The sequence below is a fragment of the Dendrobates tinctorius genome, unplaced genomic scaffold, assembly GCF_039654945.1.
Source record: "Dendrobates tinctorius isolate UK_male_01 unplaced genomic scaffold, ASM3965494v1 ptg000116l, whole genome shotgun sequence".
In the NCBI taxonomy this organism is placed as follows: Eukaryota; Metazoa; Chordata; class Amphibia; order Anura; family Dendrobatidae; genus Dendrobates; species Dendrobates tinctorius.
In genome coordinates this window covers 23701969-23846147 of record NW_027361784.1, presented here as the reverse complement: position 1 = coordinate 23846147, position 144179 = coordinate 23701969, and the positions used below count along the sequence as shown (strand labels likewise).

The following is a 144179-nucleotide window of genomic DNA, read 5'->3' as shown; positions in this document are numbered from 1 at the left end:
AAGGGAGGCTATGGATCGGCTGGGTTTGCCGATTCCGGTACCCAAAGCTCTGACTGGGAGAATCATTGGAAGATCCGGGAAGGTAATGCAAGACCTTGTGAATATCTCCGGTGTGGTGAGGGTGAGGATCCCTCCTGATGATGAAGACCAGATATCCAGTGAAGTGGGTAGGATTCCCATCATGGTGGTTGGCTCCGTGAAGAGCCTGAGAGACTTTTGGATGCTCGTGGAGTATCAAGTGGGGTACCTGCAAGAAATTGAGCAGTTGAGGCTGGACCACCGGCGAATTAATAAAGAAGTACGGAATACCAGGTAACGGCCGCCTTCATCCCAAGATGTAAGGACTCGAAGAGTTCCGCCAAGTAGTGACAGGGCAGTTGGCCAAAGAATGTCAGCAAGTGGTAGTTCGACTGGCAGGATGACGTTGAGAGACATTAGTTCCTGTGAGATGCTGAATGGGTCAGACTTAGGCCAGACAGTAGGCCCGATTAAAACTGATGACCGTACCAACCGGGAGAGCCGGTCAGTGAGAGAAAGGTCAGGTGACGAAGCGCACTATAAGAGTGTAGTGACTAAACAGTGTCTGATGACGCAGACAAACCATGACTGGAGGGTCAAAGATAATGACCGGTATTATGACCGCTGGGAGCGGGGGAGGCCTAACGTAGAGATGAGGCCGTATGACAAATGGAGATGGTTCTCTCGACCCAGGGGGCAAGGTGTAGTGAGTGCCCGGTCTCGAGAGCCGGGGGTTATGCTGTGTGTTCAACCCCACAGGTTTGAACATAGGGGGGGAGGTATGTGGTGTAATGACCACTGTGTCCGCTAGGGGGTGCTGTGCGGATGACCTAGGAGAAAGGATGAATGGCAGGACCATGAAGGACCGTTATGTATCTCAAGGTGGGTGGCCTTGAGATGGAGACTGATGCATGTATTGACCAGCAGTGATACTGCTGAGGTGTCGTTTCTACGTGTAAGGGAGAAGTCTCCAGGTAACTAGAGAGATGGGCAGGCCTGGTTACCTACAAACCCACCAGGGAGTGTGTTTAAAGCACTGTTGTAAAGAGTGTGAAAATGCCTGAAGGACTTGTGATGAGGTCAGAGTCATGTGACCCAGTGGGCGTGGCTATGAATGATAAAATGTGGCCAGGGTGAGTCACAAGGGGTGAATGCTGGGACCTGGTTGGTCCAGTGTGGAAGGTCCCGCTGAGATGGAGCTTCCTGTCTGACAGCATGCGTGAAGTGGCTGTGAGTACTGGCGACGTGCGCCTGTTAGTTCCCTGGAGAGAATGGATGCATTCAGCATGGAGGAACAGCTGTGAGAGAACCCTGACAGGTGAGATAACTTTGAGGCTGAAGAGCCTGAGTACTGGACATTGAGTAACCTGTGAGACCACAGGCTTAACAGAGGGAAGCTCTGTAATGGACGCTATGCTGGTGATATGAACTTTATGTTATTGGTCACGGTTTATGCTGCATAATAAACCGCATGGAGTTATGGTTTTATGGAAAACCTGTGCCGGATCTGCTTTTTTGTAGCTGCTGAGCGAGTATCCCCTACTTAGATGACAGCACTACCTCACAGGGGGAAAACTACTTTTGAGGCACAGTGCAAAGCTCAGAATAGAAGAGGCTCCATATTGGAGTTCAGGTTTTGCTGGAATGGTTTGAGTAGAATTTAAATTTAGAATAAAAGTGATTCTATATTTCCAAAATTATACAGCTGATTTACATGATATGTCACAGAGTCCAAAAAGTTCTGTTTCTTTGCAGCTGGTAACGGTTCTGTTGCCCACAGCTCGGATTTTGTGCTGTAGAACACAAATTGCACAGTTGTTATTAACTATCAATGGCACAAGCTGTGGAGGAAGAGATTTACAACACAACATTGGGAGCATTGTGAGCTCAGCTCCCATTTTATGCTAGATCAGATGAAGATTTTTTTACCATCTTGACACTAAACCACCGACCACACAATAAAATGTGAGTAATCTGTTGCTTCTGCATTGGGGCATAGATTCCACCGGACTTGTGAAAGGTTCCTCCAGTATTTGGCACCAAAATTTCAATATCAGATCCTTACGTTCTGTAAGTTGCTCGGTTTGGTCTCCATGAATTGATCTTGTTTTTGCACCTCATACTGCAGATAATCGATCAAAATTGAGATATGGGAATTTGGCCACAAGTCATCACCTTAAACTCTTTGTCACACCATTCCTAAAAAAAATGTTTGCTGTGTGGCAGGAGGCACTGTCCTGCTAAAAGGGGGAATCTGCCATTAGGGAAAAATGCTGCCATGTAAGGTTGTACTAGGTCCGTACAATAGTCAGGTATGTGGTAAGCAAAATATTGCCCCATTACAATGCTTCCATCAGTTTGTCTTCTTCCCGTATTGCATTCTGGTGCCACCACTTCGCCCGGGCAAGCAATGCACACGCCGGCCACCCACATGATCAAACCTCCTTCTTCCATTCCTCTATGGTCTAGTTCTGATTTCTGATGCTCATTGTAATCTCTTTTGGCAGTGGACAGGAATAGAGATTAGTGGATTGTTTTCTGGGATTCCTGTCCAGCGCCCAGCTCTGTGATACCTGTCAGGTGGATGTGAGCTCTGTAAATCTTACCTTCCTGCATTGCCAGCTCAGCATTTGATCTGTCAAGGCCACTGCAACATTACCTGTGCGTTACACTGCTTCGATGACATCACAACAGCCCTGACAAATCAAACGTTGCGCTTGGGATGCCGAAGGTAAAAGATTTATGGAGCTCGCTAACAACTGACGGATATCACAGAGCAGAACGCTGAATAGGAATCCCAGGAATCAATCTACTCATCTCTAAACAGTCATCATGGTGGATGATTGGACAGAATAGTCTTCACTCCTCACACTCATCAGTGAGCATTGATATGCATATTACTAACCACTACATGTTGGGGATAGTAGTGATGGGTGAACCCATCGATGTTTGTGTCCAGTGAGCTAGGCCAAACATTGTAATGTAATGTCTGCAAAATATGTTTATAGTTGGAACCTTGCAGAATCTCCCCTTTCCTTCTGAGTTACATTGTACACTGTAAGCTTGTAGCAGTCCCTTCCCCCAAGTCTTATCAGCTTGGCCAGCATCTGAAACCTGAGATCGACCATTTCCTCTTGAAGTCTCCCCCCTCCTTGGCCATGCCAGGACAACAAGTCCTTTGTCTCTAGACATGTGCTGGGATCAATATGAGAAGTATTAAAACAAGTCATATTGCAAAAACCATACACAGCATGGATATAACAATCATATTTCTGTGATCTGCGCGGACCCGGCTTCGCTACAGTGCCTCTTGTGTAGTTCTAGGACCTCTAGAGACCAAGATATGGGTTGCTCCCAAATGGAATGTCCTAGCAAGTGCATTCTTGATGTTTTCTTGTTGGATTCGTTAAATCACAACCAATGATACCCTATATGTGTTTGTGTGGGCTCCCCTCGCTAAGATATGATCCTCATAAGTTTTGTAGCCAAATCATAACTTGAAGAGAGGGAGGTTGGACCTCTCCAGACCGCCCCTTTCATGAGGTCACAAACCCTAGTCTAAGGGATTCCCTCCCCAAACTCTGTCAGTTCAGCTACAGAGTCCGTGCTGACAAGACCCCCCAGATGAGTGGAGACGTGTGGCTCCGCCTTCTCCCAGCCACATGGTCTGCCTGATATCGACTGCACACATGTGAGTGTTACTTTCTGTCTTTTAATCCCTTTGCTTTATATTTGTAATTGTACATATGTAATGTCTCAACTTTATAGCAACTTTTATCTGTATAATCACTGCCCACATTTTGTAAATAAATCGTAAAATTATCAGTTTGTCTCCATGCTCTAAGAAACGAACTATGCGCCTCTTTTAGATAATCGCTACTGATTTCAGGGGTTTGGACCCTCTTAATTTAACACTGTGAATTACGAAAAGCGTGGATGGTGGCAGCGTGGTGTGTACGATTGATTAGGCTAGTTGGCAGGACAGAAGGGTCTTATATTGCTAAAGGGGGTCTGCGGCCACAGCATTGATAATTCCCTTACTGCGGTAGCCTAATTGTCCGTGCACAACAAGCAGCCCGTCCGGTGACTAATTATCCTAGGTGCAGTTCCCTGACTGACCTTAGGGTAAGGGGGGCGCCGGAGAGCTGCGAGTTCCAAAGTGGAACTGAGAAAGTGGGATATACATAAATCCCCGCAGTTCTTGGAAGGTTGTTATCAGTGGTGGGGCATCCAAAATACCCCCCTGCATTAAATTGTTAGAGCAAGGTTAGCTTGCTGCATTTTTTGTCACATGGTGCCAGTGGTGGGATAACTAAGATAAGCCCCCACTGTGCCTGTGATAGCCGTGTGCCGGCAGTGTCGCGTCCCTCCGTCTGCTGATACCCCCATGTCAGTGGTGGGATTGTGACATATTGGTGACACAGGGTCCGCTGTCCGTCACATTTTGGTGGCAGCGAGACCCCCGTTCGTCACATATTGGTGGCAGCGGTGGGCTGTTCGTCACAAACATCTAAAAAAAGTTTGGTTAAGATGAATGGGGGGTCCAAACATCTGTTGTTTGCCATGGTGTCATCTGCATGACAGCACAGCAAACATTACTGCTAGTCAGAAAGCTGCAGTTCCCACACTGTCAGATGACACTGTGAGCCAGCAGCTGTGACCGGCAGTAAAAATGTCACTTCTGGTCACACATTTTGGCTGATTAGACAGTACTACTGCCATCAGCCTATGCCTGCTATAACTGATAACAGCGAGAGCAGGCTTCGCTGATGTGAGTATTGTTAGGGCTGGCGGATCGCACCAAATTATAAAATAATAGTAGGTGCGTTCGCAGCTCGGGGTCCACCATGCAGAGATGGTACACTGCTGCTAAGTAAAGGCGGAAGTATAAAGCGGTGTGGGAAGGTCACACGTGGGTTAACGTCACCCAGTGTGAACAGCAGCGACTCTGTTAACTCACAGAGCCGCACTACCGCTGAACATAAACACCGGAGCCTGTTTAACTCACAGAGCCCGGCCAAAGAGCGCACAGAAAGCGGTCACAGAACCCTGCCCCAAGGACACGGGGTCAGAGTCCCTCTAGACCTTCTGAGCGCGCGGCGTCGCAACTGCGGATGCCGGTATAGACGCTGACTTCAGTGTGTAGAGCATGTGCACTGTGGCGTGCCGAGCCACTGGTGGAGACCAATGCCTGTCACTGACTCTGAGCTACCTACACCTAATCCTGGGCGCTTAACAGGCTAGGCTGCACAACACATGCGTACCAAGGGTAGGGGTTCTTAATGAGTCATTCAACAGAGACATTCATACATGCATATTACACAAACTCTTGATAGTTAGCTAATGCAGTCTATACTAGCTCATGGCCGAGGGGCCATGCGAACCTTTTATAGCCGCGTGCTTCTGGGACCTTCCTGGCCTTTCGGATGGACCAATCCTAGCTGGAGAAGGACCTGAGCATGTGACCTTCGATCTCCAATGGGAGATCACACCACTGGCATGCTCAGTGGACGGCAAGGAGAACTTAGTCCCTGGAGAGACTCGCTGCTGGCCAGCCTGCGTTGCTAAAGGTGGACCAGAGGTGGCAGCAGCAGCAAGCAAGCCCACCGTGCTGGTCTGAGCAGAGTGCTGGGAAAGGTGAGTATGCTGAGCAGGCTCCTCTGCGGCCAAAGGAGAATGGGAGACCGCCGAGTGCAAGGCTCGGGATTGCTGCTGTGCTGCGGCAGAACCCTGATGCCTCACAAGTATTCATGAGCTGACGCCTAAGCTATAAATAATTATGTGGGTTCTCTCATGCAACCCTCAGCTGTCAACTTTAGCATGGCTGATTATCTAGAATAGAGGAGTCCCATGCCGCTTTTTAAAAAAATTAGTTTATTTTTAATTAGTTTTGACAACCAGCCAAGCTAAAGCAAATAGCAGGGAGCTGCTATTCTCAGACTGGTATGGGCCAATTCTGGTGTTCTGCCCAGCTCTTCCCACTTGCCCTGGTGCAGTGGCAAGTGTGGTAATATTTGTGGGGTTGATGTCAGTTGTTTTATAGCCCCTGACATCAAGCCCACAGGTTAGTAATGGAGAGGCTTGAGAACTTTCTCATGCAGCCAGCAGTGGCATGAGGTCACCGAGGTTCATCAGCTTTGAACTCCTGTGAACGTTCTCATGGCAGCTCAGCGCTACACAATGCAGCAGCAATTGCGCTCCTGTCAGTGTGATCCAGATCACCCGGATCATCGTGGTACAGCATGGATTATCTTCACTTCAGACAGGTGAGGGATATGGTTGTTTGTTATTTTTCTTGTTCTCCTACCACAGATGGCTCAAACCACGCGCTGGCACTCACTATATATTGAGCGGTGACTGAAGCCACGCTGCCCAACTTCAGAACACTATTCCCCTGCAGATTATCTCCATATATGCAGAGTAATAGCATTTGGGGACAAGTCAGTTTCCCTTTAATAGATGAATGTTGCCCTCTGAGATGCCATCTTGAGAACGGAGACCTATTGTTGGCTGTTGTGGGGCGGCCGCTTGTCTTTCTCAAGTGAGCGGTTTGCTTTGCAATTTTCGGAGCTATGCAGATGAATAGAAATAGCTGCACATGCACATCTGCCACTCCACACATGCACAGTCGCCATTCTGCACATGCACAGCTGCCACTCCGCACATGCACAGCTGCCACTCCACACATGCACAGTTGCCACTCCGCACGTGCACAGCCACCACTCCGCACGTACACAGTTGCCACTCCGCACGTGCACAGCTGCCACTCCGCACGTGCACAGCTGCCACTCCGCACGTGCATAGCTGCCACTCCGCACATGCACATTTTCTGGTCCCGCATCTATCTTATAGGTTATCTGCCCCTATAGTTAGATATGTGTTCTATGTATTTCACTACAGGGCTGCTGTCAGTATACAGAAGCGATCTATGAGAGGCAGTGGGTACTGAAGTCCTAGAAATGTAAAAAATAATTTACGGATTTTATGTGTGTATTTGGAATATATGTTATCATTATGTCTTCTGTTCCGCATGATAATCTAATAATCTCTTGTTTTTCTTGGCTATGAGCCATAGATTTTGACGCACGGCACAAACCAATGGAGACTGCAAGTAATGAGAGGGATCGATGGTCACTGCTGGGGAGAGACATTTATCATCTTCGTAATATGGACTACTGTGCGAAAGTCACCAAAGATTGTATAACCCTCTGGCTGAAGGGGAAATAGTAGTCATATATATTCATACATAAATTATCCATCTATTATCTGTTATCTATTATCTATCTATCTATTGTCTGTTTATCTATCTATCTATTATCTATCTATTATCTATCTATCTATCTATCATCTATCTATTATCTGTTATTTATCTATTATCTGTTATCTATCAATCAATCTATCTATCTATCTATCTATTATGTGTTATCTATTATCTATCTATTTTCTATCTATCTATTATCTATCTATCATCTATCCATCTATCTATCATCTATCTATCTATTATAATACACATGATTGGAATACGAGGCTAGAAGGATACAACTTATTTGCAAGAAACAGACTTGATAAACGAGGAGGGGGTGTTGCATTGTATGTTAGAAACGCGTATATCTGCACAGAGATTGAGGCTTCAGAGACTGGGAGTTCTGTGGAGACTGTTTGGGTAAGAATACAAGGACAGAACAATGGAAAGGACACCATTGTAGGCATTTACTACAGGCCGCCTGGGCAAGATGAAGACATGGATGAACTCTTTATGCATCAAATGGCCAAGTTCTCCAAAAAATATGACATAGTTGTCATGGGAGATTTCAACTATCCAGACATTTGTTGGGAATCTCTCTCAGGCAAAACTAACAGGTCAAGGAAATTATTATCCTCTCTTGCTGACAACTTTATCTTCCAAAAGGTAGGGGAGAAAACAAGGGGAACTGCTACCTTGGATCTAATCCTTATAAACAGGGAGGAAATGGTTGAGGAGGTAAAAGTGGCTGGGACCCTAGGAGGTAGCGACCATGCTATTTTAGAATTTTGGATAACTAGAGGCGGAAGACCTGTGAAGACTGAGACATCAAGGTTAATACAAAAATGGTGGGGGGAACAAGAGGCGCAATAGTGCCCTATCACTAGTGACACTAGAAGTATGAGCGGTATAATACAGTTCCACTCACCTATTCCAGTTGTGTAACCCACAACTGGCTTGAGAGCATATCCCTGAGGAAGGTGCCAGGAAGGGCGCCGAAACGCGTAGGAGGAAATAAAGGCGTACACTGCTACAACATCTTGCATCCCAGGTGATTTGTGAATCTCGGCAGCGCAGACTGTAACACACCCTGCTTCCCACAACTTTCTGAGACGTCAAGGTTAGATTACAGAAAGGCAGATTTTAAGGGACTCAGAAAGAGAATTGGAGGGATCCAATGGCTGGATATCCTTAAAGACAAGGAAGGATGGGAAATCTTGAAAAATTAGATTCTCAAAGCACAATCGTTAACAATTCCGAAAACATGGAAGAATAAGAAGCATTTAAGGAAACCAGGATGGATGAACACAGAACTTAAGCACATGCTAAAACGGAAGAAAGAAATGTTTATAAAATGGAAAGAGGGAGGCATATCTAAAGAAGAATGTAATGCTGTCTGCAGAACCTGCAGGGCACGAATCAGATTATCTAAACCTGACAATGAATTGAGGCTTGCAAGAGACGTCAAAAGCAATAATAAAGGATTTTAGGGATATGTCAAAAGTAAAAGAAAAGTCAAAGATGCTATAGGATTTTAACAGGCTGAAAATGATGAAATGGTAAGACAGGATGTTGAGAAGGCCGAACTTTTAAATTCCTATTTTGCATCTGTTTTCTCTCAGAAAGGAAATGTAACATCAACTGTTCTTCACTCTCCTATTACTGGAATTGAAGAATCCAGGATATCTATAAACAGAAATATAGTGAGGAAACACTTAGCTAACCAAAATGAATTCAAGTCTCCAGGTCCAGATGAATTACACCCCAGGGTACTGAAGGAGATAGCAAATTTTTTAACCCCTCTCTATAATCTTTGAAAATTCTTGGAGAACAGGAGAAGTCCCAGAAGACTGGAGAAGAGCAAATGTTGTTCCTATCTTCAAAAAGAGGAAGAAGGTGGACCCAGGCAACTATAGGCCAGTGAGTCTGACTTCTATACCAGGAAAGATCTTTGAACAAATTATTAAACAACATGTATGTCAATACCTGGATAAGAATGAAGTGATTAAACAGAGTCAGCATGGGTTTGTAATAAGTCATGTCAGACTAACTTAATTTCCTTCTATGACAGAATCACTGATTGGGTGGATCAGGGAAATGCTGTAGATATAGTATATCTTGACTTAAGCAAAGCATTTGACAAAGTCTCTCATACAATCCTTATTGAAAAAATGACTAAGTATGGAATGGACAAGGCAACTGTTAGGTGGATTCATAACTGGCTTAGTGATCGGACCCAAAGAGTGGTCGTAAACGGCTGCACATCCAGTTGGAAGAATGTCTCGAGTGGGGTACCACAGGGCTCTGTCCTGGGCCATGTATTGTTCAACATCTTTATCAACGATTTAGATGAAGGAATTGAGGGTAAACTTATTAAATTTGCTGATGACACAGAGCTAGGAGGGAGAGCTAATACTAGAGAAGAGAGAAAAAGGATTCAAAAAGATATAAATAAACTGGAGCAGTGGGCAGCAACTAACAGAATGGTTTTTAACAGGGAAAATTGCAAAGTACTACATCTGGGCAATAAAAATGAAAAAAGTATATGCAGAATGGGAGGAATAGGGCTAAGCAACAGCACGTGTGAAAAAAACGGGTATACTAATAGATCACAGACTGAATGTGAGTCAACAGTGTGATGCAGCAGCAAAAAAGGCAAATGCAACACTTTAAAAAAGACATCAACAAACTGGAGCAAGTTCAGAAAAGAGCGACCAGAATGGTGACCGGTCTGCAAACCCTGTCTTATGAGGAAAGGTTGCAGGATTTGGGAATGTTTAGCTTGCAGAAGAGAAGACTGAGAGGAGACTTAATAGCTGTCTACAAATATCTCAAGGGCTGTCACATTGTAGAAGGATCATCTTTGTTCTCACTTGCACAAGGAAAGACTAGGAGCAATGGGATGAAACTGAATGGGAGGAGACACAGATTAGATATTAGAAAAAACTTTTTGACAGTTAGAGTGATCGATGAGTGGAACAGGTTGCCAGGAGAGGTGGCGAGTTCTCCTTCAATAGAAGTCTTCAAACAGAGGCTGGACAGCCATCTGTCTGGGATAATTTAGCGAATCCTGCTTTGAGCAGGAAGTTGGACCAGATGGCCCAGGAGGTCCCTTCCAACTGTACAATTCTATGATTCTATGATTATCTATCTATTTATCTATCTATCTATCTATCTATCTATCTATCTATCTATATCTATTATCTATCCATATATCTACTATATATATATATATATATCTAGTATCTATCTATCTATTATCTATTTATCCATTATCTATCTATCTATCTATCTATCTATCTATCTATCTATCTATCATCTTTCTATCTATCTCAATGTAATATAAAGAAGAAATATGCAGCACTCACCAATATAGCTGAAAAACTGTGCGTCTTTATTTCACATGAATTCCATCAATGGATATGTGGACATGCAGGATGTTAGAGAATGCTAGGGGAGGGAGGTGCCGGACAACGGCCGTTTCGCGATTACTCGCTTCTACGTGTCCAGGAGAGAGGTCGGTCTATCTATCTATCTATCTATCTATCTATCTATCTATTATATCTCTATCTGTTTATTATCTATCTATTATCTATCTATTATCTATTATCTATCTATCTTTCTATCTATAATCTATCTATCATCTATCTATATCATCTATCTATTATCTATCTATTATCTATCTATCATCTAGCTATCTATTATCTATCTATTTATTGTCTATCTGTCTGTCTATTATCTATCTATTATCTATCTATTAATCTATCTATCTATCTATCTATCGATCTCAGTGTTGTGCTCAGATACTGATGTATGTAATCCCAGCTACACTGCATCATTCTGACCCTCACCTGCACAGAATAAGATCGACGTCACTTTAAATAACTGAAGCCAAGTTTTAATAACCACACGGCCATTCACACAACGCAATTAGCATTAAAAATAAAATATAGGAACAAAATCCACTATACTCTATACAGAGCTGATACAAGGCAACACAGGTTACAACCCTCCCCGAAGACATGAGGTTCACGGAAAGCTGAAGGGAAGCCGTTCTGTTTATCATTAGTTCCTATAGATACAGTGACGTGATGTCATGGAGGAATCGCTCTTAGATCTGCTCTCTGCTTTACCCAGAAAAAACTGTTGATCCAATTTAGTGATTTTCCAAATTTAAACCTTACATGCTAAAGGCTATTACAAGTTGTTATTAATTATATTACATATACTTTTATCTGCATATATTTGAAATGTATTTCATACTGAAATTTCACGACTTGTCCTCCTAATTTTAGTGTTGAGGAGTTTATGTACAGTGCTCAAGAAAAATAAGTACACCCCCTTTGAAAGTAAGATTTTATTCAATATCTCATTAAACATAAGAACGATTTCCAAAATGTTGACAAGACTGAAATTCATAGAATATAACTTAACCCATAACATGAAGGTAAGGTTAATATGATTTTTCAAGCAGAAGATTGATAACATCAGAGACAGTTTTGGTCAACAACTCCCAGAGCCCCTCCTCCCGACTTCCCAGCTCTCCACCTCCAAAACCAACTTCTCCACCATTACAGAAGATCGACTCTCCACTCTACTCTCAAGATCACATCTCACCACCTGTGCACTTGACCCGATCCCTTCCCACTTCATCCCAAACCTCACCACAGTCTTCATCCCAACCCTAACCCATCTCTTCAACCTATCACTAACAACTGGTGTTTTCCCCTCAAGCTTTAAACATGCCTCCATCACACCTATCCTCAAAAAGCCCTCTCTTGACCCATTCTCTGTATCTAGCTATCGTCCTATATCACTTCTCCCCTATGCCTCCAAGCTACTGGAACAACACGTCTACCTTGAACTGTCCTCCCATCTCTCTTCTTGCTCCCTCTTCGACCGCTTACAATCTGGCTTCCGGTCACACCACTCCACTGAAACTGCCCTTACTAAGGTCACCAATGACCTCTTAACCGCAAAGAGCAAGCGACACTACTCTGTCCTCCTCCTCCTGGACCTGTCGGCTGCCTTTGACACAGTGGACCATTCCCTATTATTACAGACCCTCTCATCCCTTGGCATCACAGACTTGGCCCTATCCTGGATCTCATCATACCTAACAGACCGGACATTCAGCGTCTCCCACTCACACACTACCTCCTCACCTCGCCCCCTATCTGTCGGAGTCCCACAAGGTTCAGTCCTAGGACCCCTGCTCTTCTCCATTTACACCTTTGGCCTGGGAGAGCTCATAGAATCTCATGGTTTTCAGTATCATCTCTATGCTGATGACACACAGATTTACATCTCTGGACCAGATATCACCTCCCTACTAACCAGAATCCCTCAATGTCTGTCCACTATTTCATCCTTCTCCGCTAGATTTCTGAAACTTAACATGGACAAAACAGAATTCATCATCTTTCCCCCATCTCATGTGACCCAACGAACCTATCCATTATAGTAAAAGGCTGCCCACTCTCCCCAGTCCCACAAGCTCGCTGCCTCGGGGTAATCCTTGACGCTGATCTCTCCTTCAAACCACATATCCAAGCCCTTTCCACTCCCTGCTGACTTCAACTCAAAAATATTTCACGAATCCGTTCATTCCTCAACCAAAAATCTAAATGCAAAAACCCTAGTCCATGCCCTCATCATCTCTTGCCTTGACTACTGCAACCTCCTGCTCTGTGGCCTCCCCTCGAACACTCTCGCACCCCTCCAATCTATTCTAAACTCTGCTGCTCGACTAATCCACCTGTCCCCCCGCTATTCCCCAGCTTCTCCCCTCTGTCAATCCCTTCACTGGCTCCCCATTGCCCAGAGACTCCAGTACAAAACCCTAACCATGACATACAAAGCCATCCACAACCTGTCTCCTCCATACATCTGTGACCTCATCTCCCGGTACTTTCCTGCACAGAACCTCCGATCCTCACAAGATCTCCTTCTCTACTCCCCTCTTATCTCCTCTTCCCACAATCGCATACAAGATTTCTCTCGCGCATCACCCCTACTCTGGAACTCTCTACCACAACATATCAGACTCTCACCTACCATCGAAACCTTCAAAAAGAGCCTGAAGACCCACCTCTTCCGACAAGCCTATAACCTGCAGTAACCACCGATCGACCAAACCGCTGCATGACCAGCTCTACCCTCGCCTACTGTATTCTCACCCATCCCTTGTAGATTGTGAGCCTCCGCGGGCAGGGTCCTCTCTCCTCCTGTATCAGTTATGACTTGTATTGTTTAACATTATTGTACTTGTTTTTATTATGTATACCCCTCCTTACATGTAAAGCGCCATGGAATAAATGGTGCTATAACAATAAATAATAATAATAATAATAATATGATAACTTTCATTACAAAATCTTCAATTTTACTAAAAGTAATAGGCATCAAATTGAATAAACCCTCACATCAAAAACTAGTACATTTAGTATTTTGTATGACCCCCATGATTTGTTAGAACAGCACCAAGTCTTCTAGGAATGGAATGAACACATTTGTGACATATTGAAATATCCTTTTTTTCCCATTTTTTAGCGCCTGAATGTTGGATGGAGAGTGATGACATCTTGTCTTTTCAGAATTCCCCAAAGGTGTTCGCATACCTCCCAACTTTTGAAGAACAATTGACTGTAAGGTAAGAGACTATAACACCACAACAATGTTTCACCTTCTTTTTACTATCACCCCTATACTATATTTCTCCCTAACTCCTGCAATCCCTCCACCCAGTAAAGAACTTGTCATTTCCCCCTCCATCCTTCCCAGCCATCTCACCTCTTCGTCACAACTGTTCCTCCACATACAATCCTTTTTCTCCAGACTCACACGGCCACATCATGTCCTATCCTGCTCCCACCTTCTAATGCTCTGTCTACTACTCCTCATTGCTGGCTATCTATCCCAAAATCCTGGCCCTCCTCAACACATCCCCACACTCATTTCTAACATCCTGCCACGATCCTCTACACTTTTTTGCAACCATGACAACCTCATATCTATTCATCCAGCCCCCACTCCCACAGTCCCCCTACCTGGAGGACTATGGAATGCACGCTCTGTCTGCAACAAGCTGTCCTTTATCCATGACCTCTTTATCACCAACAAACTCTCCTTCCTTGCCATCACTGAAACCTGTCTCACTCCCTCTGACACAGCCTCTCCAGCTGCGCTTTCCTATGGCGGATTCCATCTCTCTCACACCCCTCGCCCCAGCAACAAACGTGGTGGAGGAGTTGGCTTGCTCCTCTCCGATACCTGCTCCTTTACCTCAATTCCTTTGCCACCCTCCGCTACTCTTCCCTCCTTCGAGGTGCACTCCGTCCACATCTATTCCCTCTCCAACCTCTAACTGGCTGTCATCTACCGCCCCCAGAACTAGCCATCTCCACCTTTCTCGACCACTTCACCACCTGGCTACTCCATTTCCTCTCTGCTGACATCCCCACCATCATCATGGGAGATTTCAACATCCCCATTGACACTTCCACCCCAGAAGCCTCTAAACTTCTATCGCTCACGGCTTCCCTTGGCCTCACTCAATGGTCCTCTGCGGCCACTCACAAAGATGGTCACACGCTGGACCTTATCTTCACCCATCTCTGTTCCCCCACTAATCTCAATAACTCACCCCTCCCCCTATCTGACCACAACCTACTGACATTCTCTTCCCTCTCCTCTCCTACTGCGCAACCCCCACTCCATAAAATCGCTCACCCTCGCAGGAATCTCAAACACCTCAATTTACAATCACTCTCTGTGTCCCTTCTCCCTCTTACAGGCATAGCTTCCCTTCATGACACAGATGCTGCTGCCACTTTTTATAACACCACAATAACAGCAACACTTGATTCGGCTGACCCTCTCACGCAGAGCAAAACTCGTACAATTAACAGGCAGCCCTGGCTCACCAGCCTGACCAAAGAACTGAGACGGGTTTCCAGGGCCGCTGAACGGAGATGGAAGAGAACCCATTCCACCAAGCACTTGAGCGCATACAAGCAGTCCCTTGCCAGCTATAAGTCCATGCTCTCTGCCGCTAAACAAACTTACTTCATATCTCTCATATCCTACCTGTCTTACAACCCTAAACAACTCTTCAACACTTTCAATTCTCTACTCCGTCCCACAGCACCTCCTCCCCCTCCTCTCATTTCTGCTGAAGACTTTGCCTCCTTCTTTAAGCAGAAGATTGACAAGATCAGACAAAACTTTGGCCCGCAGCCCCCAATGCCCCTCTTAGCCACTCAGCCCTGTTCTGCAAAAGCCAGCTTCTCCACCATGACAGAAGATCAGCTCTCCACCCTTCTGTCAAGATCACACCTCACCACTTGTGCCCTCGACCCACTCCCGTCTCACCTCATCCCTAACCTGGCCACAGTCTTCATCCCATCTCTAACACACCTCTTCAACCTTTCACTTACAAATGGTGTCTTTCCCTCATCCTTCAAACATGCCTCAATCACACCCATCCTCAAAAAGCCCTCCCTTGATCCATCCTCTGTGTCTAACTATCGCCCGATATCTCTTCTCCCTTACGCCTCAAAATTACTGGAACAGCATGTATATCTTGAACTGTCCTCCCACCTCTCCTCCTGTTCCCTCTTTGACCGGTTACAATCTGACTTCCGACCGCATCACTCAACTGAAACTGCCCTAACTAAAGTCTCTAGCGACTTACTAACCGCCAAGAGCAAGCAACACTACTCTGCCCTCCTTCTCCTGGACCTGTCCTCTGCCTTCGACACCGTAGACCATTCCCTCCTGCTACAGACTCTCTCATCTCTTGGCATCACAGACTTGGCCCTATCCTGGATCTAATCATACCTAACAGACAGAACATTTAGTGTCTCCCTCTCACACACCACCTCCTCACCTCGCCCCCTGTCTGTTGGTGTTCCTCAAGGCGCTGTCCTAGGACCCCTACTATTCTCCATCTACACCTTTGGCTTGGGACAGCTCATAGAATCCTACAGTTTGCAGTATCACCTCTATGCCGATGACACGCAGATCTACCTATCTGGACCCAACCTCGCCTACTTACTGACTGAAATCACACAATGTCTGTCTGCTATCTAGGCCTTCTTCTCTGCTCGCTTTATCAAACTGAACATAGACAAAACAGAATTCATCATCTTTCCCCCATCTCACTCTACCCCTCCACCAGACCTATCCATCAATGTCAATGGCTGCTTTCTTTTCCCAGTCAAGGACGCTTGGTGTCTTGGGGTGATCCTCGACTCTGCGCTCTCTTTCAAACCACATATCCAAGCCCTCGCCTCCTCCTGCTGCCTCAAACTCAAAAATATTTCCTGGATCCGCTCATTCCTCAACCATGAAGCCACAAAAACATTAGTGCATGCTCTTATCATCTCCCGCCTCGACTACTGCAACCTCCTAATCTCTGGCCTCCCCTCTAACACTCTGGCTCCACTCCAGTCCATTCTACACTCTGCTGCCCGACTAATCCACCTGTCCCCGCTATTCCACAGCCTCCCCCCTATGCCAGGCCCTTCACTGGCTTCCTATTGCCCAGAGGCTCCAATTCAAAACCCTAACCATGACATACAAAGCCATCCACAACCTGTCTCCTCCATACATCTGTGACATGGTCGCCAGGTAACTACCCGCACGCAACCTTCGATCATCTCAAGATATCCTTCTCCACTCCCCCTTATCTCTTCTTCCCACAACCGCATACAAGACTTCTCCCGTGCTTCCCCCATACTCTGGAACTCTCTGCCGCAACACATCAGACTCTCACCATCAGCGGAAACCTTCAAGAAGAACCTGAAAACCCACCTGTTCCGACAAGCCTACAGCCTGCAATGATCCTCCGTCTACTGAACCACTGCATGACCTGCTCTACCCTCTCGTACTGTATCCTCACCCATCCCTGTAGACTGTGAGCCCACGCGGGCAGAGTCCCCTCTCCTTATGTACTTGTGTGTCCCTTGTCTTACACATGTTTATTATACTTGTCTATATTTCCCCTTTTCACATGTAAAGCGCCATGGAATAAATGGCATTATATAAATGCATAATAATAATAATAACAAAAAGAGGGACAAACTAAGTGGCACGCTTAAAGCACTGCGGCACATTTTGACCATGCCCCTAGTACACCCCAATCCACTGCCATTTACCACTTCTTTCTTTCTACCCTGGCAGGAGGCAATGTCAGAGGGCCGGTGACAGTGAGGGACATTCAGAAGACACCTGAGACTCAGTGGTCTACTGCCAATGGCGGCAGACCACATATCTACTTTTAGACCCGTAATTCGGGGGGCTTAGTGTGGTATCAGCGTCGGCACCAGGCCCCCCCAGTGTATAACACTTTCAACTCTTTCGGCATACTGGATGCCAATACAGTTGAAAACAATGATGTGATGGGGGTGCCATGACACTTCCTCTCCCATCATTCGCCCTTTGCATCTGAGCTCTGTGATATCTTAGCCACAGAGAGTGAGATGACATCACTGCAGTGCGCCATCTGTGCCGAGCAGTGCAGAGGGTCTGAAGATGCTCTGCAGAGACCAGAGCAGCGGGGAAATGTGACTATTTATTTTGTGTGTATGAAGCACTATATGGGGCCCCTAATTCTGTATGGAGCACTATATGGGTCTCTTAATACTGTATTGGGCTCTATATGGTGGCCATAATACTATATAGGGCACTCTATGTAGCCCATAATACTGTATGGAGTACTATATGGGGCCACTTATACTGTTTGGAGGACTATGTGGTGCCCATAATACTGTATGGAGGACTTTATGGTGCCCATAATACTGTATGGAGGACTAAATGGTGCTCATAATACTGTATGGAAGACTATGTGGTACCCAAAATGGAGGACTGAGTGGTACCCATAATACTGTATGGAAGACTTTGAGTGGCCATTACATGGTATGGAGGGCTATGTGTGGCCCATTTTATTATTTAAATGGCTATGTGGGGGCCATTATACTATTTGGAAGGCTATGTGGAGGCCATAATACAATATTGAGGGCTATGTGGAGGCCATTATACTATATTGAGGGCTATGTGGGGGCAATTATACTGTTTGCTGGACTATATGGGGGCATTATACTATTTGCAGGTCTATGTGGGGGACATTATACTGTTTGCAGGGCTATGCCAGGGACCATTTTACTGTTTGGAGGGCTATGTAGGGGCTATTATAATGTTTGGAGGGCTATGTGGTGGCCATTAAATTGCATGTTATAAATTAAACAGTGGGACAGTGGCAAGTTTTTTGTGGGTTCCATAATACTGTGTAGAGAGGTGTGAGGAAGTCAGTATGCTTTTTGGAGGACTGAGAGGGGGTCAATATACTGCTTGGAGGACTAGTGGGGGCCATAATACAGTGTGGTTGGTTATATTGGGGCCATCATACTTCGTGGAGAGGTATGTAGGCCATTATACTGTATAGAAACCCAATATACTGTATGGAGGACTGTGTGGCGATCACAGTTGGGACATCATACTGTGTTGGGGTCACCATATTTTGCTGGTGGAGGGTTGAGGAGGAAGGGGGTACAGTAGGGTCATAATACAATGTGTGTGGAGGGTGCTGTGGAAGAATTCACTGTGGGGGTACCATACTGAGTTTCGGGGAGACACTATAGTAGGCATCTTACCTTATGGAGGCAATGAAAGGGCAATCTCGGGGCTTCATTAGGAGGAAAATTACTTTGTAAATGCTGCAAAGTTGTGATATATGTTTTTCTGTGATCCTGACGAATATTAAGGTTTTTGTTGGGGGGGCTGCAAATAGAACTTCTGCTATGGGGCTCCATGATTTATATGTACACTCCTGCTGAGACTGCTGGGTGTAAACCAAAATTCGAGACTGTCTGCTGGATCCAGGGGAGTGGGAACTAAAAATGAGTGGATTGATTCATGGGTCTCTGGTCCAGTGTGCAGGTCAGAGGCAGTTGGACTGGAGGTCATGAATCTCTTACTTTCCGGTGACTTCGGCATGACTTTTCATTAGCCAAGATTGACGCAACATCATCTGTGCATCCTGCTCATCTCTAGTTGGGACCTGTGGATTTATTTTTTGTTCATTTATTCACAGTAGGAGCAGCAAGAACTTTCTCATCTCTTTGTAGCTTCACTATTCGATATTTGGCTTTTTTATGTTCTGGAAAGAGATTGTTCTGGAAAGAATCAGCCAGTCAGTCAGAGAGTGGTGTGAGAGTACAGAAATCAGGCAGGAGGGAGTGAGAAGGAGTCGCTTGTGGAAATTGAAGCTGAGTGCAGCTTGTCTCCAGACTAAAGAGAGTGAGAGAGACGGAGTGAAGATAGAGAAGAAAGGAAGGAAAGCTCCAGGAGGAGAGGAAGAAGAGGTCTTAGGGGCACGGATAGTGAGCAATCCATCCATGGGGTCCACATCCGCCAGCGTGGTCGGTGGAGGGCCCAGGTTGCAGTTAGGGGACCAGCCCCAAAACTAGTAGAGAAACTAAGGACTCAGCTAGAAACCGGAGGCGGCAGTATCTTTAAGTGCAGCCGACCCCACACTCATTCGCTGAAAAGGCAGACATATAGGATCCAGGGGTCTGACCAAGGTCACCCGACAAGATCCGAGTCTGCTGGCTCGAGACACTGTGTGTGAAGGTGTAGGGCAGGGGAGGTGGTAGCCAGCATAGTGAGATGGCCAGGAAAGGAACATGAAAGGGAGCCCTGGTAACGTGCACCCCAAGCTACCTGAGAGCTGGAGGACACAGCACTCCAGCTGGGGACTGTAACAATTGAATTGTGAGTAAAAGCGTGAAGACTGCACTCTGCTGTGTCCTCAGAATAATTTACTGTGCCATCCACCCTGCACTGCACTACCACCATCTTAAATCATATCACTACAACTGCCCTGGGGCCCTGCTCTGCCTGTGGAGTGCTGAACCATCTCTGCTGCATCAACAACGGCCCCAGCAGACTGAATCTGCAGCATTCACTAACACCTTATTTGCTGACTACCACAGGTGGCATCACGAACTATATACTATAAACTTTATCCCCCTTTTATACTCCTTTTCAATGGACACCCAGGGCCACGGACTGGGTCTTTGCTGCCGTGACACATCCCCTGAAGTAACAGAACTGCCCTGGTATCGAGTACCCCACGGCCCTTTGGGCTGTTCCACATGAATACTGTGTTCTTTGTTTTCTGCAGTTGTTAGCACCAAATTACACAATGACAATCTTCTCTGGTTATTACATATTTTTTATGCCTTTTCTTCCTTACTTGATGTGTTTTTGTTGCATTTTTAATGTATTTTTATAGTATTATTATTATTTATTTATTTATATAGCACCATTGATTCCATGGTGCTGTACATAAGAAGGGGTTACATACAAATTACAGATATCACTTACAGTAAACAAACTAACAATGACAGACTGATACAGAGGGGAGAGGACCCTGCCCTTTCGGGCTTACATGCTACAGGATGGTGGGGAAGGAGACAGTAGGTTGGTGGGTTGCAGCAGTTCCGGTGTTGGTTGAGGTGATATCTCCAGTAGTGGTGAGGAGGCAGTGGGGTCCTTGCAGGCTGTAGGCTTTCTTGAAGAGGTGGGTTTCCAGGTTCCGTCTGAAGGATCTGAATGTGGTTGATAGTCAGACATGTTGGGGCAAAGAATTCCAGAGGATGGGGGCTATTCGGGAGAAGTCTTGGAGGCGTTTGGGTGAGGAGCGAAAAAGTGTGGAGGAGAGAAGGAGGTCTTGGGATGACCGTAGATTACGGACCCCTCTGTCCTCCGCATCCTCTGACTGGGACTGGCAAATATTGATCTGCTCCCCATCCTCTTCCGTCATACTCACCCCTCCTGGCGCAAGGTCCCTTCAGCCCCTGCTTCCCCCATGGTCACGGTGCCCCAGCTGTTCCTGCATTCAGGGGTCACGTGGTACATCTCATTAAAGACATGAATATGCACATATTCATGACTTTAATGAGCGGTACCATGTGACCGCTGAATGCAGGAACAGCTGGGGTGTCGAGACCATGGGGGAAGCAGGGGGTGCAGAGACCATGCCAGTAGGGGTTGAGTATGGTCTCTAACAACCCCGCTTCCTCTCCCCCACCGTCCCCCGGTATATGACTTCAGCCCCAAAAAATGGGCTGAAAATCTCGGCTTATACGTGAGTATATACAGTACGGTAAGTGCTGTTTTTTACATGCATTAATTTAATCTCCACATACAATAGAAACCTCTAGAGAAAAAAAAGCACCAAAATGGCACAGCTCAGCAGTGTCTACTTTTCTGTAGTATTAAAGAAAGCATTAAAAACATGGCTTTACATATGCATTGAAAGATGTATAAAATAAACTGGAAAACACAAAAAAGAATAGCAGCAAACATGCAATAATCAGAGAATATTTTTATTGTGTCATGTGGTGGGGACACCTACTGAAAAAGTCCATAAAAAGCAGTAGAATAACACAGCATTTTCCCTACGTGCGAACACAGCCTCAATGTTACATTCTTATTACTTTTTATGGGCTTAATAGTGAAAAAAATTTATCAATAACGCCATTTTTAACAACATTTACCGATCCCCATAAATAACCTGATCGTGAAACAAAGTAGGAGGAAAGGCATAGGTTATCAGAGAAAAAGCTAAATTATATATTATTTTATATGTTATTATTAGTGTTCCTTTTATCCTATTCATTTAGCCCATGGAAGCAGAATATTGTAGCTTTTCTAATGCTACTAACCTTACATGACACAGCTGCCTTTGAGCCATGGATGCCATTGCTACCTGTGTTCCTCCTATACCCCTATTTCTCCTCCTGGAGGACCCAACATCTTGAAAAGTTACAACATTTGCCTATTAATTCCTATAGACAGCATGCAATGCTTCATGTCTCCTGTTGGAGTGCTGTAACGTCATGGAACAGTTGCTATTTGATCAATACAAGTACAAATTTATGACGAACTTTGACACTCTCAGTGCTGGAATGAATGTGTCGCATGGATTTATGTCTTTTTACATCAATTAAGGAATTTCCTTTTAAAACCGTGTGGGGGCATCACAACACAGAACTAGACCCCAATCAGAGGACCATAAAACATCCGGACTCCTTATCTATGAACTGGTCCAATGTTTATATTTATGTTTCTCCCTCTCCCATATTGATAGTTCTGCTTCACGTCACTTGTCTTATCTATTGCATTTTTTCTAGGCTGTATTGTGCATAAATATGTGACTCTTCAGATTTTGTATTAGTCTAGCCTGATGAAGAGACCTGAGTAGTCTCGAAAGCTTGCAATGTGTTACCATCTTTTCAGTTAGCCATTAAAAGGTATCAACTACTGAGGACTCTCAATCCTGAATATTTTTCTATTTGATCAATAGGAATCCATCTTATTTTTTAGCAATAAGGAATTGACAGACAGTAAATTGAAATGATGACGCAAGGAAAAACTGTAATTCTGCATGACACATTGCTTTAAAATGTAATTTTTACAGCCTTCCCATCAAACAACTGTACGCTGTCACATCACATCACAGTATGTATTTATTTCCCCTGCATCTGCAGCTGCTGTATATTGCCATGTATAACGCAGCATTGTGCTATATAACAAATATTCGCTCTGCTGATTATTTATATTAGTGCTTTTAAGGATTACTTTGATTCTTCATGGGGTGGTTATGTATAAGTGATGACAGGGGCTCAAAGCCTTCGTCTTATCATGAGGTCATTTTATATTAATTGGTTAAGCATTTAGACACGACAGGAACAATAATCCCCATTATACGGCGTTGAGTCCTGAAATTTATAGAAAAATAGCTTTCCTGTAGATATGAAAAGCGTCTTATTTTATGACATTTTAATATTTAATTTATTTTTAACATTTTTGGGGAAATTTTGTGTTCATTTATTGTACAGTGGGTCCATACTTGCTAGCCCAAGAGAATGACCATAGACATTAACCCCTTCACATCGAAGTCTGTTTTCACCTTCCTAACCAGGCCAAATTTTACAATTCTGACCAGTGTCACTTTATGAGGTCATAACTCTGGAACACTTCACTTCAACAAATCCCAAAGGTTCTGAGAATGTTTTTTTCATGGCACAGTGTACTTTATGTTTTTGGTAAATTTAAGTCAAAATTTTTGTCAATTTATTTGTGAAAATATTGAAATTTTGACTAAAAGTTTGCAAACTTTCAATTTTTACATCCTTAACCCCTTTCCGACCCATGACACCAATGTAGGCGTCATGAAAATCTGTGCCAATACAACCCATGACGCCTACATTAGCGTCATGGTATAAATAGCATTCCTGTGGGTCGGGTGACCGGGGTTACTGAATGGTCACCCAACCCGCAGACACAGGACTCTTTGTGCTTCACCCCGGGGGGGTGGCTTGCCCCCCGTGGCTACAATCACTCTGATTGGCTGTTGAAAGAGAAACAGCCAATCAGAGCGATAGTAATGAAATTTGATGAAATATTACAATCCAGCCATGGCGGATGCTGAAATAGCATCAGGCATGGCTGGAGACACCGATCTGACCCCTCCCCGACTGACGGGGATGATCGGTCCCCGCCACCGATTGACAGCAGCGATCTGCAGCCGCTGTCATCATCTCCTCCCCTTCCTTCCGCTCCCCCCACCTTCCGATCACCCCCTCCCCCCGGTACCCTCCGAGTCCCGCTGTGGATCCTAATGTCCCGCCATCCCGGATAATGGACGCCCCCATCTTCCAAAATGGCGGGCGCATGCGCAGTGCGCCAGTCGAATCTGCCAAATGGCAGATTCCATTCATTTTGATCACTGTGATGGATCCTATCATAGCGATCAAAATAAAAAAAATAGTAAATCACCCCCCCTTATCACCCCCATAGGTAGGGACAAATAATAAAATATTTTTATTACTAGGGTTAGAATTTCAGTTAGGATTGGAATTAGGGGTGTAAGGCGTCGGATGTCTGTCGCTGCACAGCGAGAATCCCAAGCCTTACTTCCAGCGGTCTCCCATTCCTCTCCAGTCACAGAGGAGGTTACTCAGCAAACTCGTCGGTCCCAGCACTCTGCCCAGACCTGTTCCGTGGGTTTGCTTGCAGCTGCCACCTCTGGCACATCTATGGCAATACATGCTGCTCAGCAGCAAGATTTTCCAGGGACTAAGTCCCCATATCAGGCCACTGAGCATGCCCGTGGAGTGATCTCCCATTGGAGATCGAAGGTCACGTGCTCAGGTCCTGCTCCTGTTCAGATTGGCCCATCCGAGAAGCCAGGAAGGTCCCGGACGCTCGCGGCTATAAAAGGTTCGCATGGCCGTTAGGCCATGCGCTAGGATAAGACTGTATTTACAGACTATGTGGAGTGAGTGATGCATGCATGTATGAATGTCTCTGGTGAATGACTCATTAAGAAACCCCTACCCTTGGTACGCATGTGTTGTGCAGCCTAGCCTGCTAGCGCCCAGGCTTAGGTGTAGGTAGGACAGAGGTTGAGTCAGGCATCAGCCCTCACCAGGGACTCAGCACGCCTCAGTGCATGTGCTCCACTTCACAGCCAGCATCTATAGCGGCGCTCGCGGCAGCGACGCTGCGCGCTCAGTGGGCCTAGAAGGTCTCTAACCCCGTGTCCTTGGGGTAGAGTTCTGTGGCCGTACAGTGTGCGCTCTTTTGGCCGGGCTCTGTGAGCTTAACAGGCTCCGGCATTTACATTCTGCGGTTGTGCGGCTCTGTGCATTAACAGAGTTCGCCCCTGTTCACATTGGGTGACGTAACCCAGGTGTGACTGGTTTCACACCGCTTAATTTTTCTGCCATTACCTAGCAGCAGTGTACCACCTCTGCACGGTGGACCCCAGGCTGCGAACGCACCTACTATTATTTTAAAATTTGGGGCGTTCTGCCAGCCCTAACAAGGGGTGTGTTGGGGTTAGGGTTGGGATTAGAGTTAGGGGTGTGTTGGGGTTATGGTTAGGGTTGGGATTAGGGTTAGGGATGTGTTGGGGTTAGGGTTGTGGTTAGGGGTGTGTTGAAGTTAGGGTTGGAGTTAGAATTGAGGGGTTTCCACTGTTTAGGCACATCAGGGGGTCTCCAAACGCGACATAGCGCCACCATTTATTCCAGCCAATTTTGCGTTCAAAAAGTCAAAACAGTGGTCCCTCCTTTGTGCCGAAACAGTGGTTTACCCCAACATATGGGGTATCAATGTGCTCAGGAAAAATTGCACAACATCTTTGGGGGTCTAATTTCTCCTGTTACCCTTGGGAAAATAAAAAATTGGGGGCTAAAAAATTATTTTTGTGGAAAAAAAATTATTTTTTATTTTCATGGCACTGCGTTATAAACTTCTGTGAAGCACTTGGGGGTTCAAAGTGCTCACCAGATATCTAGATAAGTTCCTTGGGAAGTCTAGTTTCCAAAATGGGGTCACTTGTGGAGATTTTCCACTGTTTAGGCACATCAGTGGCTCTGCAAATGTAACGACGCCCGCAGACCATTCCATCAAAGTCTGCATTTCAAAACGTAACTACTTCCCTTCCGAGCCCCGACGTGTGCCCAAACAATGGTCCCCCCACATAGGGCATACCAGCGTACTCAGGACAAACTGGACAACAACTTTTGGGGTCAAATTTCTCCTGGTACCCTTGTGAAAATAAAAAATTGCGGGCTAAAAGTCATTTTTTGAGGAAAATATTACTTTTTATTTTCACGGCTCTGCGTTATAAACCTCTGTGAAGCATTTGGGGGTTCAAAGTGCTCACCACACATCTAGATAAGTTCCGTGGGGGGGTCTAGTTTCCAAAATGGGATCACTTGAGGGGGGTTTCTACTGTTTAGGCACATCAGGTGCTCTGCAAACATAACATGACGCCCGCAGAATATTCCATCAAGTCGGCATTTTAAAACGCCACTACTTCTCTTCCAAGCCCCGACGTCTGCCCAAACAGTGGTTCCCCCACCACATATGGAGTACAAGCATACTCAGGACAAACTGCGCAACAACTTTTGGGGTCCAATTTCTCCTGTTACCACTGTGACAATAAAAAATAGCGGGCTAAAAATTATTTTTTGAGGAAAAAAAATATTTTTTATTTTCACGGCTCTGCGTTATAAACTTCTGTGAAGTACCTGGGGGTTGGAAGTGCTCACTATGCATCTAGTTAAGTTCCTTAGGGGGTCTAGTTTCCAAAATGGGGTCATTTGTGGGGGAGCTACAAAGTTTAGACACATAGGGGCTCTCCAAACACGACATGGTGTCCGCTAACGATTGGAGCTAATTTTCCATTGAAAAAGTCAAATGGTGCTCCTTCCCTTCTGAGCCCTGCCGTGCACCCAAACAGAGGTTTATGGCCACATTTGGGGTACCAGCGTACTCAGGACAAACTGGACAACAACTTTTGGGGTCCAATATATCCTGTTACCCTTGGGAAAATAAAAAATAGCTGGCTAAAAAATCATTTTTGAGGAAAAAAAAGATTTTTTATTTTCATGGCTCTGCGTTTATAAACTTCTGTGAAGCACTTTGGGGTTCAAAGTGCTCACTACAGATCTAGATAAGCTCCTTGGGGGGTCTATTTTCCAAAATGGGGTTAATTGTGGGGGGTTTCTTCTGTTTAGGCACATCAGGGGCTCTGCAAATGCAACATGACGCCCGTAGAACATTCCATCAAAGTCTGCATTCCAAAATAACGCTCCTTCCCTTCTGAGCTCTCCCATGCGCCCAAACAGTGGTTCCCCCGCACATATGGGGTATCAGTGTACTAAGGACAAATTGCACAACAACTTTTGTGGTCCAATTTCTCCTGTTAGCTTTGTGAAAATAAAAAATAGCGGGCTAAAAAATCATTTTTGAGGAAAAAAAATGATTTTTTTTATTTTCACTGCTCTGCGTTATAAACTTCTGTGAAACACACATCTAGATAAGTTCCTAAAGGCTAAGTGCACACGTACCGGAACTCTCGCGGAAATTACCGCGAGAATTCCGGAATTCCAGTCCGCGGGAAAATCGCATTTTAAATTCCCGCGATTTTCCCGCGGAAAAACTAGCATTTTGCAAGCGTATTTAGCTTGCAAAATGCTAGCGTTTTCCAAGCGATCTGTAGCATCGCTTGGAGAACTGATTGACAGGTTTGTCACACTCATCAAACACAGTGTTTGACGAGTGTGACCAACTTTTTACTACTGAGGTTGCCTATGCAGCATCAGTAGTAAAAGATAGAATGTAAAAAAAAATAAAAAACGGTGTTATTCTCACCCTCCGACGTCCCGCGCATCCGTTCCCAGTAATCCTTTGCGAAAATGCCCGTGATGACGTCAGTTCTCGCGGGATCGCGACGTCTCACGGTAATTCGCGATGACGTCGCGCGAATGACCGCGAGATTTCGCGATCCCGCGAGAACGGACGTCATCGCGAGCATTTTCGCAAAGGACTACTGGGAACGAGAGCGTGGAGAGAAGCGGGAAGGCTGCGCGGGACGTCGGAGGGTGAGAATAACAATATTTTTTATTTTAAATTCTATTTTTTGCAGGGATATGGTACCCAAAGCTCGGAGGACAGTCTTCTCTCCTCCGGACCATGGGTACCATCCGCAATTGTTCTGCTTACTTTCCGCATGTTGTGCACAGCCACATGCGGGAAGTAAGCGGAACAATGCATTCCTATGGGTGCGGGATCGCCGCGATTCCGCAAATTAATGAGCATGCTGCGGTTTTTACCACGAAGCGATTCCGCCGCGGTAAAAACCGCAGCATTAGCACAGGATTGCGGAATCCCATAGGAATGCATGGGATGCTTATTTTTCGCGTTTTTGCGGCAAAATCGCGCGGTTAAAACCGCCGCGGAAACGCGAAAAAAACGCCACGTGTGAACTCAGCCTTAGGGGTCTAGTTTCCAAAATAGTGTCACTTGTGGGGGTTTTCACTGTTTAGGCACACAGGGGCTCTCCAAAAGCGACATGGTGTCCGCTAACGATTGGAGCTAATTTTCCATTCAAAAGGTCAAATGGTGCTTCTTCCCTTCTGGGCCCTGCCGTGCGCCCAAACAGTGGTTTATGACCACATATGAGGTATCGGTGTACTCAGGAGAAATTGCCCAACAAATTTTAGGATCCATTTTATCCTGTTGCCCATGTGAAAATGAAAAAACTGAGGCTAAATGAAAATTTTTGTGAAAAAAAGTACTTTTTTATTTACGGATCAATTTGTGAAGCACCTGGGGGTTCAAAGTGCTCAATATGCATCTAGATAAGTTCATTGGGGGGTCTAGTTTCCAAAATGGGGTCACTTGTGAGGGAGCTCCAATGTTTAGGCACACAGGGGCTCTCGAAACGCGACATGGCAACCGCTAAATATTCCAGCATATTTTCCATTCAAAAAGTCAAATGGCGCTCCTTGCCTTCAGAGCCCTGACGTGCACACAAACAGTGGTTTATGACCACATATGAGGTATCGGTGTACTCAGGAGAAATTGCCCAACAAAATATATGATCCATTTTATCCTGATGCCCATGTGAAAATGAAAAAATTGATGCTAAAAGTAAATTTTTGTTGGAATAATTAAAATGTGTGTTTTTTTCCTTCTACGTTGCTTTAGTTCCTGTGAACCACCTGAAGGGTTAGTAATCTTTTTGAATGTAGTTTTGAGTAGCTTGAGGGGTGCAGGTTTTAGAATGGCGTCACTTTTGGGTATTTTCTGCCATATAGACCCCTCAAAGTGACTTCAAGTGTGAGGTGGTCCATAAAAAAATGATTTTGTAAAGATTGTTGTAAAAATGAGAAATCGCTGGTCAACTTTTCGCCCTTATAACAAAAAAAGTATTGTTTCCAAAATTGTGCTGATGTAAATTAAACATGTGGAAAATGTTATTTATTAACTATTTTGTGTCACATAACTCTCTGGTTTAACAGAATAAAAATTCAAAATTTGAAAATTGCAAAATTTTCAAAATTTTTGCCAAATTTCATTTTTTTCACAAATAAACACAAAAATTATCGACCTTAATTTAACACTAACATGAAGCCCAATATGTCACGAAAAAACAGTCTCAGAATCGCTAGGATTCGTTGAAGCATTCCTGAGTTATTACCTCATAAATGGACACTGGTCAGAATTGCAAAAAATGGCCAGGTCATTAAGGTCATGGATAGGCTGGGTCATGAAGGGGTTAAACCAGTTAGTCATGCTGTACAAAATAATTTATAAATAACACTAACCACATGTCTAGTTTACATCTGCATCATTTTTGAGACATAATTTTTTTCATTAGTGGGGTTAAAAGTTTATCGGCAATTTCTCATTTTTCAAACAAAATTTGCTAAATCATTTTTTTAGGGGTTGAATCAATTTTGATATGATTTTGACGGGCCTATATAATAGAAAATGCCTTTAAGTGACGATATTTTAAAAACTGCACCCCTCAACATTCATTAACCCTTTAGGTGCTTCACAGGAATGTGGAAGGAAAAAATGAACATTTTAATTTTTCCCACAAAAATATTAATTTAGCCCCAAATTTTCCATTTTTACAGGGGGGGTAATAGGAGAAAATGAACCATACAGATTGTTGCTCAATTTTTTATGAGTATGTCGATACCCCATATGTGGAAGGGAAGGAGCACCATTTGACTTTTGGAGCGCAAAATTGGCTGGAATAGATAGCGGACGCCATGTCACATTTGCAGAGCCCCTTATGTGCCTAAACAGTGGAAAGCCCCCACAAGTGACCCCATTTTGAAAAAAACAGCCCACAAGGAATTTATTTATACTTGTGGTGAGTACCTTGAACCCACAGGAGCTTCACCGAATTTTATAACATTGAGTCGTGAACATGAAAAAATACATTTCGCTTCAGCCCCATATTTTTCATTTTCACAAGGGTAGCAGGAAAAAATGGGCCTTACAATTTGTTGACCAATTTTTCCTGAGTAAACCAATACTCTACATGTGGTGGAAAACTACTTAGGCACACGGATGGGAAAGAGCGCTATTTGAATTTTGGAGAGCAATTTTGCCTGGAACAGACTGTGGATGCCATGTCACAATTGAAGAGCCCCTGACATGCCAAACAGTGGAAACCTACACAAGTGACCCCATTTTTGAAAATATAAGTCTTGAGAAATTTATCTGGTAGTGTAGTGAACATTTTTAACCCTCAGGCGATTCACGGAATTGTACAACATTGGGCTGACTCAATGGAAAGTTAAATTTTTTTCCACTAACATGTTACTTTGGCCTCAAGTTTTCAATTTTCAGAAGGGATAATAGGAGAAAATGGACCACAAAATATATTATGCTATTTCTTCTGAGTGCGCCACTACCTCATACGTGGTTGAGAACTACTTTTGAAGCACAGTGCAAAGTTCAGAAGAGAAGACGCACCATAATGTAGTGCACATACAGTATTGCTCGAATGGTTTGCTTGTGCCATGTCACATTGGTAGAGCCCCTGAGGTGCCAGAACAGCAGGAACCCCCTATAAATGACCCAATTTTACAAATTACACCTCTCAGTGAATTCATCTAGGGGTGCAGTGATCACATTGACACCACGCATGTGTCACAGAATTTTATACCATTGGGTTGTGAAGAATAAATACCGTATATACTTGTACATAAGCTGAGTTTTTCAGCACATTTTTTTGTGCTGAAAACGCCCCCCCCCTCGGCTTATATATGAGTCAATTGTCCAGAAATCCGGCGGGGGAGGGGGAGCGGCGGAGCAGCAGGTCACCCACCAGTGTGTCCTTGTAGCATCTCAGTGGTCCCGGCGTGTTCGCAGCATCTATATGGTTCCAGCTTAGAGCAGCTCTTCTAGCGCGATCACGTGATGCCGCTCATTAAGGTAATGAATATGCACGCCTCCAGGGCCAGTTATAGGCAAAGTGGGGCCCTAGGCAAAAGTTTAAAATGGGGTCCCAAATGCTAACATATTGCACATCACACAAAGCTTTTCTGTTGTATTTACGTGCGCTGAGTTCAGGCCGCTAAGCGAGTGTGATCAAGAATATTGAAGTCATTCGACGCTTGTTTCCTGGCCTCTTTACACCAACGAATGCGCCACATTTTGCTTGTTTAGCATAATACACACCATAGTCCTCCACATAGTATAATGTGCACCACAGTCCTCCATATTATAAAATGCACACTCCATAGTCCTCCATATAGTAAAGTACACTTCCCATAGTCCTCAATATAGTATAATACACTCCCCATAGTCCTTCATATAGTATAATACACTCCCTATAGTCTTACATATATTTAAATACACTCCTCAGTCCTCCATATAGTATTATACACTTCCTATAGTCCTCCATATAGTATAATACACTCCTCATAGTCCTCCATATATTAAAACACACAGCTCAGTCCTCCATATAGTATAATACACCCCTCAGTCCTCCATCTATTAAAATACACTGCTTAGTCCTTTATATAGTATAATACACTCCTCATAGTGCTCCATATAGTATAATACATGCCTCATAGTCCTCCATTTATTAAAATACACTTCTCAGTCCTCCATATAATATAATACACTCCTCAGTCCTCCACATAGTATAATACACTCCTCATAGTCCTCCATATATTAAAATACACTGCTCAGTCCTCCATATATACACTCCCCAGTCCTCCATATAGTATAATACACTCCTCATAGTCCTCCATATATTAAAATACACTGCTCAGTCCTCCATATATTAAAATACACTGCTCAGTCCTCCAATTAGTATAATACACTCCTCATAGTGCTCCGTATATTATAATACACTCCTCATATTGCTCTTATAGTATAATACGCTCCTCAGTTCTAAATACAGTATAATACACTCCCCATAGCCCTCCATATATTAAAATACACTGCTTAGTCCTCCATATAGAATAATACACTCCTCATAGTGCTCCATTTAGTATAATGCAACGCCAAATTCATCCATCCAGTACAATTCACTTCCCGTAGTATAATGCACCCCATAGTTCTTCATATAGTATAATGTATTCCGCATAGTCCTCTATACAGTATAATGCAGCCGACATATAGTATAAGGCAGCCACCCCACAGAGCATAATGCAGCCACCCAACAGAGTATAATGCAGCCACCCCACAGAGTTTAATGCAGCCCCACCCTACAATATAATGTAACTGTCATAGAACATAAGGCAGCCCCCCTCATAGTATAATGCAGCCCCTCCATAGAATATATGGTAGCCCCCACAGAATATAATGCAGCCCCTCCATAGAATATAATGCAGCCCCCTTATATAGTATAATGTAGCCCTTACATAGAATACAATGTAGCCCTCCTCATATAGTATAATGCAACCCCCATAGAATATAATGTAGCCCCCTCATAGAGTATAATGAAGCCCCCATACAAAATAATCTAACCCCCATAGAATATAATGCAGCCCACATAGAATAAAATGCAGCCCCCTCATATAGTATAATGTATCCCCCACATAGAGTATGATGCAATCACCCCATAGAGTATAATAAACAAAATGCAGCCCCCATAGAATATAGTGTATCCACCCATAGAATATAATACAGCCCACCTCCCCATAGAATATAATACAGCCCTCCTCCCCATAGAATGTAATGTACCCCCATAGAATATAATACAGCCCACCTCCCCATAGAATATAATGTACCCCCCATAGAATATAATGTAGCCCCCCATAGAATATAATACAGCCCACCTTCCTATAGAATATAATGTAGCCTCCATAGAGTATAATACAGCCCCCCATAGAATATAATACAGCCCCCCATAGAATATAATACAGACCACCATAGAATATAATACAGGCCCCCATAGAATATAATACAGCCACCCCCATAGAATATAATATAGAACCCCATAGACTATAATACAGACCCCCACAGAATATAATACCGACCCGCCATAGAACATAATACAGACGCCCCCATAGAATATAATACAGTACAGACCTCCCCATAGAATATAATACAGCTGCCCCCCATAGAATATAATACAGCCCACTTCCCCTTAGAATATAATGTAGCCCCCTCTCCCTGAGAATGGCCCCACAGTCCAGTACTCACTGACTAAAAAAAAAAGAAAAACACACAATCATCATCTCTCCTCGTGCCCCACTCTGCTCCCGGCTCTGCTCCGGTCTCAGCAGCTGCAGTCTGCCTGACACACAGTGGTTACATGATGAAGTGACATCATCGCGCACCCACAGTGTCATAGGCAAAGCGGGGAACGATAGGAGAGGGAGCGTCAGCTGATGCTCTCTCTTCCATCATTGCTTTGAACTGTTCCGGCGTCATTATGATGGCGGTATAGTTCAATGCGGTGGCCGCGGGGGGAAGTCGGTGCTAGCGGCGGGTGGGCCCCCCTGACCCACGGGCCCCATAGCGACTGCGTGATGTGCGGCTATTAGCAGCACGCCACTGGCTGGGCGCCCCTGGGGGCCACGTGATCGAGCCGGAAGAGCTGCTGTAATCCGGAACCAAGGAGATGCTGCGAAGACGCCGGGACCACTGAGACACTTCAATGGCACGCTGGTGGGTGAGTAGGATAGAGGATAAGGAGCCATGCATAGCAGAATGGGATGGGGAGCCATGCATAGCAAGACAGGAATTGGGAAACCATGCATAGCAGGACAAGGACTGGAGAGCCATGCATAGCAGGAAAAGGACAGGGGGAGCCATGCATAGTAGGCAAAGGACCAGGGAGCCATGCATACAGTGACAGGGACGGGGAGCCATGCATTCAATGACACGGACCGGTGGAGCCATGCATACCAGGACAGGGACGGGGAAGCCATACATACCAGGACAGCGATGGGGGAGCCATGCATACCAAGACAGGGATGAGGGGACAATGCATACCCGGCTTATACTCGAGTCAATAAACTTACCCAGTTTTCCGTGGCAAAATTAGGTGCCTTGGCTTATACTTGGTTCGGCTTATACCTGAGTAAATACAATAATTAAATCTTTAAAACAAAAATTTTGTTTTAGCTCCAGATTTTACATTGTCTCAAGGGAAAATTGATAAACAATGGCATCAATTTGTCACACAATTTCTGCTGAACGTGGCTGAATATTGCTGTACACTATTGCTTAGCCACACGGTGAGACTCGGGAGGGATGGAGCGCTATGCGCTATTTGACTCTTGGAGAACAAATTATTGTAGAATAGTTTGCGGACTCCATATACAGATCCCGTAAGTGCCAGAAGAGCAGAACTTATCTACAGATGCAGTGACAATTTTGACTTCATTGGTGTTTGCAAGAAACAAGCAGAAGTTAAAATTGCAAATCTGACACTGTAGTGTCCATACATTGCCTACATTACAGTGGCCCAGGGGCGGACACTGACAGCTTAGGGTTCCTGTGGAAAAAATGTGTCTAGGCCCCCCTCCTTTTATGGCGAGAAATCTACAGATACTCGTATATAGCCACTGTTACGATTGCGGGCGCAGCATGGCTTACCAGCCAAAGCTCCCGTGTTGTCGAACTACAACGACGATGGGGTATACATCCCAGGTGATCGTGGAATGTGGACCCACTGGACCACAGGGGGGACCGGGCTTTCCCAGACAAGGCAAAGGTAGTGACCGGGGTCTGTGGTAGCTGAGCTAGTGGACAAGATGGCCATATGCAGGACTAAAAGACACAGCACAACTTCAGGTATGAAGAAAAATGAAGTTTACTGAAATAAAGCAAAAACACCAGGTTCCGGAATATGCACATCATGAAGGAAACACATCTCAGGTTGACAGGCGAAGCAAGAGGTCATCATGGGTTGACGCAGTCCAGGATTGTCTGGCATGGGCATACTAGGATGGCCCCTCTCACGGGCCTCGGGCGTAGCACAGGCTCAGCAGGAGAACAACAGACACCAACCTCGGGCAGACTTCAGATGATGGCAAGAGTCATCATGGGTAAATGCAATCCAGGGTTAACTGGTTCGGGCATACTAGGATGGCCTCTCTCTCAGACCGCAGGCGTAGCACCGGCACAGCAGGAGAGCATCAGACACCAACCTCAGGCAGCCTTCATACAACGGCAGAAGCCATCATGGGTAAGACCCCAGGGAACCGGCAGGACATCAGAACAAGACTCAGATAGCACAGGTCCAGTAGTGTTGCATAAGCTGGTCAGATCCATGACTCACTGGCAGGACCGTCACCGGGGAACAGAGCTGGAGACTCCCGGAAACCATGGAGGAGGATTCCATCCAGGACGAAGAACGGGACCGGCTGAAGAGCACAACTTGGACCACCAGAACCACGGACTGGACATCTGGACACAGGCTGCACATCAGGAACATGGACTGGACATCAGGAACACGTCACGGACAGGACATATGGACATCAGGGCACCAGGTGCACATCAGGACATCAGGCAGACATCTGGTGGACATCAGGACATCAGGTGGATATCAGGACATCAGGCACAACATATCTGGAAGTGGTCGTCAGACACCGGACATCAGGCCATGGTCATCAGGCTCCGGACGAGAGGCCACGGTCATCAGGCTCCGGATATCTGGCAGCGACCTAGAAAGGAACCCAAGAGGTCTGGAGCAAACCCTGCCGGGTTGGACTGGAACCGGCAGGGAATTGCACCGAATAACCAGCTGAGCACAGAGTAGCAGAAACTCAGTGGATGCCCCGGGCTCCTAAATCCAAGATGAACCCAGATGAAATCAAAGAGTCAGGTAGCAAAGAGTCACAGTCACTGGGCACAGGGTTAAAGACACGGAGGGACCTCAGGAACATCACACAGAGGACACAATTCAGACAGGGTCAGGTGCAGGAACAGATCCAGGGTCAGGGATTCAGGAAACAAGACACAACATGGACGGGCCTGGATATACAGCCTCCAAGAAGGGCGATCTGGGTATTATGCCCCCAGAGCAGGCCAAGATAAAACACACAGTTCACAGAGCGACAAAGAGCAACAGCTCCCCCAGAACGGATCAGAATCAGAGCAGAAGCTGAACACACAAACTCACATGGCTAGGCTCAGGAACTCAATGCGAAGCTCTGGCAATGCCACAAAGGGGGAGGGAACTTTATATAGGAGCTGCCTCACAGCGATAGGCTGGAGCAGCAATTTTAGCACATACCCATTCCTCATAAAAGCAGGGGAGGTGTGGTCGTGCACACCCTAAGCAAGTCAGACAGAAATCAGCAATGCAAAGGACACCTGGCGAGAACTGCAAGCCTGAACACACGTGGTAAGCCATACACAGTGCAGAGGACCAATTAACCCACGGGTAGCTTTCCACAGCGGCAGCCAGGGACTGCACCAGTGGGTGGTCATGCAAAGCAGCGGAGCCACACACACATGTACGGCTACGCAGCGGGGCTGGGGACTGAGCGGCATCCACATAGATAACTGACAACAGCATTTCAGCACATTAGAGGGAAAAGAGCGAAGGGTTAAAGCAGAGATGCAGAGTAATGCCGTGAAACAAGATCCAAACACAGCGGCGTTACAGCCACATACATACCGTATATATATCTTACTTAGTTTTCTTTAATATGTATATTACCGTCCCTTTTAGTGATGGATGAACCAGTGGTTGTTCAGGTCTGGTGGGTTCGGCTGAATATCTAAAAAAAAAAGTTTGGTTTGGGTACCAGAACAGTACTGAACCCAAACCCAAGTCTGGACCACATTCAGATGAATGGGGGGCCCAAACATCCGTTGTTTGCCATGCTGTCATCTGTATGACAGTGCGGTAAACAAGGGCTCTGATTGGGGGTAAGATCATTTTCGCAGGTCAAAGAGCTGTGATTTCCATGCTGTCAGATGACAGTGTGATCCCCCAGCTGTGAACAGTGGTAGAAATGTTACCTCTGGTCACGCTCAACAGCTGAGGAGAGAGTACAACTCCCATCAGCCTACTCCTGTTGTGACTAAAAACAGAAAGAGAAGGCGCCACTGATGGGATTATTCATCAGCCAGCACTAGTGTTGAGCATTCCGATACCGCAAGTATCGGGTATCGGCCGATACTTGCTGTATCGGAATTCCGATACCGACTTCCGATATTTTTTCAATATCGGAATTCGGCATCGGAATCGGAAGTTCAAAGTTGATTGACAGCCTGACGTCATCATGATGCGCGGTGTGTGCGCATCATGATGCGCCGTCATTTCGGGCCTTCCGGGGGTCTCTGCCGGCCTGCCGGGGGTCTGTGTGGACTGCCCGGGGTCTGTACCGGCCTGCCGGGGGGCTGTGCCGGCCTGCCAGTGGTCTGTGCACCCTGTGGGGGTCTGTACCGGCCTGCCGGGGGGCTGTGCCGGCCTGCCGGTGGTCTGTGCACCCTGTGGGGGTCTGTACCGGCCTGCCGGGGGGCTGTGCCGGCCTGCCGGTGGTCTGTGCACCCTGTGGGGGTCTGTACCGGCCTGCCGGGGGGCTGTGCCGGCCTGCCGGGGGGCTGTGCTGATGTCCGGGGGTCTGTGCAAGCATCGTCCGATGGGACTACAAGTCCCATCTGGCGATGCCTGCTACCATGACAGTGATTGACACATTAGCCAATGATGGGACAGTAGTAGTCCCATCATCCGGCTAATGTGTTAAATGTTAAAAAAAAAAAAAAAATACTACATACATACTACATACATACTACATGCATGCTACATACATACTACATGCATGCTACATACATACTACATGCTACATACATACTACATGCTACATACATACTACATATATACTACATGCATGCTACATACATGCTACATACATACTGCATGCTACATACATACTACATACATACTACATACATACTACATACATACTACATGCATGCTACATACATACTACATACATACATACTACATGCATGCTACATACATACTACATGCATGCTACATGCATGCTACATACATACTACATGCTACATACATACCACATACATACTACATACATACTACATGCTACATACATACTACATATATACTACATGCATGCTACATACATACTACATGCTACATACATACTACATGCTACATACATACTACATATATACTACATACATACTACATACATGCTACATACATACTGCATGCTACATACATACTACATACATACTACATACATACTACATACATACTACATGCATGCTACATACATACTACATACATACATACTACATGCATGCTACATACATACTACATGCATGCTACATGCATGCTACATACATACCACATATATACTACATACATACTACATACATACTACATGCTACATACATACTACATATATACTACATGCATGCTACATACATACTACATGCTACATACATACCACATACATACTACATACATGCTACATGCTACATACATACTACATATATACTACATGCATGCTACATACATACTACATATATACTACATGCATGCTACATACATACTGCATGCTACATGCATGCTACATACATACTACATACATACTACATGCTACATACATACCACATATATACTACATACATACAATACATTCATACAATACATACATAGACATACAGTACATATAACATAGAGTAACATACTTACCAATACTTGTCACATTGTTCCCCGAAGCCATTGTCTTTTCCGGAATAAATATTAACATAACAAACCACAAAAATACTCACCCACGATCCGAAGCAGTCCACGAGTGTGTCCCACGACGATCTTGGGTAGAGAACTGCAGCATCAGATGATGCTGCCGTTCTCTACGGGCTGCAGGAATCCAATGACGGAAGGTAGGTATCCTTCCGCACTGTATTCCTCCGCCACTTAAAAAAAAAAAAGTCCCTAGTCTCACTTTATGCCATTGCTGTGTGGAATTCCCACACTTCAGGTCCAATTTTTTTTTATTTTCCCAAGGGTAACAGGAGAAATTGGACCCCAAAAGTTATTGTGCAATTTGTTCTGAGTAAGCTAATATCCCATACGTGGGGTGAACCACTATTTCGGCGCATGGCAGAGCTCAGAAGGGAAGGAGCGCTGTTTGAGTTTTTCATTGCAAAATTGGCTGGAATTGAGATCAGATGCCATGTCGCGTTTGGAGAGCCCCTGATGTGCCTGAACAGTGGAAACCCCCCAAAAGTGACCCCATTTTGGAAACTAGACCCCCCCAAGGAACATGTCTAGATCTGTGGTGAGAACTTTGAACCCCAAGGTATTTCACCTAAGCATATAACGCCTGAGCGTGAAAATAAAAAAATCATATTTTTTCCACAAACATTACCTTTTAGTCCCCAATTTTTTATTTTCCCAAGGGTAACAGGAGAAATTGGACCCCAAAAGTTGTTGTCCAATTTGTCCTGAATACGCTGATACCCCCTATGTGGAAGAAATCTTCTATATGGGCACACATCGGGGCTCAGAAGGGAAGTAATGACGTTTTGGAATGCAGACTTTGATGGAATGGTCTGCGGGCGTCATCTTGCGTTTGCAGAGCCCCTGATGTCCTAAACAGTGGAAACCCCCCACAAGTGACCCCAGATTGGAAACTAGACCCCCAATGGAACTTATCTAGATGTGTGGTCAGCTCTTTTAACCTCCAAGTGCTTCACAGAAGTTTATAACGCCTGGGCGTGAAAATAAAAAAACATATTTTTTCCACAAACATGATCTTTTAGTCCCCAATTTTTTATTTTCCCAAGGGTAACAGGAGAAATTGTACCTCAAAAGTTGTTGTCCAATTTGTCCTGAGTATGCTGATACCCTACATGTGAGAGAAAACTACCGTATGGGCACACGTCGGGACTCGGAAGTGAAGCAGTGACATTTTGGATTGCAGACTTTGATGGAATGGTCTGTGGGCGTCATGTCGCGTTTGGAGAGCCCCTGATGTGCCTAAAGAGTGGAAACCCCCACAAGTGACCCCATTTTGGAAGCTAGACCCCCCAAGGAACTTACCTAGATGTGTAGTGAGAACTTTTTCCGCTGATGACGCTGTATGGCAGCATGTTTATCTATATCCGTCTTTTTGATTGCGTGTGATTCCACTTTTTGTTTGGCGGTATGATAATAAAGCATTGTTTTTTTGCCTTGGTTTTTTTTAAGGGGTTCACTAAAGGGGTTAAATAGTGGGACAGTTTTATAGGACGAGTCGTTACAGATGCGGAGATACTAAATATGTGCACTTTTATTGTTTTTTTTTATTTATATAATAATAATGCTTTTTTTGAACAATATTTTTTTTCTTTATTTAGGAATTTTAAAAAATATATTTTTACACACGTATTTTTTTTTTTTACTTTTTTACTTTGTCCCAGGGAGGGACATCACTATATAGTGTCAGATCGCTGATCTGACACTTTGCAGAGTACTGTTTCAGATCAGCGATCTAACTGGCAGTTCAGGAGGCTTGCATGCACTGACAAGCCACCTCCCTGCAGGACCCGAGAGGACCTCGTGGCCATCTTGGATATGAGGGCCTGCAGAGAGGAGGCCCACGGAACAACGCAATCACATTGCGTTGTTCTGAGGGTCTCAGGGAAGCACGCAGGGAGCTCCCTCCCTGCGAAATGCTTCCCTATGCCACCGGAACGCTGCAATCTTGTTTGATCGCAGTGTTCCGGGGGTTAAAGTGCCGGGAGCAGTCCATGACCACTCCTGGCACATAGTGCCTGGTGTCAGCTGTGATAATCAGCTGACACCTGGCCGCGATCAGCTGCACTCCCTCCGTGAGCGCCTATGACGTACTATCCCGTCCATGGGAATTAAGTCTCAGGGCACATGGACGAGATAGTACGTCATCTGGTAGAAAGAGGTTAAAAGCAATTTTATCCACTTCAGAATTTGAGACAATCCCTTTAAATTGTAATCCCCAATTGTTTCTAATATTCCCCGAACTATCATCCTACTAATTTGTCTGGTAATATCAGATCCTAAAAAAGTTTTTCTTTCAGGCAAGATTTCAACCTCCGTGAACCTGACTGCAATTTACAACACAACCACCAAGCGACCACTTGTAGACACGTATAAAATAAAAATCTCCTAGCAGAGTATCATAAAATATGGTTTCTAAAAGCTGATCATATGGCGTCATTGATCTTTGGAATATATTCAACCAAGGAAAGACACATTAGCTTCCTACTGGAAAGTCTTTCTATTTTCAATTGACTTTTGCCAAGGACTTTTATATAGATCACCTCTCTCTCTCTCTGGTGGACCTGCAGGCGGATGTGCTATGCATGACGTACCTGCTATCCCGATACTGTTATGTTATGGTTATATCCATTTGTTTACAACATATTGTATAAGAAATATATAATGTTATTCTTTGATATGTCATTTAATGATGCTAAAGACGGCTACACTTAAATGTGTAATACCATGTTGTAAATTGTATATAATGTATAATTCTTTTACTGTTGTATTTACAATAATAGGGTAAGTGTAGTTATAATGATGGCTACTAGATGGGGGCATTATAGTGTACAAGGCTCTCAGCTAGCGTGTGATGGTTATCATAGGAAACAGTTAACAGTAGAGTTGAGCGAAACGGGTCGAAAAATTTCAAAAGTCGCCGACTTTTGGCAAAGTCGGGTTTCATGAAACTAAACCCGACCCTAGGATGAGGTCGGCCACGAGGTCGGCGACTTACGCGCCAAAGTCACGTTTCAAAAGTTTGTTTTGCGCTCTTTTTCAGCCAATCAGGATCCACGGACACTGTGGGCAACGTGATGACATAGGCAGGGGTCACCACCATCTTTCAGAAGGGCATGCAAGTGATTGGCTTGCTTTGGTGGGCGTCACAGGGGGTATAAAAGGGCGTGCACGCCGACCATCTTACTTCTGCCGATCTCAGTATAGGGAGAGGTTGCTGCTGATTCTGCAGGGACAGCGTTAGGCAGGGAAGAAGACAAAAAAACTGCTTCTGCTGCTAGCAATTTGGCCTGCACAACACACCAGTCACTGTGTGTGCAGTGCAAGGGGAGGCTATATTGTGGTGTATCAGTGGTGTTGGTTGTTGGGCTGCCTTTTAAGGCTTCCTGACAGGCTGGCATTGCTGTTTACCCACTGCTCTGCAAACTGCTTTTTTAAAAGCAATCCAATCTCTCTTATCCTCTAGTCACTTTTGTCACAGCTGTGCCATCGAGCCTGTGACATAGCGCTCAGATATCAGTGGGCCTCACACAATCCAAAAGTGTCCAGTGTCCAAAAGTGTGTGCAGAGATTCAAAATCTCCCTTATCCTCTAGTCACTTTGGTCACAGCTGTGCCATCGAGCCTGTCACATAGCGCTCAGATATTCATTGGGCCTCACACAATCCAAAAGTGTCCAGTGTCCAAAAGTGTGTGCAGAGATTCAAAATCTCCCTTATCCTCTAGTCACTTTGGTCACAGCTGTGCCATCGAGCCTGTCACATAGCGCTCAGATATTCATTGGGCCTCACACAATCCAAAAGTGTCCAGTGTCCAAAAGTGTGTGCAGAGATTCAAAATCTCCCTTATCCTCTAGTCACTTTGGTCACAGCTGTGCCATCGAGCCTGTCACATAGCGCTCAGATATTCATTGGGCCTCACACAATCCAAAAGTGTCCAGTGTCCAAAAGTGTGTGCAGAGATTCAAAATCTCCCGTATCCTCTAGTCACTTTGGTCACAGCTGTGCCATCGAGCCTGTCACATAGCGCTCAGATATTCATTGGGCCTCACACAATCCAAAAGTGTCCAGTGTCCAAAAGTGTGTGCAGAGATTCAAAATCTCCCTTATCCTCTAGTCACTTTGGTCACAGCTGTGCCATCGAGCCTGTCACATAGCGCTCAGATATTCATTGGGCCTCACACAATCCAAAAGTGTCCAGTGTCCAAAAGTGTGTGCAGAGATTCAAAATCTCCCTTATCCTCTAGTCACTTTGGTCACAGCTGTGCCATCGAGCCTGTCACATAGCGCTCAGATATTCATTGAGCCTCACACAATCCAAAAGTGTCCAGTGTCCAAAAGTGTGTGCAGAGATTCAAAATCTCCCTTATCCTCTAGTCACTTTGGTCACAGCTGTGCCATCGAGCCTGTCACATAGCGCTCAGATATTCATTGGGCCTCACACAATCCAAAAGTGTCCAGTGTCCAAAAGTGTGTGCAGAGATTCAAAATCTCCCTTATCCTCTAGTTACTTTGGTCACAGCTGTGCCATCGAGCCTGTCACATAGCGCTCAGATATTAATTGGGCCTCACACAATCCAAAAGTGTCCAGTGTCCAAAAGTGTGTGCAGAGATTCAAAATCTCCCTTATCCTCTAGTCACTTTGGTCACAGCTGTGCCATAGAGCCGGTCACATAGCGCTCAGATATTCATTGGGCCTCACACAATCCAAAAGTGTCCAGTGTCCAAAAGTGTGTGCAGAGATTCAAAATCTCCCTTATCCTCTAGTCACTTTGGTCACAGCTGTGCCATCGAGCCTGTCACATAGCGCTCAGATATTCATTGGGCCTCACACAATCCAAAAGTGTCCAGTGTCCAAAAGTGTGTGCAGAGATTCAAAATCTCCCTTATCCTCTAGTCACTTTGGTCACAGCTGTGCCATCGAGCCTGTCACATAGCGCTCAGATATTCATTGGGCCTCACACAATCCAAAAGTGTCCAGTGTCCAAAAGTGTGTGCAGAGATTCAAAATCTCCCTTATCCTCTAGTCACTTTGGTCACAGCTGTGCCATCGAGCCTGTCACATAGCACTCAGATATTCATTGGGCCTCACACAATCCAAAAGTGTCCAGTGTCCACAAGTGCCTGCAGAAATTCAAAATCTCCCCTGTCCTATAGACACCTTGTACCTTGTTTTACATTACTATATAGTTTGTTGGATTTTGTCTACATTTCTACCAAAAATGAGGAAGGCTGGTGGAAGAGGCCGTGGAATTGGGCGGGGGTTGGCAGCTGGTAATGATGGTGTTGGTGGTGGATCTGATGGTAGTGGCAAGAGCAAAATAGGACCGAATGCAGGAGGTGTTGAGCCTGCGTCATCGTCTGGCTACATAAGGCCTCGAACGCTTAGTTTTCTAGGAGTTGGCAAACCGCTTTTAAAGCCAGAGCATCAGGAAAAAGTTTTGTCTTACATTGCTGACTCAGCCTCCAGCTCTATCGCCTCCTCTTCTTCAGTTGTAAAAAGTAAAAGCACTGAGTCGTCATTGGAGGCTCATGTTCATGAACCACACCTTTCCTTGTGTCCTTCACCCCAACCAAGATTGAAGGATGACGCAGGCCATACTACTGATTACTCCATGGAGCTGTTTTCACATACCATGCCTGGATTATCAAGTGAAATGGTGAATTACCCAGGCCAAGATGAATCTGACATGGAGTGCACTGATGCACAGCCGCTGATGGATGATTCTGCTGGTACATTCACTCAGAGCACTACATTGTCCTCGCAGTGTACAGAGCCAGATTCTGACCCTGATGAGACTCAGGTGCCCCTTCCCGCACACTATACCACCATACACGGTGACACAGAGGAAGGTGCACATGACATAGAAGAGGAGGTGATGGATGACCCAGTTGTTGACCCAGATTGGCATCCATTGGGGGAAGAGGGTGCTGCTTCCAATAGCTCAGATGAGGAGCATCCACAGCAGACATCGACATCGCAACAGCTGTTATCTGGCAGGCCCGGAGCACTCCAAAGACAGGTTCCAAACATCAAAAGAGTTGCTGGACAGCTTGTCCAGAGGGTCAAAAGATCACAGCGTGCTAGGCCGCAAAATGTCTGCCAAAGTAGGAAGAGTGCAGTGTGGCACTTTTTTGAACAAAATCCTCATGATCAGGCCAAGGTTATCTGTAAGAAATGCGCAAAGACCTTTAGCCGAGGGAAAAATCTGAAAAATTTGAATACCAGTTGCATGCTTAGACATTTAACCAGCATGCACTTGCAAGCGTGGACACAACACCAAACCTCAAGTGCCACATGTGCAACTGATCACAACGAAGGTAGTCAGCAACGCTACATTGTTTCCCCCACTGTAAGCCCACCGGTTAGCACAGCAGCAAATGTTGAGGTGTCGTTGCAAGGCCACAGCAGTCAGGGAATCCCACTGTTATATCAACGAAAGACTGATTCTAGGCCATCAGAAAGAACACCAACTCCATCACCATCATCAACCCTCTTCAGTCCGCCCTGTCCACCGCAACTTCCACCATATGCAGCTCTCAAGTCCAGCTCACCCTCCCAGACACTATGAGTAGGTCAAGAAAGTACTCAGTCTCTCATCCGCGTACACTGGGTTTGAACGCCCACATTGCCAAACTAATCTCGTTTGAGATGATGCCCTTTCGGTTGGTGGAAAGCACAGCTTTCCGCGAACTCATGGCCTATGCAGTACCACGTTATGACCTACCCAGTCGCCACTTCTTCTCTCGCAAAGCCATCCCAGCCCTCCACCATCATGTGAAAGACCGCATTGTCCATGCACTCAAGCAGTCAGTGAGCGGAAAGGTGCACCTCACAACTGATGCATGGTCCAGTCGGCATGGCCAGGGCCGTTATGTGTCCATCACTGCGCACTGGGTTAATGTGGTGGATGCAGGGTCCACAGGGGACAGCGGTGGTGGGACAGTGCTGCCTAGCCCACGGTATAGGAAACAGTTGGCTGTAGGCGTTCGACCCTCCTCCTCCTCCTCCAGAAGCGAAAGCTCGTCCACAGAGCACAGTCGTACGAGCACTCCATCTGCAGCTGCCACTGTTGCACATGATGTGTCCCCCTATCGAGCAGCTAGTGGAAAGCGTCAGCAGGCTGTGTTGCAGATGATGTGTTTGGGCAACAGACACACCGCCGAGGTGCTGGCCGAGTACTTGAAGCGACAAACTGAGTCATGGCTGGGCAGTGTACATCTTGAGGCAGGCAAGGTAGTTAGTGATAACGGCCGTAATTTTGTGGCAGCCATAGCCCTTTCAAAACTCAGCCATATACCTTGCTTGGCTCACACCTTGAACCTGGTGGTGCAGTGCTTCCTCAAAAATTATCCGGAGTTAACAGCCCTGCTCCAGAAGGTGCGAAGACTGTGCGCGCACATCCGCCGGTCGCCTGTACACTCCGTTCGTATGCAGAAGCTGCAGCGATTGCTCCACCTTCCCAACCACCGCCTCATTATCGACATTGCAACAAGGTGGAACTCCACCCTGCACATGGTGGAGCGGCTGTGCGAGCAGAGGCAGGCCATAATGCATTTGTGGGAGGATACACGGCCAGGCACTTTGAGAGCAGACATGGAGTTGACAGGTGTGCAGTGGTCGAAGCTGAAAGACCTCTGTAAAGTCCTTCAGTGTTTTGAGGAATGCACACGGCTGGTAAGCGCAGACGACGCCATCCTAAGCATGAGCATCCCACTTATGCGTCTGCTCATGCAAACTTTGACGCACCTTAAGGAGCAGGCGTCTGCAGCCAATGTTGATGAGGAGGAAGAGGAGGAGGGAATCCTTGATGACATTCAGCCATTGTCTGCTCAGGGACCTCTCCTGGACGAGGTGGAGGAAGAAGAGGAGGAGGAGGAGGATGATGGGGATGATTACTTAGGGGAGGAGGATGCATCTCGTGGGGCAAGTGAAAATGTTGGCGTGGCAAGGTCTGGTACAGGGTTTGTGCGTGACTGGAGGGATGTGGATTTGCCAGAAAGTGCTCCTCCAACCAGTACTCGCAGTGCATCATTGACACCGGGAACATTGGCCCACATGTCAGATTATGCCTTGCAGATCCTAAAAAGGGATCCACGCATTGCCAAAATGATGAACGATGACGACTACTGGTTGGCCAGCATCCTGGATCCACGCTATAAAGGCAAATTACAAAACATCATGCCACAGGAGAACCTTGACCTAATATTGGCTAATAAACAAGCAACTCTGGTAAATCGGTTGCTTGAGGCATTCCCAGCACACAGCAGCGGTGATGGTTCTCACACGAGCCGTACGGGCCGGGGGCAGCTTGGCAGAGGTGTTCGTGGTGCACACAGCAGAAGTGGCGTTGGAGACAGGGGTTTCATGACAATGTTGTGGACTGATTTTTCAAGTACCGCTCACACAACTGGTAATACTGCATCGATGGAAAGTGACAGGAGACAGCAGTTGTCAACTATGGTTACAAACTACTTTTCCTCCCATATCGATGTTCTCCCACACAGGTCATTCCCCTTTGACTATTGGGCCGCTAAACTGGACACCTGGCCTGAATTAGCACAATATGCCTTACAGGAGCTCGCTTGCCCAGCTGCAAGTGTGCTATCGGAAAGAGTCTTCAGTGCAGCTGGATCAATCCTGACAGAAAAAAGGACCCGTCTGTCAACCCAAAATGTGGATGATCTAACCTTCATTAAAATGAACCACGCATGGGTTTCCAAGGATTTTGTCCCACCTTCCTCTGATGACACATAGGGTGACAGAAAAATGGCTTGCTTTGGTCCACCTCTTCCTGGGACTTGACCTATTTCACCTTTTGCATCAGCTGAATGTCAACATCAACATATGCCACTTTCTAAAACTCCCTAACTGTGCTGCCTCCCCCCCCCATGGCCGGGGTCACCACCTAGCGCACGACACCGTGCGAGTGCCGTTGCCCTGGACAGGTGGGTAGGCCGACTCTTGGGCGCGGGCACTGGTACAGGGTCCTCCATAGTGCAATCAAGTGTCTCTGACGGTGGTGGTGCACACCCGCCGTCAGACACACCGCCGTACTATGAGGGGCCCAGTGCCAGTACCGAAGTACCGACGCCCACGAGTGGGCCCCCCTTGCTTGGGCTGGGCCCCAGATTTTGCAATCTTTACCTCTCCCTGCTCCTCCGCTGTGTAGTCTGGGCCGTCAAATCCATACTGTGCCTGACACCGTCTGAGCCTGCCTCCTGATGTATAGACATATATTTTGAATGTGTACGCTATCCATACATGTTATCCGGGGAAACGGTACCCTTTCTAACCTTTGTGCAATCACGTGCAATCCATACTGGGCCTAACACCGTCTGAGCCTGCCTCCTGAGACATATATTTTGAATGTGTACGCTATCCATACATGTTATCCGGGGATACGGTACCCTTTCTAACCTTTGTGCAATCACGTGCAATCCATACTGGGCCTAACACCGTCTGAGCCTGCCTCCTGAGACATATATTTTGAATGTGTACGCTATCCATACATGTTATCCGGGGATACGGTACCCTTTCTAACCTTTGTGCAATCACGTGCAATCGATACTGGGCCTAACACCGTCTGAGCCTGCCTCCTGAGACATATATTTTGAATGTGTACGCTATCCATACATGTTATCCGGGGATACGGTACCCTTTCTAACCTTTGTGCAATCACGTGCAATCCATACTGGGCCTAACACCGTCTGAGCCTGCCTCCTGAGACATATATTTTGAATGTGTACGCTATCCATACATGTTATCCGGGGATACGGTACCCTTTCTAACCTTTGTGCAATCACGTGCAATCCATACTGAGCCTAACACCGTCTGAGCCTGCCTCCTGAGACATATATTTTGAATGTGTACGCTATCCATACATGTTATCCGGGGAAACGGTACCCTTTCTAACCTTTGTGCAATCACGTGCAATCCATACTGGGCCTAACACCGCCTGAGCCTGCCTCCTGATGTATAGACATATATTTTGAATGTGTACGCTATCCATACATGTTATCTGGGGATACGGTACCCTTTCTCACCTTTGTGCAATCACGTGTAATCCATACTGGGCGTGAGAACGGCTGGCGAGCTGTTAAGCAAGCTACAGCACCTGTGGTTTGCACACGTAAGTTTTTCATTTTTTCAGGAATGACGGTTAGGCCTAATTCCGGAACTGCGGTTGACCTGCACTTACTGGGAAATCATTGTTCGCGGGTAATAATTGTAATCAGTGATCCCCATCACTAACATTGTTCAGCGGGTTATCTGCACCTGTAAGCGACAAACGCTGGCCTTTTCAGTGTAGCGCACATGCAGCCACGGACATGTAAGGGCATGACACACCAGTTATTGGCCAATCTCATGTGCCAGAGCCTCACGTGTCCCTCTAGTAAGCCGGACTCGGACCGCGGGGCATGACAGAGTCTCGTTCGTTAACGGAATTAAGCTTGCAATGTGTGCATCTGTTCTGTAGCTGGCATGGTTGAGGTTTCCCAGGTGGAGTCGAATTTAACCGTAGGCTCCACTCCTGGTGGTGCCCTTCTGGACATTCCTTTAAGGTTCAGCTTTGCAACCATACTGCCCACGTAAAACAAACACTTTGCCTTCATGAACGCTGTTTGGAGGGTCATGACTCGTGGGAATAACGCCGCCCAATCAGTTAACCTGCTAGAGAGATCCTTCGTTGCTCCCAAGCATGACATCACACTCCCTAGGAAGAAGGTAATGCCACTGTGGCGACCGTACTCCTGGGGGCAACACAAGTGCACTGATGCCCAGCCACTGCTCGATGAATCTGCTGGTACATTGACCCAGACCACTACATTCCCCTCGCACGCTACACGACCTGAATCTGACCCTGATGAAACTCAGGTTACCCTTCCCATATACATTTCCATCTTACACGGTGACAAAGAGGAAGCTGCAGATGAAAGTGCAGGTTCGGCCCACCCGCCATCAGACACCGTACTATCAGGGGCCCTGTGCCAGTGCCGTTGCCAACGAGTGGGCCCCCCCTGCTTGCCCAGGATCACAGCACTTGCAAAGTTGAAATACTGTGCAGTGAGATGGAAGATGAGGACGACGAGGAATCCAGACAAGTACAGGGATTTCCTAGCGAGGAGACTTATTTGATTGTTTTCAATGTTGGGACAGCAATTTTTGGGGAGCACTATACTCTGGAGAATGATAGATGGGGCCCACCATACACTGGAACATTCCAAAGGTGGACATCAGACACTGGAGCAGCATTTACAGGGCCCATTATACACTAGAGCATTAGAAATGGGGCCCATTATGTTTGGAGCATTATTTGTGCCCCTAAGACAGTGGAGCTTCATCCATGGGGACCAACATATATTGTAGCATTAAGTGGAGCTCATCATATACTGTTTCAAACATTATATGGGACCAATGATTCTGTATGGAGAAATAGATGGGCCTCGTCATGAGATGTAAAAAGTGAGGTATTTTTCATTGTACTATACCGCTATTTCTCTGCCGTATCGGAGCATGATGAGTTGTGGTATGTGTTAAAGGGGCGCTCTTTCGCCCAGGGCACATGAAAACCTGCAGCCAGCCCTCCCCCCCCACAACTTTAGCCAAATAACCCCCATTTTTCAGTGCGTAACTTGTATTATGAAGTTAATTAAGGTTGACAAGCTTAAGTAAGAAGAATTGATGCTTTTGGTATTCAAATGGGCACTGTAGGTGTGTTTCCTGTCCTCCTCTCACTGCCGACTTTTATTCCCCATTGACTTACATTGGGTTTCGTGTTTCGGGACGACCCCGACTTTTCCCTATAATCGGACGATCTTGCTCGACCCGACTTTTGGAAAAGTCGGGTTTCACGAAACGAAACGCGACCCTAAAAAACCAAAAGTCGCTCAACTCTAGTTAACAGTAGGAGAGGCTGCTGTGTGGCAAGTAAATGTATAGTGCAAGGTTGAGGCAGAAGGGCGGGAGCACCCGAAGGGTCCACACAGGCTCTAGGCCCAGGACACCGCAGCAGCCACGTAACATTTAAGCAAGAAGCCCAGCCATCCACAGCACCAGGCCAGTACAGCAGTGGATCACAGTGAACTGGGAACAGAGACTTGAGTTAGAAACAGTGACAACGCAGGGACACAGGTGGCTCCAGAATGTGGCAACTCATCACTTGGGCTGATGCCTTCAGATCCGGGGTGAAACTGCTGATGTAACACTCAGATGTAGTGAGTCTGGACCGGGAGAATGCTGTGTTACCTCAGGAGACAGTGCAGAAGGACAGGTCACTCGCCAAGTGGCAACTGACTTCGGGAGCTGATGATCTTATGTCTGGGGCAAAACAGACAGGTTAATGTCTACCCGTAGCAGAGCTGAACAGGGAGGATGCTGAGGGCTCGTCTGGCACGGTCCGACCCGGGAACGTGCTGTGCAGCCATGAAAGAAGTGCAGGGAAAGAGAAGGAACAATGCAGTGTGGAGTCTGTTGTTAATGTTGTGAAGACTATGGATGTGCTGTGTAGAGAACCAAGTAAAAATGTTCTTGTTAAAGTTGAAATGGACTGTGTCTCAGTTAATTGAAATCTGCCTGGAGAGGGTCTCCTGCAGCATAGGGAAGACCCTGAAGGAGCCGGACCTGAAGACACAGGTATGCTGACTAGTGAACATTGTTTTCCTGTGAGGGGAGGCCAGGACACTGATGCCCAGGCGTCATCGGCCATGGCTACGGTCCTGGTTGAACCTTACAGACCTGCCATACATTAATCAGACTACACATTAATCTAAGTGAACACTGTGAAATTCTTAATTTCCCTTGTGAAGGCGCTATAGAGAACTTGATTACTTACTGTCATGCTGTGAGCATTTCCCAACACAAAGCACCATGGACCCATGGACCCTTCAATTTGGGAATTAATGAAGTCCAAGAACCAAGACCTCTAATGATATCATCTCCTGTTTTTACCATTAATGTTAGATATTTACTCAGTCTGCACTGATGTGTATGTGTCTGATGTCAGCAGCACAAGTGCTCATCTCATACACAGAACACACGTGGTGGGAACGTACGTCTGACAATATCATTTCCATTATGATGGGTAAGCCACAAATTTAGAATGTTCTGTAACATCTCACATCAGTCTTCTGAGCGAAGGTAAAGATGATGATTTTACTGCGAAATCTCAAGATGTCAGCTCCCATGAATACACTATCGCTAATAACTCGGCTCATATATGATATCATGTCCACGCCTAATATACTGGGGATTAGATGTAAGGCAGAACATATGGCTGCTGACAAAAGATTGTACCAGAGATACCAGACACAGAAAGGAAACTGACAGTAAGCACAAAAGTTTCAAAATCAATCTATTCATCTATCATCTATCTATCTATCTATCTATCTATCTATCTATCTATCATCTATCTATTATCCATCTATCTTTTATCTATTATCTGTTTATTATCTTTCTATCTATTATCTATATACTTATTTATCTAATATATATATATATATATATATTCCATCAAAAAAGAAGGCAGCACACCATGTTGGTTTTCAATAAAGTTTTTTTAATAGCCCATATGGTATCTTTTTTATCTATTATCTATCTATCTCTCTCCATCTATTACATATCTACCTATTATCTAGGATATCTATTATCTACCTATTATTTATCTATCTATTATCTATCTATCTATCTCTCTATTATCCAACTACCTATTATCTAGGATATCTATTATCTATCTCTCTATTATCTCTCTATTATCTATCTATTAATCTATCTATTATCTATCTATCTATTATCTATATCTCTTTCTATTATCTATATATCTATCATCTATATATTATATATCTATCGATCTATCTATTATCTATCTATCTATCTTTCTATCTATCTATTATCTATCTGTCTATCTAAAGTTAAAAAAAACCCTGACCAGCACCTTCTTAGTGTGAACAGGTGCAGGCTGTGATGACTACGTAATATATAAAAAACAAAGCAGCCTCTGCAAGGGCAAACTTATATGAAAACACTTGAAGCATTAAATCTAAGCAGTATTGTTACTCAATAGAATGTACTTACAGACAATGAAGGTGCATAGCACATAAATTATCCAATTCATGTTAGCCCATCAACCACGTCAAGGTGACACTTCTCCGATGGATCCTATCCTACTGGAAATGACACTTTTCAATCCTACTGAACATGCCACTCGCAGGCGGAAATGCCTACAAATAAATGGACAAACATTACTCTCTCGGGCAATAAACCTGAGAGTGGCATGTTCAGTAGGATTGGAAAGTGGCATGTCCAGTAGGATAGGACCCATCAGAGAATTGTCACCTTGCCATGGCAGATGGGCATACAAGAATTGGCTCATTTATGCCCTAAGAACCTTCATTTTTCGTAAGTACTTCTTACTGATTAACAATACAGAGTAGACTTAGTGTTTCCAGTGTTTTCATATTATCTTCGCCCTTCCAGAGGCTGCTGTGTTTTCTTTTTCTATCTATCTATCTGTCTATCTATCTATTATTTCTCCAAGTATCTATTTATTATTTCTCACTGATGTTATATAATGTGATGTGTTTGCTGTGGCTCGGAGACATTACTGAGTCTTCCCTATACAGCTTTTCCTAATGTTTGCAGCACCTCGGGGCTGAACACTGACTCTGTATATCCTCTGTATATGTTCCCTCTATCACCAGTGATAAACATCAATGATCTGACCAAATCCCTCTGAACCAACTTTAGCTTCACATTTATTTATACTGTGATCCCTCTGAAATTGACGTCTGATTCCCATAAAGGGCGGCGCCTTGTCTATACATCTTGTCATTTCAGCTGTTCCTGCTTTAAGTAACATCCAACATTTTCCTTTAAGTTTCCTTCTTGCACAATATCTAGATCTGTCTAGTCATCGGAGGCGACTCCCTTCTTCAGAGATACACATGATATCACCGGGCTGCACTCAGGGGAACATCACCACTTCTTTAGCTTCCCCGGTCCCACCTGACACTAGACAGACTAATCACATGTAATTTGGGTTTCGCCATCAAAGACAAACTCAAATATGGGAAAATGACGGCCGACTGATGATAACATGACGCGTCCAATATTTTCCTGTTGCCTCATTCCCAAGAAGACTCATGGCTGTACTCGCTCAAAAGGCGCTTCTACTCAATACTGAGCAAAGGGTCTGAATACTTATGACCATGTGAGATTTCAGTTTTTCTTTTTTAATAAATTTGCAAAAATTTCTACATTTCTGTTTTTTTTTTCAGTCAAGATAGGGTGCAGAGTGTACATTAACCCCTTCCCGACCAATGACGCAACATAGGCGTCATGAATACCTGTGCCATTATAACCAGTGACACCTATGTGGCCATGAGTTTAAAGCCCCCCTGCGGGTCGGGTGACCGGGATCACTGAAAGGTCACCCTACCCGCAGATACAGGGGGCTTTGTACTTCGCCCCCACGTGGCTACGATCGCTCTGATTGTCTGCTAAAAATGAAACAGCCAATCAGAGCGATAGTAATATAGTTGTAGCATCGGACATGGCTGGAGATCGTGATCCGACCCCCCCCACACACGGCTGGCAGCGGCGATGTGTACCAAAAAAGTAAATAAAGCCCCCCTTTATCACCCCCTTAGCTAGGGACACATAATAAAATAAAGAAAATATATTTATTTTTATTTTTCCTTTAGGGTTAGAATTAGGGTTAGGGTTAGAATTAGGGTTAGGGTTAGGTTTGCAATCAGGGTTAGGGTTAGGGTTGCAATTAGGGTTAGGGTTGGAATTAGGGTTAGGGTTGGAATTATGGTTAAGATTAGGGTTAGGGGTGTGTTGGGGTTGGGATTAGGGTTAGGCTTGTGGTTAGGGTTATGGTTGGGATTAGGGTTGGGGTGTGTTTGGGTTAGGGTTTGATTAGGGTTAGGGGTGTGTTGGGGTTAGGGTTGAGTTAGAATTGAGAGGGTTTCCACTATTTAGGCACACCAGGGGGTCTCCAAACGCGACATGGCACCACCATTGATTCCAGCCAATTTTGCGTACAAAAAGTCAAACAGTGCTCCCTCCCTTCTGAGCCCCGACATGTATCCAAACAGTGGTTTACCCCAACAAATGGGGTATCAGCGTACTCAGGTAAAATTGCACAAGAACTTTGGGGGTCTAATATCTCCTGATACCCTTGGGAAAATAAAAAATTGGGAGCTAAAAAATGATATTTGTGGGAAAAAAAATAATTTTTTAGTTTCATGGCTGCATTATAAACTTCTGTGAAGCACTTGGTGGTTTAAAGAGCTCACCACACATCTAGATAGGTTCCTTAGGGGGTCTAGTTTCCAAAATGGTGTCACTTGTGGGGGGGTTTCCACTGTTTAGGCACATCAGGGGCTCTGCAAACGCAACATGGTGTCCGATCTTAACTCCAGCCAATTCTGCGTTGAAAAAGTCAAACTGCGCTCTTTCCCTTCCGAGCTCTATCGTGTACCCAAACAGAAGTTTACCCCCACATATGGGGTACCTGGGTGCTCAGGACAAACAGGACAACAACTTTTAGGGTCCAATTTCTCCTGTTACATTGGTGAAAATAAAATATTGCGGGCTAAAAAATAATTTTTTGAGGAAAAAAATGAAATTTTATTTTCACGGCTCTGCGTTATAAACTTCTGTGAAGCACTTTTGGAGTTCAAAGAGCTCACCACAAATCTAGATAAGTTCCTTAGGGGGTCTAGTTTTCAAAATGGTGTCATTTGTGGGGGGTTTCCACTGTTTAGGCACATCAGAGGCTCTGCAAATGTAACATGACGCCCGCAGACCATTCCATCAAGTCGGCATTTCAAAATGTCACTACTTCCCTTCCGAGCCCCGACGTGTGCCCAAACAGTGGTTCTCCCCCACATATGGGGTACCAGCATACTCAGGACAAACTGGACAACAACTTTTGGGGTCCAATTTCTCCTGTTACATTTGTAAAAATAAAAAATTGGAGGCTGAAAAATCATTTTTTGAGGAAAAAAAATGATTTTTTTATTTTCACGGCTCTGTTTTATAAACTTCTGTGAAGCACTTTGGGGTTCAAAGTGCTCACCACACATCTAGATAAGTTCCTTAGGGGGCCTAGTTTCCAAAATTGTGTCACCTGTCAGAGGTTTCCACTATTTAGGCACATCAGGGGCTCTCCAAACGTAACATGGTGGCCGATCTCAATTCCAGCCAATTCTGCGTTGAAAAAGTCAAACGGTGCTCTTTCCCTTCTGAGCTCTACCGTGCACCCAAACAGAGGTTTACCCCCACATATGGGGTTTCAGTATACTTAGGACAAATTGAACAACAACTTTTGGGGTCCATTTCCTCTTGCTATCCTTGCTAAAATAAAAAAATGGGGCAAAAAGGTCATTTTTGTGAAAAAAATATGTTTTTTTATTTTATGGCTCTACGTTATAAACTTCTGTGAAGCACTTGGGGGTTAAAAGTGCTCACCACACATCTAGATAAGTTCCTTGGGGGGTCTAGTTTCCAAAATGGGGTCACTTGTGGGGGGTTTCTACTGTTTAGACACATCAGGGGCTCTGCAAACATAACATGATGCCCGCAGACCATTCCATCAATTCGACATTTCAAAACGTCACTACTTCCCTTACGAGCCCCGATGTGTGCCAATACAGTGATTCCTCCCCACTTATGGGGTACCAGCATACTCAGGACAAACTGGACAACAATTTTTAGGGTCCAATTTTTCCTGTTACCTTTGTGAAAATAAAAAATTGCGGGCCAAAAAATCATTTTTTGAGGAAAAAATAGATTTTTTATTTTCACAGCTCGGCGTTATAAACCTCTGTGAAGCTCTTGGGGGTTCAAAGTGCTCACCACACCTCTAGATAAGTTCCTTGTGTGGTCTAGTTTCAAAAATGGGGTTGTGGCACCCCTGAGGGTTCAGTCGCCACAGAGGTACTGCACCTCCTCCTGAGGTGTGGTGCTCCACCATTTAGGTAAGGTGGAGACACCTGACCACACTCCAACACCTGCATCCCACACAACATAGTAGTGTAGCAAAGCACCCTTTTGTGGCTCCCTGCTTGGATCATGAAGAGTGCTGGGAGGTGGGTGGAGCTTAGTCTGCACCAAAACATTGGGAAGAGTTTAGGATTTAGTCAGTCTGACGGGGTCAGAAGGAGAGAGAAGATCCCCGGAGAGGGATGGACAAGAGAAGTGCTGCAGCGGACCTCAGTGACCTAGGTCTGCTGGCACAGGAAAAAGACATTGATGGAAAGCATGACTCTTCATAAGAAAGATAGATTTGAACGGAGTGTAAGGAGAAAAGGAGGACTGGGGATTAGGGTTAGAGCAGAACCCTTCCCAAGTTCACAGCGCAAGGCCGGGGTCCGGTCCCCGAGGTTGTATGGATACTAATGGTCCTGCAGCAGACACCGGAGGAATAGAAGTTGTCACCACTTTTTTCCCACACAAGACTTGGGGGCACAACAGCAATGTGAGTGAGCCGGGCTTGGTAGCAAGGAGTCCCCGAAGCAGGCTACAGCTGTCTGCCGTACAAGTAGAGTTCATAGGAACATCTGACAGGAGGAAATCCAGTGTAACTCAGTACTGAGAGTACTTCACTATAGGCGCAAAAGGGAGACGTTCAGAAAAGGCACATATGTTGGCAGAGTGTTGGAACGGAGTACTTCATCTTGCCTGAAGGTTGGCTGAGCTCCTGACCCGGAGGACACGGCACGGATGCGGGCACCTGTATGCTCAACAGATTGTGAGTAAAGCTTTGGAACTACATGCCCTGGTGTCCTCCACTTATTCCTGCGCCAACACCCTCAGCACTGCTACATCTCTGTACCTGACACTGCACCATCTACGTCTCTCCCCTATCTCTTCACCTACACTGCCCTGGGACTACTGGCCTACCTGTGGAGGGCCACAACATCATTGCTGCACTACACCATCTGTCCCAGAGGATCTGTCTGCAGCGTCGGCTTAACACCTTTCTTGGCGAACACCACAGGTGGCGTCACGAATCATTCAATTAACATTTCTGCCATTTGCAATGGGCGCCCAGGGCCACGGACCGGGTCATAGCTGCCGTGACAACAACCCCACTCGTGGAGATCCGCGGGCCCGGTACCGAGTACCCCGCCGCCCTGGGTGTGATGGGCGACCCAGGGTCACTTGTGGGGGTACTCCATTGTTTAGGCACACAGGGGCTCTCCAAACACGACATGGTGTCCGCTAACAATTGGAGCTACTTTCCATTCAAAAATCAAATGGTGCTCCTTCCCTTCTGGGCCCTGCCGTGCGCCCAAACAGTGGTTTATGACTACATATGAGGTATCGGTGTACTCAGGAGAAATTGCCCAACAAATTTTAGGATCCATTTTATCCTGTTACCCATGTGAAAATGAAGAAATTGAGGCGAAAATACATTTTTTTTGAAAAAAAAGTACTTTTTTTTTTTTACGGATTAATTTGTGAAGCACCTGAGGGTTCAAAGTGCTAACTATGCATCTAGATAAGTTCCTTGGGGGGTCTAGTTTCCAAAATGGGGTCTCTTGTGGGGGAGCGCCAATGTTGAGGCTCACAGGGGTTCTCCAAAGGCGACATGGCAACCGCTAACGATTGGAGCTAATTTTCCATTCAAAAAGTCAAATGGTGCTCCTTCCCTTCCTTGGTTAGTGGTTGGGTGAAGCCATTTATTGTCAAACTACTGTGTTTTCTCTTTTTAAACCATAATGACAATCCAAAACATCCAAATGACCCTGATCAAATGTTCACATACCCCATTTCTTAATACTGTGGATTGCCCCCTCTAACATCAATGACTGACAGCTTGAAGTCTTTTGTGGATGAGGTTCTTTATTTTCTCAGATGGTAAAGCTGCCCACTCTTCTTGGCAAAAAGCCTCCAGTTCCTGTAAATTCCTGGGCTGTCTAGCATGAACTGTGCGCTTGAGATCTCCCCAGAGTGGCTCAATGATACTGAGGTCAGGACATTGAGATGGCCACTCCAGAACATTCACTTTGTTCTGCTGTAGCCAATGGCATTGTCAAAAATGGGGGGACTCAACGCCATTTTTTTAATTATTTATTTAAATAAAAAATATGACGAGGGGACCCCTCCATTCATGATAGCCAGCCTTGCTGAACCTGACAGCTGAGGGTTGCAGCCCCCAGCTGTGAGTTTTTCCTGGCTGGTTATCAAAAGTACAGGGTAACCTACATCATTTTTTTTTTAATTTATTTACAGCGCAGGAGTCGGCTAATGAATACACCCATCAGCCGCTCCGCCTCTCGCTGTTTTTAGAGGCGGCAGGCGTCGGATGAAGGGAGCTGTCATCCCATCAGCTGACACCAGTGACCGGAGGTAAACTTTATACCTCCCATCACAGTTGAATGTTCATGCTGTCTTTTGTCAGTGTGAGAACCGCAGCTCTCTGACTCACGGGGATGATTTAACCACCGATCAGATGCAGTGTTTGCCACGCTGTCATGCACCTGACAGTGAGGCAAACACCCGGTGTTTGGGCAGCCGAACCCAAACAGTAACACGGACTTCCTGGTGAAGTCTTTGTTCTTTGTTCGTGCTCGAACAGTAGGTGCTCAGTATGGATGCCGAACTTTACTGTTCAGGTTTGCCCATCTCTAATGTGGACTTCTGATGCACCCAAAAGCCACAGCTTGAAGTTTGTGCTCCCAAATGCAAAAATGTCCATCAGGGTATGCAACTATCCAGGGTCTTTAATAGTATTGGTCTTCTGATAAGAAGTTTTCAGGCCACTCTAGGCTCCAGGACCTGGGTGCAAGTTCAATCCGTTCACCCACTATGGTTATGCTCCTGGATGCAATCTAAAAGCAGAGAAGTACAATTTACAATCAATTTATTGTAAAGGTTCACCTGGTGAGATGGGATTATCTAAGCTGTACATCTGGGTGGTGGGCAGTACAGACTGAAAGAGAAGGTGCAACAGGGTGGGTCTTGATGGACATTGCATGGATCAGTAAGGACCAGGATAGCAGTGTGTGCAGAACAGCAGTCAAAAAAGAGGAGCATGTAGCACGGATGAAGCAGAGGCAGGTGTTTGGATAAACAGAGGAACATTTACTGTATAAGAAACTGGTAACTTCTAATAGAATTGCAAAATGGAGCCTTGCTTGAGGAGCTGCATTACCTTGAATGCAGAGGCGAAGTCTGAACCAAATAAAGTTGCAATGTAGACAACATCTTGAATGATGGAATGAGCTTAGCTGGTTATATCATGGAAATCAGGAGGAGCAAATTACTAACAAACTTGAGGCAACTGTAGATAGTGCAAATTATTATCCAAAAAAAATTCCTCTGCCTGAGACATCTTTAAAAAGCCTATGATGACAATGCCAGGGAAGTTTGCCTGGCTATCTGAGAAACCCAGCATGGACTACTGCTATGGGAAATGAAGATAGGAGACAGAATCAAGGCCCGGCACTAGAGCCGGGACAGGTGAGTGACAAGGCACATTTTATTTTCATAAAATAAACTATTATGTTCTAAGAATAATAATAATCTTTATATAGCGCCAACATATTCTGCAGCGCTTTACAGTTTAACAGTTTCAAAACACAAGTCATAAGTAACAACGTTAACAATACAATAATTAAAGCATAATAAGACGAAATAAGACAACCCTGCTCGTGAGAGCTTACAATCTACAATGAGGTGAGGGAGATACAGAGTACAGGTGTGTATTTACAATGATGTATTTACAATGAAGGTCCAGCCATCTTGCAGGAGTGAAGGATGGATGGAGATAGTGAATGGGCTACACACGCACACTTACACATAGAATGACTTTGATTAGTGAACGTGATAAGCCACTCTGAAGAAATGTGTTTTGAGGGAGCGCCTAAAACTATGCAAATTGTGGTTAGTCCTAATTTCTTGGGGTAGAGCATTCCAGAGGATAGGAGCAGCACGGGAGAAGTCTTGGAGTTGGGAGTGGGAGGTACGGATTAGTGCAGAGGTTAGTCGAACGTCGTTTGCAGAGCGCAGCGATCGGCTAGGCCGATAGACAGAAATGAGGGAGGAGATATAGGGGGGTGCCGCACCGTGGAGAGCTTTGTGGGTGAGAACAAGTACTTTGAATTGGATCCTATAATGAATGGGCAGCCAATGTAATGACTGACGAAGAGCGGACACGTCCGAGTACCAATTAGCCAGATGGATGACCCTGGCTGCTGCATTAAGTATGGACTGGAGAGGGGATAGTTGAGTGACGGGGAGGCCAATTAATAGACAGTTGTAGTAATCCAGGCGAGAGTGGATCAATGCTACAGTGAGGGTTTTTGTCGTTTCCATGGTGAGAAAAGGGCGGATTCTAGAGATGTTCATTAGGTGTAAGCGGCAAGAGCGGGCAAGAGATTGTATATGGGATGTGAAGGAGAGATTGGTGTCAAAAATAACACCCAGACAGCGCGCCTGCTGCCGGGGTGTTATTGTGGTACCACTCACGGAGAGGGAAATGTCAGATTTAGGGAGGTTCTTTCTGTGGTAATTCCAGACCTCCGAGCATAAAAAATATGTTTTGTCTTGGATTCGATTATAGCCAGAGTTTAGTCTGGAAACCACGTGGGAAACAGCATGAAAACACCTTCAAGAGGGAACGTCGTAGCGGTCTTACTACTGAAATGATTATGTGAGGTAGCAGAATTTATGGTCGTTGGACCCCTCAAAAATGAAATTACAACACCCAGAACAAAAGTCATGGAATTATGGAAATTACAGGATGGAGACATGTTACGCTCATGACAGAACCTTTCTCAGACAACCATTTTTAACCTCACTGATGATAGCAGCCAAAGCTGTAAGTGCTGGGATTTGTGCACATGGCACTCATACTCCAGACTGAAGAAATCGAGATGTTTTGATAATTTAGTTTCTATCTTTTCAACATTTGCAAATCAGTATTATGTCTCCATCCTATAATTGCCATCATTCCACGACCTTCAGAATTTTCGGAATAGTGGATTCTATTATTATAGGATATATAACACTGAAGTTGAGTATATACCTTGGCTAAAATGTGCAATCTCTAATAGGAAAAAAACAGAGGGATTAGATCCGGCACTCCGACCCATAAGGTAAAATATCAAAACTTTATTTTGGCAAGTCAAGCCATGATTAAAAACATAGAAAACACCTGACGCATTTCTGGCACGAAAAAAGTGCCCGTTGTCATAGGATATAACAAACGATTTGACCTGGTCTTAAATAGAAAAAAGGGAACCAAACAGAGTAACGTGGATAATTGCGTTAGTATGCACAACGTGTTGAAAAATGCAAGTGCCTGAAAAAAAACACAAAAACATATTAATAAATATAAAATACCGTTGGTCATTTCTGGAATTCGTGCCCTTTGGATATTTTGTATACAATATTAGGATCCAAAAGGCTTCCCGTGTAGACAATAATTTCTGTCTATTCCCTCCTCGAATCGGATTATATACCTTCTCATAACCATAAAATGCAAAATGTGAAACATCTCCCTTATGAATATTAATGAAATGTTTGTCGGCTCCAGAATATCTTTTTGAGTTTACGAATGGTACATCCAATGTATTGAATTTTGCAGGATAGGCAGCAGATGCAATATACGACATATTGTGTATCATAATAAATGATGTGATGTCATAAGAAACACCATAAAACGACTGGACTGTTTTGGTCTTATCCAATGCATATGTACAAACATTGCATCTGCTGCCTGCACATTTGTGGAAACCCGTGACTGACAACCATGATTTGGTAGTATGTGGTTGTCGGATAAGACTGGGATAGAGGGAGCTGCCCAAGCTGAAACCTTTCCTAGCAACATACCTACAGCCCATACTGATAATCTGCCACAAAGTATCATCTTGATTGACTACAAGAGCAATAAGGTTTATACCTGGAATAAGACTCCGTCATATGGTCCCTCCACCAAGTCCATTTTAAAAAAATCAAACGGCCAAATTCAATTCTGGCAACAAACAAAATAGATCAGTACATTTTTTTCTTCAGAATGCAATAGTTCTGATTATGATTCTTACAATTCAGTGCATGGTTCATCTGGCAACATACATGACAGGCGAAATTCCCCAACTCCATTGGCAAAAAATGCAGGAGGTGTAGGAGAGGGGGCCGGAGGAAGACAAGATCCATCATGGAGGCATTATCCGACAAGAAGCAGAAGAACCAGGTTCTGAAACCGTTGGATGTGCCATTCAGCGTTATGATTGACATCAACTATTCTATCTCAGGCCCAAATTGACAAAAGGGATTACATGTTGTACCTAGCAAAAATGTTGATCTTTTCCAAACTATCAAAGACGTAAATAAATTTACCAGACTATTTACAGTAAAGAAACTCCACAAGACACCTATTCTCCGGCTCTGTGGACACAGCGTCCCTTTCATTTAAAGAACAAAATGACATTGCGATTCTGTCATCTTTGCAGGACCCCAAGCAAAATTCCAAATTCATTCAAGATAAAGATGTTAGAGTTATTCCTAAAAATTCTTCCTACTATCCTTTGCAATCTAGAGATCCATCTCTTGATTTGTTTCATTCGTTGGTAGAGAAGGATTTGAGATCATTACACGTGGAAACGAATCAATCTGATCGTCATAATAATTTAACCAAATGCCAATATAAGGCTATTAGTGAAATACAAAATTACTCCAATATTATTATTAGACAATCAGACAAAAGAGCATGTACTGTTGTCCTTGACACCACTTTGTATATTGACTCAGTATTCATGGTGTTAAATGCCCAATTCACTTACACCTCTTAATGCCGACCCCACTCTGCCATGCAAACTTAAGTTATCAAGCATCCTGGAAGAGGGTGTCAGATCAGGTGTTCTGATCGCTAATTATCATTTGCCTGATCACCCCATTATTCCCGTTTTCCACAGTCTCCCTAAAATCCACAAAGATATTTTCTCCTCCCCTTCATCCTATTAATTCCATGAAAATTTAAGTTTATGGGTTGAGGAACACCTCCACCCACTCATTTCCAGGATTCCAGGATATCTCAAAGATACATCGTCTGTTTTGCAGGTTTGTGAACATTTTCATTGGGAAAGTTATTTTAGTTTTTTCACATGTGATGTTGATAACTTGTACTCTTCCATTCCCCATCATTTCGCTTTTCGGACAATTTCACATCACTTTGATTAATACAGTGATTACTCTGATGATTTGAAACAATTTATCATCAAGTCGCTCGCATATCTATTGAACCATAATATTTTCATGTTTAATTCTCAGTTTTTTCTACAGATCCTTGATGCCACAATGGGCTCAAGATTCACCCCTTTGCTTGCCATCCTATATATGGCTTGGTGGGAGGAACATTACCTTTTCAATGATTCTAATCCTTTTTGTGATGCTATTTTTTGGTTCGGTAGATACGTGGATGACTTATTATTTGTATGGCAGGGTGCTCCATCGGACATGGAAAAATTTTATGTTTATTCAAATTACAACAATTTAAATCTTTCTTTCGCCATTAGTACGTCAAGTACAAAAATGTCCTTTTTGGATGTTTTGCTGTCAGGCGATTTTACTACACATCACATTTATGCCACTTTATACAAGAAAAAAATTTCGGTTAATTCTTTGCTCCTATCATCATCTTCGCATCCTCACCATACGATAAAAGCTATCTCTTATGGGCCATTTAACAGAGCCAGACGCATTTGCTCCGACAAAGGTGCGTTATTACCAGAAAACAAAATTGTTAGTAAACGTCTACATGAAAGGTTTCAGCTTGGGCAACTCCCTCTCTCCCAGTCTTATCCGACAACCGCATACTAGCAAATCATCAAGCCTTTTGGATCCTAAAATTGGATTCCAACTATCCAAAGGGTATGAATTCTAGAAGTGACCTATTTTATATTTATTAATATGTTTTTGTGCTTTTTTCAGGCGCTTGCATTTTTTGACATCTTGTGCATATTAACGCAATTATCCACATTACTATGATTGGCTCCTTGTTTTCTATTTAAGACCAGGTCAAATCATTTTATATCCTATGACTAGAGTTGAGCGAAACGGGTCGGTCAAATTCAAAAATCGCCGACTTTAGCTAAAGTTGGGTTTCGCCGATCGAAACCCAACCATAGCGTGAGGTCGGCCATGAGGTCGCCGAGCCGAGCACCAAAGTCGAGTTTCAAATAATGCTTTCAGCGCCTTTTCTCAGCCAATGATGGAGGACGCACACTGTGGGCAACGCGATGACATGGGCAGCGGCCACCACCATCTTAGAGAAGGGCATTGAAGTGATTGGCTGGCTTTGTGTGACGTCACAGGGGCTATAAAAGGCCATGACCGCCGACCGCCATCTTACTTCTGCCGATCTTAGAATAGGGAGAGGTGCTGCTGATGATTCTGAATAAAGGAGAGCGTTAGGCAGGGAAGAAGAAAAAAAACTGCTTCTGCTGATAGTGCTTTTGACTGTACAGTTAGTGTGCAGTGAAAGGGGAGGAATTTTGTAGTGTGCAGCAGCGCTGGTGGTGATTAGGCTGCGTTTTAAGGCTACCTGCTAGCTGCATTGCTGTGTGCACACTGCTGTTCAAACTGCTTTTTTCAAAGCAATCCAACTTTTATTATTTTGTTCTGGTGAGTTACCGAGCGTTCATTTTTTCACACACCGTATAGCGGTGTATGCTCCTCACACACTACTGTGTACTGGCTGGTATCACGGACAAATACAAGCTATCTGTGTGTGACTCTGGAAAAACAAGCCAAGGAGATTTTCCATTTTTCCAGACCTACACCTTATAGAGCTGTCCACTTTTCAAACAGTTTTGTATATCTGCTGTTTGATTACGCTCAAAACTATACAGAGACATCGCGTGTCACTCCGTATAAAAATAGACAGAGATTGACAGTTTTCCATACAGACACCGTATAGCGGTGTACGATCCTTACACACTACCATGTACCGGCTGGTGTCATGGACAAATAGAAGCTATCTGTGTGTGACTCTGGAAAAACAAGCCGAGGAGATTTTCCATTTTTCCAGACCTACACTTTCTCGAGCTGTCCGCTTTTCAAACAGTTTCATATATCTGCTGTTTGATTACGCTCAAAACTATACAGAGACAGCGTGTGTCTCTCCGTATAAAAATAGATGGAGATTGACAATTTTTCATACAGACACCGTATAGCGGTGTACGCTCCTCACACACTACTGTGTACTGGCTGGTATCAAGGACAAATACAAGCTATCTGTGTGTGACTCTGGAAAAACAAGCCGAGGAGATTTTCCATTTTTCTAGACCTACACCTTATAGAGCTGTCCGCTTTTCAAACAGTTTCGTATATCTGCTGTTTGATTACGCTCAAGACTATACAGAGACAGCGTGTGTCACTCCGTATAAAAATAGATGGAGACTGACAATTTTCCATACAGACACCGCATAGAGCTGTCCGATTCTCAAACAGTATTGTATATCTGCCGTTCGCATTACAGTCACATCTATACAGAGTCAGCGTCTGTGTGTGACACTCTGTAAATACATATACGGAAATTGTTAGTTACACAAAAACGTATACAGCTGTACACTTCTGATACAGTTCCGTATATCTGCTTGTTGGATTATGGTCAAATACATACTGGGAGAGCGTCAGTGACTAACAAAATATATATGTAGATTTAATTTTTTTCATACACCTTACACAGCTGGACGCTCCTCATACAGTACCATTTCTCTGCTGGTATTTTTGGTACATTTTTCCAAACATGAGGAAGTATGGTGGAAGAGGCCGCGGACGTGGGCAGGAGGGCGCAGCTGGTACTGATGGTGGTGATGCATCGGCTGGTTCTGGCAAAAGCACAATAGCAGCTAAGGCAGGAGGTGTGGAGCCTGCGTCATCATCTGGCCCAAGAAAGCCAGTAAGGTTCCCTTTTCTTGGAGTAGAAAAACCGCTTTTAAAGCCGGAGCATCAGGAACAGGTTTTGGCGTACATTGCCGAAACAGCCACCAGCTCTATTGCCTCCTCTTCTGAACGTTCGAAAGCTGCAAACACGGAGTCGTCAGTGCAGGGTTCTGGTCAGGAAAAACACCTTTCCTTGTGTCCTTCACCGCCACCAAAAGTTAAGGATGCAGCAGCCCACACTTCAGATTACTCTATGGAGCTCTTTTCACATACCATGCCTGGGTTATCCAGTCAAATCCTGAATTCCCCAGTCCAAGATGAATCTGACATGGAGTGCACTGATGCACAGCCACTGCTAGATGATTCTGCTGGTACATTGACCCAGAGCACTACATTGCCCTCGCAGTCTACTGAGCCAGAATCTGACCCTGATGAAACTCAGGTGCCCCTTCTCGCATACTATACCACCTTACACGGTGACACAGAGGAAGGTAAAGAGGAAGGTGCAGATGACTTTGAAGAGGAGGTGATGGATGACCCAGTTCTTGACCCGGATTGGCATCCATTGGGGGAGGAGGGTGGCGCTGGCAATAGTTCAGATAAGGAGAAGGATCTGCAGCAGGTATTGACATCGCAGCAGTGGTTATCTGGCAGGCCCGTAGCTGTCCAAAAACGTGGACCACAAACTAAAAGAGTTGCAGGACAGCTTGGCCAGACAGTCAACTTAGCACAGTGTGCAAGGCCAGAAAATGTATACCATGGTAGGAAGAGTGCAGTGTGGCACTTCTTTGTCCAAAATCCTACTGATGAGTCAAAGGTTACCTGTAAGAAGTGCGGAAGGACCTTTAGCCGAGGTAAACAACTCCAATATATGAATACCAGTTGCATGCTTAGACATTTAATCAACATGCTGTCATGGTTTGAACAGGGTTCTTGCCCTGCACTCACAGGGTTAAGTGTTCGTGGCCTTTTTCTGGATCTGGGAGGGGTATTTATACTCACTCTTTACCAGGGTTCTCTGTCAGCTATACTGTTGTTCTGGTGTGTCTGACCCCTGGTGTGCGTGTATTCTGTGTTGCTTGTTTGCTTCCCGTGTATGACCCGGCCTGTTCCCTCACTCTGTACTCCGTCTCTCGCTTTGGTACTATTGTCTTCTCCGGTTCTGACCTCCTGGCTTGGCTATCGTTACTCCGTTACAGTTTGTCCTTTTTGTACCGTCTATTGCCCGTTCTGGTTTTCTGACCTATTGCTACGTCCTGACTATCCATTCTGTCTAACCCTTTGGTACTGTATTGCTATCTTGTGCTTTGACCTCGGCTTCATCTGGTTCCTGTCTCTGTCTATGCCCCTTGGTAACATTGTCCTGTAGTTACCTTTCTAGGAGTTTCCCTGCAGCTCCTAGATCTGTGGAGGTTAGGCCATGCCCCCAGCAGTCATGTGCTTCAGGTCCTGATACTCTGAAGCACGCATCGTCACCGCTGCTGCCCTGCTCCACAGGTATCTTTGAGCACTGTCTTTGTGCTCAGGACACCCGCACTGGCTCAGTGAGCAAGTGCAGGGCGGGGCTCCTGACATATGCACTTGCAAGCGTGGACGGACTACAAGTGCACCTGCTCCGACTGAAGCTAGCCAGCAACGCTCCATCGCTTCCCCCACTGTAAGACCACCGCCACCGTTAAGCACACCACCAGCACTAAATGTTGAGGTGTTGTCGCAAGGCCAAAACACTCAGGGAATCACAATGGTTTTGCAACATAATTGAATGCCTACATTGCCAAAGTAATCTCATTAGAGATGATGCCTACCGTTTGGTTGAAAGCGAAGCTTTCTGCAAGCTCATGGCCTACGCAGTCCCACGCTATGACCTACCCAGTCAGCACTTCTTTTCTCGAAAAGCCATCCCAGCCCTTCACCTGCATGTGAAAGACCGCATTGTCCATGCACTCAAGCAATCAGCGAGTGGAAAGGTGCACCTCACAACAGATACATGGTCCAGTAGGCATGGCCAGGGCTGTTACGTGTCCATCACTGCACACTGGGTTAATGTGGTGGATGCAGGGTCCACAGGGGACAGCGGCAGTGGAACAGTGCTGTCTAGCCCATGGTATAGGAAACAATTGTCTGTAGGCTTTCGACCCTCCTCCTCCATAAGCGAAAGCTCGTCCACAGAGCGCAGTCGCACGAGCGCTTCATCTGCAGCTGGCAGTGTTGCACACGAGGTGTCCCCCTATCGAGCAGCTAGTGGTAAGCGTTAGCAGGCTGTGTTAAAGATGATGTTTTTGGGCGACAACAGACACATCGCGGAGGTACTGACTGACTACTTGCAGCGGCAAACTGAGTCATGGCTGGGCATTCTACATCTTGAGCCAAATTTAGTCTAATTCACCGCACACTCAAACAGATTTTGATGCAAATAAGTGCTCATTTTATTATATGTGGGAGCCAAACAAGAATATAGCACACAGTAGAATCGATACAAATAAAACGTTTCAGCTCAGCCCGAGCCTTTATCACTTTCTCGCTGAAATATAAAAGGACATAAATCAGAAGAACGGAATACCGAAAATAAAAATGACAAAAAATCATTAAAACACAAAGATTGTCCCAGTAGATCAAGGTGGTGGGAATAAACACATATATATAATATATACAGTATGTTGATCCATAGTTATACAAGGATATGTCAATCAAATAGTCTAGTAGACTAGCACCAAATAAAGCTGAAATATGAAGGGAGGTATTACCTTAGTCCAGTATTGGAAATTAGAATAAGGTGCAGAAGGAGAAGAAAATCTCTCAAGAAGACAGCCCAAGATAAGTGGCTGAAAGGAATTATCAAAGTCAAGGTTAGTCATTTCATATATGCAATGGCCACATATTATGTCAATGTTGTGTTGTTCCTTTAAAAGGAAGATATATATATATATATATATATATATATATATATATATATATATATATATATATAATATATATAGCTATTTATGTTGCGGGCAGTAGATTGTATGAAGCCAGAGTATAGTGTCACAAATTATTGCTATATAGTAGAAAAGTATATATAGAAAAGTTGTGGAGCAGAGTGTGCACATAAAGGGTTACCGATAGCATAAGTGCTATTCACACTGTGTATGTACCCGGTGACATGTCAATGACACTGCCCATTATAGTTGCCGCTTGGGAGATAACTATGCAATACCTGATGTGTGCTTTAAGAAAGAAGTGCTCCAGCACCTGTCTGTGGTGGCGTCCTGTGGCATACTCTCGCCCTGGAGCGCTTTTTATATGTGTCCTATGGTAGCGCCAAACCGGAAGTGACGTCGCGCTGTCCCTGTGTGCATACTGCGCAGTCTCAGGGACTTAGTTTTTAGAATGGATATGTATAGCCGTTACCAGGCTTACAGGGGGCCGTGTCTTGCTAGTTCATGGAGCCTCATGAACGGAGATGTAATAGCGTTAGCCCCTTGTGCATAGTGCCAGTGGAAATGGGTCATGTAGTAAGCAGGAGAATTGTGTCTCAATACCATGCTGGCACCCATTAAGTGAAAGAGGACTTGCATGATATATATATATATATATATATATATATATATATATATATATATACACATAGAGAGGGCTTAACAAAAATAAGAAAAAAAGAAAAGAGAAAAAATATGAAAAGAAAAAATAAGAAAATCAAAAAATAAAGGAATCAAATATGCAAAAAACTGTTAAATAAAAATTAGAAAAAGGCGATAAAAAATAAAAAATAAAGGATAAATAATATAAATCACGTTGGCACGTATATAAATAACTGTGGCACATGAAAAAGTCAAAAGATAAAAATAAAAATAAAAATATAGATAAAAATAGAGCAGTTTACATCTTGAGCCAGGCAAGGTAGTCAGTGATAATGGCCGTAATTTTGTGGCAGCCATATCCCATGCAAAACTCACACACATACCTTGCCTGGCGCACACTTTGAACCTGGTGGTGCAGTGCTTCCTTAATAATTATCCAGAGTTAACATCCCTGCTCCATAAGGTCTGAAGACTGTACTCGCACATCCCTCGCTCCACTCCACTCATATGCAGAAACTGCAGCGATTGCTTCACCTCCCCAAGCACCGCCTAATCATAGATGTTGCAACAAGGTGGAACTCCACCCTGCACATGGTTGAGAGGCTGTGCAAACAGAGGCAGGCTGTAATGCATTTGTGGGAGGATACACGGGCAGGCAGTTTGAGGGAAGACATTGAATTGTCGGGTGTGCAGTGGTCAAAGCTGAAAGACCTAAGTAAAGTCCTTCAGTGTTTTGAGGAATGCACACAGCTGGTAAGCACAGACGACGCCATCATAAGCCTGAGCATCCCACTTATGCGTCTGCTCATGCAAAGTTTGACGCACATTAAGGATCTGTCATCTGCAGCAGAGCAGGAGGAACAGGAGGAGGAGGAGGAGGAGGGAAGCCTTGCTGACAGTCAGCCATTGTCTGGTCAGGGAACTGTTCTGGACGAGGTGGAGGAAGAAGAGGAAGAGGAGGAGGAGGAGGATGAGGGGGATGATTATTTTGGGCAGGAGGAAGCTTCTCAGGGGGCAAGAGAAAATGTTGGTGTTCCAAGGTCAGGTACAGTGTTTGTGCGTGACTGAAGGGATGTGGATTTGCCAGAAAGTGCTCCTCCACCCAGCAGTGGCGGTGCATTATTGACACCTGGAACATTGGCTCACATGTGCGATTATACCTTGCGGATCCTAAAAAGGGACCCCCGCATTGCCAAAATGATGAAGGATGATGACTACTGGCTGGCCAGCATCCTTGATCCACGCTACAAAGGCAAATTACACAACATCATGCCACAGGAGAACCTAGAGGTAATATTGGCTAACAAACAGGCAACTCTGGTAAACTGTTTGTTTGAGGCTTTCCCAGCACACAGCAGCGGTGCTGGTTCTCCCACGAGCCGTAGTGGGCACAATGGAAGAGGTGTTCGTTGTGCACACAGCCGAAGTGGCGTTGGAGACAGGGGTTTAATGACCATGTTGTGGAATGATTTCTCAAGTACCGCTCACACGACTGCTAATACTGCATCGATTACAAGTGACAGGAGGCAGCAGTTGTCAACTATGGTTACAAACTACTTCTCCTCCCATATCGATGTTCTCCCTCACAGGTCATTACCCTTTCACTATTGGACCTCTAAGCTGGACACCTGGCCTGAATTGGCACAATATGCCTTACAGGAGCTCGCTTGCCTTGCTGCTAGTGTGTTATCTGAAAGAGTCATCAGTGCTGCTGGATCAATCCTGACAGAAAAAAGGAACCGTCTGTCGGCCCAAAATGTTGATGATCTAACCTTCATTAAAATCAACCACACATGGGTTTCAAAGGATTTTGTCCCACTTTCCCCTGATGACACATAGGTTGCCAGAAAACTGTCTCGCTTTTGTCCTCCTCTTCCTCGGACTTGCCCAATTCTGCCATTTGCAGCAGCTGAATGTCCAGCCTACGCATCAAAATATGCCATTTTTTAAACTTCCCTAACTGGGCTGCCCACAACCCCCAAGGGCTGGGGTCAACACCTGGCGCACCCGGGCAAGTGCCGTTGCTCTGAACAGGTGGATGGGCCCACTGATGGCCGACGGCACTGGCACAGGGCGCCTCATAGTACAATGCAGTGTCTCTGACGGTGGGGGTGCCCACTCGCCGTCAGACACAGCAGCGTACTATGAGGGGCCCTGTGCCAGTACTGTCGCCCAGGAGTGTGCCCCCTCTGCTTGGTTATGGCCACGGCACTTGCAAGTTGCAATACTTACCTCTCCGTGCTCCAACGCTGTGTAGTCTGGGCAGTTAAATCCTTCACAGGGACGACCACTAGAAATTTGGTGTATTGATCGATGATGGTTAAGATGTAGCTATGTCCTGTCATGCTGGCCTCTACCTTCAGATGATCAATGGTTACCATTTGTAATGGACGTCAACTTTCAAGCAGATGCAGTGGTGCTTTATGATCACCTTTCACAGTTGTCATAGTCACAGACGTGTGACATTCCTGCCACCATTTTTCAATGTCTCCTCTCATGCCAATCCAATAGAAACGCCTAAAGCCTGTGGCTTCTGTCTTTTGCGCTCCAAAATGACCAGACACACCATGATAGGCAGTGAGGACCATGTCTACATCTCTCCCTGTGATCACAATTTGATGGAGATGAGTAACGGTGATGTGATCCACGCTACTGCGATAAAGCAATCCTTTCTTCACAATGAACCATTTTTGCTGTCTCCACAGACACAGTAATTGAGGGTCTGCATCGCCTCTTCAACATCTACCGGGAGGTTTCCCGCGATGAGTAATTCCCAAATTTCGGCTAACACTTGACTTTCCATCTGTACTTGTATTCATGTAGTTTCCAGTAGCGGAGAGTCTGGACTGGCTTACTGAGATTGAAATATATACGAAGATTTAAAATTACAACAACACTATATACTGTTGTACGCTTCGAATACCTTTCCCTTTTTCTACTTTTTAAATTCTGGTGTAATACGTGCTGAGCCTGTGAGTGTCTGTGTCTGACTCCGGAAGTATAGACAGAAATTTACAATTACCCCTAGACTGGATACACCTGTTATGTGCTGATACAGTACCTTTGTTCAAAATTTCTTATTACAGTATCATCCATAGTGAGTGAGCGTGTGTGGTTTACGCCTTCTTTATATACGGTGAATCGGAGATACCAATTTTTACCCTATACTCGATACAGCTTGTATCTTGTTATACAGTACCTTTGTTCGACATTTAGTATTACGGTCAAATCCATATTGGGTAAGCTTCAGAGAGTGACAACGGGACTATGTATACGGAAATTTCAATTGTACCCTATAATATATATACTTGCTATCTTGTTATCCAGTAACTTTTTTCCAACATTTTTTATTATGGTCAAACCCAGACTGAGTTAGCGTCTGAGGGTGACTCTGGAAATATATACTGAGATTTCAAATTTGGCCAACACTGTATACAGCTGTACACTTCTGATACAGTAACCTTTTTTGCCATTGAGATTCTGGTGTAATCCATAATGAGCCTGTGAACATCTGTCTGTTACTCCGGAAATATATTTGGAGCTTTAAGATTACCCCAACACTGTATACAGCTGTACGCTTGTGTTACATTACCCATTTACAGCTTCTCATATTCTTGTGTTATCCATACTGGGCCTGAGAGCGTTTGTGCCTGCCTCCTGAAATATATACGGAGATTCATAATGTTTACACTATACTATATATACCTTGTATCTGGTGATACTGTACCCTTTTTCAACTGTTTATTTTATTGTGTAATCCATACTGGGCCTGTGAGCATTTGTGTATGACTCATGAAATATATACGGAGATTTACTGTTATCCCTAGACTGTATAGAGCTGTACGCTTCTGATACAGTACCATATATCTGCTGGTATTTTGGGTCCATTTTCCAAAACATGATGAAGTATGGTGGAAGAGGATGCGGATGTGGGCGTGGAGGGCCACCTGTTACTGATGGTGGTGGTGCATCTGCTGGTAGTGCCAAAAACACAATAGCAGCTAAGGCAGGTGTTGAGCCTGCGTCATGGTGTAGCTCTGGAAGGCTTGTAAGGCTCCCTTTTCTGGGAGTAGGTAGACTTCTTTTAAAGCCGGAGCATCAGGAACTGTTTGTGGCTTACATTGCTGAAACAGCCTCCAGCTCTATCGCCTCCTCTTCTGAAGTTTAAAAAAATGCAAGCACTGAGTCATCAGTGCAGGCTTCTGGTCAGGAGCAACCCCTTTCCTTGTGTCCTTCACCCACACCAAAAGTGAAGGGTGCGGCAGCACACACTTCAGATTACTCCATGGAGCTCTTTTCACATACCATGCCTGGGTTCATTAAAAATGGGGCCCATCATATACTGGAGCATTCCAAATGGGGGACATCAGACACTGGAGCAGCATTTACGGGGACCATTAAACACTGGAGCATAAGATTTGGGGCCCATTATATATGGAGCATTATTAGGGCCCAACATACACTGGAGCATCATCCATGAGGCCCATCATACACTGCCGCATTCTAAATAGGGGACATCAGACACTGGAGCAGCATCTATGGGGCACATTATACTCTGGAGCATTAGAAATGGGGCCCATGATATATGGAGCATTATTTGGGCCCATCATACACTGGAGCATCATCCATGAGGCCCATCATATACTGGAGCATTCTAAATAGGTGACATCAGACACTGGAGCAGCATTTACGGGTCTCATTATACACTGGAGCATTAGAAATGGGGCCCATTATATATGGAGCATTATTTGGGCCCATTATACACTGGAGCATCATCCATGAGGCCCATCATATACTGGAGCATTCTAAATAGGGGACATCAGACACTGGAGCAGCATTTACGTGGCCCATTATACAGTCAAGCATTATAAATGGAACCCATTATATATGGAGCATTAATAGGGCCCATCATACACTGGAGCATCATCCATGAGGACCATCATATACTGGAGCATTATAAATGGGGCAGATCAGACACTGGAGCAGCATCTATGGGGCACATTATACCCTGGAGCATTAAAAATGGGGCTTATTATATATAGAGCATTATTTGGGTCCATCATACACTGGAGCATCATCCATGAGGCCTATCATACACTGGAGCATTCCAGATTGGGGACATCAGACACTGGAGCAGCATTTATGGGGCCCATTATACACTGGGGCATTAGAAATGGGGCCCATTATATATGGAGCATTATTTGGGCCCATCATACACTGAGCATCATCCATGAGGCCCATCATATACTGGAGCATTCCAGATTGGGGATATCAGACACTGGAGCAGCATTTACGGGGCCCATTTTACACTGGAGCATTAGAAATGGATCCCATTATATATGGAGCATTATTAGGGCCCATCAAACACTGGAGCATCATCCATGAGGCCCATCATATACTGGAGCATTCCAAATGGGGGACATCAGACACTGGAGCAGCATTTATGGGGCCCATTATACACTGGAGCATTAGAAATGTAGCCCATTATATATGGAGCATTATTAGGGCTCATAACACACTGGAGCATCATCCATGGGGACCATCATATACTGTAGCATTATGTGGAGCTTATCATATACTGTATGGAACATTATATGTGACCATGACCAATTATTCTGTATGGAGAAATATATGGGGCTCATTATTCCATATGGTGCACAATGTGGTGGCCATAATATTGTATGGAGTAATATACTGTCCTTTTTTTGAGCTATTGTACAATTTACAATAGATCAGTCATGTCATGTAATCAGTGAAGTATGTGTCATTGTACTATACCGCTATTTCTGTGCCGTATTGGAGCATCATGAGTTGTGGTATGTGTTAAAGGGGCACACTGACACTCTTTGGCCCTGGGCCCACGAAAATCTGGTGCCAGCCCTACCCCCCACAACTTTAGCCAAATAACCCCCAGTTTTCAATGCGTAACTATTATTATGAAGTAAATTAAGGTTGACAAGTTTCAGTAATAAGAATTGATGTTTTTGGCATTGAAATGGGCACTGTAGGTGTGTTTAATGTCCTCTACTCCCTGCCGACTTTGCTTCCCCATTGACTTGCATTGGGTTTCGTGTTTCAGTTGGCCTCCGACTTTTCCCTATAGTCGGCCAATATTGTTAGACCCGACTTTTGCGAAAGTCAGGTTTCATGAAACCCGACTCAACCCTAAAAAAGGCAAAGTCACTCATCTCTACCTATGACTAAGGGCGCTTTTACCGTGCCAGAAACTTGTCAGGTGTTTTTCATATTTTTAATCATGGCTTGACATGCCGAAATAAAGTTTTGATATTTTACCTTATGGGTCGGAGTGCCGGATCTAATCCCTTTGTTTTTTTTTTCATGTTATGGCTGTGCTCACCAGCAGGACTGGCACCCATCTCTTCCTCCAGATTAGACTCAGCCTCATTTGTTCGGATGTTGGATTACCTCAGACAGCTCCCAAACTTCTCTCCTACACCCTGCAGTCTCTAATATTTGCATATTTAGAGAACAATACAAAAAGCAATTAGGATCATTTGACTGTAAAAAGATTTTTCTTCCTTTTTCTCGCCATCATACCGCACTCCCAGCCAGGTCATACACATGTATATTGTAATCATTAAACTTTTGTATATTGGCCTACATTAAATGATAATGTTTTTTTTAGTTAAAGGCTGTCACGTCTATATGTTGATACGTTGCTTATCTAAGCACAATTGTTAAAAGATTGTGCTAATTACACAACTTTTAATTGGGGGCCATTGTGTTTCTACTGTTGTGTCATAAACACTTATTAACATTAACCTGGGACTTTCTAAAGACAAAGATAATATTCTGAGTGCTGATTGTCACACTTGAAACAATGGATATGATAGAAACAGGAAGAAACTTATCCAAAAAAAAGATCTAAAGCGTCAATATGTTAATCAAATAAGCGCAATACAATAGGCACCATCATGCGGGATTTGGAGCAAAAGAAAGATAAGAAAAAACAATCTGCAGTTGGAGGAGACTGATGACCTATCCCTTTCAGAACTAACATATGTTTTGATAAAAACATAATCTTCAAATTTGGCTACAAAACTATAAGAGATACAAAAAAAAATTCAACACTAAAGATAAAACAATAAAGTTGTATAAATTGTAAAATAATAATATTTTCGATGTATTCATATAGTCAAACTCTTTCATTTGATGTGAGTGACGATAGTTTCTGCACAGAAAATATATTGGTAAAAACCATATAAACAATGGGAAAAAACAATAATGATATGTGTTTCTGTGGCTCTTTGTGGATGTGAGAGCTTTCCACATTGTTACGTCCATCCCATACACGATTGTTATTACTGGGAAGGGAATCGTGCAAAGTAAACCAGGCTGCTGATCGTCCGACGTACGTGCAAAATGCTCATCCATTGGGTGAAATTCTTGGACCTCAACTGATCTGGTATTGATGACCTATCTTGCAGGTGGTTCCCCTTAAGCCAATCCATCCCTGAGCATCATCGGGCTTTGTCACATTATAGCTTTTTAATAACACAACCTTCATTACTTCCATAACCCTCCAATAAATGTGTTAATGACTGAGATTTCCAGTGACCCCCTGAAAATATAACCAACCCTTTAAAAACATTTGCTCCCAAATCCCGGATGTCTTCAGCTATATATTTAGCTGTTACAGTGTCTTGTCTCTAGGGGCGCATGGCACCATTCAGCTTTGACAAGCCAGAAGCCGACTGTGGGAGAGTCAGATATTTATTAGTTCCCGGAACTTGTTAGTGTGCTTTTATGTAAAGTCAATGCATGAGAACATATCTTTGTGTGTATATATTCGTAGATATGTGAGGTTGCATGTATCTTTTTTTAGATTAGGTGTTTGTGGGGGGAGAGTATGTGTATTTATGTGCATTTTTATTTAGATGTGTATGCGTATGCTCATGTATGTATATTTTTGCTTCGGTGTGTATGCGTATGCTCATATATGTATATTTTTGTTTCGTGTGTATGCGTATGCTCATGTATGTATATTTTTGTTTTGGTGTGTATCACAACTTTGTTGTCAGAGTACCCGAGACCAAGGGCTCCCCCAGCTGGGGCCACGTACCTTGCTGAGCTCTTAAATCAGCCTTATATCTGTCACTCTCCACACCTAGGGAAGCAATAATGTATGTTTATCCCCAAACCAGACTTACAAGGGAGGACTAACAGGGATAAATGAAATACCAAACATACAAATATGCACTCGCAGACAACAGAGAGGATCACTGGGGAGAAAAGGAAGATAGATCAAATAGGAGAGGATACAGTGTCTGCACATCAAATTCTAGTATACATGGCTGAGTGACGTCAGGCTGTATAAGGGCTGGTACAGTTGCAAAACCTCTTTTCAAGGTGTCAAAAGCCTCTCGGGTTGCACTGGACAATTTGGAAAAGTCTGTACCTTTATTGGTTAGAACTAGAGTTGAGCGATACCGTCCGATACTTCAAAGTATCGTATCGGATGGTATCGGCCGATCTTTAAAAAAAGTATCGGTATCGCCGATTCCGATACCGGAAGTCCCATTCAAGTCTATGGGACTTCCGGTATCGGAATAAGAAAAACCCTTTCCTGCCCTTGTACAGCCTCTCTGGGGTCTGTACGGGCCTTTCGGGGGGCTGTGCCGGCCTGCCAGGGGGTCTGTGCAGGCTCCGGTGGTCTGTGCCGGCCTGCCGGTGGTCTGTGCAGGCTCCGGGGGGCTGTGCCGGCCTGCCGGGGGGCTGTGCCGGCCTGCCGGGGGGCTGTGCAGGCTCCGGGGGGCTGTGCCGGCCTGCCGGTGGTCTGTGCAGGCTCCGGGGGTCTGTGCAGGCATCGTCCGATGGGACTACAAGTCCCATCGGGCGATGCCTGCTACCATGACAGTGATTGACACATTAGCCAATGATGGGACAGTAGTAGTCCCATCATCCGGCTAATGTGTTAAATGTAAAAAAAAAAAAAAAAAAAAATAAATTACATGCTACATACATACAACATGCATACTACATACATGCTACATTCATACTACATACATGCTACATTCATACTACATAAATACTACATGCAACATACATACTACATGCATGCTACATACATACTGCATGCTACATACATAACACATATATACTACATGCATGCTACATACATACTACATGCTACATACTACATATATACTACATGCATGCTACATACATACTACATGCTACATACTACATATATACTACATGCATGCTACATACATACTACATGCTACATACATACTACATATATACTACATGCATGCTACATACATACTACATGCTACATACATACCATATACATACTACATGCATGCTACATACATACTACATGCATGCTACATACATACTACATGCTACATATATACTACATGCATGCTACATACATACTACATGCTACATACATACTACATATATACTACATGCATGCTACATACTACATGCTACATACATACTACATATATACTACATGCATGCTACATACATACTACATGCATGCTACATACATACTACATGCTACATACATACCACATACATACTACATATATACTACATGCATGCTACATACATACTGCATGCTACATGCATGCTACATACATACTACATACATACTACATGCTACATACATACCACATATATACTACATACATACAATACATTCATACAATACATACATAGACATACAGTACATATAACATAGAGTAACATACTTACCAATACTTGTCACATTGTTCCCCGAAGCCATTGTCTTTTCCGGAATAAATATTAACATAACAAACCACAAAAATACTCACCCACGATCTGAAGCAGTCCACGAGTGTGTCCCACGACGATCTTGGGTAGAGAACTGCAGCATCAGCTGTTGCTGCCGTTCTCTACGGGCTGCAGGAATCCAATGACGGAAGGTAGGTATCCTTCCGCACTGTATTCCTCCGCCACTTAAAAAAAAAAAAAGTCCCTAGTCTCACTTTATGCCATTGCTGCGTGGGAATTTCCCACACAGCAATGGCATAAAGTGAGACTAGGGACTTTTTTTTTTTTTAAGTGGCGGAGGAATACAGTGCGGAAGGATACCTACCTTCCGTCATTGGATTCCTGCAGCCCGTAGAGAACGGCAGCAACAGCTGATGCTGCAGTTCTCTACCAAAGATCGTCGTGGGACACACTCGTGGACTGCTTCGGATCGTGGGTGAGTATTTTTGTGGTTTGTTATGTTAATATTTATTCCGGAAAAGACAATGGCTTCGGGGAACAATGTGACAAGTATTGGTAAGTATGTTACTCTATGTTATATGTACTGTATGTCTATGTATGTATTGTATGAATGTATTGTATGTATGTAGTATATATGTGGTATGTATGTAGCATGTAGTATGTATGTAGTATGTATGTAGCATGCATGTAGCATGTAGTATGTATGTAGCATGCATGTAGTATATATGTAGTATGTATGTAGCATGCATGTAGTATATATGTAGCATGTATGTAGTATGTATGTGGTATGTATGTAGCATGTAGTATGTATGTAGCATGCATGTAGTATATATGTAGTATGTATGTAGCATGTAGTATGTATGTAGTATGTATGTAGTATGTATGTGGTATGTATGTGGCATGTAGTATGTATGTAGCATGCATGTAGTATGTATGTAGTATGTAGCATGTATGTAGTATGTATGTGGTATGTATGTAGCATGTAGTATGTATGTAGCATGCATGTAGTATATATGTAGTATGTAGTATGTATGTAGTATGTATGTGGTATGTATGTAGCATGTAGTATGTATGTAGCATGCATGTAGCATGCATGTAGTATGTATGTAGCATGCATGTAGTATGTATGTAGCATGCATGTAGTATGTATGTAGTATGTATGTAGTATGTATGTAGCATGCAGTATGTATGTAGCATGTATGTAGCATGTATGTAGTATGTATGTAGTATATATGTAGTATGTATGTAGTATATATGTAGTATGTATGTAGCATGTAGTATGTATGTAGCATGCATGTAGTATGTATGTAGCATGTAGTATGTATGTAGCATGCATGTAGTATGTATGTAGCATGTATGTAGTATGTATGTAGTATATATGTAGTATGTATGTAGCATGTAGTATGTATGTAGCATGCATGTAGTATGTATGTAGTATTTTTTTTTTTTTTTAACATTTAACACATTAGCCGGATGATGGGACTACTACTGTCCCATCATTGGCTAATGTGTCAGTCACTGTCATGGTAGCAGGCATCGCCCGATGGGACTTGTAGTCCCATCGGACGATGCTTGCACAGACCCCCGGACATCAGCACAGCCCCCCGGCAGGCCGGCACAGCCCCCCGGCAGGCCGGTACAGACCCCCACAGGGTGCACAGACCACCGGCAGGCCGGCACAGCCCCCCGGCAGGCCGGTACAGACCCCGGGCAGTCCACACAGCCCCCCGGCAGGCCGGCACAGCCCCCCGGCAGGCCGGTACAGACCCCGGGCAGTCCACACAGCCCCCCGGCAGGCCGGCAGAGACCCCCGGAAGGCCCGAAATGACGGCGCATCATGATGCGCACACACCGCGCATCATGATGACGTCAGTCTGCCAATCAACTTTGAACTTCCGATTCCGATGCCGAATTCCGATATTGAAAAAATATCGGAAGTCGGTATCGGAATTCCGATACAGCAAGTATCGGCCGATACCCGATACTTGCGGTATCGGAATGCTCAACACTAGTTATAACTAGAGATGAGCGACTTTGCCTTTTTTCGGGTCGAGTCGGTTTTCATGAAACCCGACTTTCGCAAAAGTCGGATCGAACGAAATCGGCCGACTATAGGGAAAAATCGGAGGCCAACTGAAACACGAAACCCAATGCAAGTCAATGGGGAAGCAAAGTCGGCAGTGAGTGGAGGACAGGAAACACACCTACAGTGCCCATTTCAATGCCAAAAACATCAATTCTTATTACTGAATCTTGTCAACCTTAATTTACTTCCTAAGAATAGTTACGCATTGAAAACTGGGGGTTATTTGGCTAAAGTTGTGGGGAGTAGGGCTGGCTCCAGGTTTTCGTGTGCCCTGGGCCAAAGAGTGCAAAGAGTGTCAGTGCGCCCCTTTAACACATACCACAACTCATGATGCTCCAATATGCCACAGAAATACAGGTATAGTACAATGACACATACTTCACTGCTTACATGACATGGCTGATCTATTTTAAATTGTACAATAGCTCAAAAACAGGACAGTATATTACTCCATACAGTGTTATGGCCACCACATTGTGCGCCATACAGAATAATGAGCCCCATATATTGCTCCATACAGAATAATTAGTCACATTTAATGTTTCATACAGTATATGATAAGCTCTACATGATGCTCCATATATAATGGGCCCCATTTGTAATGCTCCAGTGTATAATGTGCCGATTATATGCTGCTCCAGTGTCTGATCTGCCCAATTTACATTGCTCCAGTACATGATGGGCCTCATGGATGATGCTCCAGTGTATGATGGGCTCTAATAATGCTCCATATATAATGGGCCACATTTTTTATGCTCCAGTGTATAATGTGCCCCTTAGATGCTGCTCCAGTGTGTGATCTGCCCAATTTACATTGCTCCAGTACATGATGGGCCTCATGGATGATGCTCCAGTGTATGATGGGCTCTAATAATGCTCCATATATAATGGGCCCCATTTGTAATGCTCCAGTGTATAATGTGCCGATTATATGCTGCTCCAGTGTCTGATCTGCCCAATTTACATTGCTCCAGTACATGATGGGCCTCATGGATGATGCTCCAGTGTATGATGGGCTCTAATAATGCTCCATATATAATGGGCCCCATTTGTAATGCTCCAGTGTATAATGTGCCTCTTAGATGCTGCTCCAGTGTGTGATCTGCCCAATTTACATTGCTCCAGTACATGATGGGCCTCATGGATGATGCTCCAGTGTATGATGGGCTCTAATAATGCTCCATATATAATGGGCCCCATTTGTAATGCTCCAGTGTATAATGTGCCTCTTAGATGCTGCTCCAGTGTCTGATCTGCCCAATTTACATTGCTCCAGTACATGATGGGCCTCATGGATGATGCTCCAGTGTATGATGGGCTCTAATAATGCTCCATATATAATGGGCCACATTTGTTATGCTCCAGTGTATAATGTGCCCCTTAGATGCTGCTCCAGTGTGTGATCTGCCCAATTTACATTGCTCCAGTACATGATGGGCCTCATGGATGATGCTCCAGTGTATGATGGGCTCTAATAATGCTCCATATATAATGGGCCCCATTTGTAATGCTCCAGTGTATAATGTGCCTCTTAGATGCTGCTCCAGTGTCTGATCTGCCCAATTTACATTGCTCCAGTACATGATGGGCCTCATGGATGATGCTCCAGTGTATGATGGGCTCTAATAATGCTCCATATATAATGGGCCCCATTTGTAATGCTCCAGTGTATAATGTGCCTCTTAGATGCTGCTCCAGTGTCTGATCTGCCCAATTTACATTGCTCCAGTACATGATGGGCCTCATGGATGATGCTCCAGTGTATGATGGGCTCTAATAATGCTCCATATATAATGGGCCACATTTGTTATGCTCCAGTGTATAATGTGCCCCTTAGATGCTGCTCCAGTGTGTGATCTGCCCAAATTACATTGCTCCAGTACATGATGGGCCTCATGGATGATGCTCCAGTGTATGATGGGCTCTAATAATGCTCCATATATAATGGGCCCCATTTGTAATGCTCCAGTGTATAATGTGCCTCTTAGATGCTGCTCCAGTGTCTGATCTGCCCAATTTACATTGCTCCAGTACATGATGGGCCTCATGGATGATGCTCCAGTGTATGATGGGCTCTAATAATGCTCCATATATAATGGGCCACATTTGTTATGCTCCAGTGTATAATGTGCCCCTTAGATGCTGCTCCAGTGTGTGATCTGCCCCATTTACTTTGCTCCAGTACATGATGGGCCCTATTTTTAATTAACCTAGACATGGTATGTGAAAAGAGCTCCATGGAGTAATCTGAGGTGTGTGCTTCCACATCCTTCACTTTTGGTGTGGGTGAAGGACACAAAGAAAGGGGTTGCTCCTCTACAACTTCAGAAGAGGAGGCGATAGAGCAGGAGGCTGTTTCAGCAATGTAAGCCACAAACAGTTCCTGATACTCCGGCTTTAAAAGCAGTCTACCTACTCCCAGAAAAAGGAGCCTTACAGGCCTTCATCAGCTACACCATGACGCTGGCTCAACACCTCCTGCCTTAGCTGCTATTGTGTTTTTGGCTCTACCAGCAGATGCACCACCACAATCAGTACCAGGTGGCCCTCCACATCCACATTCGCATCCTCTTCCACCATACTTCCTCATGTTTTTTAAAATGGACCCAAAATGCCAGTAGATATATGGTACTGTATCAGAAGCGTTCAGCTCTATACAGTATATGGATAACAGTTAATCTCCGTATATATTTCATGAGGCATACACAGATGCTCACAGTCTCAGTATGGATTACCCAATAAAATAACAAGTTGAAAAAGAGGAACAGTATCACCAGATACAAGGTATATATAGTATAGTGTAAGCATTCTGATTCTCCGTATGCATTTCAGAAGGCAGACACAAACGCTCTCAGGCCCGGGATGAATTACACAAGAATATGAAAAGCTGTAAATGGGTTATGTAGCACAAGCATATAGCTGTATACAGTGTTCAGGTAATCTTAAAGTTCCAAATATATTGCCGGAGTAACAGACAGATGTTTACAGGCTCATTATGGATTACACCAGAATCTAAGTAGCTAAAAAGGTTACTGTATCAGAAGCGTTCTGCTGTATACAGTGTTGGCCAAATTGAAAATATCGGTATTTATTTCCGTAGTCACCCTGAGGAGCTCACTCAGTTTGGTTTTGACCATAATAAAAATTGTTGTAAAAAAGTTCCTGGATAACCAGATAGCAAGTATATATTTTTTAGGGTACAATTGAAATCTCCGTATAAATAGTCCCGTAGTCACTCTCAGACGCTTACACAGTATGGATTTGACCGTAATGATAAATGTCGAACAAAGGTACTGTATAACAAGATACAAGCTGTATCGAGTATAGTGTAAAAATTTGTTTCTCCAATTCACCGTATATATAGAAGGTGTAACCCACACACTCTCACTCACTATGGATGATGTAGGGAAGGTGGACTGACAGACAAACCAGCCTGTAGTGAGAAGCAGAGGTGTAGCGCAGTGTAGGTGTGAAACCGCTAAGATAAAGAGAAAGGGTGCAGTGTTTTAGCTTGCCCATTGGAGGGCAGTGGAGAGTGTAGGAGTGGGACTGAATAACTGCCATTGGTCAGAGAAACTGTTAGGTGATGGTGGGCGGAGTTACCAGAACTGGAAGTATAAAAAGCTGAGGGAAGCTTCTGGAAGAGTCAGTCAGCGAAGGGAGCACAGTAAAGAGGAAGTTCTGCTGAGGAAATAGAGACAGTGGAAAGGCTCCAGAGAGGACTGAAAGTTGAGGCGGTCACGGGGGGGTGGCCCAGAGGACGGTAGCCGCAGACGAAGACGGCCTGGGGCTATCATACGGACGGTGTGCTCAGACTGGAGCCGCGCTGTGGTGGTTAGGCCTAGGCCAGCCACAGTGGAAGAGCCACAGAGGACGCCACGATTATAGTTACAAAGGAAGTGAAGGTACCGGGGCCTGTGTACAGAGAAATGTGAAACGACTGTGGTGAATTTCTGCTGTCGACAGAAGGATGGGCACTAAAAATGGACCTGTTCAATACAAACTCTGTCACAGTCTAGTGTTTGCGGCAAGAAGGTTTAAAAATTGGCATATGTAGATGTGTTAGCTGGACATTCAGCTGCTGCAAAGGGCGTAATTGGGCAAGTCCGAGGAAGAGGAGGAAAAAACAGAGGCACTTTTCTGGTAACCTATGTGTCATCAGGGGAAGGTGGGACAAAATCCTTTGAAACCCATGCATGGTTCATTTTAATGAAGGTTAGATCAACATTTTGGGTCAACAGACGGGTCCTTTTTTCTGTCAGGATTGATCCTGCAGCACAGAAGACTCTTTCCGATAGCACACTTGCAGCTGGGCAAGCGAGCTCCTGTAAGGCATATTGTGCCAATTCAGGCCAGGCGTCCAGTTTAGAGGCCCAATAGTCAAAGGGGAATGACCTGTGAGGGAGAACATCGATATGGGAGGAGAAGTAGTTTGTAACCATAGTTGACAACTGCTGCCTCCTGTCACTTTTAATCGATGCAGCATTAGCAGTCGTGTGAGCGGTACTTGAGAAACCATTCCACAACATGGTCATTAAACCCCTGTCTCCGACGCTACTTCTGCTGTGTGCACAACGAACACCTCTTCCATTGTGCCCACTACGGCTCATGGGAGAACCAGCACCGCTGCTGTGTGCTGGGAAAGCCTCAAACAAACGGTTTACCAGAGTTGCTTGCTTGTTTGCCAATATTATCTCTAGGTTCTCCTGTGGCATGATGTTGTGTAATTTGCCTTTGTAGCGTGGATCAAGGATGTTGGCCAGCCAGTAGTCGTTATCCCTCATCATTTAGGCAATGCGGGGGTCCCTTTTTAGGATCCGCAAGGCATAATCCCACATGTGGACCAATGTTCCAGGTGTCAATGATGCACTGCCGATGGTGGGAGGAGGAGCAGTTTCTGGCAAATCCACATCCCTACAGTCACGCACAAACATTCCCCTGACCTTGGAAAGCCAACATTTTCTCTTGCCCCCTGAGAAAACATCCTCCTGCCCAGAATAATCATCCCCCTCATCCTCCTCCTCTTCCTCTTCTTCCTCCACCTCGTCCAGGACAGTTCCCTGACCAGACAATGGCTGACTGTCATCAAGGCTTCCCTCCTCCTCCTCCACCACTGCAGACGCCTGATCCTTAATGTGCGTCAAACTTTGCATGAGCAGATGCATAAGTGGGATGCTCTTGCTTATGATGGCGTCGTCTGCGGTGGATCAATCGCTGCAGCTTCTGCATACAACAGGAGTGTATGGCCGAGCGACGGATGTGCGAGCACAGTCTTCGCACCTTATGGATCAGGATGTTAACTCCGGATAATTATTAAGGAAGCACTGCACCACCAGGTTCAAAGTGTGAGCCAGGCAAGGTATGTGTTTGAGTTTAGCACGGGCTATGGTTGCAACAAAATTACGGCTGTTATTACTGACTACCTTGCCAGCCTCAAGATGTACACTGCCCAGCCATGACTCTGTTTGTCGCTGCAAGTAGTCGGCCAGTTCCTCCGCGGTGTGTCTGTTGTCGCCCAAAGACATCATCTTTAACACAGCCTGCTGACGCTTACCACTAGCTGTTCGATAGTGGGACACCTCGTGTGCAACACTGCCAGCTGCGGATGTAGTGCTCGTGCAACTGCGCTCTGTGGACGAGCTTTCACTGATAGACGAGGAGCAGGATCGAAAGCCTACAGCCAACTATTTCCTATACCGTGGGCTAGGCAGTACTGTTCCACCGCCGCCGTCCCCAGTGGTGCCTGCATCCACAACATTAACCCAGTGCGCAGTGATGGACACGTAACGGCCCTGGCCATGCCTACTGGTCCATGCATCCGTTGTGAGGTGCACCTTTCCACTCACTGACTGTTTTAGTGCATGGATAATGTGGTCTTTCACATGCCGGTGGAGGGCAGGAATGGCTTTTCGAGAAAAGAAGTGACGACTGGGTAGATCATATCGTGGGACAGCGTAGGCCATGAGGTCGCGGAAAGCTTCACTTTCAACCAAACGGTAGGGCATCATCTCTAATGAGATTAGTTTGGCAATGTAGGCGTTCAAACACAGTGTACGCGGATGAGAGGATGAGTACTTTCTTGTCCTACTCAGAGTGTCTGGTAGGGTGAGCTGGACTGGAGAGCTGCATATGGGGGAAATAGCGGTGGACCAGATGGAGTGAGAGGGGGTTGGTGATGGTATTGGTGGTGATGGCCTAGATTCAGTGTTGTGTTGCAAAACCATTGTGATTCCCTGAGTGCTTTGGCCTTGTGACAACACCTCCACATTTAGTGCTGGTGGTGTGCTTAATGGTGGCGGTGGTCTTACAGTGGGGGAAGCGATGGAGCGTTGTTGGCTACCTTCAGTCGGAGCAGGTGCACATGTGCTACCTGAGGTTTTGTAGTCCGTCCACGCTTGCAAGTGCATGTTGATTAAATGTCTAAGCATGCAACTGGTATTCAAATTTCTGAGTTGTTTACCTCGGCTAAAGGTCCTCCGCACTTCTTACAGGTAACCTTTGCTTCGTCAGTAGGATTTTGGACAAAGAAGTGCCACACTGCACTCTTCCTACTATGGTAAACATTTTCTGGCCTTGCACGCTGTGCTAAGTTGACTGTCTTGTCAAGCTGTCCTGCTACTCTTTTAGTTTTTGTTCCACGTTTTAGGACAGCTACGGGCCTGCTAGATAACCGCTGCTGCGATGTCACTGCCTGCTGCGGATCCTTCTCCTTATCTGAACTATTGCCAGCGCCACCCTCCTCCCCCAATGGATGCCAATCCAGGTCCAGAACTGGGTCATCCATCACCTCCTCTTCAAAGTCATCTGCACCTTCCTCTTTACCTTCCTCTGTGTCACCGTGTAAGGTGGTATGGTATGCGGGAAGGGCACCTGGGTTTGATCAGGGTCAGATTCTGGCTCAATAGACTGCGAGGGCAATGTAGTGCTGTGGGTCAATGTACCAGCAGAACCATCTAGCAGTGGTGGTGCATCAGATCACTCCATGTAAGATTCATCTTGGACTGGGGAATTCTGGATTTGACTGGATAACCCAGGCATGGCATGTGAAAAGAGCTCCATAGAGTAATCTGAAGTGTGGGCTGCCGCATCCGTAACTTTTGGTGGGGGTGAAGGACACAAGGAAAGGGATTTTTTATGACCAGAACCCTGCACTGATGACTACGTGCTTGCAGTTTTTGACCGTTCAGAAGAGGAGTCAATAGAGCTGGTGGCTGTTTCGGCAATGTACGCCAAAACCTGTTCCTGATGCTCCAGCTTTTAAAGCGGTTTTCCGACTCCAAGAAATTATGCTTTTGCTATTGTGCTTTTGCCAGAACCAGCCGATGCACCACCACCGTCAGTACCTGCTGCGCCCCCCTGGCCACGTCCGCGGACTCTTCCACCATACTTCCTCATGTTTGGGAAAATGTACCAAAAATACCAGCAGAGAGATGGTACTGTATGAGGAGCGTCCAGCTGTGTAAGTTGTATTAAACAAATTAAATCAACGTATATATTATGTCAGTCACAAACGCTCTCACAGTATGTATTGGACCGTAATCCAACAAGCAGATATACGGAACTGTTGAAAACGGACACGACTCTATGGTGTAGGTCTGGAAAAACGGACAAACTCCTTGCTTTTTTTTTCCAGAGTCACACACAGGTAGCTTCTATTTGTCCGTGCTAGAAGGCGGTACACGGTAGTGTGTGAGGAGCGTACACCGCTGTACGGTGTGTGTATGTAAAATTGTCAAGCTCCATGTATTTGTATATGGATTGACACACGCTGTCTCTGTCTAGTTTTGACTGTAATCAAACAGCAGATATACGAAACTGTTTGAAAAATGGACACGACTCTAAGGTGTAGGTGTGGAAAAACGGACAAACTCCTAGTTTCTTTTTTCCAGAGTCACACACAGGTAGCTTCTATTTGTCCATGATACCAGCCGGAATACATGGTAGTGTGTGAGGAGCGTACACCACTAGATGGTGTGTGAAAAAATGAACGCTCAGTAACTCACCAGGACAAAATAATACAATTTGGAGTGCTTTGAAAAAAGCAGTTTGAACAGCAGTGTGCACACAGCAATGCAGCTAGCAGGTAGCCTTAAAAATCAGCCTAATCACCACCAGCGCTGCTGCACACAACAAAAATCCTCCCCTTTCACTGCACACTAACTGTACAGTGAAAAGCGCTATCAGCAGAAGCAGTTTTTTTTTCTTCTTCCCTGCCTAACGCTCTCCCTGTTCAGAATCAGCACCAGCACCTCTCCCTATTGTAAGACCGGCAGAAGTAAGATGGCGGTCGGCGTTCACAGCCTTTTATACCCACTGTGACTCCACACAAAGCCAGCCAATCACTTCAATGCCCTTCTCTAAGATGGTGCTGGCCACTGCGCATGTCATCGCGTTGCCCACAGTGTGCGTCCTGCATCATTGGGTGAGAAAAGGCGCTGAAAGCATTATTTGAAACGCGACTTTGGCGCGCTGATCGGCGACCTCATGGCCGATCTCTGTTATGATTGAGTCACCGTAGGAGGCAGACACAAAAATAGAAGCTACGTCCAGAAAACCAGAGAAGTTGGCAACTATCAGATTGCAGACCCCTGAACCTATCAACACAACTAGCAGTAGCCGTGGGGGGTTCCTACGATGCTCTAGACCCCTCGATCACAGCCGGAGCGCTAAATAGCCTAAAGACAGAAAAGGAAATCTAAACTGCCCCAGAGCAGACCCCAAAGTAAAAGGCAGCCCCCAACATATAATGACGGTGAAGCAAGATGAAAAAACACTCACACAGATAGAAAGATAGGCTGAGCAAACGATTGGGCCCAAGCTAACTAAACAGAAAAGGAAAGGAAGGTTGCTGTCTGCAATCTGCCAAAACCCTATCAAAGACATAAGCCAACAAGCTGATATGAAAAAGACCCTGAAGCAGCTAGGCTTCAAAAACTAAATCAGCACTCAGGTATTTTCAGAAGACAGAGCTAAAGGAATTCAGCACACCCCAGCAGGGAATGGCAGAAATCCAGAAAAACAAAGCAAAACAAAGTCAAAGCACCAATGCAAAAAGCCGAGCAGAAAACTTAGCTTTAGAGGAGCAGGAATTCAGACTGGTCTCCAAGGATCCCACAGAGAAATCACCCGCAGGGCAGAATGGCGTCGGCAGCCTTATATCCAGTCAGTAACTCCACTCAGCCAGTCATCATAATCAGCCTCAGGTGTTTGATAATCAGGCTCACTACCTTTCTTTACCAGAAGAGGGAGTTCCTCGGGCCTCAGTAGTGAAGGGGAAAATGAACTCACAACAGTACCTCCCCCTTGAGGAGGGGTCACCGAACCCTCAACCACGCCACCAGGGCGATCAGGGTGAGCCCGATGAAAGGCACGCACCAATCTTTTGGCATGAATATGAGGCAGAGACCCAGGAATTATCCTCCTGACCATAACCCTTCCACTTAACCAAATACTGGAGTCTCCGTCTAGCCAGACGGGAATCCAGTACTTTCTCTACCTCATATTCCATGTTACCTTCAACCAATACAGGGTCTGGCGGTGCCACCCCCAGAACAACAGGTTCAACAAACCTCTTCAACAAAGATTTATGGAACACATTATGGATTTTAAATGTGACAGGAAGAGCCAAACGAAAAGAGACTGGATTAATAATCTCCAAAATCTTGTAAGGTCCAATAAATCTAGGCTTAAACTTAGGAGAAGCCACCTTCATAGCAATATTTTTTGATGATAACCACACCATATCACCAACCTTAAACTGGGGACCAATGGTCCTATGTCGGTTGGAAAACCGCTGGTCCTTTTCCTGGGAGAGAGATAACTTATCCACCACTTGGTCCCAGATCTGGTGCATTCTCTCCACCACAGTGTCAACACCTGGGCAGGCAGAAGGCTCCACCTGCCCTGAAGAAAATCGAGGATGAAACCCAAAGTTACAAAAAAAAGGTGACATCAAAGTGGCAGAACTAGCTCTATTATTTAAAGCAAATTCGGCCAAGGGCAAAAATGAAACTCAATCATCCTGATCAGCAGAAATAAAACATCTCAAATATGACTCCAAGATCTGGTTTGTTCTCTCTGTCTGCCCATTGGTCTGAGGGTGAAAAGCAGAGGAGAAGGACAACTGAATTCCCAGCTTGGAACAGAAAGTTCTCCAAAATCTAGACACAAACTGGACTCCTCTGTCAGATACAATGTTCTCAGGAATCCCGTGCAAGCGAACCACCTGTTGTAAAAACAGGGGCACCAACTCAGAGGAAGACGGCAACTTAGGGAGTGGTACAAGATGAACCATCTTAGAGAACCTATCACAAATCACCCAAATAACAGTCATCCTTTGAGAGACAGGCATATCAGAGATGAAATCAATTGAAACATGGGTCCATGGCCTCTTGGGACAGGCAAAGGCATCAACAACCCACTAGAGCGAGAACACGATTTAGACCGGGAGCACGTCCCACAGGACTGCACAAAATTCCTGACATCACGAGACAAGGAGTGCCACCAAAAAGACCGACTCACCAGATCTCTAGTACCAAAAATACCTGGATGACCAGCCAAAGCAGAGCAATGAACTTCAGACATCACTTTCTTCTTCCACTGGTCAGGAACATACAACTTTCCACTGGGACAATGCTCAGGTTTGTCCTCCTGGAACTCTTCCAGAGCACGTCTCAAATCGGGCGAGATGGCAGAAAGAACTACCCCTTCGCCTAAGATGGTAGCAGGCTTTTTCACCACAGGAGAATCAGCAAAGAAGCTCCTAGAGAGGGCGTCTGCCTTGACATTCTTAGTTCCAGGAAGAAAAGAAACCACAAAATCAAAACGTGTAAAAAACAAGGCCCACCTAGCCTGTCTAGGGTTCAAGCGCTTAGCCGACTCTAGGTAAATCAAATTCTTGTGGTCAGTGAGGACCACGACTTGATGCTTAGCTCCCTCCAACCAATGTCTCCACTCCTCAAATGCCCATTTCATGGCCAACAGTTCCCGATTCCCCACATCATAGTTACGTTCAGATGGAGAGAACTTTCGGGAAAAGAAAGCACAGGGATTCATTTTAGATGTTACAGGATCCTTTTGGGACAAAACAGCTCCTGCACCAATCTCAGAAGCATCCACCTCTACCTGGAACGGAAGTGAGACATCAGGTTGCCGCAAAACCGGGGCGGAGGTGAATCTTCGCTTCAGCTCCTGAAAGGAAGAAACAGCCTCCGGAGACCAATTTAACACATCAGCACCCTTCTTAGTCAAATCAGTCAATGGCTTGGCAATACTAGAAAATTTTGCTATAAATTTCCGATAAAAATTAGCAAAACCCAAAAACTTCTGGAGGGCCTTCAAAGAAGTGGGCTGAACCCAATCGTAAATGGCCTGTACCTTGGCCGGGTCCATTTCAATAGTTGACGGGGACTAGAGTTGAGCGACTTTTGGTTTTTTAGGGTCGCGTTTCGTTTCGTGAAACCCGACTTTTCCAAAAGTCGGGTCGAGCAAGATCGTCCGATTATAGGGAAAAGTCGGGGTCGTCCCGAAACACGAAACCCAATGTAAGTCAATGGGGAATAAAAGTCGGCAGTGAGAGGAGGACAGGAAACACACCTACAGTGCCCATTTGAATGCCAAAAGCATCAATTCTTCTTACTTAAGCTTGTCAACCTTAATTAACTTCATAATACAAGTTATGCACTGAAAAATGGGGGTTATTTGGCTAAAGTTGTGGGGGGGGGGCTGGCTCCAGGTTTTCATGTGCCCTGGGCGAAAGAGCGCCCCTTTAACACATACCAAAACTCATCATGCTCCGATACGGCAGAGAAATAGCGGTATAGTACAATGAAAAATACTTTACTTTTTACATCTCATGACGAGGCCCATCTATTTCTCCATACAGAATCATTGGTCCCATATAATGTTTGAAACAGTATATGATGAGCTCCACATAATGCTACAGTATATGTTGGTCCCCATGGATGAAGCTCCACTGTCTTATGGGCCCAAATAATGCTCCAAACATAATGGGCCCCATTTCTAATGCTCTAGTGTATAATGGGCCCTGTAAATGCTGCTCCAGTGTCTGATGTCCACCTTTGGAATGTTCCAGTGTATGGTGGGCCCCATCTATCATTCTCCAGAGTAACGTGCTCCCCAAAAATTGCTGTCCCAACATTGAAAACAATCAAATAAGTCTCCTCGCTAGGGAATCCCTGTACTAGTCTGGACTCCTCGTCGTCCCCATCTTCCATCTCACTGCACAGTATTTCAACCTTGCAAGTGCTGTGATCCTGAGCAAGCAGGGGGGGCCCACTCGTTGGCGATGGCACTGGCACAGGGCCCCTGATAGTACGGTGGTGTGTCTGATGGCGGGTGGGCCGAACCTGCACTTTCATCTGCAGCTTCCTCTTTGTCACCGTGTAAGATGGAACTGTATATGGGAAGGGTAACCTGAGTTTCATCAGGGTCAGATTCAGGCCGTGTAGCGTGCGAGGGGAATGTAGTGGTCTGGGTCAATGTACCAGCAGATTCATCGAGCAGTGGCTGGGCATCAGTGCACTTGTGTCGCCCCCAGGAGTACGGTCGCCACAGTGGCATTACCCTCCTCCTAGGGAGTGTGATGTCATGCTTGGGAGCAACGAAGGATCTCTCTAGCAGGTTAACTGATTGGGCGGCGTTATTCCCACGAGTCATGACCCTCCAAACAGCGTTCATGAACGCAAATTGTTTGTTTTACGTGGGCAGTATGGTTGCAAAGCTGAACCTTAAAGGAATGTCCAGAAGGGCACCACCAGGAGTGGAGCCTACGGTTAAATTCGACTCCACCTGGGAAACCTCAAACATGCCAGCTACAGAACAGATGCACACATTGCAAGCTTAATTCCGTTAACGAACGAGACTCCGTCATGCCCCGCGGTCCGAGTCCGGCTTACTAGAGGGACACGTGAGGCTCTGGAACATGAGATTGGCCAATAACTGGTGTGTCATGCCCTTACATGTCCGTGGCTGCATGTGCGCTACACTGAAAAGGCCAGCGTTTGTCGCTTACAGGTGCAGATAACCCGCTGAACAACGTTAGTGATGGGGATCACTGATTACAATTATTACCCGCGAACAATGATTTCCCAGTAAGTGCAGGTCAACTGCAGTTCCGGAATTAGGCCTAACCGTCATTCCTGAAAAAATGAAAAACTTACGTGTGCAAACCACAGGTGCTGTAGCTTGCTTAACAGCTCGCCAGCCGTTCTCACGCCCAGTATGGATTACACGTGATTGCACAAAGGTGAGAAAGGGTACCGTATCCCCAGATAACATGTATGGATAGCGTACACATTCAAAATATATGTCTCAGGAGGCAGGCTCAGACGGTGTTAGGCCCAGTATGGATTGCACGTGATTGCACAAAGGTTAAAAAGGGTACCGTATCCCCGGATAACATGTATGGATAGCGTACACATTCAAAATATATGTCTCAGGAGGCAGGCTGAGACGGTGTTAGGCCCAGTATGGATTGCACGTGATTGCACAAAGGTTAGAAAGGGTACCGTATCCCCGGATAACATGTATGGATAGCGTACACATTCAAAATATATGTCTCAGGAGGCAGGCTCAGACGGTGTTAGGCCCAGTATGGATTGCACGTGATTGCACAAAGGTTAGAAAGGGTACCGTATCCCCGGATAACATGTATGGATAGCGTACACATTCAAAATATATGTCTCAGGAGGCTGGCTCAGACGGTGTTGGGCCCAGTATGGATTGCACGTGATTGCACAAAGGTTAGAAAGGGTACCGTATCCCCGGATAACATGTATGGATAGCGTACACATTCAAAATATATGTCTCAGGAGGCAGGCTCAGACGGTGTTAGGCCCAGTATGGATTGCACGTGATTGCACAAAGGTTAGAAAGGGTACCGTATCCCCGGATAACATGTATGGATAGCGTACACATTCAAAATATATGTCTCAGGAGGCAGGCTGAGACGGTGTTAGGCCCAGTATGGATTGCACGTGATTGCACAAAGGTTAGAAAGGGTACCGTATCCCCGGATAACATGTATGGATAGCGTACACATTCAAAATATATGTCTCAGGAGGCAGGCTCAGACGGTGTCAGGCACAGTATGGATTTGACGGCCCAGATTACACAGCAGAGGAGCAGGGAGAGGTAAAGATTGCAAATGCTGGGGCCCTGCCCAAGCAAGGGGGGCCCACTCGTGGGCGTCGGTACTGGCACTGGGCCCCTCATAGTACAGCGGTATCTCTGACGGCGGGTGTGCACCACCACCGTCAGAGACACTTGATTGCACTATGAGGGACCCTGTGCCAGTGCCCGCGCCCAAGAGTCGGCCTACCCACCTGTCCAGGGCAACGGCTCTCGCACGGTGTCGTGCGCTAGGTGGTGACCCCGGCCATGGGGGGGGAGGCAGCACAGTTAGGGAGTTTTAGAAAGTGGCATATGTTGATGTTGGACATTCAGCTGATGCAAAAGGCGAAATAGGTCAAGTCCCAGGAAGAGGTGGACCAAAGCAAGCCATTTTTCTGTCACCCTATGTGTCATCAGGGGAAGGTGGGACAAAATCCTTGGAAACCCATGCATGGTTCATTTTAATGAAGGTTAGATCATCCACATTTTGGGTTGACAGACGGGTCCTTTTTTCTGTCAGGATTGATCCAGCTGCACTGAAGACTCTTTCCGATAGCACACTTGCAGCTGGGCAAGCGAGCTCCTGTAAGGCATATTGGGCCAATTCAGGCCAGGTGTCCAGTTTAGCGGCCCAATAGTCAAAGGGGAATGACCTGTGTGGGAGAACATCGATATGGGAGGAAAAGTAGTTTGTAACCATGGTTGACAACTGCTGTCTCCTGTCACTTTCCATCGATGCAGTATTACCAGTTGTGTGAGCGGTATTTGAAAAATCAGTCCACAACATTGTCATGAAACCCCTGTCTCCAACGCCACTTCTGCTGTGTGCACCACGAACACCTCTGCCAAGCTGCCCCCGGCCCGTACGGCTCGTGTGAGAACCATCACCGCTGCTGTGTGCTGGGAATGCCTCAAGCAACCGATTTACCAGAGTTGCTTGTTTATTAGCCAATATTAGGTCAAGGTTCTCCTGTGGCATGATGTTTTGTAATTTGCCTTTATAGCGTGGATCCAGGATGCTGGCCAACCAGTAGTCGTCATCGTTCATCATTTTGGCAATGCGGGGGTCCCTTTTTAGGATCCGCAAGGCATAATCTGACATGTGGGCCAATGTTCCCGGTGTCAATGATGCACTGCGAGTGCTGGTTGGAGGAGCACTTTCTGGCAAATCCACATCCCTCCAGTCACGCACAAACCCTGTACAAGACCTTGCCACGCCAACATTTTCACTTGCCCCACGAGATGCATCCTCCTCCCCTAAGTAATCATCCCCATCATCATCCTCCTCCTCCTCTTCTTCCTCCACCTCGTCCAGGAGAGGTCCCTGAGCAGACAATGGCTGAATGTCATCAAGGATTCCCTCCTCCTCTTCCTCCTCATCAACATTGGCTGCAGACGCCTGCTCCTTAAGGTGCGTCAAAGTTTGCATGAGCAGACGCATAAGTGGGATGCTCATGCTTAGGATGGCGTCGTCTGCGCTTACCAGCCGTGTGCATTCCTCAAAACACTGAAGGACTTTACAGAGGTCTTTCAGCTTCGACCACTGCACACTTGTCAACTCCATGTCTGCTCTCAAAGTGCCTGGCCGTGTATCCTCCCACAAAAGCATTATGGCCTGCCTCTGCTCGCACAGCCGCTCCACCATGTGCAGGGAGGAGTTCCACCTTGTTGCAATGTCGATAATGAGGCGGTGGTTGGGAAGGTGGAGCAATCGCTGCAGCTTCTGCATACGAACGGAGTGTACAGGCGACCGGCAGATGTGCGCGCACAGTCTTCGCACCTTCTGGAGCAGGGCTGTTAACTCCGGATAATTTTTGAGGAAGCACTGCACCAACAGGTTCAAGGTGTGAGCCAAGCAAGGTATGTGGCTGAGTTTTGAAAGGGCTATGGCTGCCACAAAATTACGGCCGTTATCACTAACTACCTTGCCTGCCTCAAGATGTACACTGCCCAGCCATGACTCAGTTTGTCGCTTCAAGTACTCGGCCAGCACCTCGGCGGTATGTCTGTCGCCCAAACACATCATCTGCAACACAGCCTGCTGACGCTTTCCACTAGCTGCTCGATAGGGGTACACATCGTGTGCAACAGTGGCAGCTGCAGATGGAGTGCTCGTACGACTGCGCTCTGTGGACGAGCTTTCGCTTCTGGAGGAGGAGGAGGAGGAGGAGGGTGGAACGCCTACAGCCAACTGTTTCCTATACCGTGGGCTAGGCAGCACTGTCCCACCACCGCTGTCCCCTGTGGACCCTGCATCCACCACATTAACCCAGTGCGCAGTGATGGACACGTAACGGCCCTGGCCATGCCGACTGGACCATGCATCAGTAGTGAAGTGCACCTTTCCGCTCACTGACTGCTTGAGTGCATGGACAATGCAGTCTTTCACATGATGGTGGAGGGCTGCGGTGGCTTTGCGAGAGAAGAAGTGGCAACTGGGTAGGTCATAGCGTGGTACTGCATAGGCCATGAGTTCGCGGAAAGCTGTGCTTTCCACCAACCGAAAGGGCATCATCTCAAACGAGATTAGTTTGGCAATGTGGGCGTTCAAACCCAGTGTACGCGGATGAGAGACTGAGTACTTTCTTGACCTACTCATAGTGTCTGGGAGGGTGAGCTGGACATGAGAGCTGTATATGGTGGAAGTAGCGGTGGACAGGGCGGACTGAGAGAGGGTTGATGATGGTGATGGAGTTGGTGTTCTTTCTGATGGCCTAGAATCAGTCTTTCGTTGATATAACAGTGGGATTCCCTGACTGCTGTGGCCTTGCAACGACACTTCAACATTTGCTGCTGTGCTAACCGGTGGGCTTACAGTGGGGGAAACAATGTAGCGTTGCTGACTACCTTCGTTGTGATCAGTTGCACATGTGGCACTTGAGGTTTGGTGTTGTGACCACGCTTGCAAGTGCATGCTGGTTAAATGTCTAAGCATGCAACTGGTATTCAAATTTTTCAGATTTTTCCCTCGGCTAAAGGTCTTTGCGCACTTCTTACAGATAACCTTGGCCTGATCATGAGGATTTTGTTCAAAAAAGTGCCACACTGCACTCTTCCTACTTTGGCAGACATTTTGCGGCCTAGCACGCTGTGATCTTTTGACCCTCTGGACAAGCTGTCCAGCAACTCTTTTGATGTTTGGAACCTGTCTTTGGAGTGCTCCGGGCCTGCCAGATAACAGCTGTTGCTATGTTGATGTCTGCTGTGGATGCTCCTCATCTGAGCTATTGGAAGCAGCACCCTCTTCCCCCAATGGATGCCAATCTGGGTCAACAACTGGGTCATCCATCACCTCCTCTTCTATGTCATGTGCACCTTCCTCTGTGTCACCGTGTATGGTGGTATAGTGTGCGGGAATGGGCACCTGAGTCTCATCAGGGTCAGAATCTGGCTCTGTACACTGCGAGGACAATGTAGTGCTCTGAGTGAATGTACCAGCAGAATCATCCATCAGCGGCTGTGCATCAGTGCACTCCATGTCAGATTCATCTTGGCCTGGGTAATTCACCATTTCACTTGATAATCCAGGCATGGTATGTGAAAACAGCTCCATGGAGTAATCAGTAGTATGGCCTGCGTCATCCTTCAATCTTGGTTGGGGTGAAGGACACAAGGAAAGGTGTGGTTCATGAACATGAGCCTCCAATGACGACTCAGTGCTTTTACTTTTTACAACTGAAGAAGAGGAGGCGATAGAGCTGGAGGCTGAGTCAGCAATGTAAGACAAAACTTTTTCCTGATGCTCTGGCTTTAAAAGCGGTTTGCCAACTCCTAGAAAACTAAGCGTTCGAGGCCTTATGTAGCCAGACGATGACGCAGGCTCAACACCTCCTGCATTCGGTCCTATTTTGCTCTTGCCACTACCATCAGATCCACCACCAACACCATCATTACCAGCTGCCAACCCCCGCCCAATTCCACGGCCTCTTCCACCAGCCTTCCTCATTTTTGGTAGAAATGTAGACAAAATCCAACAAACTATATAGTATGTAAAACAAGGTACAAGGTGTCTATAGGACAGGGGAGATTTTGAATTTCTGCACACACTTTTGGACACTGGACACTTTTGGATTGTGTGAGGCCCACTGATATCTGAGCGCTATGTGACAGGCTCGATGGCACAGCTGTGACCTAAGTGACTAGAGGATAAGTGAGATTTTGAATCTCTGCACACACTTTTGGACACTGGACACTTTTGGATTGTGTGAGGCCCACTGATATCTGAGCGCTATGTGACAGGCTCGATGGCACAGCTGTGACCTAAGTGACTAGAGGATAAGTGAGATTTTGAATCTCTGCACACACTTTTGGACACTGGACACTTTTGGATTGTGTGAGGCCCACTGATATCTGAGCGCTATGTGACAGGCTCGATGGCACAGCTGTGACGTAAGTGACTAGAGGATAAGTGAGATTTTGAATCTCTGCACACACTTTTGGACACTGGACACTTTTGGATTGTGTGAGGCCCACTGATATCTGAGCGCTATGTGACAGGCTCGATGGCACAGCTGTGACCAAAGTGACTAGAGGATAAGTGAGATTTTGAATCTCTGCACACACTTTTGGACACTGGACACTTTTGGATTGTGTGAGGCCCACTGATATCTGAGCGCTATGTGACAGGCTCGATGGCACAGCTGTGACCTAAGTGACTAGAGGATAAGTGAGATTTTGAATCTCTGCACACACTTTTGGACACTGGACACTTTTGGATTGTGTGAGGCCCAATGAATATCTGAGCGCTATGTGACAGGCTCGATGGCACAGCTGTGACCTAAGTGACTAGAGGATAAGGGAGATTTTGAATCTTTGCAGACACTTGTGGACACTGGACACTTTTGGATTGTGTGAGGCCCAATGAATATCTGAACACTATGAGACAGGCTCGATGGCACAGCTGTGACCTAAGTGACTAGAGGATAAGTGAGATTTTGCTTCTCTGCACACACTTTTGGACACTGGACACTTTTGGATTGTGTGAGGCCCAATGAATATCTGAGCGCTATGTGACAGGCTCGATGGCACAGCTGTGACCTAAGTGACTAGAGGATAAGGGAGATTTTGAATCTCTGCACACACTTTTGGACACTGGACACTTTTGGATTGTGTGAGGCCCACTGATATCTGAGCGCTATGTGACAGGCTCGATGGCACAGCTGTGACCTAAGTGACTAGAGGATAAGTGAGATTTTGAATCTCTGCACACACTTTTGGACACTGGACACTTTTGGATTGTGTGAGGCCCAATGAATATCTGAGCGCTATGTGACAGGCTCGATGGCACAGCTGTGACCTAAGTGACTAGAGGATAAGGGAGATTTTGAATCTCTGCACACACTTTTGGACACTGGACACTTTTGGATTGTGTGAGGCCCAATGAATATCTGAGCGCTATGTGACAGGCTCGATGGCACAGCTGTGACCTAAGTGACTAGAGGATAAGGGAGATTTTGAATCTCTGCACACACTTTTGGACACTGGACACTTTTGGATTGTGTGAGGCCCAATGAATATCTGAGCACTATGAGACAGGCTCGATGGCACAGTGACTAGAGGATAAGTGAGATTTTGAATCTCTGCACACACTTTTGGACACTGGACACTTTTGGATTGTGTGAGGCCCAATGAATATCTGAGCGCTATGTGACAGGCTCGATGGCACAGCTGTGACATAAGTGACTAGAGGATAAGGGAGATTTTGAATCTCTGCACACACTTTTGGACACTGGACACTTTTGGATTGTGTGAGGCCCACTGATATCTGAGCGCTATGTGACAGGCTCGATGGCACAGCTGTGACCTAAGTGACTAGAGGATAAGTGAGATTTTGAATCTCTGCACACACTTTTGGACACTGGACACTTTTGGATTGTGTGAGGCCCAATGAATATCTGAGCGCTATGTGACAGGCTCGATGGCACAGCTGTGACCTAAGTGACTAGAGGATAAGGGAGATTTTGAATCTCTGCACACACTTTTGGACACTGGACACTTTTGGATTGAGTGAGGCCCAATGAATATCTGAGCACTATGAGACAGGCTCGATGGCACAGCTGTGACCTAAGTGACTAGAGGATAAGTGAGATTTTGAATCTCTGCACACACTTTTGGACACTGGACACTTTTGGATTGTGTGAGGCCCAATGAATATCTGAGCGCTATGTGACAGGCTCGATGGCACAGCTGTGACCTAAGTGACTAGAGGATAAGGGAGATTTTGAATCTCTGCACACACTTTTGGACACTGGACACTTTTGGATTGTGTGAGGCCCAATGAATATCTGAGCGCTATGTGACAGGCTCGATGGCACAGCTGTGACCAAAGTGACTAGAGGATAAGGGAGATTGGATTGCTTTTAAAAAAGCAGTTTGCGGAGCAGTGGGTAAACAGCAATGCCAGCCTGTCAGGAAGCCTTAAAAGGCAGCCCAACAACCAACACTACTGATACACCACAATATAGCCTCCCCTTGCACTGCACACACAGTGCTGGTGTGTTGTGCAGGCCAAATTGCTATCAGCAGCAGAAGCAGTTTTTTTTTCTTCTCAGCAGGACAAAAAAAAAAATTGGGATTGCTTTTAAAAAAGCAGTTTGAGGCCCAATGAATATCTGGGCGCTATGTGACAGGCTCGATGGCGCAGCTGTGACCAAAGTGACTAGAGGATAAGGGAGATTGGATTGCTTTTAAAAAAGCAGTTTGCGGAGCAGTGGGTAAACAGCAATGCCAGCCTGTCAGGAAGCCTTAGAAGGCAGCCCAACAACCAACACCACTGATACACCACTATATAGCCTCCCCTTGCACTGCACACACAGTGACTGGTGTGTTGTGCAGGCCAAATCGCTAGCAGCAGAAGCAGTTTTTTTGTCTTCTTCCCTGACTAACGCTCTCCCTACAGAATCAGCAGCAACCTCTCCCTATGCTAAGATCGGCAGAAGTAAGATGGCGGTCGGCGTGCACGCCCTTTTATACCCCCTGTGACGCCCACCAAAGCAAGCCAATCACTTGCATGCCCTTCTGAAAGATGGTGGTGACCCGTGCCTATGTCATCACGTTGCCCACAGTGTCCGTGGATCCTGATTGGCTGAAAAAGAGCGCAAAACAAACTTTTGAAACGCGACTTTGGCGCGTAAGTCGCCGACCTCGTGGCCGACCTCATCCTAGGGTCGGGTTTCATTTCATGAAACCCGACTTTGCCAAAAGTCGGCGACTTTTGAATTTTTTCGACCCGTTTCGCTCAACTCTAACGGGGACAAAATAAATCCCAAAAAAGAAATCCTCTGTACTCCAAAAAGGCATTTAGATCCTTTGACATACAGGGAATTCTCCCTCAAGATCCGGAACACAGTCCGAATATGTTCCACATGAGAATCCCAATCCTTGGAGAAGATCAAAATATCAGATAGATAATCAAAAATTTATCGACAAAATCTCGGAAAATATCGTTCATGAAGCACTGGAAGACAGAAGGGGCATTAGTGAGCCCAAAAGGCATCACCAGGTACTCAAAATGTCCCTCCGGAGTATTAAACGCCGTCTTCCATTCATCCCCATGCTTAATGCGAATAAGATTATACGCCCCCCTGAGGTCACGCTTGGTAAACCAGCAAGCACCTTTAACTCTGGAGAATAGATCAGAAATCAGGGGTAACGGATACTGATATTTAACAGTAATTTTGTTGAGGGCACGATAATCAATACAAGGTCTTGATCCATCCTTTTTGGCTACAAAAAAAACACGGCACCTAAGGGTGACGAGGATGGTCTAATATGACCCTTCTCCAACGCCTCCTTAATATAGGATCGCATAGCCTCGTGCTCGGGTACAGATAAATTGAAGAGCTGACCCTTGGGAAATTTACACCCCGGGCTCAGTTCAATTGCACAGTCATAACTCCTATGAGGAGGCAGAGACGCAGACTCATTCTCACTAAATACATCATAAAAGTCCGCCAAATAATCAGGAACATCATGCAACTGAGGAGAGGTGGAAAACACTGGAGCCTCACTAAAGGCACACCGACAACCCCAACTCACCACAGACACAGATTTCCAATCCAAAACTGGATTATGAATTTGTAACCAGGGAAACCCCAGAACAATAGTATCATGCAGATTATGCAACTCCAAAAATCTGCAATTTTCTTGAAGGTCTGGGGCGACCCGCATTACCACCTGGGTCCAAAACTGAGGTTTATTTTTAGCCAAAGGAGTAGCATCAATCCCCCTCAAAGGGATAGGCGTCTGCAGAGGTGTCATCGGAAATCCACAACGTTTAGCAAAATCCAAGTCCATTAGGTTTAGGGCTGCTCCCGAATCCACAAAAGCCTTGGCGGAAAATGTGGACAGGGAGCAGATCAGAGTAACAGCCAGAAGAAACTTAGGTTGAACACCACCAACAGAAAACGTGTGTGCAAAGCGTTTCTCTCGTTTAGGACAGACAGAAATAATATGCGAGGCATCTCCACAGAAAAAACACAACTTATTACGCCTTCTGAACGCCTGACTCTGCTCTCTGGAAAAAACTCTATCACATTGCATAGGTTCAGACATTTGTTCAACAGGTGGCAACACCTCTCGTGCAGCTTTGCGTTCGCGCAAACGCCGATCAACCTGAATGGCTAATGACATAGAATCGTCAAGACCAGAGGGAACAGGAAATCCCACCATAGTATCTTTTACGGCTTCTGACAACCCCTTCCGAAAGAGAGCAGCCAAGGCATTATCATTCCAGGTAGTAAGTACTGCCCACTTTCGGAATTTTTGACAGTACAATTCTGCAGAATCACGACCCTGGTTCAATGCCAGCAGGGTCTTTTCAGCCTGATCAATGGCATTAGGTTCGTCATACAACAACCCCAAGGCCTGAAAAAATGCGTTCACATTAGTCAGAATAGGATCATCTGGTTTCAAAGAAAACGCCCAATCCTGGGGATCGACACGCAGCAAAGAGATGACAATTTTAACCTGCTGCGCGGAGCTCCCTGACGAGTTAGGCTTCAAGGCAAAAAATAATTTACAATTATTTTTGAAATTCAAAAATTTAGACTGATCCCCAAAAAATACATCAGGTGTAGGAATCTTTGGTTCAGCAGCATGTGAATGAGCAAGGTAGGCGGAAATTCCCCGCACTTCCACAGCGAGCTGCTACACACGATCAGACTATTGCTTTATCTCTATTGAGAGGAAAAAAAAATATCCCCTACGGCCTCAGAGATATAGAGGAAAAAATATACAAATTTTTTTTTTTTTTTTTTTTTTATACAATTCTTTCCTGCTATTGAGTACCCTAGGATCTGCGGTAGGGCGGGTGATTCTGTTATGATTGAGTCACCGTAGGAGGCAGACACAAAAATAGAAGCTACGTCCAGAAAACCAGAGAAGTTGGCAACTATCAGATTGCAGACCCCCGAACCTATCAACACAACTAGCAGTAGCCGTGGGGGGTTCCTACGATGCCCTAGACCCCTCGATCACAGCCGGAGCGCTAAATAGCCTAAAGACGGAAAAGGAAATCTAAACTGCCCCAGAGCAGACCCCAAAGTAAAAGGCAGCCCCCAACATATAATGACGGTGAAGCAAGATGAAAAAACACTCACACAGATAGAAAGATAGGCTGAGCAAACGATGGGGCCCAAGCTAACTAAACAGAAAAGGAAAGGAAGGTTGCTGTCTGCAATCTGCCAAAACCCTATCAAAGACATAAGCCAACAAGCTGATATGAAAAAGACCCTGAAGCAGCTAGGCTTCAAAAACTAAATCAGCACTCAGGTATTTTCAGAAGACAGAGCTAAAGGAATTCAGCACACCCCAGCAGGGAATGGCAGAAATCCAGAAAAACAAAGCAAAACAAAGTCAAAGCACCAATGCAAAAAGCCGAGCAGAAAACTTAGCTTTAGAGGAGCAGGAATTCAGACTGGTCTCCAAGGATCCCACAGAGAAATCACCCGCAGGGCAGAAGGGCGTCGGCAGCCTTATATCCAGTCAGTAACTCCACTCAGCCAGTCATCATAATCAGCCTCAGGTGTTTGATAATCAGGCTCACTACCTTTCTTTACCAGAAGAGGGAGTTCCTCGGGCCTCAGTAGTGAAGGGGAAAATGAACTCACAACAGATCTCACACTAGGATCGGGTTTCGATCGCCGAAACCCGACTTTGACGAAAGTCGGCGATTTTTGAATCTGACCGACCTGTTTCGCTCAACTCTAGTCATAACCAATAGGGGATTGGCCACTACCAAAAAGCTTTTGATGATTTTTGGGCAGTAGCTGGTGAGACCCAAATTTCTTTGTAATGCATTTTGGTCCTCTGGATGATCTTAATCCAGTACCAGCCAGACTTTTGCCAGATCCATGCAAAAATGGGTGGACAACAAAAAATAACCCAGAAAAGAGATCTCCTGAAACAAGAATATGTATTTTCTGGTCTGACAAATAATTGAAGGCCATATTTGTGCAGGTGTCTCTGAACAGTAGAACAATGTACTACTACTCCAGAGTCTGATAAATCTTTATGAAGGTCTTTTGCAGTCAAGAGTTGGCTTTGATTTGCCTTTCAAGCAATCCTACGAGCAGCTCTCACTGAAATTTTTTTGATCTCCACAGTTCCTGTTAGTTGCCATTTCTTAATTACGTTTCGAACTGAGGAAAGGGCTACTTCAAAACACTTTTTTATCTTCTTATATCTTCTGCTTTGTGGGTCTCCACCACTATAATGACCACTTGCTGTCGTACACTCACTGAACCCAGCAGCTAGAGGAGGGACTCCCATAGATGGAGGACACAGAGGAAAAATTGAGACCTTGGTTTGAAGTCCCTGGAGGTGCGCTTGGCTCTACCAGGCTGTAAGCCCTTGACATTGCCCTCGACTCCCTTCTTTCTCGAGGAGGGTCTGACTCCCGATCGGGGCTCGCAGACATGCTGGACATCTCAGATAATGATGATGGTGAGCGTCGCCTCGAGGACCGAGACTTATCGAATATGCGAGATCTTGATCTCCTACTTGAGTGAGCGGAATGCCTCTTATGTCGGTCTGACGTGCGGTGGCTACAACGTGAATGTGGGAACGAGGAAGAAGTCAATATGACCTATGGCGCCTACTCTTGTCATTCCTTCCTCCTTGTGAGTGGGGGACATAAGCAGGAGCCACGGAGGCACCGTCAGGAGGCAGTTTCGAACCTGCAGAAGTAGTAACAACAGGGGGTAACATTTGAGTCTGAGACTGGCTGTGAAATAAAGGGTGGGCAGATGGGGTTATAGCCACAAAATCCTGGCTATCTTGTGCAGGGGCAGTATAGAGTTGAATAACTCCTGCTGCGTATACTGTATCCTGTGAAGGGGTTGTACTGTGTTGTGAAACAACTGATGGGGCATTCTTATTTGTGTCCGGTAAATGTATACTCAGTTTTTCAGTGGAGCCTGATGAGTGGGCACTATTCCTACCTCCCATAGCAGCCACAAGCACCGAGCTGCAGGCCTGACCCCTTATTTATGCAGCTGCACCAACCACTGCATTATCGGGGCTCCTGTGTACCTGCAAAGACTGCCAGGGGAGAGCAGGAGGGGGTAATGGCACCGGGGATGCAGGGTTCCCGCCGCTGAGCCTCGTGACTGCTGCTGTAGACGGATGTGAGGGCGGGAGCTTCGTGTGCGGGGCTTTCCTCTTGCCATGGCGCCGACACGAGCTTCCTGTCAGAACAGGAGAGCTCTCCCTGAGGTGCACAGGAGGGCAGGAGCGCCGTGTGGACCACCTGCCTCCCTGTCTGGCACAGGGAGTAGTGGCATATTGGTAGTAATGATCAATTGTATAAAATCAGTATCTGTTTTATTTTCCATTACTAAATCCAGTGAAGAATAGATATTGAACAGCAGTGATATCGGTGTAGGGAGGACAACGTCACATGCTCAGGCCCTTCTGTTATATCGTAGATTCTAATTAGCCGGGTTGCGTCATATTTTGGCTCTTGTTAGATTGTCTGGTGTCTGTCTGCAGCCCATGGTTCACAGATATTGTACAAGAGATTTCTCTCTTTATTTTCTTGGCAGCAAAAGCATCATTCAAAACCTATTCACCACTGCAAGCTGTAAACGGAGACACAATATACTCTGCTCAGTCACAGAATGTAAATATTATCAAATAGAAAAATACTTCTCTAGAGGAGCCATGGCCCACAAGGAATTATTATTATTTGTCATGAGATAGATAATAGATAGTGAAGAGCGAGCGTGCTGGGATAAGATGTTATTGAGCATGCTCGGGTGCTAACCAAGCGTCTTCGGCGTTCTTGAATACTATGCTCGAGTCCCCACTGCTGCATGTCTCGCAACAGTTCAACAGCCTCAACACATGCAGGGATTGCCTAACAAACAGGTTGTCGAACCGCTGCGACATGTGCAGCCGTGGGGACTCGAACATGCCGGACACTCAGTTAGCACACGATTGTGCTCCGATAACGCCTTAATCCAGCATGTTCGCTCATCACTAATAATAGATTTCAAATAAGTAGATATGAGATAAATATACTACCATATTTTTGCATGGACTCCCTTCCTGATACTCCTTGGTTAGGTTCTGGTGGTTGCCACCATGATTTACTGAATTGCACTTTACCCATTGAAATAGTGCGATAATTTCATTCCCTTTTGTACGTAGAAATTGATCCATTCAAGTACACAGATACCAACACAGAGATCGAGCGATTATCTACTTATATGTTTTCGGATTTCTATGTGTCCATCTAGGTACATGTATAAATATATATATATATATTTGTGTGTGTGACATGATTATGTCTATTCCTCATTATCTCTTGACTTTTGTGCTACATTTTGGCCTCCTGTATCCCCCCGTCTCTGTCTCATCTCATGTGTGATGTATTTGCAGACCTCTGATGCGGGACCCTCGCAGTCTTCTTACCATTATCAGACGATTCTCTCTTCACCTCTCATTGTTTATATCCGGGTCCAGGAACCAATGGACGTCATAATGGCAGAACATGTTACCGAGCTGATACAGAAACGCGGGGAGACCTACATCCTCATGACATCAGCCTCCTCCACATTCACTTCACAGTCATGAAAGGAAATGTCTCAGAGATTAGGATTTCTGGGAATTACAATAAATAAGACTTTCTGCCGCGCATCTCTTTGCATTTTACTAAAGATGTTTCAGGGTCGCATTAGTCACATAGATATGGGCTGTGATCAGACTCTGATGTGAGATAATCCAGTGCACAACCACAGACAGCACATTGCAATATCTAAAGACCTAAATGACGCACTTAGCTCTGCTACATCCATATACACGGCAGAGCTCATTACTACAGATTGGTCCTCAAAGTTGGCTGGGGGTGAAAGTAGTCACACAGAAATTTCACAAGTTTTAGTGGTCAGTTGAGGAGTTGAGATGTCTATCGGCAGTGGTGTAATTGTGGAATCTGATGAGCACCAATGCAAAATTTTGACTTGCCCCCCCCCCCCCCCCCCCCGGCAGCAGGTTCATCAGATGTATGGGCCCTTGTAACACTGTAAATCCTGTAAGGATATATGTGTTTCCCTCATCCTGGTCGTTTCCTGATATATGTGTCCCCCATCCTGGTATGTATGTTCCCAATCTGGTATATATGATTTACACAGGCCTATTTCATGAGTTTTATTTTTTAAAACTTCTGGGGAAGCATGGTTGTAAAGCAATGTCTGACTTTCATTTGTTCATAGATTTTTGATTTATTATTACTTTTGTCAGATTCAAGTTATTTCTGTGACCATTGTGGGTTTTCTGTCATTAAACGTGGGGTACCGACAATTTTGACCACATGTGTATGTTCCCCATCCTAGTATATACTGTGTTAGTCTAAAGTGCTGGCACCCTTGAGATTTTTTCCAGACAGTGAAATATTTCTTCTAAAACACATTTTGCTATACACAATTATTTTCTTTGTTTGTGAAGAGCACAAAAAAAAGAGAAAAAAAAACAAACAAATCTGACATACAGTAATTTCACAAAAAAACACAAAAATGAGCGGGACAAAATTGTTGGCACCTTTCCAAGATTGTGGGTAAACAACTTTATTTCAGGCATGTGATGCTCATTCAAACTCACCTGTGGCACACAACAGGTGTGGCTAAAATGAAAACAGATAAAAAGGGGAGAAGTTGACTCAATTTTTGCATTGTGTGCCTGTGTGTGCCGTGTAAGGGGGACGACCGGACCACGGGTACCTGCATCCTGGGTCCAGAAATGTTGAGGCTTTATACCCTGTTCCCGGGGGGAAGCATTAGTGTGCCAGACCTTCCTCCTGTCAGAGGGGGCGGGGGGAAAAAAAAGCAGAGTGCGTGAAGCAGCTGAGTTTTTGGCGCCAACCCTGGGCAGCGCGCGGTCAGAGGAGCGCTGCGCCTCACCCCTCCACACAGTATGGCACTGCAACAGGCCCCGCCTCCTGCAGAGGGGCCGCAGCAGATAGAAGTGCCAGGCATGCTGCAGCAGACCAGAAATAGAGGGACTGTTGCGCCCAGGGAAGCCGGGTGTCCAGCAAGCCAGCGTCCGCCATCCCCCACCGCCAGCCGCGGAGACCAGAGAGAGAGAAACGTGCAGTGTGAGTCCGGTGATTACTAGAGGACAAGGCGCTGAACGTTCCGTGTCAGTGAATACAGAACACGTGCCCCATAAAAGTGACCGGGAACAGGACAGACACTTGCACCCTGACTTTGCCAGTGAATATTTACCCAGGTATTGCGGCCTGACTTTGCCAGTGTATATTTGCCGAGCCACGTTTGGCTCCTACAGGACTGTGGCCTTCACTGTTGTTAGCCACTGCAGCTTATGGACTAAGGCTCAGCAGAAGGTACCGGAGACCGACCGCTGCCACCAGATGAAGGAGCATTGATGCACGCAGGACCTTTCTGGAAAAGACACCGTGCCAGCCGTTGCCGGCGCTATTGAGTTCCCAGCAGGAGTTACAGTTTGAGGAACTCCTGACACAAGTGGTTCACAGGAATTGCCATTACCTGATCCTTTGTTCTTCAACCCACAATATCCTTTGCCATTTGAAGTGTTTAATCTCCTGTTTAACCCTTTACCTCCCTGACTGGAGTATTCCCCTGCTATTAATCTTATTTACCCTTGCTCTGCCTACTGTCCATCACTGCATCCCGCTACCTACTCACATGCTGCACTAAGAATGGAGGAGAAAAGAGGAGAAAGAGAAAGAGGAGAAAGAAGGAGGAGAAAGAGGAGAAAAGAACTGTCTGAGGACTTGAAAACCAAAATTGTTGAACAATGTCAACAATCTCGAGGTTACAAGTCCATCTCCAGAGATCTTGATGTTTCTTTGTTCACAGTACGCAACGTAATCATAAAGTTTACAACCCATGGCACTGTGGCTAATCTCCCTGGATGTGGACGGGAGAGAAAAATTGATGAAATGCAGGATATTTCAGATGGTGGATAAGCAGCCCCAATTAAATTCCAAAGAAATTCAAGCTGTCCTGCAGACTGAGGATGCATCAGTGTCAGTGCGAACAATCCATCCATATTTGAATAAAATGAAACCGTATGGCAGCAGACCTAGGAGGACCCCACTGCTGACACAGAGACAAAAAGTCTTGACTGGAGTTTGCCAATATGTATTTGAGTATGCCAAAATCCTTGTGGGAAATCATCTTGTGGACAAATGAGGCCAAAATAGAGCTTTTGATAAAGCTGTTTACTGAAAACGGAATGAGATCTACAAAAAAAGACCGCAGTACCTACAGTCAAATATGGTGGAGACTCAAAGATGTTTTGGCATTGTTTTGCTGCCTCTGGCACTGGGTGCCTTGACTGTGTGCAAGGCATCATGAAATATGAAGATTACCAAAAGATTTTGAGTCTCAATGTAGTGTCCAGTGTCAGAAATCAGGGTTTGCATCCTAGGTTATGACTCTTCATGCAGGACAATGACCCCAAATATACTTCAAGAAGCACCCAGAAATGGATGAAACAAAGTGCTGGAGTGATCTGAAGTGGCCAGCAATGAGCCCGGATCTAAATCCCGTTAAACACCTGTGTAGATATCTTAAATTTGTTGTTGCAAAAAGGCACCTTCAACTGTGAGAGACCCGGAGCAGTTTGCAATAGAACAATGGTCCAAAAATCCAGCTGAGAAGTGTAAGAAGCTTTTTGATGGATATATGACGCGATTGAATGCATTTATTTATTTGAAAGGGTGTGCAACCAAATATGAAGTTGACAGTGTCAACAATTTTGTCCAGCCCATTTTGGGGGTTTTGTGTGACATTTTGCCAAATTTGCCTTTTTTTTCTCTGTTTTCTCTGCAATAATTTTCTGAGAGAAATAGTTCATTTTCTGTAAAAATTTCTAGGATGTCAACACTTTAGGCCATGACTGTATGTCCCCCATCCTGGGTCAATTCCAGGTATTTATGTCCCTCTTCCTGATACAGTATGTATGTACCACATCCTGGGCCCATGCTGGTATATATGTCACCAATCTTGAGCTCATCTTAGCAGGGCCGGGACAAAGAATTTTGGTGCACTAGTCAGATGAATCCAATGGAATGGCTCAGAGACTAAGGTAACAGGACCATTAACGCACTTCCAATCTTCCCCTTTGATGGGTTGCGTACTTTGATGACCACTTCCACTAAAAGTTATACCTTTTTCACAAAAAAAGTAATCAAAAGTAAAAAAAAAAAGTGGTTTACATTAGGTGACTTTTAAACAAACTGCATCCAGTGAAAAAGGGTTTATGAAACCATTAAATCAATTTAACCCTTCATCCCCGGCGATTTTCAGTTTTTCCCTCCCTTTTCTTACCAGAGCCATAACTCTTTTATTTTTCCATCAATATAGCCATATGAGGGCTTGTTTTTTTGTGTGATGATTTGTACTTTTGAAGGGCATCATTTATCATGTGATGTACTGGAAAACGGGAGAAAAAATACAATCCAAGTGTGTTGAAATTGCAAAAAAAGTGCAATTGTAAGGTTCAGCAGGTACGCCGGATGCAGTGATGAGCATGATTCAGATCAAGAGTTAAAAGGTCTTTAATACAGGAAATACTCCACGCAGGAAGAGAATAGAGGAGGTATGGGGGGATAAGGTTCAGCAAGAGAACAAGTGTTCAAATAACGGGTAAACTTATCAGTCTGATGTTTCCAGAGGATGGAGGCTTGGAGATCCCGCGGTGGCATCGTAGGAGACGCGAGAAGTCTCTGGCCAGGTCCTGGAGAAAAGTGAGGCACTGTCTCCTGACAGTCACGACGTATCCTGGTTTTCCTAGGCATAGTCCTGCTGTACCGGGGCAAGGTGTCCGTGGAGGAGGTGTCTGTGGTGCTGGCACAGAAGGATGGAGATCAGTGGTGGGGACCGGGATTATCCTGCCAGTCTCTGTGTGTTTACCCCGGTCAAGCATGCAGGGTGTACCTTCGTCAGGCAGCGGTACAGTACGGGATGTCTCCTCAGTGTCAGAGGTGGGAGAGATCACAATCACGCGTTGCTCGCTGCCTGGCTGCGCCTGTGTCATCCGTCAGCAAAGCGGCGTGGTCTCCTAGCGTCGCGCTGTAGAGAGTGAGTCAACCTTCTCCTGCTGCGCTTGCTGTCGTCCCACCAAAGAGACTGTTTTGATGCGCCCTTCTTTCCCTTCTTGGTTTCCTTTTCTCTCTTCCTCCTCTCCCTTTCTTCCTTACTTCCCTATCTTCTTTCCTTCCTTCTCTACCATCCCTTTCATCCTTCCTTCCATCCATTCCTTCCTTCCCTCCCTTCCTTTTTGTTAGGCGTCTGGGTTCTGCGTCTGCTCTGCAGGAATCTAGAGCCTCACATTCTGCGGTTTCCTGCTGTCTACTGCAGAGAAGATTACTTTGCAGCAGACTGCTCCAGAGACTAAGTTCCTCTGTTCTCCTACTGTGCATGCTCACGATGCGATCTCCCATTGGAGATCGGGAGTCATGTGCCCAGGTCCTGCTCCAGATCTCATTGGTCCATCTCGGAGATCTGGAAGGTCCCGCATGGCTATAAAAAGCGCGCATGACCGTTCGGCCATGCGCTAGTATAGACTTTTCAAGCTAAATGTGTGAATGGTGACGGATGTATGACTCTGGTGACTGACTCATTTGAAACCCCTTCCCTCTGATATTACGCATGTGGATAGGGAATTAGTTCAGCAGTCAGCGCCAGTCAGTGGCAAGCCTTAGGCCACTGTGCACACCGCACCTCTACTCTAGCGTCCGACATTGTGCCTGCCTCCTAGCTTTGTCGACTAGCGGCCGAGCCCTTTGACGTGCTGCAGTTGCAGCCCACCTTGACGCCCGCAGTAGCGATGCCACACACACGGTAGGTCTAGACGGACGCAGCTCGTCTGCCTTGGGTCCTGCTCCTGTGACCAGATACCATGTGTGCATTTCTCTGTGGTCTGTGATAGTAACAGGCTCAGCGTTTTTGTATTTTTATGTTGCGGCGCCTCTGTGTGTGAACAGAGCCCGCTTTGCGCACTTCGGATGAAGTCTAACCCGTGCGCATTATACCGCCATATCGCTCATCTGTCATTACCTAGCAGCGGTGTATCACCTACTGCACGGTGGACCCCGAGCGGCGAACGCACTTTATTATTTATTTTTATTTAGTGCATTCCGCCATTCCTAACATTTTTATTCTTTGATCACTCCATTCCTTACCTTGCTTCCTCCCCATCCTACCGTCTTTCCCTCCTTCACTTTCGTCTATCCCTCTGCTCCATTCTTCCCTCCCTTCCTTCCATCAATTCACTTCCTTACTTCTCTCCCTTACTTCATTCCTTCCTTTGATCCCTCCCTTCCTTCCCTCGCTTCATTCTCTTCATTCCTTCCTTTCTTCCCTTCCCTCCCTTTTTTGCTTCCCTCTCTTCCTCCTTTCGTTCCCTTCCTTCATACCTACCTTCCCTCCCTTACTTCAGTGCTTCCTTTCTTCTTTCCTTTTTTTTCCTCCCTTTGATTCTTCCCTTCCTTCCTTCCCTTGCTTCATTCTCTTCCTTCCTTCCTTCCCTTCCTTTCTTCCCTTCCCTCCCTTCTTTCCTTCCCTCTCTCCCTTCCATCTCTTCCTTCCTTCATTCCTTGCTTTCTTGCGAACCCAATTCTGGTTTTGGCTAAAAAGAAACTGCATCAAAAACTGAAGTGGTGTTTTTGTAAAAAAAAAAAACCTTTGTGAAACCATCAAATCACCCTAAGGGTGCTTTCACTTTACGATTAAGCGCCCTTTCAGTGGCTCATGTCCAAACCCTCTACAAAACGGGATTCGAACATATGCATCGATGGGACCATAGTCTACAATGGTGCCACCAGAGCGAACATGAGCTCAACCGTGGATCGTTTTCGAGCATCTACACCTACTAGAGGTGGACATCCAGTTCTAGTAGAATGCAAGTAGGCGTATACCCCCAAAAATGATGCATGACAAAACGCGCTTTGGCTCTGACGGCACCATTAGTCTACGGCCACATCGGCTCATACATCCAAATCCCGTTTTGCGGGGGGTTTTGATCTAAATGCAATGTGAAAGCTCCCTTACAAAAAGTATGTTTTCATGCCAATGAATGAGAAGGTGTCAGAGTTCTCACCACCACAATTCTACACAAAAAAACCACATGATCAGAATAAATAATGTAAAAAGGTCGTAGTATTGTTCAAATGTCCTCCCTCTACATATAGTAAACGCTTTTCCGCACCCTGCAGACACCGTGATGTTTCCATACAAATAAGAATGATATCATCAGAATTCATTACCCTGAAGTTGTGACAACTGATCAATGGCCATCAGAACTTGCGATCCTCCTGTGACACCTGGCAATGAAAATGTACAGAACCAGGGGAAACTGAGGAGGGGATTCATTAACTGCACGACTAAAGGGTTCCAGAAGATACAAACAATCCACGGGCTGAAGAGAAAAAAGACAAAGGGAGGAAGTTATTATAAGTCACTGCGCCAATGTTTGTACAACATTTATTAAAGTGTTACAAGATGTTTGATAACAAAGACACATTTCTAAATTTAAACTTCTGAAAACTTCTGTTCAAGTGAGATTAATAACATTTTACTCCATCCCCTATTAGAGTAGATAGACTACAAACTTTCTACCACTCATAATCTATTTGCACAGTGGAATATGCCAACTTACACAGCGACTCTTAATAAGGGGTTAAAAGAGTGTAAAATAGAGGAAAAATGGGGACACAAGCTTTATTACACCGTGTTCCAAATTATTATGCAAATGATATTTTTCTCTGATTTTCCTAAATGGTCGGTGCAAGTGACAGTCAGTCTGATAAAAGTCATCACTCGTTAGAGTATACATCAAATCTTATTGACAAAACCTCCCTATGATAACAGTATAATCTCCAAAATGAGTAAAAACTCAAAATGCACTGTTCCGAATTATTAGGCACATTCACTGAACAAAAAGCTATTTAACTCCAAAACATCCTAACAGGCCAAGTTACATGCTATCATAGGAACCCTTCTGTGACATCACCTTCACAATTCTTGCATCCATTGAACTTGTGAGTTTTTGGAGAGTTTCTGCTTGCATTTCTTTGCATGAAGTCAGAATAGCCTCCCAGAGCTGCTGTTTTGATGCGAACTGCCTCCCTCATAGATCTTTTGCTTGATGACACTCCAAAGGTTCTCCATAGGGTTGAGGTCAGGGGTAGATGGTGGCCACACCATGAGTTTATCTCCTTTTATGCCCATAGCAGTCAATGACTCAGAGGTATTCTTTGCAGCATGAGATGGTGCATTGCCATGCATGAAGATGATTTTGCTCCTGAAAGCACATTTCTGCTTTTTATACCATGGAAGAAAGTTGTCAGTCAGAAATTCTATATACTTTGCAGAGGTCATTTTCATACCTTCAGGAACCTTAAAGGGCTCTACCTGCTGTTTCCCCATGATTACAGCCCAAAACATGACTCCTCCACCTCCTTGCTGACGTCTCAGCCTTGTTGGGACATGGTGGCCATCCACCAACCATCCACTACTCCATCCATCTGGACCATCCAGGGTTGCTTGACACTCATGAGTAAACAAGACTGTTTGAAAATTAGTCTTCATGCATGTCTGAGCCCACTGCAACCATTTCTGCTTGTGAACACTGTTTAGGGGTGGCCGAATAGTAGGTTTATGCACCACAGCAAGCCTTTGAAGGATCCTACACCTTGAGGTTCGAGGGACTCCAGAGGCACCAGCAGCTTCAATGATCTGTTTCCTGGTTTGTAATGGCTTTTTAGCAGCTGCTCTCTTAATCCGATGAACTTGCCTTGCAGAAACCTTCCTCATTCTGCCTTTATCAGCACGAACACGTCTGTGCTCAGAATCAGCCACAAATCTCTTAACAGTACGATGATCACGCTTAAGTTTTCGGGAAATATTTAATGTTTTCATCCCTTGACCAAGGCGTTGCACTATTTGATACTTTTTGGCAGCAGAGAGATCCTTTTTCTTTCCCATGTTACTTTAAAACTGTGTCCTGTTCAATAGTGTAGAACATCCAGTTTTCCTTTTATTGGGCTCACATGGCAAACTAATTATCACAGGTATCTGAGATGGATTTCAGTGATCCAAAGAACCCCGAGACACAATACCATCAACAGGTTTCATTAAAAAAAAAAACTCTATGACACTTAAAAACAATTTGAATAATAATTTGGAACGTGGTGTAAACCTGCAAGGGCAGGAACCTCACTGCTCTGTCATTGTTAGCTTGTTCATTGTAAATTAAATTTGTACTTTGTATGTAACCCCCCCTCATGTACAGCACCATGGAATCAATGGTGCTCTAAAAATAAATAATAGTAATGGTAAAGATAGATAATAGATAGATAGATAGATAGATAGATAATAGATAGATGATAGATAGATAGATAGATAGATAGATAGATAGATAGATAGATAGATAGATAGATAGATAGATAGATAAATAGTATAGACAGACATGAATGTGTGATCTATGGTCTGTGTGTATGTAGCAGTGCAGTGATCCCTTCCGGCTGTGTGTGATAACTCTCTCTGCTAATCATTCTCATACTGTACAGACGGAGGGAGATATCCGCTCACGAGCCTCCACCACAGTCTCCTGACACCAGACTATCACATAATAATCAGCCTGTGTATGAAGAGTGGTGTTGGCACACACAGGGGCGCTGCGGGCACCCACCATAGTGCCACTGCCAGTGTCTGCTCACACACCGCACAGTAGAGGAAGCTGCTATAACATCCATGTCACATAATCTGTGACTGAAGGAGGCGGCTGTGCACACAATGGACTTCAGCTTTGTATATTGCTGACAATGGAGAAACCTAAACCCAGACGTGTACAGACAGAAGCAGCCACATACCCAACGAGAGGCGTGACATGCCTAGTGTACCCATACATCAACACATGTAATGGAGGCATGATGTCCCCACATAACAGGATTACGGTTTATCATGCCCTAAAGGCACAATATCTATTGTCTATCTATTATCTCTCTATTTATCTATTATCTATCTATTATCTATCTATCTATTTATACATTATCTATCTATCTATTATCTATCTATCTATTATTTATACATTATCTATCTATTATCTATCTATCTATCTATCTATCTATCTATCATCTATCCCACAGATTCCTATGACTGCAGGGTTCATACAGTCTGTTGCTTTCTAGGAACAATCCTATTTCTTGCTCAGCTCCTTCAGGTGACACTCTTCTCTCTTCTCATTACACACTGGGGAGGGGGGTGACATCGCCTGCATGTAATATCCATCAATTATCTGTCCTTAACCCATTACAACCCTCATTAACCCTTTTCCTCAATAGTATAGAATATTCCAATTAAAGGATATCTGTCCTGATAATTGAGCTCTTCATTAATCGGTGCTGAACACGGAGCCCACGTTTGCAGCAGGTCAGCTGCATGAATGGGGGTCTCAGCCCCTGACAGACAGTGGAGCCATGTGCAGCCTGCAGCCATGGAAGAGTCTCTACCGGCTCCATTATCTTCTCAACAGCGCCATCTAGCGGCCGCTTCCAGATCGCCACCCTCGCAATGAATGACATTCAATCCTAGGAATAACAGCCCTCCAGAGAGGAGTTAAATCTGATTTTTATAAACTTTGCCACTGTCCAGGGGGGCATTATTTCTTGGAAATCTGCAATGAAAAAAAAGAAAAGAAAAGAAAAACAAAAGCACACATTGCAGCCCCTATACATCCCCTACAAACTTACACGCACACACACACACACAAAAAAAATAAATCCCATAAGAGAAAGTGAATGTCTTGACGTTTAACCCCTTCCCATGTGGAGTTGAAATACAATGATACAGACAGCTCCTTGTGTATAATTAATATCAATTATTAAGGAATAAACAGAAAAAAAAATCTCATTAAGAAAAAAAATCATCAAAAGTTTTTTTTTTCGTTAAAAAAAAAAAAAAGTTTTGCAAGAAGTTTTTAGAGGAAATCAGGTGGTGACAACATCTGTGTATCTGTCTGATTTTGGTTGCAAATGGTTGTAATTCTGCTAATTGAGCTGAGTGTGGAGGGTTTGGGTTTTTTTTTTTTTTCCAGCCAAGAAAATCTTTGAATGAGCGACTTTTTTTTTTCTCTTTTTTTTTTTTTTTTTTTTTTTTACTTCTTTACAAGGAAAGAAAGTCCCCACCTCCTCATCCCCTGGTCCCTCCGCCCCTATTAAAAGAACAGGATCACCAGCAGCAGCATTTGAACTGGTTTTTAAAGATCCCCTTAACTTGAAGGAAGGAGGAAGAAGAAGAAGAAGAAGAAGAAGAAGAGGAGAAGCAAAAGAGAGAAAAAAAGAGAAGAAGAGGTGGGGGTGAAAAAAAAAAAAACGTCAACAGGTCTGAAAAAAATTACAAGGAGAGACATTTGCTTTAAAGAGGACTCGGGAGTAGTGTGTGAGGCTCACACTGATGGGAACAGCAGCACATCTGGATTGCCCACTTGTATGTGCCCTGCCAGCCTCTCCCTCCACAGCACTGGGCAATAACAAAGAATGACACACTGCTTTTCTACTTAGTCTAGATAGATTATTATTTTTTTCCTATTTTTTTTTTATTTTTTTTTACAAAGTTGGAAACTTTTTTTTTATATATATTTTTTTTTTTTTAAATACATTTTATTTTCACCACTTACTTGCTTGAAGTGGTCTGACCTGCCTCACAACATTGCTGATCTCTTCTTAATATTATTATTACCTCAGTATTGGAAACTGAAGACCCCACATCAGACTGCAGCTCAGGAGACCCTGGCATTCTCAAGGTAAACTTCTTTCAAACTTTTTTTTTTAAGCAAAGTTTTTAGAATGAATGGTTGAAAGTTCTGCTGAGTTGCAGGCATGGATAGGTATAGAATAGAATGTATCCACTTTGTATTTGTAAATAAACTGTGTATTTGTAAATATAGATTTATTCTGGGGGGAAATGAGACTTTGGAAAGGGGGGGGAAACCTACATGTTGGTAACATACATCCATTCATTGTACTCTTTTTAAGTTGGGAAGTTGATGAAGAGGAGGAGGAAGAGGAGGAAGGGGCTCAGATTGGGCCACTTATAGCCTGCAGGGACAGAGTTTGTACGTGCTAGGGTCTGGTCTAAGCATGGGGAAGGGGTGTCAATGACAAAAAAGGGTGATGTGACACAGACACCTCTATTTGCAGTGAATTGCAAATGCATGGTGGGCTTTGTCAGGGGAAGAAGGAAGGGAGGGGGGATATGGATTGGCAGCATCCACTTCACACCTCAGCAGCTCAGCATTTCAATGAAAGAAGTCAGGATACATTGTATCAAAAGTAGGATGGGCTGTGGGAGTCATGATGGCAAATGCCTACATAGATTGTATCAGGTTTCTCCATCACTTGGCTAAAATATTGCTAATAGGCTTAAGGATGATGCATTGTATCAAGGAAGGAAGGAGATCTCATGGCAATATCTAACAGAGAGTGTATCAAGCTTCCTGTCCATCACAAAGGGTGAAATATTGGAAATGGGCTGCCTTGTATCAAGGAAGGAAGGATGGGCTGCTGGAGACCTTATTGATAACATAGGTTGTATCAAGCTTCTAAGACATCTCCATCACATGGGGTGAAATATTAAGCATGTGTTCTAGGAAGGGAGGATGGGCTGTTGGGGACCTCATTGCTTCTTAGACATCTTCTTAGACATCTTTCTCCATCACATGGGGTGAAATATTAAGCATGTGTTGTAGGAAGGGAGGATGGGCTGTTGGGGACCTCAATACTTCTTAGACATATTCTTAGACATCTTTTTCCATCACATGGGGTGAAATATTAAGCCTATGTTGTAGGAAGGGAGGATGGGTTGTTGGAGACCTCAATACTTCTTAGACATATTCTTAGACATCTTTTTCCATCACATGGGGTGAAATATTAAGCCTATGTTGTAGGAAGGGAGGATGGGCTGTTGGATACCTCAATACTTCTTAGACATATTCTTAGACATCTTTTTCCATCACATGGGGTGAAATATTAAGCCTATGTTGTAGGAAGGGAGGATGGGCTGCTGGAGACCTCATTGCAATTGCTAAAATAGATTGTATCAAGCTTCTTAGCTGACGCAGTGGGTGTAATATTAGGAATCTCCTTCCTCTGCTAGCATATGTTGTATCAAGGGAAGGGTAATCTGTTGGAATCTTTGTATCAGGCATGTTTGAGTAGTTGGAAACATCCCAGGTTACATTGTGTTTTGCATGTATTGTGGATGTGAGGACTAACTGTTGGATACATTGTGTCATTCATGAGCTGTTGCAGCAGATCCTTGTCACATTCTCCAGGTAAAGTTGGAGACATTGTTTCATCTCATCCACAATGGCTTAATTCTGCTGATTTTGCCCTGAAACTTGGCAGACATTGCATTGTACTTGTACCCACTTATATAAAAAAAAACAATTAAATGTAGACCCAGGGTGAGGTTACTGGCAAATGCTCAGCATCTTAGGTAGCCATACTGTATTATTAAACCACATGGATGACCCCTCCCTGCTTGGGCTCAGAACCACAACTGTGCTGGAAGCTGCAGTAAGAAGGATGATAATAATCTCTAAGAGAAAAGCCATGTGATGGAGCCGGAGTGTCACCCATGGCTGTCTTCCATAGGTGCATGGCTATGTGCAGTCAGCAGTATGCTCCTCACTGTTTGTACAGCTCAGCAGTGAGTTGGGCCATTTAACCAAGAAATTCAGTGTACACAGAGCCCAGTGTATGAGACTTGGCTCAGCTCCTGCACTGCAACTAATGAAGTTGCCTCTTGTACTCCCTGATCCATGTTATCCATGTGGGGGAATACCTTTGACGTCAGGGGGGCGTAGACGTCCCTAAGTGACGCAATAGTCCTCCTGCTTGGGATTGGATGGAGGCTTATGGAGGATTGTAGGCTGGGGGTTCCCTGTCCTTTATAAGTTTGCAGCTGGAGGGAGAGATAATAGAGGGGCATGGAGAGGCTCACCATAGTGGTGACAGCTCAGAGATGGCTGGGCCTTCATCCTGGGGAGGGAGGAAGCCCTTATCTGGACAGACATTTTCCATTAGGCATTTGTAGGACATTTTCCTGTGATATGGAGGCGTCAGGATTATTTCTGCTATCTGTAACCTGGCTATGAATAGAACAGGGTTGGCTTTATTCCTTCTATAGTCTGCAAGGCAAGAGAGGATGATGTATGGAGCAGTAATGCAAGCGGCAGAATATAATCCGTCCAACCGTCCAACCGTCCGTCCATCCAACCGTCCATCATAGCAATGTGGCATCTATGAATCATAGTGCGAGCAAGTGAAATATATTCACAACAGAAACAGATTCTGTCAGTCAATCTAATCTACTTCATATCTATTTTTTTATTTCTATCTATTTTTCTCATATTTTTTATTTATCCATCATCTAATTACATATTTTCCGACTTCTCCATATCGTTCCATCCATCTAACCATTATATATATATATGTGCTTCATATCCATTTTTCTGCTTATCCACTATGTATCTATTATCTATCATCTATCGATATATTCTATCTATCTATTATCTATCTATAATCTATCTATTATCCATAATCTAGCTATCATCTATCTTTCTATCTATTGAATATCTATCTATTAGATAATAGATAGATAGATAGATAATATATATATATATACACAATAGATAGATAATAGATAGATGATAGATAGATGATAGATAATAGATAGATATGGAATAGATCGATAGATGATAGATAGATAATAGATAGATAGATAGATATCTATTATCTATCTATCTATTATCTATCTATTGTATATCTATCTATTATCTATCTATCTATTATCTATTTATTATCTATATCTATCTATCTATTATCTATCTATTATCTATATCTGTCATCTATCCATTCATCCGTTGTCCTCCCATCACTGACATTGGTGATTAGTTGATATATTGTAGCTGAGCAAGAGTTGACATTTCACACATGCGATCAAACAATTCACATACTATATTCTGCTACATCAAATAATAAAATTAATGTGTGCATATATATATATTTTTTTTTTGTTATATATATATATATATATATATTTTTTTTAATATATATATATTTTATTGCACACTATTAAAGCCCATAGTGCACATTGAAGGACATTGCTATTTCATTAACTTTCTTTCCCAAACCTTATAGATCATAATTTCTCTGAATTTAGGATTTTCCATTCCCATAGTGGAGAGGTGCTACTCCTATTCTACCACCATAACTAGCACTAGAGACTAGCACATGGTCACGTTACGGGCGGCTATGACAACACATTTTACATTGTGTAGACTGTCACTTTCTATATTTAGTGACCTTCAGTTCTCATACAAACAATTAGATTTTTGCCAAACCACAACTTCCCGCTTACTCCCCTAGTGGTCATTTAGGCAATTACAATTCGAGGGTGGTCTGCATCATTCCAGGGGGAGGGGCGTGTAGTAGCTTATTCTGTGTATTTCCGTTTTTAATTCCCTTTTTTTTTAAATTTTGGTAAAGGAAATGTTTTGCATTTTTCAGCAATGGGAAACTTATTAAACAGCCCACAATGACATTTTCTATATTTTTCCCATGCAACCAATTATTTTTATTACATATTAAGAGGACAACATTGTACTCCCACTATAATAGATATAAACGCCGGTGCAGCAGAGCTGAGCTTGTCAGCGCTGTAGGGTTGGGTTTGTGATGTGTCACATTCCGCATCGCATCACACTGTTATGGTTCTGCCATATAAATAAGGGAATACATCTATGAGCGGATGCATGAGGGCTATGAGATAGATGTCCCATATGGACGCTTTTCCTATTTTATGCATTATTTTATGCATTATATTGCTACTTTTTGGAAATACCACCATGAAATATCTGAACATGTGTTGAAAGGTTTACAGCAGCCAAAGCCAACAATGAAACATGTGTTTAGCAGTTGATGAGTGAGACAGCAGCCATATGTCCCACACCTCTTGACTGTCACGTCCTCCTCGTCACCTCATTGACCTGGGAAAAACTTTTACTTGTCTTTAGAGACCATTAATGTTCACGTCACTGCAAGCCATAAAAGTCATTGCCTTTGTATGGCCAACGGACAAGGTATTCTCTAGAGTTGAGTGAATCTCTTAGAGGCATATCAAATTTACCTTCAATTTTACCAAAAAATCAGATTCTCTGTCCAGCTGTAGATAAGTTGTGCCAGGAACGTGACAAAAAAATAATAATAATACAATAACACTCAATCGGCCTTCGCCTGCCTTCTTCAGCCCAGTCACTGGTGTGGTCTTCAGTGGGCCATCTTTGGCTTCATCAGGTACTTGGCTTATTTTGGCATCATCTGGCAACTTTGGATTTCCCTACATTGAGTGGGCTATTACTATCTCATAACGTCGTGGCTTCGTCAGCTGCAAGAGGCACTGAAGGTGCTGGGCTCTAGAAGACAGCAAAAATGATAGATGTTGGAAGAACCTGAAGATGGCCCAGTGATGACCGAATTGCAGAAGTTGACTGGTCGAGAGCAGGGTTACATGACAGGACAGGTGAAAGCTAGGTGTAAAATTTGGTTTGGGATTCAGAGCATAACAATGCAATGTACATTCGAAACATATCTAGTAAATTCAATGCAATTTGGAGGGAACTGTAGAATTCAAATATTCGCTCATCACTAGTATTCACATATAGCACCCTCCCATATCACAACATTACTAAACCGTATTTTTGGACTGACACTTGGTTCACGATACTCAGTTTGGTTGTGCCAATCCTATATGTGTTTATTTGAGGCTACTAAGTGGTTGTCATATACAGTATGTATACATTTTTGGGAAGTCCATGGATGACCAAATGGGGGTCAGATTGAGCTTCTCTGATTGATTTGCACCATAACAGATTGAGGACACGGAGTGACTTTACATCAACCAATATGAAATACATGGAGTTTAAGGATCCCTAGATCTCATCTAAACCCATTAAGGAGAAATAGATGGACCTTAGACCATTAATCAGAGTTGGCTTTGGACACACTCATTGACTACCGGATAAGACATTTCCACAATGTGATAAGACATGTCCACAATGTTTACTTTTATTTTTTGCTCGTTTCTACTGGGCAGTTCCTTTTTTCATTCCAAAGCCTGTCAATTTTAATCCTAATACCATAATTCCATGCCTGTATAACACTTGGCAGGCGAAAGATCTTTGGGACCACTGCAGACATGATATAATTTTCCACAGCGAGATTGTGCATGTATCCAGCCACACAGGCTCTGGTGGGTAATCAAGTTAAGTCTACATTCTTTATATTAATCCATCCCTTCCTATTCATTTTATGAGTTTGCGCTCTACAAGGATTATCACTTAACCTCTTTCACTTGAGACAGTGCAGCATTGTTTTACACTAAAGAAACAAAAAAGTATTTTTTAGCTCTTCATGGACATATGAATGGGTTTGGGGGAGATGTTAAAAGAAACTTGGGATACATAGAAAAGTGAAAGGTCGATTACAAACAAAAATAACCCCTACTAGACAATTGTGAATAGTAATATGTACTCACCACCTGAGCTAGTCCTACTGATTTTTTACTTCCAGATTACTCTTTATACTTATTTCTAAGCAAGCCATTCCATAACAATTTCTTTCAGACATCCCTCTATACCCATTCCTTCCAAGCTTACTCTTCCATACCCATCTCTTCCAAGCTTTCCATGACATACCCAATCCTTCCAAGCTTACATCACAATAAACATTCCTTCTAAGCTTTCACTTCCATATTCATTCTTTCCAAGTTTTCCCTTCCATACCCATTCCTTCTAAGCTTTCCTTTCCATAGCCATTTCTTGGAAGCTTTCATTGACATACCCAATCCTTCCATGTGTACTCTTCTATTCCTTCCAAGCTTACTCCTCCTTGCCTGTTCCCTCCACTCTTACATTTCCATACCAACACCCTCCAGGCTTACCATTCCATAGCCATTTCATACGAGCTTACTCTTCTATGCCAATTGCTTTCAGACTTACACATCCATACCAATTTCTTCTCAGTTTAACCCTCCATACCCATTACTTCCAAGCATACCTTACCATACCCATTACTTTTAAACTTCCCGTCTATACCCATTCCTTCCAAGCTTACTCTTCCATACCCATTCCTTCCAAGTTTACTCTTCCATACCATTCCTTCCAAGCTTACTCTTCTATACCTATTCCTTCCAAGCTTACTCTTCTATACCCATTCCTTCCAAGCTTACTCTTCTATACCCATTCCTTCCAAGCTTACTCTTCCATACCCATTCCTTCCAAGCTTACTCTTCCATACCCATTCCTTCCAAGCTTACTCTTCTATACCTATTCCTTCCAAGCTTACTCTTCTATACCTATTCCTTCCAAGCTTACTCTTCTATACCCATTCCTTCCAAGCTTACTTTTCCATACCCATTCATCCCAAGCTTACTCTTCCATAACCATTCCTTCCAAGCTTACTCTTCTATACCCATTCCTTCCAAGCTTACTCATCCATACCATTCCTTCCAAGCTTACTCATCCATACCCATTCCTTCCAAGCTTACTCTTCTATACCCATTCCTTCCAAGCTTACTCTTCCATACCCATTCCAAGCTTACTCTTCTATACCCATTCCTTCCAAGCTTACTTTTCCATACCCATTCATCCCAAGCTTACTCTTCCATACCCATTCCTTCCAAGCTTACTCTTCCATACCCATTCCTTCCAAGCTTACTTTTCCATACCCATTCATCCCAAGATTACTCTTCCATAACCATTCCTTCCAAGCTTACTCTTCTATACCCATTCCTCCCAAGGTTACTCTTCTATACCCATTCCTTCCAAGCTTACTCTTCTATACCCATTCCTTCCAAGTTTACTCTTCCTTACCCTTTCTTTCCAAGCTTACTCTTCCATACCCATTCCTTCCAAGATTTCTCTTCTATACCCATTCCTCCCAAGCTTACTCTTCTATACCCATTCCTCCCAAGCTTACTCTTCCATACCCATTCCTTTCAAGCTTACTCTTCTATACCCATACCTTCCAAGCTTACTCTTCCATACCATTCTTTCCAACCTTACTCTTCCATACCCATTCCTTCCAAGCTTATTCTTCTATACCCATTCCTTCCAAGGTTACTCTTCTATACCCATACCTTCCAAGCTTACTCTTCCATACCATTCTTTCCAACCTTACTCTTCCATACCCATTCCTTCCAAGCTTATTCTTCTTTACCCATTCCTTCCAAGCTTACTCTTCCATACCCATTCCTTCCAAGCTTATTCTTCTATACCCATTCCTTCCAAGGTAACTCTTCTATACCCATACCTTCCAAGCTTACTCATCCATACCCATGCCATCCAAGCTTTCCATGACGTACCCAATCCTTCCAACCTTACCTTACCATAAATATTCCTTCTAAGCTTTCTCTTCTATACACATACCTTCTAAGCTTTTCCTTCCATAACTATATCTTCCAAGCTTTACATTCTCTACCCAGTCCTTCCAAGCATGCTTTTCCATGTCTATTTCTTCTAAGCTTACCCTTCCATACTCATTTCTTCCAATCCTACTCCTCCATGCCCATTTTTACAAGCTTACTATTCCATCCCCCTTTCTTCCAATTTACCCTTCTGTACCCACTGCTCTCAAGCTTACCCTCACATATTCATTTCTTTTAACTTTATATTTCTATACCCAGGAAGGAGACAACCTGAGATGGACTAACCTCACCATGTGCCATTCCCAAGGGGCTATCTCCGTGGCATCAATGTTCTCGGTCATCCAATGTCTAGGTCTTTAGAGTACATGGAGTCCTATTGTGAGGTGATCCAGTCCTAGTGAGATGTCATCCCTTCAAAACGTTCTTATGTTATGATTTCTAACTGGACCCGCTACGCAGACTTGTAGTGTTAATTAATAACATGAGTAGTCCTGAGTCTATTACATTTTTGTAAAATTTCTGAAATATTATTTTTACAAATGGTCAATACAATCAGAATGTTTTCAGAATGACAATCTGGGTTTATTTAACATTAATGAATAGAGATTAATTGCCGAGTTGTCGGCGAGAACTTCACGTTTAATGAGTTTGTTCTTCGCAAGGTTGGTGGCAACATCAATGTACTCATGCTTTTCCATAACCATCCTGTGGGTGTACTGGTCATTAGTACAGTCATGAGGTAATGGTCTGAACTCTCTCAACTTTTTCTTTGATTTGGGTAAATATTACACCTCAATTACTGCCCCCTTGGGGGTTGTCACCTAAACTTTCACAGACTCCACAATTGCAAATTAACTAAAGATACTTACAAGGTCTAATTGCAATTCAGGAGCCTGGGAAAATGTGACAGCCTCCGTGGAAGTGGGGCCATACTGGTAAAAATTCTATTGCAAAACATCTTGATGCCATTATCATTAATTTAAATTGTCGCTTGCTTGAAAAAATTTTATTTAAATACCTTGTAAAAATCAGTGAGCTCCCTTGATTCTGCTCCTCTTTTACATTTTGCTCTGCTTTGCTCTATTGCGGTGATATTCACATTCGTTGCTTTTTGGAGCACATTATGTGAAATCTCTGCTTTGCAGTACACCTGGGTGTTTCATCACTGTTTTCTCTGGGGCCAAGAGCTTTCACCTCTGTCTACCAGAAACTACCAATCACAGCCCAGCAGTATCTGAAAATGCTAGATCACCTGCTGAGCTGTGATTGGCAGGGTGTTAGAGGGGTGAAATTGCACAGCCCAAGAGAAGTCTGTAAAGAAACCCAGTTGGACTACAAGTAGAAATTTCACATACTGCGCTCCAGAAGAAACAAATGTGAATATCTCTGCAATGGAGCAACAAAACAGAAAAGATCATCAGAATCAAGGTAGCTTCGGCATTTTTTAAGAAGGCATTTAAATCAATTTTTTGAGCAAGTGACAGGTCCACATTAAGGCATCATATAGCATGACACCTGATGGAGTTAAATAACTATGTAGGTGGCCAAAAACCTATTTAGTACCAAGTTCAATCAAATGATTGAAAAACTTATCTGACTTAGTCTAAAAACAGTGCCCCCCTGTTGATAGCCTGTTATTACAGCTCTGCTCTATTGAAGTAAATCAGGCTGAGCTGCAATACCACATATAACCTGTAGATAGGTGTGGCGCTTTTTAGAAGAAAGCAGACATCTTTTTTTATAATCCAGTGCAACCCTTTTAAGTATAGTCAATCATTACAGTATCTATGAGGACAAGTGAACTCAGTTTCTTCTCTTTTCACACAAATGCGGTCTGACTCAAGACCTTGTTTCATGACACAACATGTCCCAGCCCCTATGGTAATTATATTATATTAGCATGTGGCACACCGGAGGCTTTGATGAATGACCCTGCCCGCTGTTAACGTTTACTATAACTCTACCTTTTTATATACACTCGGCACTTTCCATAACAGGGGCTGGTCTTGTTACCGCTCCGTTCTTTTTCCCAGGGTTACAGTTTGTCCTGAAAGGCTATTTTGTCATCTTCTATGAAAGTACAGACTTTTTTTGGGGTTGAAAAAAACATGTGCTACTTGAGGTAAATTCATCACATTCCAGTAACACAGTGAGGCTTTTAAATATCTTGGCTTTCGGGTACAGAACAAGTTATATGTGTACGGTTCCTTCTTCTCAGTCCTAAGGAAGATTTCTGTAAAGTTGTGCACGAAGCTGCTCCAACATATTTCTTCAAAAAGTATTAAAACCTATATCCCTCACAATGTCCTACAAGCCTCCTCGCCCCAAGTAGGTGATTGATGGCATTGAGCGTTTGTGATGGCTCGCGTAAGGCCTTGTGAAAAAAGTCTAGTAGATACAGTTATACTTTCTTCAGTCCTGGGGATATCATTATCGACTCATAGTGATCATGAAGAATTAGCAAAGCTGAATTTGCCAGAAGCTGATATTTTCAGTTTACAACAGGGCATGTTACATTTTATTAATGGTGGCCATACATTTCCAAGAAGTGTCAAATTCAACGTTCTTGTTCCTGGTCCAGCGGCCACTTCAAAAGGACTAGAGCCCTACAAACCTTCTCATACCTTCAGCATCCTCAGCACCTCTTCTGATTACTAGACCCATGTTACGACACAACACACGAATGATACAGACGAATGACGTCATGGTGTTTACTAATCAGAAGAGCCACAGGAGATCTTCAGCACTCAACCAAAAGTCATTCTGCCCAAAGCTATTTCTAAGGTGCCACCCATACAAGTGTATACTCGGTTTGGCCAAGCGTACACATGTTGTCAATGAGAAGAGGAGAATAAACCTCATTCTCCCTACAGAATAGATGATGGGGGATGTTAAAAAATCAGCATGCCTTAAGCTTTTTTCCCCCAACGTTGGATGAACAGACATGTCGTCCACCTTATATGATTGACCGGTGCCATCAAGGTTTGACAAACCTTTGTCTTAACTCAGTGAGAAAATGCAAAAATGATGTGATGTGAAGCATAAATCGAACCCATACTGAGATATTGTACATTTATGCCTGACGCTGACCATACACATTGGGAACTTGACAGTATTGAGGAGGTTGGCCAACAATGTAACATGCCACCCATGCAACTGCATACAGTACTTGGCTTGGCCAAGCATGCACATGTTGTCAATGAGGAGAGGAGAAAAAATCTTGTTCAAACACATCTCCCTTTAGAACAAATGATTGAGAATGTTAGGAACTCTACATTCTCTATGCTTAATTCCCCCAACGTAAGCAAAACAGGCATGTTGTCCACCTTAGATGATCGACCCATGACACCAAGGCTTGGCCAACCTACATCTCCTTAACTCAAAGAGACAATGCAGAAATCCAACACCTACTAAGAAAATCCAAACCGTAGAGAGGTTTAATAGTGGAATTACCCAACTTTCTGATGCCTGTTGCTGACCACACACATTGGGAACTTGACAATATTGAGGAGATTGGCTGACAACGTAACATAACCAAAGCGATTTCTAATGAGAGACCCATTCCCCTAACACAGGATGAATAGACATGTCGTCCACCATAGATGACCAGTGCCACCAAGGCTTGGCCAACCTACATCTCCTTAACTCAAGGAGACAATGCAGAAATCTGACCCCAACTAAGAAAATGCAAACCATAGAGGAGCCTAGTAGTGGAATTACACAGCTTTGTGATGCCTGTTGCTGACCATACACATTGGGAATTTGACAAAATTGAGGAGATTGGCCAACGATGTGACATGTATGCGGACAATCCTCATGGATCAGGCATGTCAAATGTAATCATGGCAAATCCTTACTACCCCATAGAAATAAGTCACTCCCATCAACATCGATATCGGCTCATGTTCTTACTGAGGTCATCTGAAGAGATGGCAATCATATGGCCAGTGATGGAAGCCATTTCAAACATTTCTGAGCAACTGTGTAAATTATCAGAACCCCCATAAGATTGATGAAATTTGAAGTCCATGACAAACTTGAACATCATAAATAAAGATTATTTTGTTTATCGACAGTTAATTTTATAATAGAACTAGAACATTTAATCAAGGAAAATCCAAAATTCTTCCAATCAGAGCAGCGTGACCAGTTATTCAATTTGCATTGACGTTTCTCCCTTCCTGCATATAAACGACTTCAGCATGTGCCTGGAGCTGAAGGAAGACGTCTTAAGTCGAGGCTAATCCTTACAATGGACATTGTAACGGTGGAGTCAGTAATGTTTGGGCTGCTTCTAGCTGTACAGGAAAAGACAGAATTTGCAGTTGCATGATGTCACAGGGTGGTGTTCCAAAAAAATCCAGCTGAAGCCAAGAGATGATGTGAGAGGAGAGAAATCAGAGCATGCTCTGCTGGCTGATAAAACACAAAGGGAAGAAAAGCCAGAGGCGGCTTATCATACCGTTCCCAAGACCTCAGTCTTCAGCCTTGAATATAAACAATCTGCCACCTAAACCCATAATCTGGGCTGTCCCGGGCTTCTTGGTGGAAAGAATTACCTACAAAATCTGTGTCGTTAGGTCAACACCCCTCCAACTAGTCTACAAAGAGGCTACACCCAATATTAACAGTTATAATGGCCGTGTACTAAAGGCTAGAACAGGCGTAAGGTCAAATAGACATGTAACAACCAGGGGTGTAACGGGACCCAATGCAAAAATCTGTCACAGCTTCACCCACAGACACAAAGGAGCAATCCAGACGTAAAGGGGAAAATATCACTGCGCAGAGAGAACTGTGCAGTTACTAAATCTCTGTCTTCCGCTTTAGGCTATGTTCACACGTTGTGTTTTCACTGCAGTTTTTTTTTTCTGCAGGCAAAACCTGCTGTCTTGGCAGTGAAGAAACTGCATAAAAAAGCAGGTTTTGCTGCGTTTTTTTTTTGCTGTGTTCTTCATGCTCATACAGTTTAGTTCCTGTAGTTTTCTGCACCCAAAACAAAGCAAAACCTGATACCTGCGTTTTTGCTGCATTTTTTTCCACTTACTCATTGTTTCCTATGGGTGAAAAAACTCAGCAAAAACGCTGAAATAAGTGACATGCGGCAGTTTTGAAAAACGCAGCAGTTTTCCAATTCAGTCAGGAGAAAAAAAAAAACAATATGTGTGCATGAGATTTCTGAAGTCTCATAGTTTTTGCTTTTACTGCAAAACACAGCTTTTAATTTGCATATAAAAACGGAGCAAAAACGCAGCGTGAGAACACAGTCTTATAGTGAACTATGTGGCGGTATTATTTAAGTGGCAGTATTATTTAAAAATTATATTGTGTATTTTTGTGTGGTGTATTACTATTGTATGGTGTCCCTATGCAGTGTGCCCAACAATAGAGGTAACTGGGCAGTTACTGGATCTCCTCTACTTTGTATCAAACTGTATGGCGGTATTATTCAGGCATTGTCTGATGTAGTTTTGTATGGTGCATGGTATATTATTATTGTGTGGTGTCACTGCATGGTGTCACTGTGCAGTTGCAAAATCTCTGTCTCCTGCTTTATAGTTAACTCTATGGCGGTATTATTTAGGCATTTTATTGCGTATTATTTGGACTTCCTACTTATTTCTTAAAGTAGTTTTCCTGGACTGATATACCGATAATCTATCCCTCGGAGAGGTCATCAATACCAGATTGGTCCGGCACCTGGCATACCCCGGAGCCTTGATCACCAGAAGTCCATAATGATCAGAGATCAGATTGACTTCAATGAGAGCCGAGTTGCAGTACCAGAGAATGACCACTGTATGGTTTATGGAGCTGTGCTCTTCTGGCTCCATGCACTGTGATTTTTACACTGTTTGCGCTGGTAATAGCTGATCTTTGAGGGGCTCTGGATATAGGACCAGCCATAGGTATATTGATGACCTCCTATGAGTATAGGTCATTAAATTCTTAACGTCTGTCTGAAAATTAGGCCTCCTAGAAATATGTTCTTATAATCTATGTGCACTCCATGAGTTTACTACCATGACTAGTATGGAAAATAAATCTTGATGAATAACTCTTTCAGAAGCCACCATGTCTTCTTAACAATGTTATTCAACGGGGCTCAAATTGGTGACTTCTAGTTGTCCGTCCTGACATGTTGGTTTTTGCCTGTTTCCTATATAATGACAATTCTGGAACATGTTTCCTTTTATCTTTGCGCTATGCCTTTTCCCTGTTTCTTGTACTAGAAATGTATGCATAATTTGACAACTGGGTGTGTCCCTGCCAAACTCTTACACTGTCCAATCAATCCTGAGAGTTTTAGACTTGTTTCAGAAGGTAAAAACGGCAGTGCCCAGTTGTCAATTTAAGCGCAATGTAAAGTTATAAGAAAAAGCTGAAAAAATCTTTTCTGAAAAAGCTGAAAAAATGCTGAAAAGAAGCGTAAGAAAGATCTGTGCCAGAATCTTTTTTTTTTTTAATGGGGAAAACAAATAATTACTAACACAGACATGTCAGAGGTGGTGACTAATCCTCCTTAAGGACAATTGGATGTAATATACCAGATGTGTCATTAACAAGTTCTGTATTTTTGTTTTGCCTTTTCAGATGCATTGTGAACGATTTATATGTATCCTAAGAATAATCGGAACTACCCTCTTTGGAGTGTCCCTCTTACTAGGAATTACAGCTGCTTACATTGTTGGTTATCAGTTTATCCAAACGGACAACTACTACTTTTCTTTTGGACTCTACGGTGCCATATTAGCACTGCATCTCCTCATCCAAAGCCTCTTCGCCTACCTGGAGCACAGGAAGATGAAGAGATCTCTTGAAACCCCTATCAAACTGAATAAATCAGTTGCCCTATGTATTGCTGCATATCAAGAGGACCCTGACTACTTACGGAAATGTTTACTGTCCGTGAAACGGTTGACCTATCCGGGGATGAAGGTCATCATGGTCATCGACGGTAACTCCGAAGAAGACCTTTACATGATGGATATATTTAGCGACATTATGGGGAACGATCGAAGTGCCACTTATATCTGGAAAAATAACTTCCACGAAAAAGGTCCAGGAGAAACGGAAGAGTCTCACAAAGAGAGCATACAGCAAGTCACCCAGCTGGTTCTTACCAACAGATACGTGTGCATCATGCAAAAATGGGGAGGAAAACGTGAAGTGATGTACACCGCCTTCAAAGCTCTGGGTCGGAGCGTGGATTATGTGCAGGTAGGGTAAAAAGTCCATGCATGGTCGCCAACACAAACATGTCTGAAAATAAAGGATCTTTTGTGCAATCGGTGTCGAATGCTACAGGATACGCTGGGCCCTCGTCAGCACAGTGAACCATTCAGACTATTTAAAACACATCGAGCTTCGTGAAAGTCGCTCTCTGCCTTGTATAAAAAGAGGTAGAAAAAAAACTGTAAAGCGAAATGAAAGTGGATAACGTCATCCCAAAAACTGACATGGTGCCACTGCAATCCTCCCTCCCCATCCCCCAGTACATGTGTTCCTAGAAAGCCATGACACTAGAAGATGCATATTCCCTAGCGTAGAATGAGAAACCCAAAATGTTCCCTTCTAGCCTGAAAGTTTAAAATAAAAGTCACCTAGTTTTCAGTATCCTGCTGACCACATCGAAATAATCCACGTTAATAAGGTGGGAAATGCATCATCGTCAACTGAACCTCTTCTGGTAGTTTTCCCTTTAATTTACCTTAAAGATTGTACTTATTGATTTTTGGAAAATATGTTTTTCTACAAATTGTAAAAAATGTTTTTCAATGTTTCTCCAAATTTTCATCATATTTCTTTTTTACTTTTATTTTTTCAAACTGTCTTCAGGTTCCAAATTCTAAAGTTTGAAAATTGAAAGATGAACAGTAATAGAAATTATAACAAAAGACATAAAATAATATGATTGTATCATTAAAGGGAAGACGCCATATAATATTTTTTTTTTAAATTGCAAAAATGTAAAGAATTAATGTTTTAATTTTTAATAAAAATATTAACTTTTTTTAATGGTGAAAAATAGCTAAAAAATGTAGATATATTTCACTATTAAACACTAGGGGGAGCTTTATAATGAGGTGGTGCATCTATAAGGTGTGATAAAGTAGCAATTGTACCCAGATCCCAGTGCCTGAAGGATTCAGAAAGACCCTGTAGCACATAGGAAGAGACCAATATAATAAATGATACATGGTAGGTCTAGCAGGCCCTTTTACAAATTTACCATTAGTGCACCAGAGGTTCGCACTTTGTTATTCTGCCTCAATGATATATCAAATGGGGTCTTAAGGTAAAGATCCAATTCTCCATCTACTAAGGCTCCTCAGTAGAGTTGGAGCAAATTGATTCACAGGACCCTGTCCACACCACTACTCTGTTGCCACCGGCCGAGAGCCCTCTTACATGACAGCTTCAATTTTGATTAGCCAACCAAGCTGGCTAATCAAAAGTAGAGCTGCGGACGCTGTCAGAAAGTATAGGCTCTCAGTGTTCCCATCCGACAACCATAGGATGGAATCATCTCTATTCTTAAGGTTAAGAGTTAAAAATTGTGATACACTTTGTAGGTGTATTGATAGGCACACAGATGGGACAGGCATAGATACAGATTATTTTTGAGTCTACTGAGCCAATGGGGTCAAATGCACCAACTCAATTATTACCATCCAAACTGAAAATTGTCCTACGATAAAGGGATTTGTTGTTCAAACTTGAGTTGGGTTTCTCTGGCGCCTTTCACTTTTGCAAAGGGATTTGAGAGGCGCCATTGATGTAGCATCCTCATATCGGCAACTTGGGTGCACGGACAACAGTTATGGCTCCTCCTCTCCATTAGTGCTTATTTATTATTAGTCCTATAAAGGGCTGTGCAGTTAACCGGTCATGAGTCCATCGACGCAAACGTCACCTCCCCATGCAAAAGTGGGAAGTGCTGAGAACATCCCCTTAAAATTATTCAAAATATTTTTTTTTTACATTTCATTTTTGTTATTTATTATTACTCATTTTTTCATTTCTTGGTGACTTTCATTACCGCGTCTAAACTTTGACATTCGGTTCTGCAAAATACACTAAAAACATTTTTCTACTTTCGCAACAAAGCCGTTCTTATATTTGATTATTAAAGTGGGGAAAAAAATGGCTCAAAGATGAAACACATGTCGGGAATGTTTCCCCGCGCTACATATGGCCTACACTCGCCTCTTTTAAACTTCACAACACCTGAATTTTTGGCAGGATCGTGTAATGTAAGTTGAGGTCAAGTCGCTTTAACCCCATAAGCCCCAGACGGCAGAGCGTCTGCAGCCACCATGAGTGCATATATTACGGTAGATTTGCTCGGTTGTTTGGCAGAGGTGAAAGAGAAAATATTTTCTCTCGAGAAAGTCGTTAGTTCCGAATCCCTCGGCATGTATCACCTTCCAAATCCATTTCACTGTCTCCTAACTATGAGTCAGGCGGGTCCTCTTATCCCCCTGGATCCTGTTGAATAGGGAGGGTCTTTCTGCCCGGCACACAGCGTACATCTGGTGAAAGTTTTTTTTTTTCAGTGTTTGACGTTAAATATGTGAGTTTTCTAATCCCAAAACAGTCTAAGTGGCATTTTTCCAGGAAAACGAGGTTCTCTATGTAAGACTGGTTTTTCGCTGATGATCTTTTTTTTCTGCCTCAACAGCTGATCACCTCGTCTCCTTTGTAAATTATAGGATGCAAATGGATAAAGCTCATGGGGTGTGCGGGGAGTAAACCGTCTGGAAATATTTATATCTAGATGAGGAATGTTCTGATTCCTTACAATACATGCGAAATGGAACAACTTTGCAAATAGTTTTATTGTAAAATCTCCTACCACTTTGGGCATCCGGGTACTATGCAGAACAATGAGATTTCCTGGCAAAGTTGCCCAACTCTTGGCCGAACCTTTGCTCTCTCTGCGGACCTTAGTGGGAAGAGGGGAGTAAGCTCCTCTGGCTGTGGTTTATTTTCTGTGAAAGCAAAAAAATTGGTCATAGAAATTTGACAAGCCTGATGAAGGAGGCCACCAGTCATGAGATCCCCATACACATTAGATAGTCAGATGGTCCTTCCGAAATCCCCCTTTGTGCCTCATCCTATTTTGCGCACCATCTGACTATTATATTTTTGCTTGTGGCCAATAACCATAGACGCAGATAGATCTGCATAGGAGATATATTCAAAATAGAATTGAGTTATTGTTAGACATAACTATCGATTCTCCTAGGTTGACCTGGAAATGTAAATCTGATCGGCATAGCTTTATTTTCCTTGGCCAAAATGCAACATTTTTTAATAGACGCCCCAATACCATTGCATTAGTAGTTTCTTTTGGACCCTTCATAGACCCCATGGTCTTTTATTTTATATTATTATTATGCATTGCTTCTATAGCACTATCATATTCCACAGCGCTTTACAAGCATGGCTGTCCCCATTGGGGTTCACAATCTAGATTCCCTACCAGTTGTCTTTGGAGGAAACCGAAGAACCCAGAGGAAACCCATGCAAACTTGGCGAGAATATGCAAACTCCTTGCAGACATTGATCTTGGTTGGACTTGAACCTGGGACTACAGCGCGCTGTAAAGCAACAGTGCTATCCACTGAGTCACCATGATGCCATCCTTGGCCCTTCTCCTCCTACACCTCTTCAGAAAAGTGCAGTGAATTTCATAAATGGAGTATTTTTCTCTGATTTGGCACGACCAGGTTCATTTATTTATTCCGATACAATCTTCTGTTCATTCTAGCCAGCGTCGAACAGCTGCAAATATTCTCTTTTCCTGAGCAATGAGACAGTAATAAAAATGATACAATAAGAGCCTGTTGCTGAAAGCGGACATATCCCATCATAGAAACAAGGCTTAGAGGCCAACATTAAAGTTTTTTTTTTGTCTTTTCCTTCCACTCCAACACGGAGATGTTACCATAAAACGTAGCACCTGCGTCGTCCAAATGTCTGTGTCATGTTTTATATATTCTGGGTCTGACGCTCATGCAAAAGACAGAGCCAAACAAGCAAAAAAAGAAGAAACAGATGCGAAGTCAGATTAAATAATATAATAGAAAAAGTTGAACAGATTAAAAAAGATGAAAAAATACATTTTTATACTTCTATATTTAGTTTATTTTAAGATATTTTATCTTTTTCTTACCTGTGTTTTTCGTGTTTCATTTACCAGGTGTGTGACTCCGATACAGTCCTTGACCCAGCTTCGTCTGTCGAGATGGTGAAAGTTTTGGAAGAAGACCACATGGTGGGTGGAGTTGGGGGAGATGTGCAGGTAAATATTTATTATCTTTTTATGTTACAAAAAAGTTGCTAGAGTCAAACCTGGGGCGAAAAAAAAGTTTCCTGCCGTTGCCCTATTTATAACAATTATGGATAAGGCAAAAGCGGGTTTCTGGCAAGAGCAAAGCTACAGAGGGTGGTAAAAAAGGCATGTGACCCAGTTACTGTGTGTCAAGGGAGATGACCACCATCTTGCCTTGACCATTTTGCGGCCAAAAAATGTTTGCCCCAAGTGAACAAAAGCTTTGCCCACCAACACTTAGCCCACCACATACAGTACATGTTCCACGATCCCTATATTTTGCTCATATATGCCGTACTTGTATGCCTCAAGAAATGATTCCTAATGGTGAGACATTCTGAAAAATTTGGGGACAGGTTGAGTTTGATAAGGAAAAAAAACAGGATTTGAAACCCAAGTAAAGAGCGTAAATATAAAGGATGCAGAGTTCAAAATCACACTAAGGTTCTCTTGGGGACTTTATCCCATTTTTGCCAAGTTTAGCCAGCTAGAAACCCAGATCGGTATCTCTTTACATTGCGTGAAATGATCAGCTGTCAATTTAATCTGTAACCTTGCCTCTTTTATCAAACCCAACCTCATCCATGCTTATTCCCCTGTCTCACAATGTCTCACCATGCCCTCTTGCTTGCCTCACAATACCACCCAAAATATATTGTTTGGGGTTGAATTAAGGCAAGTTCATTGGGGCACCGAAGATTTACTGACTCTTCTGTTCTGTGGCTCTTCCCTTATTCTAGGCCTCCTTGACATTTCTGGAGACTTAACCAAAATACTTTAAAGGGAGACTGTCAGCAGAAAATGACTGTTCAAACTATGCAAAGTGACTCAGTGCGCCCTTGGCGTTGCCAAACAGTTCAATGCACTTTTGTTTTACCTTTTTCCCTCTATTTCCGTCACATTCTTCCTTGACTGACAGTTTGGGCATTATAGAGCTTGAGAAGGATGGAGATGATGGAAAACAAATAGGTGGGATTGTGTATTGAACTATTTGGCCACTCCAAGGGTGCACAGAGAGCCTTTGCTTGGTTTGCTCAGTCATTTTCTGCTGACTGGTTAGCTTTTCTGATTCCCGTTGAGCAAAAAGAAGGGTTGCTAATGCTATAAATACACATAATAGAAGGGTGGTCTTGATATTAAGCTTTTTACAGGGTCCATAATCTCTAAGTTACTCATTAGGTCAAGGCAAATTCCAGATGACAAGGGTGTCAATTTTTCGAATTGATGCAAGACCCAACAGTCATAAATAATATTAGGTCTGGCAGCTGTCTATTGCCTGGAGAAACGTCTGACTGTAATCCCAGCCGGGCTATGTAGCCTGTCATTTCCAGGAGCTCCTTGCTGGTTTTGGCTAACTATGCCCCTTTGAAAGTAATACTCCGTGTAGTCACTTGGATGACATGGGGCTTGCTGAAATTCTAATTTATGATTATCCCAAGGAATGGCAGGAAGTGCAGCCCTGCTAGACAAGCGGTTGTGCTTTTACAATTAAGATAAAATATGGCCAATGGAGGAGAAACACTTAGATGTTCCTTTTGATGTTCTGCTCACTGGTCTATTGTTCCTTTGTCCCACACATATAATTTAGTCTGATGTCGTTTTCATCCAGAGTCATTATTTCTGTGTTAAATTTATTTGGATCAGATGTATAATGCTTTTGTGTATTTTTAGATTTGTATTTTAGGCATTTTGTAATTATACCCTACATCCATGTCAAAATCAATGCTTTTTAATATTAGATACAAGTCAGACGAATATATCCAAAACTGAAAATGAAATCGTAAAAGCTTTATCTATGATAAAAAAATACATGGCTGCTTTCTTTAAAAAAAAAGAGGCTGCAATACAACACACAACCAGTGGACAACCATGTTTTTTGGTAGGAAGTAGCAATGATTTTCTTACCTTGCATAACCCACGACTTATTCCTTACCTCGTTTCCCCATAATTTACTACTATTTATTGTTTTCCATTCAGATTTTGAACAAATATGACTCGTGGATCTCCTTTCTAAGTAGCGTGAGATACTGGATGGCCTTCAACATCGAGAGAGCTTGCCAGTCCTACTTTGGCTGTGTCCAGTGCATAAGTGGACCTCTTGGGATGTATAGAAACTCACTGCTACATGAATTCTTAGAAGATTGGTATAATCAAGAATTTTTGGGATCCCAGTGTAGCTTTGGAGACGACAGGCATCTAACCAACAGAGTTTTAAGTCTTGGCTATGCAACCAAATACACAGCACGATCCAAATGCCTTACTGAAACCCCTATCGAATATCTAAGGTGGCTTAATCAGCAAACACGTTGGAGCAAGTCCTACTTCCGTGAATGGTTATACAACTCTATGTGGTTCCACAAACACCATCTATGGATGACCTACGAAGCTGTGATCACCGGATTCTTCCCATTTTTTTTAATTGCCACTGTCATCCAACTTTTCTACCGGGGACGCATATGGAACATCTTGCTCTTCTTGTTGACTGTCCAATTTGTTGGCCTCATAAAGTCCTCTTTTGCCAGCGCTCTCCGGGGGAATATTGTTATGGTTTTTATGTCTCTTTACTCAGTCCTTTACATGTCCAGTTTACTACCTGCCAAGATGTTTGCCATTGCGACCATCAACAAAGCAGGTTGGGGTACATCGGGAAGGAAAACTATCGTTGTCAACTTTATAGGGTTGATTCCTATAACCGTTTGGTTTACAATCCTTTTGGGTGGTGTGGTTTATACCATCTGGAGGGAAACTAAAAAGCCATTTGCAGAATCTGAACAGACAGTTCTCATAATCGGTGCAATACTTTACGCATGCTACTGGGTGATGCTATTGACTTTGTACGTGGCACTGATCACGAAATGCGGCAGGCGGAAGAAGGAACAGCAATACGACTTGGTGCTTGACGTATGATGATACTCAATTACCACCATAGTATGCAAACTTATCAGAAATTATCAAAAAGCCTTAATAGACTTTTTTATTATTTCTCTAGGAGTATTACGGGCATGAATTCATGTCTTTAAGGGAATTGCAATACTGCTGCTGGGACTTGAACAAACACTAATTGTGGCTCATTTTCACTTATCCAATGCCAAATAGTTGAACACTTTCAAGAAAATGAAACACAACTTTTGAACCAGGTCTCCCCTCGTTTTGCGGGGCAGGGCTATTTTTGTGCACTTTTTAATTGTGCATATGCCTGACAGTGTTATGTTCTATATACCTCACTGGTCATGCTTATGTCTGGGTGGTCAAGGCGGAAAGGAGTTGGAAAGATTTCTAGGCCTCATACACTTTAGGATCTTTTCTATTTTTCCTCTGGGAAAGTTCCTAGTAAGTGGGCCAATCGGCTCTAGCAATACATTACAACTTTATTTATAAACTTTTTTTTTTTTTTTTTTAATTTTAGTGATGGCTCTTTGGTCATCAATTATAAATGCCAGACGTGCTTTAAATAAAAGCCTAATGGCTATGCTGTATTTTTATATTATTGTATTAATTATGGGTTTTTTATTTGTATGCGAATGTTTAAAGTTTTTACATATTTTATATTTTACATATCTGATAAATCATTTGGTTCTCTATTCTTTTTAAAATGTGTTTTTTGTTTGTTTTCTTTTTGTTTGTTTTTTTTGCCTTTTTGTTTTGTTTTTTTTTAAACTGATACTGGCCAAAATGTGAAACTTTATAATAGTTCATATTGTTCACCAAGCAAAGAATAAAGTAATTATTTGTACATTTACGTCTGCTTGTGTTTATGATGTTAAATATGACCAGTGTCGGACTGGGTTGCCAAAGGCCCACCAGTAACGATGATTCTTGGGGGCCACTGTTCATGTACATGCAAAAATAACCTGACCCTTGTACATACATTTTGATTATATTTAATATTAAATTGGCTAGCTTGTTTTATGAAAGATTAGGTTACACCTTTTTCTGCAAATTGTGAATCAAATGCTCATTCGCACTCTTTCGCAAGGGCCTACCAGAGGATTCCCCTGTTCCCCTGTGGGGCAGTCTGAGCCTGAATGTGACCATAGATTTTATTTCTTTGTTTTTTTGGTAGTTATTTTTTTTCAGTGGGTTATTCTCAACATTAAAAGTTATCACCTATCCAAAGGTTTTGTGATGTCTCGCAGCATTGTAGGGTTCTGGCTGCCGGGAAACACCCCCCCACCCCACCCGATTCTGAGACAACCAATTTTTTTTTATGGAAAATAGCTGATTTTAGCGCTCAGAGAATCAATGGAGCAGTGATCTGCTTCATGATCCATCTGGTCATTTCAGAGCCCCGGTAGAAGTTCAAGGAGTTCAACCCCACTGATCTACAAATCACCCAAGGAGTTGTATCCCACTGATCTGCAAGTCACCCAAATGGTAGATGATAACATTTAACATTGAGACTAACTCTTTAAATTTGACCCTGCATTTGCAGTGTAGGAAATGGGTCTAAGATTGGTTGTGAAGTTTCTCAAATCTATTTTGAATGTATGACCCTTATTTATGCAAAAAGGATGCCATACATTTGCATACAGATATGTTCTTACTTCCTTTTGGTCTTGGCTCAACATATCCTAAGATGAGTCATGGCATGATGTCAACAACTTTTTAAAAAATTGTG

At 44.3% G+C, this 144179-nt stretch overlaps 1 protein-coding gene across 2 annotated transcripts; it reads left to right on the top strand.

Annotated features, from left to right (window-relative positions):
- Positions 1-36376: 36376 nt before the first annotated feature.
- Positions 36377-143244, top strand: HAS2 (hyaluronan synthase 2). 2 transcript variants are annotated; one of them, XM_073590276.1, is made up of 4 exons: positions 36377-36461; positions 134815-135441; positions 139430-139531; positions 141539-143244. In XM_073590276.1, exons 2-4 carry the CDS (start codon positions 134815-134817, stop codon positions 142466-142468), a joined length of 1659 nt encoding a protein of 552 aa, XP_073446377.1. In that variant the 5' UTR covers positions 36377-36461; the 3' UTR covers positions 142469-143244. The 2 variants fall into 2 exon arrangements, with proteins under 2 accessions (XP_073446377.1, XP_073446376.1); XM_073590275.1 differs by lacking the exon at positions 36377-36461 and adding an exon at positions 120007-120535.
- Positions 143245-144179: the final 935 nt, after the last annotated feature.

Bases quoted from the DNA above. Each gene is read 5' to 3' on its own strand.
- HAS2 (XM_073590276.1), top strand. From the start codon at position 134,815: ATGCATTGTGAACGATTTATATGTATCCTAAGAATAATCGGAACTACC. The intron at 135,442-139,429 runs GTAGGGTAAAAA...TTCATTTACCAG, and splicing joins GGAGCGTGGATTATGTGCAG to GTGTGTGACTCCGATACAGT. The intron at 139,532-141,538 runs GTAAATATTTAT...TTTTCCATTCAG, and splicing joins GAGTTGGGGGAGATGTGCAG to ATTTTGAACAAATATGACTC.